The sequence below is a fragment of the Pleurodeles waltl genome, chromosome 6 (genome assembly GCF_031143425.1).
Source record: "Pleurodeles waltl isolate 20211129_DDA chromosome 6, aPleWal1.hap1.20221129, whole genome shotgun sequence".
Lineage (NCBI taxonomy): Eukaryota > Metazoa > Chordata > Amphibia > Caudata > Salamandridae > Pleurodeles > Pleurodeles waltl.
The window spans coordinates 414,327,357-414,471,535 of NC_090445.1; the positions used below are offsets into that span (position 1 = coordinate 414,327,357).

At 43.6% G+C, this 144,179-nt stretch overlaps 1 protein-coding gene across 4 annotated transcripts; it reads right to left on the reverse strand.

The window, feature by feature from the left end:
• Nucleotides 1-62,668: 62,668 nt before the first annotated feature.
• ATXN7L2 (ataxin 7 like 2) lies at nt 62,669-119,803 on the reverse strand. 4 transcript variants are annotated; one of them, XM_069238368.1, is made up of 11 exons: nt 119,602-119,803; nt 110,466-110,531; nt 109,336-109,440; nt 108,884-109,076; nt 107,788-108,164; nt 105,094-105,176; nt 102,022-102,464; nt 86,168-86,363; nt 84,043-84,164; nt 80,078-80,948; nt 62,669-63,531 (listed from the first exon to the last, which is right to left on the reverse strand). In XM_069238368.1, the coding sequence occupies exons 1-11, from the start codon at nt 119,726-119,728 to the stop codon at nt 63,517-63,519; spliced, it is 2,598 nt and encodes an 865-aa protein (XP_069094469.1). In that variant the 5' UTR covers nt 119,729-119,803; the 3' UTR covers nt 62,669-63,516. The 4 variants fall into 4 exon arrangements, with proteins under 4 accessions (XP_069094469.1, XP_069094467.1, XP_069094466.1 ...); XM_069238366.1 differs by having other exon boundaries at nt 105,094-105,179; nt 107,788-108,161; nt 119,602-119,802; XM_069238365.1 differs by having other exon boundaries at nt 105,094-105,179; nt 119,602-119,802.
• Between the last annotated feature and the right edge of the window lie 24,376 nt (nt 119,804-144,179).

Genomic DNA, 144,179 nt, shown 5'->3' on the forward strand with positions numbered 1-144,179 from the left:
ATGCACAATGGACCACTTGAATCAACATGTGGGCTAGTAAAACCACCAATAAGTATTCTGCAATGGGCCCCTTATTGTACTTGAACTTGGTGCCACCACAGATAGCCACAGCCACTGTTCTGCACTAATCTAGACAATGGTAGGTTTACAGTATTATATTGCCATTACCAGTGGCACATGAAATAATTAAATGGTTACTTACAAGTAGGTGTAGTTTTGCAGTCCGAATTTTTTTCTGGATCCACATGCTGTGCATTATTCCGCCATCTAGTGGTTGGGTCCGAAATTGTCTTTTTTTTGTTTTTCTTCCTTTGGCGTGGTTGACCACCATCTGGTGCTTAGTCCACCCCCTGTGTGACGTCAGACGGCACCCTGGAAGTTCCTGTGGGTGGTAGCCATCTTCATATTCTTTTTCCGTTCTCTCTTTTTTTCCCAACATTTTGTTTTAATATACATAAGGTCTCTATCGCACCAGTTTGTCCTGTTCTCATTTCCGGGGAGGTGGGTGGGTCACATGTGAATTCAGAAAACTCTTTTGGCTGCAAAACTACTCCTGTTGGTATGCAACCATTTCGTTTTGCAGCATGAATCCTTTTCTGGATTCACATGCTGTGCATTAGATTATGTGGCAGTTTCCCATTCCTTGGGTTGGTTGGGGTGAAATGATGAGCTTGCAAAGAGGTGCTGTAGTACTTTCTGTCCCACTTGAGCTTCTTTATGCATTTGAATGTCCACAAAATAACGCTTTGTGAATGTGGGTGTGTCCATGTTTCTACTTCACAGATAGTGTCTATAGCACATTTGCCATGAATGCTAGTGCTGCACCCTTTTTACTTGTGGAGTGTGCTTTAGGACAGTGAGGAAGGTGTTTGCCAGCCAATGGGTATCATGCTCCGACTGTTGCCATGATCCATCATGCAATAAATCCCTTTGTGACAGCTGACCCCCACTTACTGGATTTTGCATATGAAACTGTTGGTTCCCTTTACGGAACTGTATGGTCTCCTCTAAGTAATGTATTAGTGGTCTTCTTACATCAAGGGTATGTAATGTCCTTTCCAATTGTGACTGTGGATTCTTAAAGAAAACTGGCAACTGGGTGGTTTGGTTGATGTGGAATTTGCTCACCACCTTAGTTAGGTAGTGAGGATTTGTTGTGAGGACTATCTTGTCCTTGGGAATTTGCATGTATAGTTCCTGCATTGTTAGCACTTGAATCTCTCTTACTCTTCGTAGCAATGTGACTGCTATCAGAAAAGCAGTTTTTAATGTTGTAAACTGGTGTTCTGCTTTGTGCACAGGCTCAAATGTTTTTTTGTCATCAACTGCAGCAATACAGTGCTCAAGCTCCACATTGTGGCTGGTGTTTTTCTTCGGGGAAGATTAGTTTGGATCCCTCCAGGAACATTTTTGTAACCGGTGCTGCGAAAAAAAAAAATCTTTTACAAAGCTTCCCTGGTGTAGGCCACAATTGTTGCCAAGTGTAAGAAGAGTAGTTGATTCCGCTGTCCAACAAGTGTAAGATAGGTTATTACTGTTTCCTGTCTAAATATTGCCTAAAAGGTATTCTTATCTGTGCGCCATACAAGGTATCATTTCCATTTTGATCTGTAGCATTTTCTTGTTGTTGCCTTTCTAGCCTCCTTTAGTATTTTCATGGTCCAAGGCGGTAGGTTTAGGTGTCTGAAATCAATGTATTCAGGCACTGTGCTGTTAGATTGAGTGTTGCTGGTTCTGCGTGGAACACTTGTCCCCTTTGCATTGTGAGCAGGTCCCGCTCCACTTTGATCTTGATCATTTGTCCCTTCAACAGCTCAAGTAGGTTTGAATACCATGTTTGTCTGGCCCACTGTGGGGCTAATAGGATGAGGTTTGTCCCTGGTTGCCTGGCCTTCTCCAGTACTTCTGGTATTAGGGGAGTTGGAGGAAAGGTATAGGCAAATCTCCCCGACCAGTCTAGTGACAGGGCATTCCCCTCTGACTGGGGTTGTGGAAACCTAGAGGCGAAGAGTTGGCATTTTTAAATTTCTGCTGATGCGAACAAGTCAATTGTTGGTGTGACCCAAATCCTGAAGATGTTTTCTAGGCTCTTTTGTTTTATCTCCCATTCGTGTGTGCTGCTGTCCTGTCTGCCTCTATGTTGTCCTTCACTGGTAGGTGGACTTTTTGTAAGTTGATCCCTGGTGGTATAGCCCATTTCCATATTTCTTGGGCTAGTTTGCTTAAAAGCCTTTATGCCCCCTTTTTGTTCAGGTATAACGATGTTGTATTGGGTCTGTCTGGATTAGTACAGTTATCCCTGATACTTCTGTTTGAAAAGCTTTCAGTACTAGTATCACTGTCTTCATCTCTAGGAAACTGATGTGTTTTATTGCATCTATTTAGCTCCATTGGCCTCGAAATTCTCAAGTTGTCTGTGTATGCTCCCCATCCCTTGTGAGATGCATTTGTTGTGATGGTCACAGATGGAGTGGTCACCTTGAAAGGTCTCCTCTTGGTTATGACTCCTTCTGTATTCTCTCTGTTACAACCACTAGATGCTCCCAACTTCCGGGGGCTTGTGACCAGTTATTGCCTAGCCAATCTTGGAATGGTCGCATGTGGAGTCTCACACGAGTTATGAGGGGTATGTATGATGCCATCATGCCCATTAATTTAATGACTGTCTTCACTGTCAGAGATTGCCCCTCTGGTAAAGGCGAGTTTGCTCAGAACAATTGCCTGCACTCTCTTCTGGGTAGGGTATGCATATGCTTACCTTGCATCCAGTCTGCTCCTAGGAAAATCTTCTCTAGTTGCAGCCTTGAGGATGATTTCTTGTGGTTTATGCTGAAACCCAGCTTTTGTAGGGTTGTGAGTTTCTCCCTTTGACATTTCTCCTTTGTACTTGCTTTTATTACCCAGCCATCCAGGAAGAGGTATACATGAATCCCCTTCCTTCTAAGGAATCCCGCGACTGTTGCAAGGCATTTTGTAAAAACCCTTGGTGCTGACTTTATTCCGAAGGGTGAAACCTTGAATTGATAGTGGACCTTTTCAAGTACAAACCTAAGGTATGTTTGGTATGCTTGATTCATAGGTTTGTGCAAATAGGCATCCTTTAAGTCTGTGGTTGCCATCTAGTCCTCTCTTTTGTAGGAGTGGGATTATGTCTTGTAGGGTTGTTATCTTGAAATATTGTGGGCGGATGAATTTGTCTATACACCTGAGGACTACGATAGGCCTTAGTATAAGGTCTTGTTTTGGTATCAGGAAATAGGATGAGTAATTTCCCTTTAACACCTCTTTCGGCACTCTTTCTATTGCCTGTTTTTGCAGGAGTTCTTTTACTTCTTTCCTTGATTGTACCAGTTCTATTCTCTAATATATTTTCTTCTTTGGTGGATTTGCAAGTTTTATACAATAGCTGTGGCATATCTTGTTTAAGACCCAGTTGTCTGTGGTAATCTTTTCCCATTCTTGTGGGGCACTGTGCTATTCTGCCCGAAACTGGTGTTGTGTGTGGGCTTGGGGGTATGTCCAATTCACTTAGAAATTCCTCCTCCTCTGGAGGGTTGGCCCCTCGCTCTTCCCTTTACCTCGAAAGGGCTATTTTGTGGAATGTTGCCATTGCAGGTATCCAGTTTGTTGGCCAGTCTGTTGTGTACTTTCCTGGGGCTGTTGTTGCTGCTGTTGCCCTGTTGCAAAAGGTCTCCTTCCTGTGGGTCTTCTGAGGGTGTCTCCTCCCCTTCTAAAGTTGCCTCTGTTATTGGAGGGCACCCATTGTCTTTGCTGTTTCATTGTCCTTCTTAATTTGTTGTAATGACTCATCTACCTCTAGGCCAAACAAGGCATCTCCAGTGAGGGGCTTGTTTATGATGAAGGCCTGTACTGCAGGCTTGAAACCGAAGATTCTGAGCCGTGCATGCCTCCTCAGGGTTGTCCCCATACACATTTGTTTACTGGCTGTGTCGGCTGCATCCAGTGCTGACTTTAGGCAGGTGCTATAATGTTTTTCCCCTCCTGGATGATCGCTTTCGCCCTTTTTCTATCCTCTTCTGGGAGCCTTTTCGTTAGCTCTTCAATCTCGTCTCACTGCTAATTGCCATATCTACTGAGGAGGGTGTTGGAGTTTGCTGTAGGCCATTGTGTCGCTGCCTCCCTCTTCATTTTTCCCTACGATGTCCAGACTCTTGCTTTGCCTTTCAGGAGGAGGGCCTGTGAAGTTATGTGCATTGCTCCTCCTTCTTGCAGTAGTGACAATGATAGAGTCTGCCACTCTGTTCCCTTGGATGTATTTGGGGTCCTTCGGGGAAGGTTCATATTTTTTTCTTCTCTCTTGGTGTCACCCCTTTTGCTGCAGCAGGTTCTTTGGTCCAGTATGCTGGGCAGCAAAACGAGATACAGATTCCCTTTGCTGGATGGCATGAGGGTTTCTAAAAAGAAGCAGGACTCTTCCTTCTCTTCCGCTAAAGGTACGCCATATGTTTCTGCTGCCCTCCTAATTAGGCTGCTGTTGACTAATGTTCTCGTGAGGCGAAGGCCTCAAGGGGCAGCTGTTGATCTCCTCTTTTGGGCTCTCCGTGTTGAGGTCATTCCAATCATTCTCAAAGCTTCCTATTGCTTCTTCTCCTTCGGGGTCGTAAAAATCCTCCTCTGCCTCCTCTTCCTGGTGTTTGGGGGTTGCCGGCACCCCTAGAGCCTTCTCTTTGTCTGTGCTTGTCGAAGGTTTCAGTGCATCGATTTCCTTTTTGTTTTGTAGGAGCGCTGTCATTTCAGCCTCTAGTCTAAACCTCTTCTTCTCCACCTCTAATGCCTTTTTGACGTCCTGTATCATCAATGGTCTCTTTTTTGGCATCAGCTGTTCTTTATCAGGAGGTTTTGGGGTTTCTTTCCCCGTGGAGGTTTTTGCCTGTTTTGGCATTCCGCCTTCTTCACTATCCCTGGTCTGGGATCTGTGGGCCTCCTTTGTTCATGGATGACCCTCAATCATCATTTTCTTGGATGTTGGGGCTGACTTGTGAGACTTCTCAGTGATTTTCTCCTACTGGATTTTCGGGCGCTCTCTTTACCTGTTCAAATCTCCTTTCGGCATCCTTCCTGATTTTCTTAGGTGCACGCTTTTCTTGGCCTGCCTCTTGAGAATTTCAATGTCCAAATCCCCAAGGGGCGATTCTGCGTCTCCGGCCTTCTCTTCCTCATCGCTGGATAGGCATAGGTCCTTCAGGGACGCCTGAGATTTTTTGCCTGTGCATTGCTGTGTGTTGCTGTTCTCTCTGCTTTCAGCATGCCCTGAGTGTTTTGGGTACAAAGGCAGCACAGGCCTCGCAGTCCTCAACCCTGTGGTCTCTCAGCAGGCAGAGGTTGCAGACTTCGTGCGGGTCGCGCTAGGCAAGTTTATAGTGGCAGTTCGGGCAGAATTTAAATGGGGCGTTTTCCATGAACCCTACCTCGCTTCATTCTCCTGCCACATGTGAAAGCTGTCCCCCGCTGAGGGATATGTCCAGCAGTTCCCTTGTCTGTCACTCTTCTCTTCCCTCGTTTGGTGATATTTTCCTGAGAAGTATCTTAATTTTTCCAGATTTTTTCAACGTTGTCCCAAAAAACTTCAGAGTTCCTCCTTTTGCTTCCAGACCCAACGTCGCAAAAAAAAATCTGAAGATGGCTCCCATGCACAGGAACATCCGGGGCACTGTCTGACATCACACAGGGGACGGACCAAGCACCAAATGGTGGTTCATGACGCCCAAAAGAAAAAAAAGAAAGATACAATTACAGACCCAACCACTAGACGACGGAATAATGCACAGCATGTGAATGCAGAGAAGGATTTAAACTGCAAAACAATATATGTTGTAGCACCCAGTACATTGTGCTGCATGGCGAAATACTTATAAGGTCAAAAGGCGAGACCTATTGGCTATGCCAATGCTTGCTACATTTGGGATTAGTTATACTATTCGTTTTCTTTTGACTTGGAAAATATGGTCCACTTTATTATTTCTTCAATATATTCAAATCAAGGCTTAGTTTACTGTAGCACTTATGGAAGGGCTGCTTTGCCATTAGCATATCATCAAGATCTGAGCAACGAGTAAAACATTTTACTTCTTCATGCTGAACAGACAACTTATGAGGACAAACCTAGCACAGCATACCTGTAAACTGAATGTAATCCTCTCCACTGTCCTTCCATGATTTCTCACATTGGCAGCATATATAATTTTCCTCTATGCCTTGTTCGCATTTAAGTAAGGGTGGGCGGGGTGACAAATGGGATAAATAATCCCACTCACAAACAAGATCCACTAAAAGATTGCCACCATGTAATTTAGGCCTTTCACAAAAATACAATTATCACTGAGAAACACAAATTAATTGACACTATAGCTTCCTGCCAGAACAGGAATTCACAACAGGCACCACAGAATCATGCCTAGGTGTAAAGATGCTCCAGGGGATTCGTGTGGACTGGTTTTCACCCCCAAAATGCTGCAACATAACCCACTGTCACAGTGCATGCTTCCGCTGAGTGGGAGACTTGGAGTAAGCCATGGATGTTTTTTATTTATATTATGTAATTGTTTAGTGCAGTTACACGCTCATAAAACTGCTGGCGTCCGCCATGATGCAGAGAGCAAAAGCAATAACTCATTTAAGATTGGCAGGGGAGTACGGTAGGGGTGTGTCTTGGCCCCCTTCTTGTTTTCCATGTACATCAACTAATTGGAGGGCTAAGGACCAGGGTATGCCCCAGATAGATTCATGCCCACTGCCTGATACATTCATGCTCATTATCTACATCATATGCAGATGATGTAGTATTGATGGTATACACAACCAATGGACTTCAACTTCTTACAGATTCATTTGCACATTTTATGGAAAATCTAGATCTACAGACTTATGTTACCAAGTTTTTTGTGAAGGTTTGTGGTCCTCGTTCCACTAAAATCAAATTCTGCTGGATACAGAGTATGTAAGTTAATAGAGTAAAATCTTTCAAATATCTAGGTGTACTTATTTATTTAGGACTCAAACTACAACATTTGTATAGGGCTACACCGTCAGTTTGACAGATTAATTGAAGCAATTTTTAAGATTGTCAGATATATTGGGCTTGAAACTTCTTAATGAGTTTATAGAAATGTATAAAAACTAGTGCATCTCTATTGCAAGTTACATGACTGGAGTTTGGGCCTACAGTGATGTGAAGGAGTTACACCTACTGCAGAATGCCTTTTTACAAAGGGTCTTGTCTGTGCCAAAATCAATGTCTACTTTTATCTGACATTCTGAGCTGGATGTCACTTACTTGGAAGACCTGATTAAGCTTCGCCCCTTGCTCTGTGGAAAGGTATCTGAAGCAAACAAGCAACATCACTCAATTGCAAGATTATTTTATATTGCCTTTCACTGCACCATGATGATCATATGACCACGGTTGAGATATGTCAAAGAAGGTTTTAAAAGACAGGATTACCGGGTGCCTCTTCTTTACCAAATTCAGGCATCTTTGATCCGAGAAAAATATTGAACCAATTATTTCTTTAAATAATGTGAGCAGGCTAGTCGTAGAGGCAACAAAAAATCAACTGTTATCACCTATGTACCGATTATAACTACAGACATGATTGAACCATACCTCAGTTGTTTAAACAGTGTGTATTACAGATTCCTACTAATGAAGTTTTGACTCCGTATTATTCATGCTGTCGTAATCTTTCAGAAAAAAAAAGGTTTGGGAAGATACATTTGCCCTCTGATCCTTGTGGTAATATGTCAGCCCAGAAAAAATACATTTTATTCTTTTTTTGTCATTTTCATAAGGTTTCGTGGAAACTGCTTGTATGACCCTTACTCTGTACATATAAGTTTAAATACCATAGAATTTCTTTTTCATTTCTGCAAGAATTCTCTGCAAATGTAATATGTACTCCTGCTGCGCTTTATAAATTACTCAATTAGATTAAGTAACTTGTTGAATGCAACAAAAGGTGTTCCACAGCAGGATTATACCTATCCTCTATGCTGTAAAGTTGAATGCACTTTTTAACATCTTGTGAATTTTACACGGCTACTAAGATGCTACTGTGACGGTACTTTATATTTTATTCATGTAATAGATTTAAAGTATTTTTTATGGCTGCTTATTGTACCTTATGCTTTTATTTTATGTACGGAATGTATTCATCTTTTATGGCTGGCCCGAAGCCAGGAAGTCTACAGAAGACCAACGCGCAAGGAGGTGTAGAATATCCTATCTACAGTGGAAAAAAGATGGGAATTAGCTTTTGACTTTAACAATAAATATGTGAATTTGCATTTATTACTGCTCTGTTCCAAATGTCACTTTGGGGGGGGGGGGGGTGGAGGGTGGGTGGGAGGGGGTGTGTGGGTGTGTGTGTATATATATATATATATATATATATGTATATATATATATGGAAAATTTCACTTACCCAGTGTACAGCTGTTCGTGGCATGTTCCGCTGCAGATTCACATGCTGTGCACTGTTCCTGCCATCTAGTGTTGGGCTCGGAGTGTTACAAGTTGTTTTTCTTCGAAGAAGTCTGTTCGAGTCACGGGACCGAGTGACTCCCCCCTTTCGGCTCCATTGCACATGGGCATCGACTCCATCTTAGATTGTTTTCCCGCATAGGGTGAGGTAGGAGTGGTAGAATGAGAACAGTAAAGATGTCCATGCAATGGAATAGATATGTATGTACATAGTTTGTTCTAAAGGAATGTTTATTTACATATATACAATTTCTAAATGCAACTTAAACGGCTACAGGCTCCCGGGGAGGTGGGAGGGCGCATGTGAATCTGCAGCGGAACAAGCCACGAACAGATGTACACTGGGTAAGTGACATTTTCCGTTTGATGGCATGTGTAGCTGCAGATACACATGCTGTGCATAGACTACAAAGCAGTAATCCTCCCAAAAGCGGTGGTCAGCCTGTAGGAGCTGAAGTTGTTTGAAATATTATTCTTAGTACAGCCTGTCCTACTGTGGCTTGTTGTGTTGCTAACACATCCACACAGTAGTGTTTGGTAAATGTATGAGGTGTGGACCAAGCGGTTGCCTTACAAATCTCTGTCATTGGTATGTTACCTAGAAAGGCCATTGTTGCCCCTTTTTTTCTAGTGGAGTGTGCCTTTGGTGTAATGAGCAGTTCTCTTTTAGCTTTTAGATAACAAGTCTGTACGCATTTAACTATCCATCTGGCTATACCTTGTTTGGATATAGGGTTACCAGCATGGGGTTTTTGGAATGCGACGAACAATTGTTTAGTTTTACGAAATGGTTTTGTTCTGTCTATTTAGTACATACATTAGAGCTCTTTGTATGTCTAATGTATGCAGTGCTCTTTCTGCTAATGAGTCTGGCTGTGGGAAGAAGACTGGAAGTTCCACTGTTTGCTTTAAATGAAACAGTGAAATGACCTTTGGTAGGAATTTTGGATTTGTGCGGAGAACCACTTTATGTTTGTGTACTTGTATAAAGGGTTCCTCAATAGTGAAAACCTGTGTTTCGCTAACTCTTCGTCGTGAAGTGATAGTCACTAGAAATGCCACTTTTCAAGTTAAGAATTGGATTGGACAAGAATGCATGGGTTCAAAAGGTGGGCCCAGGAGTCGTGTAAGTACAATATTAAGATTCCACAAGGGTACTGGTGGTGTTCTTGGCGGTATGATCCGCTTTAGTCCTTCCATGAAGGCTTTGATAACTGATATTCTAAACAGTGATTTTGTGTGTTTAATCAGCAAGTAAGCAGAGATTGCAGTGATATGAATTTTGATGGAAGAAAAAGCGAGATTTGCTTTTTGTAGGTGTAGTAAATAACCCACAATGTCTTGTATGGAGGCATCTAAAGGTGTGATTTTGTCTGCTTGGCAGTAGAAAACAATCCTTTTCCATTTATTAGCATAGCAATGCCTTGTGGTAGGTTTTCTTGCCTGTTTAATGACTTACATACACTCATTTGGAAGATTTAGATAGCCAAACTCTAAGACTTCAGGAGCCAAATTGCTAGGTTGAGCATTGCTGGATTGGGGTGCCTGATCTGTTGTTTGTGTTGTGTGAACAGATCTGGTCTGTTTGGGAGTTTGATGTGAGGTACTACCGAGAGGTCCAACAGTGTGGTGTACCACGGTTGGCTTGCCCACGTTGGTGCTAGGAGTATTAGTTTGAGTTTGTTTTGACTCAGTTTGTTGACTAGAAAAGGAATGAGTGGGAGGGGGGAAAAGCGTAAGCAAATATCCCTGACCAATTGATCCATAGAGCATTACCCTTGGACTGAGGGTTTGGGTACCTGGACGCGAAGTTTTGGCATTTTGCGCTTTGTTTTTTGGCGAACAGATCTATGTCTGGTGTCCCCCGCTGGTGAATGTATTCTTGTAGTGTCTGGGGATGTATTTCCTACTCGTAAGTTTGCTGGTGATCTCGACTGAGATTGCCCGATAATTGATTGTGAATGCCTGGAATATATTGCGCTATTAGGCGACTGTTGTTGTGAATTGCCCAATGCCAAATCTTTTGTGCTAGGAGGCATAGTTGTGATGAATGTGTTCCCCCCTGTTTGTTTAGGTAGTACATTGTTGTCATATTGTCTGTTTTGACGAGAATGTGTTTGTGAGCTGGAAGAGGTTGAAATGCTTTCTATCAACACTAGATCTTGGAGTTGACCCTGTGCTTGCGTCCATTGTTTTGCAAGGCCCTGCTGTAAGGGCCACATGTGTAGCCGCGCGTTTGGGACAATTGCGATGCATGATGCCATCATGCCTAGGAGTTTCATGACAAATCTGACTGTGTAGTGCTGATTTGGTTGTATCTTTGGTACCATGGTTTGGAATGACTGTGCCCTTTGTGGGCTTGGAGTGGAAGTCGCTCTGAGTGTTGAGTGTTGCTCCCAAGTATTGTTGTAGTTGGGATGGTTGCAAGTGTGATTTTTGGTAATTTAGAGAGAACCCTAGTGTGTGTAGGGTATCTATTACGTACTGTGTGTGACTTTGACACTGCTGTTGAGTGTTGGCTTTTATTAGCCAATCGTCGAGATATGTGAATACGTGCATGTGTTGTCTCCTTATGTGGGCCGCTACTACTGCGAGGCATTTTGTAAATACTCTGGGGGCTGTTGTTATCCCGAAGGGTAATACATTGAATTGGTAATGTTCTCCCTGTATGACAAACCTGAGGTATTTTCTGTGAGATGGATGGATGCGTATATGAAAATATGCATCTTTTAGATCCAGTGTTGACATGTATTCTCTCTGTTTTAGAAAGAGGACTACATCTTGTAGTGTCACCATGTGAAAGTGTTCTGATTTGATAAATAGGTTGAGAGTCCTGAGATCTAAAATTGGTCTTAGTGTTTTGTCCTTTTTGGGAATAAGGAACTATAGGGAATAAACCCCTGTTCCTTTTTGTTGGTGAGGTACTAGTTCTATGGCTTGTTTTGTTAATAGTGCCTGCACCTTTGTTTGTAACATTTCGAAATGTTGCGCCAACAGTTTGTGCACTCTGGGGGGAATATCTGGAGGAAAATGTGTGAATTCTATACAGTAACCATGTTGCATAATTGATAGGACCCATGTGTCCGTGGTTATGTCTGACCAATGTTTGTGGTAAAATCTTAGTCTTCCTCCCACAGGTGATGTGTGTTGGGGAAGGTTGACGGGCAAGTCACTGCTTGTTATTAGTGGCCTGCTTAGTGGGCTGAAATTTTCCCCTTGACCTTGGGAATTGTCCCCTGAAGGACCCGCAAAACCCCCCTCTTTGATATTGGGATTGGTAGGTGGGTTTTGTCTGAGAGGTAGATGCTCCTGAAGGCTGTTGCCTGAAACCCCCCCTATATTGCGGTTTCCTGAATGTCCCTCTATATTGGGAAGAGTAGAGCGTGCCCATAGCTTTGGCCGTATCAGTGTCCTTCATTTTCTCGATGGCTGTGTCCACTTGTGGTCCAAACAGTTGTTCTTGATTGAATAGCATGTTAAGTACTGCCTGTTGTATCTCTGGTCTGAACCCTGAGGATCTTAGCCAAGCGTGCCGTCTAATCATGACTGCCATGTTCATTGTTCTTGCGGCAGTGTCTGAAGAGTTTAAAGCAGATCGTATCTGATTAGATATTGCTTGTCCCTCTCCCACCACTTGCTGAGCTCTTTTCTGATATTCCTTGGGGAGATGTTGGATAATATCGCTCATCTCGTCCCAATGAGCTCGATTCTTAACTTTCAAGAAGGGCCTGCAAGTTTGCGATGCGCCACTGATTGGCAGCCTGTGACGCTACCCTTTTTCCTGCCGTGTCGAACTTCCGACTCTCGTTATCTGGAGGTGGTGCATCTCCAGATGACTGAGTTGGCTCTCTTTCTCGCAGCTCCAACCACTACAGAATCCGGGGGCAACTGTTGTGTGATGAACACTGGGTCCGACAGTGGTGGCTTGTACTCATTTTCCACCCGCGGTGTGATGGGTCTCCCTTTCACAGGCTCTTGAAAAACCTGTTGGGCATGTTTAAGCATGCCTGGGAGCATAGGCAGGTTTTGGTAGGAAGCATGCGTTGTGGACAAAGTATTAAAGAGAAAATCATCCTCCAATGGCTCTGAATGTATGCTTACGTTATGGAATGCAGCAGCCCTGGCCAAGGCTTGGGTGTATGAGGTGCTATCCTCAGGTGGAGAGGGTTTCGAAGGGTAGCACTCAGGGCTATTGTCCGACACAGGGGGATAGTAGAGGTCCCAGGGGTCTGTATCATCTTGCGACTGCACAGTGTGTGTGGGTGACTGTGCAGTGGGCGTGGTAGGAGGTGACACTGTTCTTTGTGGTGAATGTGGAGGAGAAAGTTCTGGTGAAAAATGGCGAGTGGGTGATTTTTCCCTGGGCACTTTAGCGTTTGGCTGTTCAGTCTCTGATCGTCCCTGGAAAGCCAGTTTTCTTTTTAATTTGAGAGGAGGGGCAGTTTGGATCTTCCCAGTATCCTTATGGATCTGTATCCTTGCCTGTGTTTCGTCAAACTCTTCCAATTGAAGTTCATCCTCAAATCTGTGTCTTTCCTTTAGTTGTTTAGAGAGTCCATGTCCCTCGCTGTACGAGGCTTTTTGCGGCTCGAAGCCGTTTTTTTCGGCATCGAAATGCCCATGCTGATGGAAGGTCTGGGCTCCGAAAGGCTTTTTCGACGAGTCAATGCCGAGTTTTTTCAGTGACGGATTCTCGGCTCGAGTCCGAAGACTTCGGCACGATTTTGGCCTTTTTCGGTGCCGAAGGTGTAACTCGGTCACCGCTTGATTTTTTATGGGTCAAGCCATAGCCTTCTGGCAGTGGCGTCCCCGAGGCCTTATGCTTCTTAGGCTGACTATAGGCTTGGGTCGGGGCAGGCATACTCACATGTTGGCCTGCTGTAGGCGGTCGGTCTGCGTCGGAGTCGCCCGAGTCCGATCCTTGGATGGAGATAGCCATCTCCTCCTCTTAGACGTCGAGGTGTTCTGAACTTTGATGCCAGCTGCATCCGCCTCGCCCTCTGATCCCTCAAGGTCTTCTTCGATCGAAAGGACTTGCAGGCCTCGCAAGTATCTTCCCTGTGCTCCGGTGACAAGCACAGATTACAGACCCGATGTTGGTCTGTATATGGATACTTGGCGTGGCACTGTGGGCAGAAACGGAAAGGGGTCCGGTCCATTAGGCTTCGACGTCTTCTGCGGTCGGGCCGACCAGGCCCCGGTTGGGCGCGGGAGCCCCGAAGGGCCACCAAAGCTGTGTTTCGCCAGTGTCGATGCAAGATGTTTCCCGATCGAAAGCAATACCGACGCTTTACAGTGAAATCTAGACTTTTTCCGATTCTAATAACGGAGCGAAGAGAAACACGTCCGAACCCGATGGCAGAAAGAAAAACAATCTAAGATGGAGTCAATGCCCATGCGCAATGGAGCCGAAAGGGAGGAGTCACTCGGTCCTGTGACTCGAAAAGACTTCTTCAAAGAAAAACAACTTGTAACAATCCAAGCCCAACACTAGATGGCAGGAACAGTGCACAGCATGTGTATCTGCAGCTACACATGCCATCAAACATATAAATATATATATATATATATATATATATACATACTACACTAACAATATCTTGGCACTCTACCATGCAGTCTTGTAACTTGAGGTGACTTAAGTGTTGTTGTGAATGCTACGATTTCACATGGTATAAGGTATGTAATAGGAAATAGTATAAGCAGCGTAACAAGAAGGCGCAAGTTATAGTTAATGCTGTAAGGAGGTGCACAACAGTAATTTGAAGGTGGTGCATAAATTATAAATTTAAGTTATAACCCACTTCAAAATTTCTAATATTTGTTTTGTTTAAGATGAGTTTGTATACAAAGAATAAATAAAGTTTTCCCAACTTTGGTTGTTTAATTCAATTTCAATGGACTTTATTTTTTTTTAAACAAAAATATGTTTCAAAACGTTGACTGTACTGTCATCCAGAGGAGAAATCGTACAGTACAGTGGAGGAGTGTCGTAGAATGGAGTGTTGTGCAGCTGAATCAAGTGTCATACAGTGGAGTATCGTCAATTGGAGTATCAGTGTAGTAGTGTTGTAGAGTGGAGTCACATATGGTGGAGTACAGTGGACTAGTAGAGTGGAGTCTTGTACAATGTAATATTGTAGAGTGGAGTGTCTTAAGAGTGGAGTGTTGTGCAGTGGAGTGTTTTTCAGAGGAGTGTCATTGAGTGCAGTGTCACAGAGTAATATAGAGTGGAGTAGAGTGTTGAAGAGTGAAGTGTCAGAGTGGAGTACAGTGCTGTAGACTTTAGAATAGTGGCGCAGAGTGGAGGAGCATATATTGGAATAGAATCATCTAGACTAGAGTGGCGCAGAATGATGTGGAGAGACAGAATACAGTAAAGTGTCAGAGTGGAGTGTTGTACCATGGAACAGAGTGGACAGCAACACAGTGTGGTAGAGACTTCTGCAGTGGAGTGGTGTACAGTGAAGTAGCATATCGTAGAGTACAGTGGAGCGTCATACAGAGGAGTGCTGTACAGTGGAGTGCCATAGAGTACCACAGAGTGAAGCAGAGTGTTCTAGAGTGGAGTAGGGGAGAGTACACTGTTGCTGAGTGGAATCATGTAAAGTACACTGGATGTGTTGTAGAGTGGAGTGCCATTTCATACAGTGGCATGTCGTGAAGAGGAGGGGAGTGGCATACAGCGTAGTACAGTAGGATGCAGTGAATGGGAACAGAGTGTCGTAGAGTGGTATACAGTAGTTCAATGCAGCTCCGTGCAGTGGGATAAAGTGTTGTTCACCTGAGTAGAGTACAGTGGACTGGCGTAGTGTCAGAGTGGAGTGCTGTGTCGTACAGTGTAGTGGACTGGGGCGTCATATAGTTTTAGTACAGCAGCGTGGCAAACGGTTGTAGCAAGGTGGCAGTCTTATGTGGTATGACTGGGGAGTCTTACCATCTAATACTTGCAAATTACCGAGTAGTGGACCTCGGGTTCACACTAGGAAACCTCAGTCCTGGTAGTGTGGCAAAGAGCAGTCAGGCTACTTAGAGGAACATGTGCAAATCATTTCACAATACCAATATGTACGATAAGTAAATGACATGATGCAAAAGAAACCGGACACCAATTTAGAAAAATTAAGCAGATTTTTATATAAATTTAGACACCAAAACAAACTTTTTAAGTTACATACAACCGGAGTAATTAATTTTGGAAGCTTTGGAAAATAGACTATTTTCACTGTTCAAATGGCTCTCATTGAAGTCAATGGAGAAAATCAAAGTGTGCACTCTGGCACTTGTAGGGTAAGTTCTAGGGAACCCACCTGCAGGACCCTAAACCATGAGTCAACAGTCAGTTTCTTATTACCTTGCCCAGGGAGTCAAGGTGCAGAGGTGCTTTGGCTGTCCTTGGTGCCGACGGCAAACAGGTACTTGGGGTTGGACATACACTCTATCCTATGGATGTAGAGGTCTTTTGGGGGCCTGGACCAAGAATCAAGTTGGAACTTCACCACCACGTCCAGGGGCTCTGGGTGCAAAGGTGGCTTCTGGCTGTCAATCACGGGAGCAGGTTGTGCCAAAACTGCTTTGCTGCTCCTCTGGAGGTCACTCTCATCAGGAGGCAGAACCACAGTAAAGGGTCAGTGCTGACGTTGGTCTCTATGCTGGGGGTCTGCTCTGGAGTCCGTGATGTCAGAGTGGCCATCGGTTTCCAGATTGGCCACACTCAAGCCTTGGTAACAGCAAAGGTGGTCCACTCTTACTTCGTCGGCTGGAGGTCACTCGGCAGGGTGTAGAGGCTTGAAACTTGGCCAAGACCTCACTCTCACTCTTTGGATGCTGGATAACGAGTTTCTTTAGGCTCACTCACACAGAGCCTGTCTGATCACAGTTCTTTGACATTTACTCCTGCAGTTTACAGGGGCATGGTACCACCAGTCAGGGGAGTCTTTTTTTGGCTTCTTGGTGTCTACTGGTGTGCCACTTGCTGGGACCAAAGAGCTTTCACCTCGGGTACACATCGGCCACTCAGTTCCATTGGTGGTCTCCATAGGTCACTTCTGTGTCCTCTCTTTGCGCTGCGGCTGGAATCCAGGCCCTGTTGTCAGTGGCAACATCTTCTTCGTGCCTCTTCTTCTTTGCAAGTTAGAAATACCTTTCTGGTGCCAAGGGAGCCCCTTAAACCTGGTTTTAGGGGAGTTGAAGGTGAGGGGGACAGTGGTAAACGGGCTACTGGTTGCCGCAGCTAGCCCCACCTTGTCGTGACCACTTCCTGTGGGAGTAGGTCACTTTCCTACCCAGACTCCACTAAACCCAAGGGTTGCCATGATGGCAGAAACCTTCCTTGGCTGTACAGACCCCTATCTCACCCCCTAAAGATGTGGCTAGCCTTTTGGGGGTGTAAGCCTCCTGTATAGCTAATTTTCCAACCTATCGGGCTGGACAGGGTGGGAAGAACTTTGACCTCCAATGGAGGGGGGGGGGACATTGGGGGGAGGGAAAGAGGGGCAAAACAGTTACATTTCAAGTGCGGGTGAAGCCTTTGAGGCTCACAGTCTTGATTACCCTTTCACACTAGCCAGTCTGGGAGGGAGTAGGTGTGACTTTCTGCCTGCCCAGGCCCTTTGTCTCCATCCTGTGGTAGTGCTAGCACAACCAGCAGGAGGGCAGACTGTTGTGAGCCCACCAAAACAGCTGAGAACTTGATAACCTGGTGGGCACCCTCTAAACGTGCCACCTTGACACATGCTTGTTAATCCTGAGCATGAGCACCATGATCAAGGTTAAAAAACAAGATGCTTGATGCCAAATACGGCACAGGGGATGTAATTTGTCCAGGCCATCACAGAGCTGGACATCTAGGTACTGCCCACATCCTAGTCCATGTTATCCTATGGACCGCCAGTTACTTGTGGCACCATTACATTTTACATGCTTTCACAGGTTCATACATGCTCATGCATATATGTCCTCACTCATAGTACAGTGCACCCTGCCTTTTGGGCTATAGGAGGCCTGCCTTAGGGGTGACTGACCTGTACTATGGGCAGTAAAGTGACTCTGCCGGCAAACTAGTGTGGGCAGAGTCGCACTCAAGCAGCAGGCTGCTTGTGCAGGCTGACATGGCAGCTCCTGCGGTCTCACTTTTACTTGGGCCACCCAGGGTGGCACAATCAGAGCTGCAGCCCTGGTGACCCCTTTACCAACCTTGCCCTGGGTAAAACTGGTACCAATTACTAGGGACATACAGGGGTGATAAAATCCTTGTCAACTGGCGTATGTCAGTGGTTCCCAACCTTTTGACCTCTGTGGACCCCCACTTTATCATTACTGGAACCCTGCGACCTCCACAGAATTATTACAATCCAGGGACTTCCCACTGAATCTTTACTGAAAGCTGAGGATCTAATCTGTTAATATTATTTAATTTTCTAAGCAGTCGCAGAACCCCTGAGGATGTTCCACGGACCCCTAGGGGTCCCCAGACTACAGGACGGAAACCACAGGGCTATGCAATTTGACATACATTTTAAGGGAAAGGGCGTAAGTACTGATGTCTGGTTAGCAGGCCTCAGTACACTAACGCGTCAGAAACAGCATGACGCAGCAAAAAATGTGTTAGGGGAGGGGGGACCATCCAAAAAAAAAAAAAAAACTTTACAATAACAGTGTAGTAGAGTGGTGTCGAGTGCAGTGGCATATAGTGCAGTAGAGTGGAATGGAATAGACAATTAGAGCCAAATGACAGTGTCATACTGTTGAGTGGCATACACTGGAGTAGAATGCAGTACTGTGTCCGAGTAGAGTGGATTAAAGTAGGGTGGAAGGGCATACAGAGTTGCAAAGAGTGTCAATCAGCGGAGTAGAATATCACAGAAGGGAGTAGAGTGTTGTACAGTGAACTGTAGAATCAGAGTACAGTGCCATAGAGTGGCACAGCGTGTAGTAAAGTCATTATGAGTAGATTTGCATAGAGTAGAGAATCATATAGTGGAGCGACGTAGAGTGAAATGTTGTGCAGTGGTGTAGACTGGGGGTACAGTGGAGCTGAATGGTACAGAGTGTCATGTACACTAAAGAGGCATACAGTGGAGTGGAATAGAGTGTTGTGGTGTACTGTGTCAATGTACAGTGGAGAGGAGTGGAGTTGGATTGAGTGAAGTAGCATCCATTGGCATAGCATACTATGGAGGGTTGCACAGAGTGTGGTACAGTACACTGCTTCACAGTGAGAGTGAAGTACAGTGCCATATGGTGGAGGTGTGTAGAGTGGAGTACAGTAGAGTTATGCGGAATAAAGTGTTGTGGAATACAGTGGAGTGACATTTTGAAGGATGGAGTGGCATCTCAGAGTTGCATGTTGCACAGTGTCTTAGAGTGGAGGGGCTTACAGTGCAATGGCATAAACTGTAGTGGTATGCCGTACAGTAGTGGTCTGTCATACAGTGGTGTGAAGCATCGTGGAGTGGTGGGTTGTTGAGTACAGTGGGGTGGTGTGTTATAGAGTGGCCTTTAGTAGTGGAGTAGAGAAAAGTACAGTGGAGTAAGTTGCGTACAGTGTTACAGATTAGAGTATGGTGTCATAGAGTGGAGAAGAGTGATGCAGAGTGGGGGTTCAAAGAGTAGAGTGGCAGAGTGGTGTGCCGTAGAGTGGATTGTCATACTGTTGTTTCTTACAGTGTAGTGGCAAAAAAGCGGTGTGACGGAGACTGTCATAGCGTACAATGTTTTGGTGCAGAGTTTAATGGTGCGTCGTAGAGTAGAATGGAGTAGCATTGACTGTAGTAGACTGTCCTACGTGCAGAAGCTTGGAGTGGTGTGTGGTTAAGTAGCATATAGAGAGTTGAATAGAGTGTAGAGGCACGTCGTACAGTGAAATGGCATTGCAAGTCATACAGTGGAATGTACTGGTACAGTCAACTAAAGAAAAATACAGGGTCCCTACGCAAATACGGAGAGGGATTCAGGGAAATTTACAATAAGTAAACAGTGCATCACTCTCCTATTAATTCAATAAAGCAAATTATTTAAAAAAAAAAAAGCCTAAATAATATTCAAAAATGTATTAATCCATACACGAGTATATGTGTATATATATATATATATATATATATATATATATATATATATATATACACATACACATACATAATTATTTCAAACTATACAGTTTCTAAAATAAATCAACAACCCCTATCCGCTCAACAACCCTCACACAGACGGCCTTCACACATAAACATATAACTCAACACACAAACGACCATAGACTAATGACTACAAATAAAATCTACATATAGACAAAAGCAAGACGGCAGAAAGACAAACAATTACAGACACAATGATATTTTACAACTGAAAAGTATCAATCATCACAAATTTAAATGTCAAATAAATGATGAATTAAGACATCACACCCATGTATATAGGATTCATAATTTCTCTCCAATAATAAACTTTAGATCAGTCCATTGCACAAATACAGTAATTAATATCACAAAGGTCCATGCTCATAATAGGCACATAAATTCAAGCTCTTTATGGCTACATCCAGTAAGTCTGTAGATGCAGCTTCTCATCAACAAAATTACTTCTTCAATGAGTCAATTGTTGCTAAATCCGGTACGTCTTTAAATACAAGTTCTCATAAACAAGATGGCTTCATCAATTAGTCAATCCTCCTAGCTGCCAGATGACAGATGATGCTTTTTGACTTAATGAATCCTCAGAGATGCCGGAACTGCCGACGCGCGTTTTGGTGGACTTATGCTTTTAAATATGATCATGATACTCACGGCCACCTTCATCAGGGCACTTAATCCGATATTGCACACTGCGTCATCTTTTTAATTCTATATATAAGTTGAAAACATAATTACCTTTGTATCGAAGATATTGAATGTTGTAAGTACATAAATTGCATCAGCTTGATTTATTTTAGAAACTGTATAGTTTGAAATAATTAGGTGTGTATATATATATATATATATATATATATATATATATACACACACACACATATACACACGCACATATATACACATGCACATATATACACACACACACACTCGTGTTTGGATTAACCCCTAGGGTGCCTTGGACGAGATTAACTCATCCTGCACCCGGGAACTGGGAGGTGCTCCCCACCCACCCCCCCCAAGGCAGGGATGGAAGGGGAAGCCCTTCCCCTTCCACCCCCGACCCCCCCCCACCCCCCCGTGACGTCAGTGCGCATCGAGTGCTGACAATAACAGAGGGTCTCCTCCCATCGCGCTGGAAGCTCAGCTTCCAGCACGATCGAAAGAGAAAATACAAAGCATTTCTCTTTCGATCACGTGGGGGAGGCCCAGAGAGGCTTCAAAGGGAAGGAAAGGAATTTTGAAGTCTCTCTGAGCGTTTCAAAAGCCGGATTGCCCCACTAGACACCAGGGATTTTCTTTTTTAAATTGGCATAAGGGAGCGACCCCTTGGGCAAGGGTCGCTCCCAGGGGCGGCATTTTTTTGGAAGGCCTTTTCTGCCCCCCCTGGATCGGCCTATTATTAGGCACCAGGGATCTTTTTTTTTTTTTTTTTTTTTGTTTTGTTCTGGTTTTTTGGAGGTGGGAGCGACCCCTTAGGCAAGGATCGCTCCCCTAGGGGGCAAATTATATTTAGGCCATTTCAGATTGGCCTATTTTTATGAGGCCAATCTGCCCCAAAGGGGGACAGAAACCACTAGACACCAGAGAGTTTTTTTTGTTTTTTTACGTGAATTTCACACTAGGGTCACTCCTGGGGGGGGGGGGGGGGGGGGGGGATGGGGGTGGGCGTTGGGTTCAAATTTAATTTAGGCCATTTCTGCCCCCCCCTCGGCCTTTTTGTTTGTTTTTTTTAGAGATGGGGAGCGACCCATGGGGGGCAAATTGTATTTAGACCATTTCTGCCCCCCTTGGGGGCAGATCGGACGATTTTCCAAATATAAGAGAGTGTGTAAAAAAGACGTCTATTTGAGAAATGCCCTGTAATTCACATGCTAGTATGGTCACCCCGGAATTCAGAGATGTGCAAATAACCACTGCTCCGCAACACCTAATCTTGTGCCCATTTTGGAAATACAAAGGTTTTCTTGATGGCTATTTTTCACTCTTTATATTTCAGCAAATGAATTGCTGTATACCCGGTATAGAATGAAAACGCACTGCAGGGTGCAGCTCATTTATTGGCTCTGGGTACCTAGGGTTCTTGATGAACCTACAAGCCCTATATATCCCCGCAACCAGAAGAGTCCAGCAGACGTAACGGTATATTGCTTTCAAACATCTGACATTGCAGGAAAAAGTTACAGAGTAAAACGTAGAGAACAATTGCTGTTTTCTTCACCTCAATTTCAATATTTTTCTTTTTCAGTTGTTATTTTCTGTAGGAAACCCTTGTAGGATCTACACAAATGACCCCTTGCTGAATTCAGAATTTTGTCTACTTTTCAGAAATGTTTAGGTTTCTGGGATCCAGCATTGGTTTCATGCCCATTTCTGTCACTGACTGGAAGGAGGCTGAAAGCACAAAAAATCGTAAAAATGGGGTATGTGTCCCAGTAAAATGCCAAATTTGTGTTGAAAAATTGGGTTTTCTGATTCAAGTCTGCCTGTTTCTGAAAGCTGGGAAGCTGGTGATTTTAGCACCGCAAACCCTTTGTTGATGCCATTTTCAGGGAAAAAACCACAAGCCTTCTTCTGCAGCCACTTTTTCCAATTTTTTTTTAAAAAAAACTAAACTTTCACAAAGTCTGGGTACCTCTAGAATACCTAGGCTGTTGGAAAAAAAAGGACGCAAATTTGGCTTGGCTAGCTTATGTGGACAAACAGTTATGAGGACCTAAGCGCGAACTGCCCCATATAGCCAAAAAACGGCCTGGAACAGGAGGGGGAAAAGGCCTGGCAGCGAAGGGGTTAATACATGTTTGAATTTTATTTAGGCTTTTTTTGAGAATAATTTGCTTTACTGAATTAATAGGAGAGTGATGCACTGTTTACTCATTGTAGATTTCCCTGAATCCCTCTCCGTATTTGCGTAGGGACCCTGTATTTTTCTTTAGTTGTTTGATGCACAGCAGGTAGCTGTCAGGGTGAGCTGTGTTTACTAATTTATTGTACTAATTGTGTCCCCCTGCCTGCTCCTTTGTGTGTGTGTGGGGCCTTTTGAATTTATTTAGTCATTAAGTTTCCTCAGATTTTCAATTTGCAGAGTTTTTGTTTATCAGCATTATTCATGCAGTTTATTCATTCGATGGAGAGCATTAAAACATTTGGGTTCTCCGAAGCAGATTTCTCTAGAATTGTTGGCTCGAGTTTTAATACTAGGCCAGAATCACTTTTTTCTAACAGTTTGAACAATGATTGGACAAAGCTTCTCAATCTAAAGAAGAAAACTCAGAACTGAAGCTCATGCTGAATTTCTGTTAGAATATCTTAAAGCGGGCACAATTCCAAATGGTTTAAGAGTGAGGAATGTCCCAGGATTATTTGTTGAGATCAAACAATTTTTAGAGAAGTGGTCTCTAATTGCTAATCGTTGTTCACAAGACTGGATGATATTGATTATAGAGACAGCCAGAGAAATCATTACTGTTTTACTTACGGAAATAGATGAGTTGGAGAGTAAATTAAAACAATCTGTAGCACTAGATGAAGCTAAGAAGAAGCTTGAGGAAGTAAACATTGAGTTCGAGTCATTTAATCAATACTTGATTAAGAGAAATACTGAAACTCAGGCAGGACATTAGATATTTTACTCGCGAAAAGACTTACCCCTATTTATCTGAACAGTATTATAAACAACCTCAAGGGTCTTTGAGTGATAGACAGGATTGGACTTCCAAGAACATAATCACTTTTTCTGATACTTCGGATTCTGAAGGTGAGGGTAGTTCTGACCATTTTGACTCATACAGCAATAGACAAGACCAATCCGACTACTATCAGTCCAATTCCCATTTTTTAGGGAACAGAAGAAACAACTTCAGACCCAGGTTTCAACAGAATCGAGGAAACAGACCTCCAAATTCAGACCCATCGCCCCATTTCTTACAGACCAGGCACAACCAATATTGGAGGGATTAGATAACATCCCAATCTTCAGTTTGAGTACAACTGTTTTGGATGGTGCCTCTGAGGGTCTTTTAGTGAAAGGTCTATCATTTGTTCCTAATACGCATATTAACAGATTTTAACATGAGAAATTTACAGGCCTTCTTCAGACGGATTCGCCTTAAGAGATACTTCTCTACATCCTTACTTCCTCCAGACCCTAGTAGATCAGGCTTGAAACTTCCATCATCTTTTGTTCCAGGCCTAGAATCACTAGGTCCAGAAGTAGCCATCTTTGAGAAAGCTGTGGTACAAAAAATTTGAGAATATGTTTAAACATGTCCCTAAATCTAAGTTTCATTGAAGCAAAGAAGAAAATGCAGCCTTATGCAAATTAAAAGATAACAACAAGATTACGATAAAACCATGTGATAAAGGAGGCGGCATTACGATATTAGACACTACATACTACATTGAGAAGATGTCAAACATGCGCCTGTGTCCTGAATTCTATAGAGTAATATCTGGTGACCCGGAACCCCGTATTAAGAGAGAGATCAAAGCTAAGAACAACATTGCACTAGAGTCAGGTCTGATCTGTAAGAAAGAGTTTGAGTTTCTGACTCCTAAACATACTAGATTTCCTATTATATATGGACTTCCCAAGGTACATAGGAACTCCTTAGATCCTCTGTTACGTCCTATTGTCTCCACTAGTGGTTCAGCTATAGAACCGTTATCTCAACATGTGGATACTTTCCTGAAACCCTTAGTGACGCAGCTCCCCTCTTAAGTTCGAGATACAGGACATTTCATCTCTAAATTTGAAGGATCAGACTTCAATCCCAAACAGGAAATATTGGTCACGATGGAGCTAGAGTCCCTACATATGAACATTCCACAACAGGCACTTGATTGCGTTGAGGCTTTGCTTACAAACCTGGGCCATTATCACTTACATACATTCATTTTAGAATGTCTAAAGACTGTTCTATTTAACTATTATTTTGAATTTAATGGAACAGTTTACCAACAAATCAAGGGAGTTAGTATGGGCGCTGCCCGTGCTCCCAGTGTAGCTGATTGATACGTTGGAGCATTTGAAAAAAAGACATATTTACAACGAAATCGCTCTGTTTTTTTTAAATATCCATCTATGGTGTAGATACATAGATTATGTTTTCTTTATCTGGAGAGGAGGTGAACAGGAACTTAATGAGTTCTTTCTATGGTTGAACCTATGTGACAATCTGAAATTTACTATGAAGTGGGATTATAATCAGGTAGAGTTTTTAGATGTATATATTAAACATCTGGATGGACGCCTTTTAGTGTCCCTGTTTACTAAACCCACAGCACGGAATACTCTTCTACATTATGATAGTTTCCACCCTAGCAGTCAAAGACAGGCCATTCCTTTCTCTCAGTTTTTGCGTTTGAGAAGGAATTGCACAGAGATGAAAGATTTTTTCTGCGGCAGAGAGGATACCCTGCAAAAGTGATCAAAGATTCACTGAAAAGAGCGAAATACTATAAGTGTGAATCACTTTTTCAGGGGAAGAAACAAACCAACAATGACAAGCTGGCATGTGTTATTCATCACTCTAGTTTAAATGATAGGATTCGGAAGATCATTAACTCAGAGTGGCATATTTTGAATATCAGTGAAGATTCTATACATCTAGAGAAACCTCTATTTGCTTTTAAGAGAAACAAAAATTTGCGTAACATCCTGGTTAGATCTGCAGTGTCTTGTTCACTGGAATCGACGCAGAAATCGATTACAGGGATGGATCCAATTAAAGGCAGTTTTCAATGTGGCAACTGTCATGCCTTTGAAATGGCTACAGTTTAAAAAAATGTCATTTATAACGGTAAAACGATAGCCCTGAACACCATGACAAATTGTAGATCTAAAAATGTGATCTACCTTATCCTATGTCCGTGTGATCTAGGATATGTTGGTGAGACATCGAGGGAGTTCAGAGCGAGACTGTCTGAACATAAGTCTTCCATTAGAACGAGGAAGCCGAATGCCCCCTTGGTCGCACAATGGACCATGTTAAACCATAAAGAAGATGAGATTTGATGGACCATCCTAGAAAAAATAACCTCAAGGGACGGTATGTTTTCTGAAAAACTTAGAAAAAAGAAAGAGGTATTTTGGATCTTTCTAATGGAGACCTACAAAAGGGGTTTAAACGAAGATATCCCCTGGTACAATGCCCTCTGAGTAGTTTACAAATTTATTGATGTCCAGCTAGGTTTAGGGTTTATTAAGTGGATACTTATGAGTCTTTGGGTCTTGCTTTTCCGCACTTTTACAGGTTTCCTGTCTGCAGTGTGGTTGTATATTCATCTTTGGACTGTATATCTTGTCGTTTCCCTGTTTTCAGTACCTCTGTATTCAATTACTTGTGCCATTTGTAACTTAACTATACCTTTCTAAGATGGCCGCCATGTTTCATTTGATTAGTGCAGCTTAGCAAGTTGTGATGGTGGTCCTTTTTCTATTTCTATATTTGTCGGCGAGGAAGACCGGGCGATTTAATAGCACGCTGCAGTGCCGCGTCTTGGTAAGATTGCAAGCCAGTATGCTCGCACATAGGAGCTCATTCAATTCTTCAGAAGACTTTTGAAGGTATTTTTCACGAGTTTAAATGACTTGAGAAATGTGGTGTTTTAACCCTACAGCAATATGCCCTCCTGCGCTTAGTTTGTTGAAAGATGTTTCTTCTTACAACTTTGGCGTTTTTGGTTCCTGGACCCTCTGGTTATGCGGGAGTCCTTGTTGTGTTTTACTTACTACCATCAGGTAAACATAGAATCTCCCTTCATGCGATAATATTTTGGGGGGGATTTCTATGCATGTATAGGCTGAAGTTCTCTGCTTTCTCTATTCACATCACATGGCCTGTTATGGTCCCTTTTATTATTATATATTACATTGACACCTTGTGTTTTTTGGTTTTGTGTTTGGTCCCCACACTCACCCAAATGGGGCCCCCACGCATGGTAACTGATGCAATTTATGTACTTACAACATTCAATATCTTCCATACAAAGGTAATTATGTTTTCAACTTCTAAACAGAATTAAAAAGATGACGCAGTGTGCAATATCGGATTAAGTGCCCTGATGAAGCTGGCCGTGAGTATCGTGAACATATTTAAAAGCATAAGTCCACCGAAACGCGCGTCGGCAGTTCCGGCATCTCTGAGGATTCATTAAGTCAAAAAGGATCATCTATCATCTGGCAGCTAGGAGGATTGACTAATTGATGATGCCATCTTGTTTATGAGAACTTGTATTTAAAGACGTACCGGATTTAGCAACAATTGACTCATTGAAGAAGTAATTTTGTGGATGAGAAGCTGCATCTAAAGACTTACTGGATGTAGCCATAAAGAGCTTGAATTTATGTGCCTATTATGAGCATGGACCTTTGTGATATTAATTACTGCATTTGTGCAATGGATTGATCTAAAGTTTATTATTGGAGAGAAATTATGAATCATATATACATTGGTGTGATGTCTTAATTCATCATTTATTTGACATTTAAATGTGTGATGATTGATACTTTTCAATTGTAAAATATCATTGTGTCTGCAATTGTTTGTCTTTCCGGCGTCTTGCTTTTGTCTATATGTAGATTTTATTTGTAGTCATTAGTCTATGGTCGTTTGTGTGTTGAGTTATATGTGAAGGCCGTCTGTGTGAGAGTTGTTGAGCGTATAGGGGTTGTTGGTTTATTTTAGAAACTGTATAGTTTGAAATAATTATGTGTATATATATATATATATATATATATATATATATATGGATGGATGGATGGAAAATGTCACTTACCCAGTGTACATCTGTTCGTGGCATTAGTCGCTGCAGATTCACATGCTGTGCACATCCCGCCATCTGGTGTTGGGCTCAGAGATTTACAAGTTGTTTTTCTTCGAAGAAGTCTTTTCGAGTCACGAGACCGAGGGACTTCTCCCATTTCGAATCCATTGCGCATGGACGTCGACTCCATCTTAGATTGTTTTGCCCGCAGAGGGTGAGGTAGGAGTTGTGTATGCTAGTAATAGTGCCCATGCAATGGAGTGAATGCGTATGTACATAATGAAGTTTCAAGTAATATATTTACAAATGTACAAATGTTTAAGATCAACTTCTAAACGGCTACAGGCTCCCGGGGAGGCGGGTGGGCGCATGTGAATCTGCAGCGACTAATGCCACGAGCAGATGTACACTGGGTAAGTGACATTTTCCGTTCGATGGCATGTGTAGCTGCAGATACACATGCTGTGCATAGACTAGTAAGCCGTTATCTCCCCAAAAGCGGTGGTTCAGCCTGTAGGAGTTGAAGTAGTTTGAAATAATGTTCTTAATACAGCTTGACCTACTGTTGCTTGTTGTGCAGTTAGCACATCTACACAGTAGTGCTTGGTAAATGTATGAGGCGTAGACCATGTTGCTGCCTTACATATTTCGTTCATTGGAATATTTCCTAGAAAGGCCATGGTAGCACCTTTCTTTCTGGTTGAGTGTGCCTTTGGTGTAATAGGCAGTTCTCTTTTAGCTTTAAGATAGCATGTTTGAATGCACTTAACTATCCATTTAGCAATGCCTTGTTTTGAAATTGGATTTCCTGTATGAGGTTTTTGAAAGGCGATAAATAGTTGTTTTGTCTTTCGAATTAGTTTTGTTCTGTCAATGTAGTACATTAGTGCTCTTTTGATGTCTAATGTATGTAGTGCTCTTTCGGCTACAGAATCTGGCTGTGGGAAGAACACTGGTAATTCTACCGTTTGATTTAAGTGGAACGGTGAGATTACTTTTGGTAAAAATTTAGGATTGGTCCGTAGAACAACTTTATTTTTGTGTATTTGAATAAATGGTTCTTGAATGGTAAATGCTTGAATTTCACTCACTCTTCTTAGAGATGTGATGGCAATTAAAAATGCAACTTTCCACGTTAAGTATTGCATTTCACAAGAGTGCATGGGCTCAAAAAGTGGACCCATGAGTCGTGTTAGGACAATGTTGAGGTTCCATGAAGGAACTGGTGGTGTTCTTGGTGGTATAATTCTCTTTAGGCCTTCCATAAACGCCTTTATGACTGGTATCCTAAACAATGAAATTGAGTGCGTAATTTGTAGGTAAGCAGAAATTGCCGTAAGATGTATTTTAATGGAAGAGAAAGCTAGGTTAGATTTTTGCAAATGTAGTAAGTATCCTACTATTTCTTTTGCAGATGCGTGTAAAGGTTGAATTTGATTATTATGGCAGTAATAAACAAATCTTTTCCACTTATTTGCATAACAGTGTCTAGTGGTAGGTTTTTTAGCCCGTTTTATGACCTCCATACATTCCTGTGTGAGGTCTAAGTGCCCGAATTCTAGGATTTCAGGAGCCAAATTGCTAGATTCAGCGATGCTGGATTTGGATGTCTGATCTGTTGTTTGTGTTTTGTTAACAGATCTGGTCTGTTTGGCAGTTTGATATGAGGTACTACTGAAAGGTCTAGTAGTGTTGTGTACCAAGGTTGCCTTGCCCATGTTGGTGCTATTAGTATGAGTTTGAGTTTGAGTTTGTTTTGACTCAACTTGTTTACTAGATATGGAAGAAGTGGGAGAGGGGGAAAAGCGTACGCAAATATCCCTGACCAGTTCATCCATAGTGCATTGCCCTGAGACTGATGTTGTGGGTACCTGGATGCGAAGTTTTGGCATTTTGAGTTTTCTTTTGTTGCAAATAGATCTATTTGTGGCATTCCCCACATTCTGAAGTAAGTGTTCAGTATTTGGGGGTGAATTTCCCATTCGTGGATCTGTTGGTGATCCCGAGAGAGATTGTCTGCTAACTGATTCTGAATCCCTGGAATAAATCATGCTATTAGGCGAATGTGGTTGTGAATCGCCCAATGCCATATTTTTTGTGTTAGGAGACACAACTGTGTCGAGTGTGTTCCTCCCTGTTTGTTTAGGTAATACATTGTTGTCATGTTGTCTGTTTTGACAAGAGTGTATTTGTGGGTTATTATGGGTTGAAATGCTTTCAAAGCTAGAAATACCGCTAACAGTTCTAAGTGGTTTATATGAAACTGTTTTTGCTGAATGTCCCATTGTCCTTGGATGCTGTGCTGATTGAGGTGTGCTCCCCACCCTGTCATGGATGCATCTGTCGTTATTACGCATTGTGGCACTGGGTCTTGAAAAGGCCGCCATTGGTTTAAATTTATACTGTTCCACCATTGAAGCGAGATGTATGTTTGGCGGTCTATCAACACCAGATCTAGAAGTTGACCCTGTGCCTGTGACCACTGTGGTGCTAGGCACTGTTGTAAGGGCCGCATGAGCAACCTTGCGTTTGGGACAATGGCTATGCATGAGGACATCATGCCTAGGAGTTTCATTACTAATTTGACCTGTATCTTTTGGTTAGGATACATGGCTTGTATGACATTTTGGAATGTTTGGACTCTTTGTGGACTTGGAGTGGCAATTCCTTTTACTGTGTTGATTGTTGCTCCTAGGTATTGCTGTGTTTGACACGGCAGGTGTGACTTTGAGTAATTGATTGAGAAACCTAGTTTGTGTAGGGTTTGTATGACGTAATTTGTGTGTTGTGAACACTGTTTTTGCGTGTTGGTTTTGATTAACCAATCGTCTAGGTACGGGAACACATGTATTTGCTGCCTTCTGATATGTGCAGCTACTACTGCTAGACATTTTGTAAAAACTCTTGGCGCAGTTGTTATTCCGAATGGCAACACTTTGAATTGGTAATGTATCCCTTGGAATACAAACCTTAGGTACTTCCTGTGTGAAGGATGTATTAGTATATGGAAATATGCATCCTTTAGATTCAGTGTTGTCATGTAGTCTTGTTGTTTGGGCAGTGGGATTACTTCTTGTAATGTAACCATGTGAAAATGGTCCGATTTGATGTATGTATTTAATATTCTGAGATCTAGTATAGGTCTTAGAGTTTTGTCTTTTTTGGGTATCAGAAAGTACAGTGAGTAAACTCCTGTGTTTAGTTCTTGTTTTGGTACTAACTCTATTGCTTCTTTTTGGAGCAATGCTTGAACTTCTAGTCCTAGAAGATTTATATGTTGTTTTGACATATTGTGTGTTTTCGGTGGAATGTTTGGAGGGAATTTGATAAATTCTATGCCATAACCATGCTGGATAATTGCTAAGACCCAAGTGTCTGTTGTTATTTCCTCCCAATGTTTGTAAAACTTGGTTAGTCTCCCCCCCACCGGTGTTATGTGTTGGGGATTTGTGACCTTGAAGTCACTGTTTGTTTGGAGGAGTTTTGGGACTTTGGAACTTTCCTCTGTTCCTTTGAAATTGTCCCCCTCTATATTGTCCCCGAAAACCTCCCCGCTGATACTGGCTCTGGTAAGTGGGCTTTGTTTGTGAGGCTGTGGCTTCTGTGGTTTGCCCTCAAAACCCCCCTCGAAATTGTGTCTTTCGAAATGTGCCTCTGCTCTGTGGGGAGTAGAGTGCGCCCATGGCTTTGGCCGGGTCAGTGTCTTTTTTAAGTTTTTCGATAGCAGTGTCCACCTCCGGCCCAAACAACTGCTGTCCGTTGAATGGCATATTCAGCACAGCTTGCTGTATCTCTGGTTTAAATCCTGATGTACGCAGCCATGCATGTCTCCTTATTGTTGCAGCTGTGTTGACAGTTCTAGCAGCTGTGTCTGTAGCATCCATTGCTGACCGTATCTGATTATTTGAGATACCTTGTCCTTCTTCTACTACTTGCTGCGCTCTTTTTTGGAACTCCTTGGGTAAATGTTCAATAAGGTGTTGCATCTCATCCCAATGGGCCCTATCATATCTGGCTAGCAAAGCTTGCGAATTTGCAATACGCCACTGGTTTGCTGCCTGTGCCGCCACCCTTTTGCCTGCAGCATCGAATTTTCGACTTTCTTTATCTGGAGGTGGTGCATCTCCTGAAGTATGAGAGTTGGCTCTTTTGCGCGCTGCTCCCACTACAACAGAGTCTGGCGTTAGCTGTTGTGTAATGTACACTGGGTCTGTTGGTGGCGGTTTATATTTTTTATCTACTCTTGGAGTAATGGCTCTCCCTTTAACAGGCTCCTCAAACACTTGTTTGGAGTGTTTTAGCATTCCGGGTAGCATAGGAAGACTCTGATATTGGCTGTGTGTGGACGACAGTGTATTAAAAAGAAAGTCGTCTTCAATGGGCTCTGAATGAAGGCTGACATTATGAAATGCAGCTGCTCTTGACACCACTTGTGCGTAGCCTGTACTATCCTCTGGTGGCGATGGTTTAGCTGGATAGCATTCTGGACTATTGTCTGACACTGGTGCGTCATAAAGGTCCCATGCGTCAGGGTCATCTTGACTCATTCCTGTATGAGTTGGGGATTGCATCATTGGTGGAGTGGCTACCGGTGATGGTTGCGGAGAGTGATGTGGGGATGGTGGTGGTGTTACTTGTTTAGCCACCTTAGCGTGTGGCTGTTTGTCTTTGTCTTGGAAGGCAAGCTTGCGTTTCATTTTGACTGGAGGAAGAGTGCTGATCTTCCCTGTATCTTTTTGAATAAAGAGCCGTCTTTGTGTGTGATCTGGCTCTATTGCCTGTAATTCCTGTCCAAATCTATGTGTCTTCATTTGTGTGGACAGTCCTTGTTCCTCAGTGTAGGAACTTGTTTTAGGTTCCGAGGCCGGATATTTCGGTACCGAAACCTTTTCGGCTGCTTTTTTCGGCTCCGACTAAACCTTTTTTACTTTCGGCGTCGTGCTCTCTCGGTGCCGACCCGTTTCGGTGCCGCTGTCTCGGTGCCAAATCTTCTCTGAGCCACTATCTCGGGCCCGAGATTGCTGTGTGCCGGTATCTCGACCGGAGTCGGATGACTTCGACACCAGCTCGCCCTTTTTCGGTGCCGATGAACGGTCACCTACTTTTCGGGTTAAGCCATGGCCTGTTGGCGGTGGCGTCCCCTGGGCTTTAGCGCTTTTCTCGTGAGTTTTTGTTTTCAACGTCTTACTCACGGTTTTCGGCATTTCCTCTGGATCGATCTCCTCAGAGTCCGACTCCTGGGTGGAGAATGTTTCTTCCTCCTCCTCGAAACGCTCTTGTCCTGTCGGCGCCGACGCCATTTGCAGTCTTCTTGCTCTTCGGTCCCTGAGTGTCTTTCTGGATCGAAACGCTCGACAGGCCTCACAAGTATCCTCCTTGTGTTCTGGTGACAAACACAAGTTACAGACCAGATGTTGATCTGTATATGGATACTTGTTATGGCATTCTGGACGGAAGCGGAATGGGGTCCGTTCCATCAGCCTTGAAGAGACACGTGGCCGGGCCGACCAGGCCCCGACGGGGATGGAAGAAAACCCCAAAGGGCCACCGGAGCTCTTCTTAATTCGGTGTCGATCTGTTGTAACTAACCCAATACCGAACGCAAACAATACCGACGATTTTTCCGAGATTCTAACTAACTTTCCGACCCGAAACACGGAGCGAAAAGGAACACGTCCGAACCCGATGGCGGAAAAAAAACAATCTAAGATGGAGTCGACGCCCATGCACAATGGAGTCGAAATGGGAGGAGTCCTTCGGTCTCGTGACTCGAAAAGACTTCTTCGAAGAAAAACAACTTGTAACACTCCGAGCCCAACACCAGATGGCGGGATGTGCACAGCATGTGTATCTGCAGCTACACATGCCATCGAACATATATATATATATATATATATATATATATATATATATATATATATATATGGAAAATGTCACTTACCCAGTGTACATCTGTTCGTGGCATGAGACGCTGCAGATTCACATGCTGTGCATTATCCTGCCATCTAGTGTTGGGCTTGGAGTGTTACAAGTTGTTTTTCTTCAAGGAAGTCTTTTGGAGTCACGAGACCGAGGGACTCCTTCCTTTCGGCTCCATTGCGCATGGGCGTCAACTCCATCTTAGATTGTTTTCCCCGCAGAGGGTGAGGTAGGAGTTGTGAATATAGTAAATGTGACCATGCAATGGAGTAAGTATGTATGTACATAATGTGTCTTAAAAAGTATTTATTTACAAGTTTTACAGTTTTCATCCAACTTATAACGGCTACAGGCTCCCGGGGAGGTGGGAGGGCGCATGTGAATCTGCAGCGTCGCATGCACTTACTGGGTAAGTGACATTTTCCGTTCAATGGCATGTGTAGCTGCAGATACACATGCTGTGCATAGACTAGTAAGCAGTAATCTCCCCAAAAAGCGGTGGCTTAGCCTGTAGGAGTTGAAGTTGTTTGAAATAATGTTCGTAATACAGCCTGTCCAACTGTGGCTTGTTGTGTTGTTAACACATCTACACAGTAATGTTTTGTGAATGTATGAGGCGTAGACCATGTGGCTGCCTTACAGATTTCTGTCATAGGTATATTCCATAGAAAAGCCATTGTAGCACCTTTTTTCCTAGTGGAGTGCGCCTTTGGTGTAATAGGTAGATCTCTTTTTGCTTTGATATAGCAGGTCTGAATACATTTCACTATCCATCTGGCAATGCCTTGTTTGGATATTGGATTTCCTGCATGAGGTTTTTGGAAGGCTACAAACAATTGTTTTGTTTTGCAAAACTGTTTTGTTTTATCAATGTAATACATTAGTGCTCTTTTAATGTCTAACGTATGTAAGGCTCTTTCGGCTACTGAGTCTGGTTGTGGAAAAAAGACTGGGAGTTCCACTGTTTGGTTTAGGTGGAATGGTGATATAACTTTTGGTAAGAATTTGGGATTTGTACGGAGAACTACTTTATATTTATGTATCTGTATAAAGGGTTCTTGTATAGTAAATGCTTGTATTTCACTTACTCTTCTAAGAGATGTGATAGCTATCAGGAAGGCTACTTTCCAAGTTAGGTATTGCATCTCACAAGAGTGCATGGGTTCAAATGGTGGTCCCATGAGTCGTGTTAACACAATATTGAGATTCCATGAGGCGACTGGTGGTGTTCTTGGGGTATGATTCTTTTTAATCCCTCCATAAATGCTTTGATGACTGGGATTCTAAAAAGTGATGTTGAATGTGTAATCTGCAGATAGGCAGATATTGCTGTGAGATGTATTTTAATAGAAGAGAATGCTAGTTTAGATTTTTGTAAGTGTAATAAGTAGCTCACAATGTTCTTTGCGGAAGCATGTAGTGGTTGAATTTGATTATTATGGCAGTAATAAACAAATCTTTTCCATTTGTTTGCATAACAATGTCTTGTAGTAGGTTTTCTAGCTTGTTTAATGACCTCCATACATTCTTGTGTAAGGTCTAAATGTCCAAATTCTAAGACTTCAGGAGCCGGATTGCTAGACTGAGCGATGCTGGATTCGGGTGTCTGATCTGTTGTTTGTGTTGAGTTCACAGATCTGGTCTGTTTGGTAGTTTGATATGAGGTACTACTGACAGGTCCAGCAGTGTTGTGTACCACGGTTGGCAAGCCCAGGTTGGTGCTATGAGTATTAGTTTGAGTGTGTTTTGACTCAATTTGTTTACCAGATAAGGAAGGAGTGGGAGAGGGGGAAAAGCGTAAGCAAATATCCCTGACCAACTCATCCATAACGCATTGCCCTTGTCAGAGGGTGTGGATACCTGGACGCAAAGACTTGGCATTTTGCATTTTCTTTTGTTGCGGATAGGTCTATTTGTGGTGTTCCCCAGCGTAGAAAGTAAGTTTGTAGGACCTGGGGATGAATTTCCCATTCGTGTGTTTGTTGGTGAGCTCGACTGAGATTGTCGGCCAACTGGTTTTGAATACCTGGGATGTATTGTGCTATTAGGCAAATGTGATTGTGAATTGCCCAATGCCAATTTTTTTGTGCTAAGAGACACAGTTGTGAGGAGTGTGTCCCTCCCTGTTTGTTGAGGTAATACATTGTCGTCATGTTGTCTGTTTTGACTTGAATGTGTTTGTGGGCTACCAGTGGTTGAAAAGCTTTCAATGCTAGAAACACTGCCAACAGTTCTAAGTGATTTATGTGCAGTTGTTTTTGTTGAATGTTCCATTGTCCCTGTATACTGTGCTGGTTGAGGTGTGCTCCCCACCCCATCATGGAAGCATCTGTTGTGATCACGTATTGAGGCACTGGGTCTTGGAATGGCCGCCCTTGTTTTAAATTTATAGGGTTCCACCACTGAAGCAAGAGGTGTGTTTGGCGGTCTATCAACACTAGATCTTGGAGTTGACCCTGTGCCTGTGTCCATTGTGTTGCTAGACACTGTTGTAAGGGCCGCATGTGTAGTCTTGCGTTTGGGACGATGGCTATGCATGAAGACATCATGCCTAGAAGTTTCATTACAAACCTCACTTGGTAGTGTTGGTTTGGCTGTATGTTTAATATTGTATTGCGGAACGCCTGTACCCTTTGTGGACTTGGAGTGGCAATCGCCTTTTGTGTATTGAGTGTTCCTCCCAAGTATTGTTGTATTTGGGATGGTTGTAGATGTGATTTTTGGTAATTTATAGAGAACCCTAGTTTGTGTAGAGTTTCTATCACGTATTGTGTATGTAGAAGACACTGTTGCTGAGTGCTGGTTTTTATTAACCAATCGTCCAAGTAAGGGAATACGTGCATGTGCTGTCTCCTGATGTGAGCGGCTACTACTGCAAGGCATTTTGTGAATACTCTTGGGGCTGTTGTTATCCCGAATGGTAACACCTTGAATTGGTAATGCACGCCTTGGATTACAAACCTTAAGTATTTCCTGTGGGAAGGATGTATGGGTATGTGGAAATATGCATCCTTGAGATCTAATGTTGACATGTAGTCTTGTTTTTTTAGCAAGGGAATCACGTCTTGAAGTGTTACCATGTGAAAGTGATCTGATTTGATGTAAAGATTCAGTGTTCTGAGGTCTAATATGGGTCTCAGCGTTTTTCTCTTCTTTGGAATTAGTAAATACAGGGAGTAGACACCTGTTCCTTTTTGATGGTTGGGTACTAGTTCTATTTCTTGTTTTTGTAACAATGCTTGGACTTCTAGTTGTAACAGGTCTAAGTGTTGTTTGGACATATTGTGTGCTCTTGGGGGCACATCTGGTGGCAACTGTAGGAATTCTATGCAATAACCATGTTGGATAATGGCTAGGACCCATGCGTCCGTAGTTATGTTTTCCCAGTTGTGGTAGTATGCGGTAAGTCTCCCCCCCCACTGGTGTGGAGTAGTGGGGGTTTGTGACATTGAAGTCACTGTTTGGTTTGAGGGGTTTTTGGGCTGTGGAATTTCCCTCTTGCCTTTGGGAATTGTCCACCCCTGTATGTTCCTCGAAAACCTCCTCTTTGGTACTGGCCCTGATATGTGGGTCTGACTTGTGAGGTGGAAGGCTCTGTGGTTTGGGAACGAAACCCCCCTCTAAATTGCGGCTTTCTAAAAGTGCCTCTGTTCTGTGGGGAGTAGAGCGCGCCCATGGCTTTGGCCGTGTCCGTGTCCTTTTTGAGCTTTTCGATTGCCGTATCCACCTCCGGCCCAAACAATTGTTCTTGGTTGAACGGCATATTTAGCACAGCTTGCTGGATTGCTGGTTTAAAACCTGAGCTCCGTAACCATGCGTGCCTACGAATGGTTACCGCAGTGTTCACTGTCCTTGCTGCTGTGTCTGCCGAGTCCATCGCAGACCTTATTTGGTTGTTTGAAATCGTTTGTCCTTCCTCAGCAACCTGTTGGGCACGTTTTTGGTATTCCTTGGGCAAGTGCTGAATGATATGTTGCATCTAGTCCCAGTGTGCCCTGTCGTAGCGAGGCAGTAGAGCCTGAGAATTGGCAATCCGCCATTGATTGGCTGCCTGTGCTGCCACCCTTTTGCCTGCTGCATTGAATTTCCGACTTTCCTTGTCGGCGGTGGTGCGTCTCCTGAGGATTGGGAGTTTGCCCTCTTTCTGGCTGCTCCCACTACCACCGAATCTGGTGTTAGTTCTTGTGTTATAAACACAGGGTCCGTTGGGGGAGGTTTATATTTCTTCTCCACGCTAGGCGTGATGGCTCTGCCCTTTACTGGGTCCTGAAACACCTGTTTGCCAATGCTCCCAGGCATGTTAAAACACGCCAAACTTTGGTAAGAGCTGTGAATGGATGCCAAGGTGTTAAATAAAAAGTCGTCTTCTATGGGCTCCGCATGCATTGCTACATTATGGAAAGTAGCTGCCCTTGATACCACCTGCATATATGCAGTGCTGTCCTCGGGTGGTGACGGCCTTGCCAGGTAGCAATCGGGACTATTGTCTGAGACCGGTGCATCATATAAGTCCCATGCATCCGGGTCATCTTGTGTCATCCCAGTGTGTGTTGGCGACTGCATTGGGGGTGTTGCTACCGGGGACAGGTGTGGTGAAGGCTGTGGCAAAACCCTTGGTGGTGTCTTGTCTCTTGCCACCTTTGCCCTTGGCTGCATTTCCACGTCCTGGAATGCTAGCTTTCGCTTCATTTTTATTGGTGGAAGAGTTTGAATTTTCCCCGTCTCTTTCTGTATGTGCAGCCTCCTTTGGGTATGGTCTGGCTCTCCCAACCTAGTTCGTGCTCAAATCTGTGCCCTTGCATTTGGCAGGAAAGGCCGTGCTCTTCTGTATAGGAGCCTGCTTTCGGCTCAGAGGCTGCATGTTTCGACACCGAAGGTTTCAGTACGCTCTTTTTTGGCTCCGAGGAAACCTTTTTGACTTTGGGAGTGTCGAACTCTCGGTGCCGAGATGGTTCGGAGTCGGTATCTCGACCGGAGTCGGATGTCTTCGGCTGCTGGGAGGCCTTTTTCGGTGCCAATGTTTGGTCACCGTGTTTTCGGGTTAAGCCATGGCCTGTTGGCGGTGGCATCCCCTTGGTCTTTATAATTTTCGAGTGAGTCTTTGCCGGGGCTGATTTACTCACAGTTTGTTGCTGCGCCTTCGACTGCTCACTTTTGGACTCGTCCGAGTCCGAATCTTGAATGGAGAATCTCTCCTCTTCCTCGACCTGTTCGGCCGGTGTCGACGCCATCTGGAGTCTTCTAGCTCTTCGATTGCGTAGGGTCTTCTTCGATCGAAATGCCCGACAGGCCTCGCAAGTATCCTCCCTGTGTTCCGGTGATAGACACAGATTACAGACCAAGTGTTGGTCTGTATAAGGATACTTTGCGTGGCAATTCGGGCAGAAACGGAAGGGGGTCCGGTCCATGAGGTTTGGAGATGGACGCAGTCGGGCCGACCAGGCCCCGCTGAAGAGTGGAAGCACTGAAGGGCCGCCGGAGCGCTTCTTTTTTTCAGTGTCGATGTGCTAACACTAAACCGGTACCGAGCGTGAACAATACCGTCGAATTTTCCGATAACTAGCTAACTTTCCCGATTCGAAATACGGAGCGAAGAGGAACACATCCGAACCCGATGGCGGAAAGAAAACAATCTAAGATGGAGTCGTCGCCCATGCCCAATGGAGCCGAAAGGGAGGAGTCCCTCGGTCTCGTGATTCGAAAAGACTTCTTCGAAGAAAAACAACTTGTAACACTCCGGCCCAACACTAGATGTCAGGATAATGCACAGCATGTGTATCTGCAGCTACACATGCCATCGAACATATATATATCTATATATATATACACACACACACACACACACACACTCGTGTTTGGATTAATAAATGTTTGAATATTATTTATGCTTGTTTTTTTTTTTTTTGAATAATTTGCTTTATTGAATTAATAGGAAAGTGATGCACTGTTTACTTAGTGTGCTGGTACAGTGACTGAGTGGAGGACGCAGAGTGAACTGGGATGTCGTAAACTGGAGTGGCGTACAGTGGATTGGCATGTCATAAAGTGGAGTGCCGTATGATGTACTGGAGTGGCGTGTCATCATGTGGAGTGGTGTGTCAGAGTGCATTGGTGTGGATTACCAGAGGGGAGAGGAGTGTCATCAAGGGGAGTGTCAAATTATTGAGTGGTGTGTCACAGTGGAATGTTGTAGAATAGAGTGACATGTCAGAGTGGAGTGTCACTAAATGGAGTGCAGTGACGTGTCGTACAATGGAGCGGAGAGGTGTCATACAATGGAATGGTGTGTTGTGTTGCAGAGTACTGTTTAAAGACATAGGGCCTGATTCTAACTTCGGCGGGCGGCGGAGGCCGCCCGCCGAAGTTCCCCCACCAAAATACCGCTCCGCGGTCTAAAGACCGCTGAGGGTATTTTGGGATTTGCCCTGGGCTGGCGGGCGGCCGCCAAAAGGCCGCCCGCCAGCCCAGGGCAAATCAACCTTCCCACGAGGACGCCGGCTCAGAATTGAGCCGGCGTAGTGGGAAGGTGCGACGGGTGCAGTGGCACCCGTCGCGTATTTCAGTGTCTGCATAGCAGACACTGAAATACTTTGTGGGGCCCTCTTACGGGGGCCCCTGCAGTGCCCATGCCATCAGCATGGGCACTGCAGGGGCCCCCAGGGGCCCCGCGGCACCCCCTACCGCCATCCTGTTCCTGGCGGGAGACCCGCCAGGAACAGGATGGCGGTAGGGGGTGTCAGAATCCCCATGGCTGCGGAGCGCGCTCCGCAGCCATGGAGGATTCTGTAGGGCAGCGGAAAACCGGCGGGAGACCGCCGGTTTTCCTTGTCTGACCGCGGCCGAACCGCCGCGGTCAGAATGCCCTGCGGGGCACCGCCGGTCTGTCGGCGGTGCTCCCGCCGACCCTGGCCCCCGCGGTCTGAGACCGCCGGGGTCAGAATGACCCCCATAGTGTGAAAATGTCAGAACAGATTTAGGTAAAAAGTGTCAGAAATATAGACTATCCTGTTGAGGGTCCTTTTTGGCATTTAATCTAAATTGTTTTAGTGTTGTTAAAAGTTACAGGGCCTGATTCAGAAAGGCGAAGTTAAACGTTTCTGCAAGTTTACGAGTGTTTGCTAATCAGAAAGGTATTTTACGAGTAGTATCTTTACGACAGTGGGGTCTCCACACATAAAAAGATAGTACAATCCATCTTCTTATGTGGGTAGACAGGGCAGTCAAAGTTACTACTAGTGAAATGCCTTTCTAAAGGCAGAACAATGGTAACTGTTCGAAATAGCCCTTTCTGAAGAGTTATCCCCAAACTTTTTGCCTTTCTCCTCCTATTTTTCTGACCCTCTTTTTGTTGGCTTTAGGACTCTGGGAACTTTACCACTCATCAGTGCTAAACTGCATGTGCTCTCTCCCCTACATCTTGGTATAACTGGCTTACACCTGTTTGGCTTATTTAATTTACCTGTAAATCCCTTTGTAAAGTGGTATAACATATACCCAGGGCCCGTAAATTAAATGCTACTAGTGGGCCTGCAACATAGACTATGCCCCCCACAGAAGTAGCCTTTCAAACCTGTCTCAGGCCTGCCACTGCAGGGCTTGCATGCGCAGTTTTTTGCCACCTTGACTTGGCATGTCAAACTATTTGTCAAGGCATAAACTCCATTTTTGCTACACCTAAGTCACCCGTAAGGTAGGTACTAGATAGCCCTATGGGCAGGGTGCTGTGCATGTAAAAGGTAGGGCATATGTCTTTATATACTACATGTCCTAGTAGTGACAACCAGCCTATTTAGTATCTCACTACTGTGAGTGCTGCTCCTCTCATAGGATTGGACTGGAAATACCTGGACATATGCCTAAGTGGTAGCTTCTGATCTATAAGGAGTAGCATGGGCATGTTTAGTACGTCTGGAATAGTAGTGAGAAATCCTGCTGACCTGTGAAGGTGGACTGTACAATTCTATTTTAGAAACGCCAGTTCTAGAAAGTGGGCATTTCCCTGTGCTTGTAACTAGTGCTTTTGCAGCGTGACTCCAATTCATGTCTGGGGAAGAGCGACAGCTCCACTTGGTGCATACTTTCCAGACAGCTATCACACAGGAGGGGCTGGATATGATAGAAAATGTATCTGCATTCTGATAATCTTCCTGGGCTGGGGAAAGGGATGGTTGTTCACACCTTACATGTCAATAGGCTGTGTGCTGCCCTTACACTGATTACCCCTACTGATGTCTGGAGACAGGGCTGTGTTGAACGGGTGTTGTGCTTGACTTGAAAGGACTCCTTTTAAGTTACACCCTGAACAAGGGCATTTTTGAGTATAAGTAGAAGGGCTCTTTCCCCCTGATTTTAGAGCACCTTTGGAACTGGGACCGACCCTCTGCCAGAGGGACTGCTGGACTATACCAAGGACTCATCTGGACTGCTTTTTCTGTTGCCCTGCTGGGTGGCCCAAAGGACTCATCTGGATTGCTTTTCTGTATGGTGCCTGTAGGGTTATGTGGTGGAATGTTTGACATTTAACGGTGTCTAAGCAACAGGACGGAATGAGGGAGGGAAAGATTGTGAGCAGTGACAGTTGCTGCTGGAGCTGCCAGGGTTGGTACAGTCTTACTTACTGAAAATAAACCTTTGGAAGAGAAAACCTGGATGGCGTCTTTTTCAGTGGCGACGAGGATGGGATACCAAGGGTAGCCAACCCTGGAAGAAGCAGATTTGGGGTGCATCGTGCCAAGAAGAAATTGTGACCTAGAAACCAAGAAGTGTGGAGTGTACCGTGGAAAAGAACCTGGGAAAAACTGGACGAGTCTGGGAAGGGCTGAACGTCTAAATGTAAAGCAGAAAACAAGGAGGAGCGTACTTAAGGATCCAGTCCTACAGGCTGAGGTACCGTGTAGTGAAGTCCGTAGGCTGTTTTGGTACTTTCTGTATGAGTGAACGCTAAGACAGATAAGAACTGTGCAAACTATTTGTACAATATAAGTTTTACAAAAGTATTTCGGGAACGGTGTGGGACGAGCGCCGGCATATTCAAACCTACCACGAGGAACAACCGTTACGAATCCTCCTACCGTGGAGGGGCTCGTGCAGGGAAGCTGTTACTGCACGGGTTGCTCCACCGCGCATCGGAGGATCACCGCGAGGTACAACCGTTGCGAAACCTCCCGCTGCAAGGGGGCTCATGCAGAGAAGCTGTCACGCCGTGGGCTGCTCCACCACGTGCAACGGGGGACGAGCGACGGAGGATGACGTTGCTGTAACTACGGCAACCAACGTAGAGACGCTCCGCGTTGCCGAGACAAGGGCAACCGCCTCTGGATAGACGTTCGCTGTAAATAACATTAGTAAGATTGACGCTGCCGTAACCAAGGCAACAAACGTAGGGACGCTCCACATTACTGAAACAAGGGCAACCGCCTTTGTAAAAAGGGACGAATGTTGTCAAAACAATGCTGAGGGCATCGACAAAATTAGTGTGGTAGCGTTGGCAAGAGATAACATTATTGGAACTGAACGACCATCGTGAAAACGCTGCAGGTTGCTGAAATAAGTATGGACATGCATAAATGGGGAAAGGAGTGTTAAAGTGTATATGAATTGTTCCGGTTTGCACTGTCATAAATTTGTTTTGTTCCATTGTTATTAACACAATGCAGTCAATCGCGCCTCCTCTCACGTTCTTGGCTGTACCTGGTGAACCGAATATGTCGTGGGAAGATTGGCAAAAAGCCTTCGAGACCTACTTGGAGGCTTTGGGTGATGCTATTTTTACTGCTAAGCGAAAATTAGCTTTATTAAAACATAATCTGGGAGTGGAAGGCAGGAAAGTACTGAAAACCTTACCATTTGACAACTTTGTGTAAATGGGGAAGGCTCTGATGAGGAGACAGAGGAGGATGATGTATATACCAGGGCCATGATAGCACTGGAAAATCATTTTAGTAAGAAAGTGAGTATTGTGGTAGAACGTCACAATTTTTTTTCTAGAGCACAAGCACCCAGTGAATCAATTGACCAATTTGTAAGTGCTTTACGAACATTGGCGAATACGTGCAAGTTTAGGGATTTGCATGAAGAAATAATAAGGGACCAGCTAATAAACCACACTAAAAGTTTAAAGATTCAAGAAAAACTCTCAAGCAGGAAGGATCCGTCTTTGGAGGAAGCAATTGTCATTGCACGGCGCATTGAAGATACTTCAAGATATATTAAGGAATTAGGAAAAAATGATGCCGAGCAAGTGACAATGCAAGAAGTTGATAGAGTTAAGAACAGTAAGAGTGAAAGGAAAGTTGAAGGGACTAGGAGATGCTATAGATGTGGTAGTATGAGACACGTGGCCTTTTCTGGGAATTGTCCGCCGGCAAGAGTCAAATGTTTTAATTGTAACAATGTGGGACATTTTTCAAAAATGTGTAACCAGAAGAAGAGTACAGTCAAAAAGAAAAGTATAAATTGTCTACAGAACGATTGTAATGAAGGGGACAAAACATCTTCAGATGAAGATGTTGACCGCATACAGGTGTTCATGTTAGGCGAAGCCGCTCCAGAAGATTTGCTCGAAGATGATATTATGTTGTTAGATAATGATCGCTACAGACCACCTAAGTGTGACGTGAGTTTAAATGGTATACACATCAGCATGTGGGCAGATTGTTGTTCCCCATACACGCTCATAGATAAGGATGCATGGGGTAAACTGGGCAAGGTGGAATTGACTGCTTCCAAAATTGCTCTGGTAGGGTATGGGGGTAGCAAGATACCGGTTATGGGGTGTTTCCATGGGATGGTAAGTTTTAAACAGAGGGAAGTCAAGTGTTGTGTGTATGTGGTAGAAACTGGGAAGTGTTTGCTGGGGTGAAAAGAGCAAAGGGCGTTAGGTATTATATTGAACCCTAATACTAAGGAACTGTGTTACGTGATGAATCTAAAGCTAAGAGGTGGGAAGTAGAATTTCCAAGGTTGTTTGGAGGAAAACTAGGTTGTCTGGAGAAGTTTCAACATAGGATCATCTTAAAGGAAGGTGCTGTACCCAAAGTACATAAAGTGAGAGGGGTACCATTGGTGTTAAGAGATGCGCTGAAAGTTGAATTGGCAAGATTGTTGCAGTTGGGAGTGATAGAGGAGGTGGAATCGTCAGAATGGTTGAGTCCGGTAAGATTAGAATGTGTGTGGATTTGAGGGATTTAAACAAGGAGATATGGGTTGATAGACATCCTATCCCCAACATAAATGAGTTGTTGACCAGCATTCAAGGAGGTAAGGTGTATTCCACACTGGATTTATCCAATGCATATCATCAAATTGTACTGCATCCTGAGTCAAGGCATCTCACCTCTTATTACACCTGAAGGGGCATTTAGATTTGTGCGAATGCCATTTGGGTTGGCATCTGCTTCAGCAGTGTTCCAGAGGGTGATGCAGAGTTTATTGGGAGCGGTTAAGAATGTGAAATTCTTTCAAGATTATGTTTTAGTGTGGGCAGAGAATGTGGAGGAACATAACGATGTGTTAAGAAGGGTATGTTCGATCCTGGAGGAAGCGGGCCTGACGGTTGAGATGAATAAGTGCAAGTTTGAGTGCAGTACAGTAGAATACATGGGTCGTACAGTGTCTGGTGATGGGATTAAGCTGAGAGTTGGACTAATGGAAACTATTGAAATGGCATCCAACCCTGTGGATAAAGATCAGTTGAGATAATTTTTGGGCTTGGTTGAATATTATGCAAAAGTTGTAAAGAAGTTTGCTGATATTGCCCAACCTTTAAGAGCGTTAATGAAGAAAAACCAAAAGTTTGAGTTGTCTGAGAAATGCCAACAAGCATTTGATACATTAAAGTGCAACATCATCGAGGCTGTCGAATTGAAACCATTTGTAACGAAAAATCATACAATTATTTCCCCAGATGCGAGTATGTATGGCTTGGGTACAGTATTGATGCAAGTGGGTAAAGAGAGAGAGTATGTGATTGCGTTTGCATCAAGAACGCTTAAAGGTGCAGAAAGCACATATTCTGCAATTGAAAAAGAAGCTCTTGCATGTTGGTGGGGGGGTTCAACATTTCAGGAATTATGTTTGGGGTAGAAGGTTTGTATTACGAACCGACCATAAACCCTTGGTGGACATCTTTACAACAAAGGGTGCAAATTGCGCGTCTCCTCAAATAGCTAAATGGCTCTACAGATTGCAAGAGTATGATTTTGTAACTGAATATGTGCCGGGGATAGCAAATGTGAATGCTGAATGTCTATCTAGATTACCAATTGAAGGATTCGTGGGTGAGGAAGATGAAGAATGGTCGGTGGCGGACATACAAGCTATGGAAACAAAAGCACTAGAAGAGAGTGGATGGAAAAGGGAGATGGAAAAGGATGTGCAATTGAAATTGTTAAAGGATAATTTGAACAAACATTGGCGGGAGTTAAGAGAAGATGTGTCAACTGTGTTGACAGATTTCAAGAATGTGTGGCCAGAATTATCAGAACATAATGGTGTTTTGAGAAGAGGTGACAGAGTAATAGTACCGCGCAATTTGAGAAAGAATGTATTGGGGATTTTGCATGAGGGTCATGGTGGAATGTCAGGTATGAAGAGGAAAGCTAGAGAGGATTTTTGGTGGGCAGGCATGGATCGTGATGTTGAGAGGTTTGTTAGTAATTGCGTGTGTTGTGCGTGCAATGATAAAACACACGTTAGAAAGAGCACTCCTGTGGTCCCTATACCATTTCCTCGTGAGCCATGGCAGAAGGTGGGCATGGATGTGTGCGGTCCATTTGAATTGGATGGATGTGGTAAAACCTATGCCATCGTGATGATGGATTACTATTCTAAATGGCCAGAGGTCAGTTTAATGCGTGAGATCAAGTCTGGCATGGTCATTGAATTTTGTGAAGAGGTGTGGAGGCGAGAAGGTTATCCCGAGGGGCTGGTGACTGATAATTGTCTGCAATTTACATCTAATGAATTTAAGAACTATTTGGAGAACTGTGGGGTTAAGCATATCAAAACTGCTGTGGTACATCCCAGGGAAAATGGACTAGTGGAAAGATTTAACAAGGTGTTGGGAGAGAACATTCAGTTGGCTGTGCAAAACGGGTTGAGTTGGAAGAAGGAAATCAAGGATATGTTATGGAACTACCGCACCACTCTGCATTCTCTTACCATGGAAACTCCGTTTAAGTTATTGAAAGGGAGGAAACCGTGTACCAAGGCCGTGCCAGGGTGGATGGGCCAGGCTGCTAGAAAGAGAGTGAATGAGAGGAGATTGAGGATTTGTGTTGCTGAAGGGCAAGGGAGGTATGATGGCGGAGAAATGGGTGGTGTCGTGGAACAAAATCTGGCGGTTGGTGATTGGGTAAGAACAAAGAATTGGGAGAAGTCGAAAAAAGGCTTGTCCAGGTGGTCCGTACCCAAGCGCATAACGAAAGTGAGTAAATATAGTGTGGTTGTGGACGATGGAAGAAAATGGAAAGTGGGTAGTGTGGCGAAATTTAATGAGTTGGAAATGAGAAAGTGGAAGAATGTTGCATGCGAGCAAGGCGAGCAGGGTGAAGAGGGGAGGAAAACGGTGTTGGAGGAAAAGAAAAAAAAGAATGGTCAAGAGACCAGATTATTTGAGGGTCTACATTGTATAGGCAGTGTAGGCAACACATATATTATTGCTGAAGTTTTGACATTCATGTCCATGCGGCATATTTTGTTTTGGTCGATCTGTTGAGAAATCACATTTAGTGTAAATAGTTATTGTATCTGTTATAAACACAGTGATCTTGTCTCATCTTTCCTGTTTTATTTTGTTATGGGTAAATCGATGTTCATAGAGTATGATATTACATTATTTCCATGTTGTAAATATGTATATATATATATATATTAATATAGGAGTAGCATAGAGATATATTAAATCATACATATTCAAGTTCATTAGTAGAGTGGTACGTTACACTTACCTTGGGAATGTTGGGGTTGGAACAACCTGGAGCTTACAATAGAATGTTGAACTGTAGGGCGAGTGAGTGTGAGGAGTTGATCAAATAAACAGCTCAATTAAATTGCTCTCGTGTGGTTACTACAGAGAACTTAAATTGGCGACGAGGATGGGATACTGTTGAATTCCGGAGTCGAAGAACTGCGCAGGGGCAGTGTAAGTCCTCACCCCTGTACCGGGTTTCCTGGGACACTTGTCGGAGAATTTAAAAGCTTCACAAGGTATGCTGAGTACACGGCGGGAATAACAGGTCTCTTTAAAGACTGTGATAATAGTTGAACAACTATAGCAGTGAGGAATCTAGTCACTGCAAGTGTTACAGCAGCTGAGGAAGGGAATCAAATTCGACAGTAAATTTCACGATATTAAATTTTGACAGAGTCAGAGCGTGGGTGGCTCCGTGTTGACGTGCTGAATGCAGCGATTGACAAGAGGAAGGATAAAAAGGACTACAGCGGATCACTGACGCAGCTGGAAATCTGATCCTCGCTGCTGTCTAGCCGCACGTACCGCTCTCTACGAAGCCCTGACAGCGACCGCGCAGATTAAATATACGCAATAGAACCTCACGCCGCCTGCATCCGTCACCGCACCATCTTCCGTAAATCCCAACAATACTCTCCAAACCCGGCACCACGTTCTTCAGTGTCACGTCCAGCATACCGTGCCTAAGGGAAGTGTCGGCATTCAGCGCGAAGCTGAGACTGACAGGGAGCGCTGAGCGTAAAGTTACTGGTTCTAACATGGTTACCGGAATTCAAGTGAAGCAAAATCCTGACAGGAAGAGCTGAGCGCGGAAACAGAGTAAAGCAACGTCAGAGCACCAAGCGGAATTCCTTTGAGCCTGTGACTGTATCAAGCGAAATTCCTGGGAGCCTGTGACCGTATCGTGACATGGGAAAGAACTGGTAGTGTTGAGTTTGTTTTTTAGGTTGATAAATTCCGTGTTAGTCTGCTACGTTGTTTGCCAACGAGAGGGAAGTTATTTTATTGGTGTCATCATGGACTCAATACACGAACCGGAGACACTTTCAAAGGTTGTTGTAGTTAACTCTTTCTTGTCCAGAGCGGCATATAAAAAAGGAAAAAAAAAAAAAAAAAAAAAAAACCTCTTGGTAATTCTTGAAGTATTTAGTGAACTGGTTGTTTCAACTTGTAAAACTTTGAATGTGAAATTATTGTTGTATTTGCGCTTGTAGTTACACAGAACAGTTAATAGAAAAAAAAAATCCTTGGGAAATTGAATTTAGTAAGCATTGGCAGCAGTAAAACATGGCAGCAGCTAGTATGTCCCAACCACCTCCTTTCTTAAATGATATAGGTGAACCCAGTCTATTATGGAAGGATTGGAGATGCCTATTTGAATCTTACCTCATAGCAATTGGGGAAGAAAGATTTTCCTCTTTGAGGCAACAGTATATTCTACTACACAATTTAGGTGTACAGGGAAGGAAAGTATATGACAATTTAACAGACTTTGGGGAGGAGGAGGATGAGATTGAGGATTTGGATGTGTATGAAGAGACTATTAAAAAACTGGAAGCACATTTTGGGGTAAAAATAAACATTGTATTAGAAAGACATAAGTTTTTCAGTAGAGTTCAGGGGAGAGATGAGAAAGTTTCAAGTTACATAGCTAGCCTTAGGGGTCTGGCTGCGACGTGCGATTTTGGTAATCTTGAGAACTCGCTTATCAGAGATCAGTTGGTGAGATGTACTAATAATAGCAAAGTACAGGAAAAATTATTAGTCATGAGTCCCTCCTTAAAAGAGGCAATAGAAGTAGCTAAAAGCATAGAGCAAACTGCGGAATGCATAAGAGCCTTCAAGAATTCTACCATAATAGAAGAAGTAAAAGAAGTTAAAATAATAAAAGATCAAGAAGACGAGGGTGGAAGGAGTAGTGAGGAATTCTCGGTTCATGAGATTACCAGCAAAAAGAGTATCAATGGGAATGTCAGAAACAGGTGCTATAGGTGCGGCAATGTTAAACATTTGGCAAACAGCTTAGAATGTCCAGCCAGGAATTGTATTTGCAGGAAATGTGGAAGCAGAGGGCATTATGCAAGAGCGTGTAGGAGAGAAAGAGATGAAAATTGCAGTAGAAAAAGTATACATAAGGTGGATAATATTCAAGAAAATCACAACAAGGTTGTTTTGCAGGTGAAAGATAGTGATAATATCCCTGATTCAAAAACAACCTATCCGTCATGTGAAATAGACCTAAATGGAGAGCGCATAAGGGTTTTTGCTGATTCGTGTTCTCCCTTTACAATTATAAACGCTGATATTTTTGAAAGAAAGTTCAAAGACAAAGGGTATGAGCTACAACCGGCAGATATAAGTCCAGGTGGCTATAATAACGACCCTATACCCCTGAAAGGTATGATGTCCATGCATATTACATTCAAGGGCAGGTCAACCACGGGCAAGGTGTACTTTACCACTAAGGGCTCTAATCTTTTGGGGTGGAAGCACCAGCGTGAGTTAGGAATACGTTTAGATCCAAACAGGGAGGAACCAGTCATGTTGACGGGAATTTCAGAGAATGATTATACAGTGTGCAAGGAATTCCCAGACCTTTTTAATGATAAACTGGGTCTTCTAGTGGACTATCAGCACAAAATCAAGGTGAAGGAGGGGGCAATTCCAGTAACACACAGGGTCAGACCAGTACCACTCATGCTACAGGAACCGCTGAAAATTGAACTAGGCCGACTTGAAAAATTAGGAGTTATTGAACCGATTGACAGTGCATTATGGGTTGCTCCGGTTGTGATTACAAAGAAAGCAGGAAACCAAGGAATTCGGGTGTGTGTAGATTTGAGAGACTTAAATGCAAATATTTGGGTCGAGAGGTTTCCTCTACCTAAAATCAATGAAATGTTAAGCACCATGGGACCAGCAATTTTTTTTAGTGTTTTAGACCTCTCATCAGCATACCACCAAGTAGAACTTCATCCATCATCGCGTTCCCTCACCTCATTTATCACATCATTTGGAGCCTATAGATATTGTAGGATGCCCTTTGGACTAGCCTCTGCCGCAGCAGTATTTCAACGCATAATGCAGAACATATTAAAGGATATGGAATATGTATTATGTTTCCTAGATGATGTGTTAATATATGGAAACAGTAAGGAGGAACATGATAAATCCCTAAGGAGTGTTCTCCGAACTCTACACAAAGCGGGAATGACAATAAAAAAAGAAAAATGTAAATCTGGTGTAACATCGGTGGAGTATCTAGGTCATAAAATCTCAGAAGAGGGGGTCAAACCTAAAAATGACTTGGTGAAAGCAGTAAAAGAAGCATTAGCGCCCACAAATAAACAAGAACTTAGATCATTCCTAGGTCTAGCCGAGTATATGGCAAAATTTGTACGAAATGTTTCCATAATTACAGCTCCTTTAAGAACACTATTGAAGAAAGATATATTATTCCTATGGAGCATGGAATGCCAGCAAGCATTCTGTGATATCAAAGAAGCTATAACTCAGTCACCATATTTAGGGAAATTTGATCCAAAGTTAAAAACATACATAACAACTGATGCCAGTGGACAAGGTTTAGGTGTAATGCTATACCAGATTATGGGTGGGCAAGAAAGAATTGTGGCTTTCGCCTCAAGAGCATTAAATGAGGCAGAAAGACGATACTCAACAATTGAAAGAGAAACGTTGGCTTGTTTTTGGGCCGTAACCCATTTCAATTTTTTTTTGTGGGGTTTACCTTTTACAGTCAAAACTGACCACAAACCATTGATCAATATATTCACTACTCAAGGCAGGGAACGGGCAACACCGAGGATAGCCAAATGGTTATTAGGGCTGGAAGGATATAATTTTAAAATAGAATATGCACCTGGTGACAAAAACAATATAGCTGATTTTTTGTCGAGATCTACAGGATTAGACAAAGTAAACGGCAACGATGCAGAACATAAAATGGAGTGGGAAGAAAAAGAGTCCATACTATGGATAGACCTTGCTAGCCTCACACAAAAAGAGTGGAGAGAGGAGACAGAAAAAGACCAAACATTGCAACTAATAAAGAATAAAATAATTAATGGATGGCCAAATAAAGCAAATGAAGTGGAGAAACCTTTGAAAGGGTATTGGAACGGCAGGTCAGAACTCCATATTTCGAATGAATTAGTAATGAGAGGAGAAAGAGTTATTCCCCCATGCAGTTTGAGGCCCAAACTGATAGAACTTGCACATGAAGGACATTTAGGTAGGAGCCTCACGAAAAACAAGCTTCGAGCTACGTACTGGTTCCCCCAAATGGACAGAGAAGTAGAGAGGATTGTACAGGATTGTTGGGCGTGTGCAGTAAGTGATAAATCCCATGCAACACATAAGGCTCCACTTTCACCCATGAACATTCCAGAGAAACCATGGGATAAGCTAGGTCTAGACATTTTAGGTCCAATGTCACATCTAGGAATCAAGGGTCAATACATGTTCGTCTTGGTCGATTACCATTCCCATTGGACCATGTTCAAAATAGTGAGCCAAATAACCACCGTTGAAGCCATTACATTTCTGAAGGAGGCGTTTAGGAGAGAGGGTACCCCTAGCACTCTGGTTACAGATAATGGAGTGCAATTTACTTCTGACAACATGAAGGAATTTCTAAATAAATGGGGTGTATATCATTTTAGAACAGCATTGTATAATCCAAAAGCGAATGGTCTACTTGAAAGGATGAATAGAGTAATAAAAGAATGTATACAGAGGGCCAAGGCATCAGGTGCTCAAGGGGAAGAAGCATTAAATGAAATGTTGTGGTCGTATCACAATACACCAAATTTGGTCACTGGGTTATCTCCTTTCCAATCATTGAAGGGGAGACAGCCAGGTACCAAATTGAATCCCAATTGGTTAAAAGGTGGTCAACATATATGTGAACAAAGGGATACATCAACAAAGTGTTTCAAATGGAACCAAAGGAAGTATGCAGAATGGTACAATAAGAAATTTGGAACCAAAAATAGATCATGGTATGTCAGCCAATGGGTGAAGATTAGACTGCCTAGATATAATCAAGACTGTGAAAGCAAGTTCTCTGAGCCTGTTAAGATTGTAGAAGTACATCGTAATGTAGTAAAATTACAGGATGGTTGAGTATGGAGCATGGATCGAATCGTACCTTATCAAAAGAGAGAAGACGAGTTGAGGGAAGAGTCGAGGACGATGGACAAAAATGCACAAGCCCAGAATACACCTGGGAGAAACACTAGCTCCCGTGTTCGAAGATCTCCCTCGTGGCAGAGAGACTATGTTCTTTCTCCGTAAGGAAGGGCGATATGATATAAACACAGTGATCTTGTCTCATCTTTCCTGTTTTATTTTGTTATGGGTAAATCGATGTTCATAGAGTATGATATTACATTATTTCCATGTTGTAAATATGTATGGAAAATGTCACTTACCCAGTGTACATCTGTTCGTGGCATTAGTCGCTGCAGATTCACATGCTGTGCACATCCCGCCATCTGGTGTTGGGCTCGGAGTGTTACAAGTTGTTTTTCTTCGAAGAAGTCTTTTCGAGTCACGAGACCGAGGGACTCCTCCCATTTCGACTCCATTGCGCATGGACGTCGACTCCATCTTAGATTGTTTTGCCCGCAGAGGGTGAGGTAGGAGTTGTGTATGCTAGTAATAGTGCCCATGCAATGGAGTGAATGCGTATGTACATAATGAAGTTTCAAGTAATATATTTACAAATGTACAAATGTTTAAGATCTACTTCTAAACGGCTACAGGCTCCCGGGGAGGCGGGTGGGCGCATGTGAATCTGCAGCGACTAATGCCACGAACAGATGTACACTGGGTAAGTGACATTTTCCGTTCGATGGCATGTGTAGCTGCAGATACACATGCTGTGCATAGACTAGTAAGCAGTTATCTCCCCAAAAGCGGTGGTTCAGCCTGTAGGAGTTGAAGTAGTTTGAAATAATGTTCTTAATACAGCTTGACCTACTGTTGCTTGTTGTGCCGTTAGCACATCTACACAGTAGTGCTTGGTAAATGTATGAGGCGTAGACCATGTTGCTGCCTTACATATTTCGTTCATTGGAATATTTCCTAGAAAGGCCATGGTAGCACCTTTCTTTCTGGTTGAGTGTGCCTTTGGTGTAATAGGCAGTTCTCTTTTAGCTTTAAGATAGCAGGTTTGAATGCACTTAACTATCCATCTAGCAATGCCTTGTTTTGAAATTGGATTTCCTGTATGAGGTTTTTGAAAGGCGATAAATAGTTGTTTTGTCTTTCGAATTAGTTTTGTTCTGTCAATGTAGTACATTAGTGCTCTTTTGATGTCTAATGTATGTAGTGCTCTTTCGGCTACAGAATCTGGCTGTGGGAAGAACACTGGTAATTCTACCGTTTGATTGAAGTGTAACGGTGAGATTACTTTTGGTAAAAATTTAGGATTGGTCCGTAGAACAACTTTATTTTTGTGTATTTGAATAAATGGTTCTTGAATGGTAAATGCTTGAATTTCACTCACTCTTCTTAGAGATGTGATGGCAATTAAAAATGCAACTTTCCACATTAAGTATTGCATTTCACAAGAGTGCATGGGCTCAAAAGGTGGACCCATGAGTCGTGTTAGGACAATGTTGAGGTTCCATGAAGGAACTGGTGGTGTTCTTGGTGGTATAATTCTCTTTAGGCCTTCCATAAACGCCTTTATGACTGGTATCCTAAACAATGAAATTGAGTGCGTAATTTGTAGGTAAGCAGAAATTGTCGTAAGATGTATTTTAATGGAAGAGAAAGCTAGGTTAGATTTTTGCAAATGTAGTAAGTATCCTACTATTTCTTTTGCAGATGCGTGTAAAGGTTGAATTTGATTATTATGGCAGTAATAAACAAATCTTTTCCACTTATTTGCATAGCAGTGTCTAGTGGTAGGTTTTCTAGCTTGTTTTATGACCTCCATACATTCCTGTGTGAGGTCTAAGTGCCCGAATTCTAGGATTTCAGGAGCCAAATTGCTAGATTCAACGATGCTGGATTTGGATGTCTGATCTGTTGTTTGTGTTGTGTTGACAGATCTGGTCTGTTGGGTAGTTTGACATGAGGTACTACTGAAAGGTCTAATATTGTTGTGTACCAAGGTTGCCTTGCCCATGTTGGTGCTATTAGTATGAGTTTGAGTTTGTTTTGACTCAACCTGTTTACTAGATATGGAAGGAGAGGGAGAGGGGGAAAAGCGTACGCAAATATCCCTGACCAGTTCATCCATAGAGCATTGCCTTGGGATTGATCTTGTGGGTACCTGGATGCGAAGTTTTGGCATTTTGAGTTTTCCTTTGTTGCAAATAGATCTATTTGAGGTGTTCCCCAAATTTGAAAGTAATTGTTTAGTATTTGGGGGTGAATTTCCCATTCGTGGGTTTGTTGGTGATCTCGAGAAAGATTGTCTGCCAACTGGTTCTGAATCCCTGGAATAAATTGTGCTATTAGGCGAATGTGGTTGTGAATCGCCCAATGCCATATTTTTTGTGTTAGGAGGCACAACTGTGTCGAGTGTGTCCCTCCTGGTTTGTTTAGATCATACATTGTTGTCATATTGTCTGTTTTGACATGAATGTATTTTTGGGTTATTATGGGTTGAAATGCTTTCAGCGCTAGAAATACTGCTAACAGTTCTAAGTGATTTATGTGAAACTGTCTCTGATGTATGTCCCATTGTCCTTGGATGCTGTGTTGATTGAGGTGTGCTCCCCACCCTGTCATGGAAGCATCCGTCGTTATGACGTATTGTGGCACTGGGTCTTGGAAAGGCCGCCCTCGGTTTAAATTTGTACTGTTCCACCATAGAAGCGAGATGTATGTTTGGCGGTCTATCAACACCAGATCTAGAAGTTGACCCTGTGCTTGTGACCATTGTGATGCTAGGCACTGTTGTAAGGGCCGCATGTGCAATCTTGCGTTTGGGACAATGGCTATGCATGAAGACATCATGCCTAGGAGTTTCATTACCATTTTGACTTGTATCTTTTGTGTTGGATACATGGCCTGTATTACCTTGTGAAATGTTTGAACCCTTTGTGGACTTGGAGTGGCAATCCCTTTTGCTGTGTTGATTGTCGCTCCTAAGTATTGCTGTGTTTGACACGGTAAAAGGTGTGACTTCGCGTAGTTGATGGAGAAACTTAGCCTGTGAAGGGTCTGTATGACATATTTGGTGTGCTGTGAACACTTTCTTAGCGTGTTGGTTTTGATTAACCAGTCGTCTAAGTACGGGAACACATGTATTTGCTGCCTTCTGATATGTGCAGCTACTATTGCCAGGCATTTTGTAAAAACTCTTGGCGCAGTAGTTATTCCGAATGGCAACACTTTGAATTGGTAATGTATTCCTTGGAATACGAACCTTAGGTATTTCCTGTGTGAAGGATGTATTGGTATATGGAAATACGCATCTTTTAGGTCTAATGTCATGTAATCTTGCTGTTTGAGCAGTGGGATTACGTCTTGTAACGTGACCATGTGAAAGTGGTCTGATTTGATGTAGGTATTTAGTGTTCTGAGATCTAGTATTGGTCTCAGAGTTTTGTCCTTTTTGGGTATTAGAAAGTACAGTGAGTAAACTCCTGTGTTTTTTTGTAGATTTGGTACTAATTCTATTGCGTCCTTTTGTAGCAATGCTTGAACTTCTAGTCCTAGAAGATCTATATGTTGTTTTGACATATTGTGTGTTTTCGGTGGGACATTTGGAGGGAATTGGAGAAATTCTATGCAATAACCATGCTGGATAATTGCTAAGACCCAAGTGTCTGTTGTTATTTCCTCCCAAAGTTTGTAAAATTGGCTTAGTCTTCCCCCCACAGGTGTTATGTGATGGGGTTGTGTGACTTGTGAGTCACTGTTTATTTTGAGGAGTTTTGGGGCCTTGGAATTTTCCTCGATTTCTTGGGAATTGGCCCCCTCTATATTGCCCCCGAAAACCTCCCCTCTGATATTGACCCTGGTAAGTAGGCCTTGTTTGTGAGGTTGTGGTTTCTGTGGGTTGACCTCGAAACCCTCCCCTAAAAGGTGTTTTTCGAAATGTGCCTCTGCTCTGCGGGGAGTAGAGTGCGCCCATGGCTTTGGCTGTATCGGTGTCTTTTTTGAGTTTCTCAATGGCAGTGTCTACCTCCGGCCCAAACAATTGATGTTCATTAAATGGCATATTGAGCACAGCTTGTTGGATTTCCGGCTTGAACCCTGAAGTGCGCAGCCATGCGTGCCTTCGTATCGTGATTGCAGTGTTTATTGTCCTTGCAGCTGTATCTGCTGCATCCATGGAAGACCGTATCTGATTATTTGAGATACTTTGTCCCTCTTCTACCACCTGTTGCGCTCTTTTTTGGAACTCCTTGGGTAAGTGTTCGATGAAATGTTGCATTTCATCCCAATGAGCTCTGTCGTATCTTGCCAAAAGTGCTTGTGAATTGGCAATACGCCATTGATTTGCTGCTTGTGCTGCAACCCTTTTTCCCGCAGCATCAAATTTGCGGCTCTCTTTGTCTGGAGGTGGTGCGTCTCCTGAGGTATGAGGGTTGGCTCTCTTACGAGCTGCCCCGACAACTACTGAGTCTGGTGTTAGTTGTGTTGTAATATAGATTGGATCTGTTGGCGGTGGCTTGTACTTTTTCTCCACCCTTGGAGTTATGGCTCTGCCTTTAACTGGATCCTGAAATATTTGTTTTGAATGTCTTAGCATTCCTGGGAGCATGGGAAGGCTTTGGTACTGGCTAATGGTGGAGGATAGGGTGTTAAACAGAAAGTCATCCTCAATTGGTTCAGAATGTAAGGTGACGTTGTGAAATTCGGCTGCCCTTGCGACCACCTGTGTGTAGGATGTACTGTCCTCAGGTGGTGACGGTTTTGTAGGATAGGAGTCTGGGCTGTTGTCAGACACTGGAGCATCGTAAAGGTCCCATGCATCGGGATCATCCTGACTCATTGTAGTATGAGCTGGTGAGTGCATCAGTGGTGGAGTTGTTGCTGGTGATGCATGTATTGATGGTGGTGGAGACGGTGGTGGGGTTGTTTTCCTTGCCACTTTTGCCTGTGGTTGCTTGTCCTTTTGTTGAAAGGCAAGTTTCCTTTTTATTTTGATTGGGGGAAGAGTGGTTATCTTCCCTGTGTCCTCATGAATATGAAGCCTTCTTTGCGTGTAGTCAGGCTCTACAGCTTGAAGCTCCTCTCCAAATCTATGTAAATGGGAGGTTAATCCTTGTTCCTCTGTATAGGGACTAGTTTTCGGCTCCGAGGCTGGATGTTTCGGAACCGAAACCTTTTCGGAAGTCTTTTTAGGCTCCGAAGAAACCTTCTTTGTTTTCGGCGTGGTGTCTCGGTGCCGAAATTCTTCGGTGCCGCTGTCTCTGTGCCGAAGTTTCTCAGAGCCGCTGTCTCGGCTCCGAGGTTGCTGTGTGGCGGTATCTCGACCGGAGTCGGATGACTTCGACACCAGCATGCCCTTTTTCGGTGCCTTGGATCAGTCACCTAGTTTTCGGGTTAAGCCATGGCCTGTTGGCGTTGGCGTCCCCTGGGCTTTTGTGGACTTCTCGTGAGTCTTGATTTTCGACGTCTTACTCACGGTTTGGGGTGTTTCTTCGGCGTCGAGTTCTTCAGAATCCGACTCGTGGACGGAGAAAGCTTCTTCTTCCTCCTCGAAACGTTCTTGACCTGTCGGCGTGGACGCCATTTGTAGTCTCCTGGCTCTTCGGTCTCTCAGCGTCTTCCTCGACCGAAACGCTCGACAGGCTTCACAAGTATCCTCCTTGTGCTCGGGGGACAAGCACAAGTTACAGACCAGATGTTGATCCGTATACGGATACTTGGGCAGAAGCGGAATGGGGTCCGTTCCATCAGCCTTGAAGTCGCACGTGGCCGGGCCGACCAGGCCCCGACGGGGGATTGAAAAAACCCCGAAGGGCCACCGGAGCTCTTAAAAATTCGGTGTCGATTTGTTCTAACTAACCCGATACCGAACGCAAACAATACCGACGGTTTTTTCCGAGACTCTAACTAACTTTCCGACCCGAAACACGGAGCGAAAAGGAACACGTCCGAACCCGATGGCGGAAAAAAAACAATCTAAGATGGAGTCGACGCCCATGCGCAATGGAGTCGAAATGGGAGGAGTCCCTCGGTCTCGTGACTCGAAAAGACTTCTTCGAAGAAAAACAACTTGTAACACTCCGAGCCCATCACCAGATGGCGGGATGTGCACAGCATGTGTATCTGCAGCTACACATGCCATCGAACATATATATATATATATATATATTAATATAGGAGTAGCATAGAGATATATTAAATCATACATATTCAAGTTCATTAGTAGAGTGGTACGTTCCACTTACCTTGGGAATGTTGGGGTTGGAACAACCTGGAGCTTACAATAGAATGTTGAACTGTAGGGCGAGTGAGTGTGAGGAGTTGATCAAATAAACAGCTCAATTAAATTGCTCTCGTGTGGTTACTACAGTATCTTATGTGTTAAGTTTATTTTGTTAAAGGAGGGAGATATGTTGGGTTATGTGGTGGAATGTTTTGGTGGAATGTTTGACATGTAACGGTGTCTAAGCAACAGGACGGAATGCAGGGAGGGAAAGATTGTGAGCAGTGACAGTTGCTGCTGGAGCTGCCAGGGTTGGTACAGTCTTACTTACTGAAAATAAACCTTTGGAAGAGAAAACCTGGATGGCGTCTTTTTCAGTGCCCCGGTGCCCTGCTGCCAGCGGCCCCCTGACTGAGTCCCCAGACCCTGTGGGGCTGCTAAGAGGAAACACCATCATTGCCCTGATGTGATAGCCTGCCTGCTTTGCCCCAGGCCCCCCGATTCCCTCAAAGCCCCTACATTAGTAGGATCGCCAAGGGGCTCAGAGACTGACCAATTTAGCCTCCTACAAACATGCATGGTGCACGCTTCATTCTCCCCTGAGCGCATGGGGAGCACTTTTCAAAACTGGTCCACCTATGCATGGTGAGCACTTTGTTGAGCGCATGGCCATCACTACATTTCTCTTTGCCCCCTTTGACTGAGGACTGATGCATGGAGGGGCGCCCCTACTACTGTTTTACTTGACTCGTGCCGCTTTAGACAAGTCGGGCTCAAGTCAACTGGCCGTTTTTCTTTTTGTGTGGCAGAGCTTCTCCCCAGAAGAAGACAACAGCACGAAGTAGCCTCAGCTCTGTGTCTGCCGCCCTTCGAGAACCCACCCTTGGAGGGGGCCTTGCTTGCCAGATCAGCTGAGGACCCCATCTAAGGTCCCCCCAGCCCTCTCAAGTTCCTGCACTGGGTTTAGCGGGCTTCATTAGGACTCTGCCAGCACCTTTTGGAGCAGAGTGGAGGAATGCGCGTACCGCCATTGGGCTCCCTGCCCCTTCAGGAGAAGACCTCAACAGCCGCCCAGCACAGCCCCACACCACCGGCCTCCGTGCACAACGCGCTGCCAAGGCAAGTGGGGACTTGTGTCTCGCCGCCCGTAATGCTGCCCGCCTCGTCCCCCGCGAGCCCAGCTAAGTTGGGGTCATGGGCCCCACCCAGGAGAACCTTGCTGATTCACTGGAGGGCATACAATCCCCAATACTACACAGGGTGCCTCCATCTCCCTACCACAGAAGCATACCTGGGAGGGCACTTGCTTAGCACAGTCCTGTGACCGGTAGAAGATGTCAGAGGCCGGGTTGATTCCGACTGAGTTACAGCTTAACTAGTAATAGGAGCGCCGAAGGACTGGGCCCTGCGTGGTGGACTGGGACCCACTGTGTTTTTCTGGTAACCAGTTGCATTCTTCACATTACGAATACTGTGTCTCACTGCTGTGAGGATGTATGTGTTTTATTCATGGACTGTCGCATTTTATGCCCTCAGTCGCCACTATAGTGTATCATTTATGCCCTGCACAGTCGGGATAATAGATAATATACATAGTAGGACTGCCTAATATGCACAGATATGTTGTTTCACCATATGATCTTTCCACTGAGCCTCCTAAGTTTGCATGGTGCATACTAGTTCTTTGGCCCCGACATTATCAGTGAGGACTATAATTCCGTAATGATGATTTGTGTTAGGGAGACATATGTTTTCAGGAACTGACTAATATAATATACAGTGGGAGGGTGTGTTTATGAGATATGTAATATGGAAATGTTTCTCCTGATGTTGCATTTATCATGATGATGGTCTGACAAACACCTGTTTGTTACAGCACTGCTGATTTATGTAGTTATGGTCTAAGGTTTTATGTACAATACAGTTTATTTTTATATAACTGGTTGTGGGGTTTGCTTTGTGGTGTATTTATTGTGTCACTAGTGTTGGGTGTGTTGTGCAAACACATAACACATGACTCCGGAGGCAAGCCTGACTGCCTTGTGCCAAGCTACTGGGGGTGAGCACAGGTTATCTTTGGTGTGTGACTTACTCGCCGTGACTAGCGTGGTGGGTTCTGTCTGGCTGAGGTGCATACCATAGCCAACCAGAAACCCCATTTCTAACAGTAAAATTACACAAGCGTTCAAGTTTACCATTGTGACTCAAGTCCATAAGGCGTATAAACTTAGTGATATATTTCCCCACTGTAATTTCATGGTATACTGCGGTAAACGCTGATTATAAAACAATATATGATTGGCTAATGACTACTGTATCAAAAGCAAAAGGCAGCCATATTGCTTAGAGGAAGCTTTGGCCGTGTTCTGGTATTCAAGTCTTAAAATTAGTGCCCTACTGTTTTCTAAGGGTCTAGGAAGAAATTAGTCAGTTTATATGTTTGGAAATGTAAGTATAACTAGTTTTATTATTTTTTATCAAAACCTGGAGAGTACTGCAGTACTACCATGTTGTGTAGACGGCACATGGTGTGCGCTCTGGGATTTAATGAATTGAGTCTCAGAGTTTTAAAAAAAATGGCAATTAGAAATGTTTGTTTTTTTATTTATTAATTTTAAGTACTCTGTAGTATAATATATTTCCCCTTGAAACCCTGAACACCGAATAAGTGTAGTGTAAATAATATTTTATGCTCTCAAAATTAAAAGTGCAGAAATATAGTTCACACCACTCTTACTGTGTTACAGGCCTTAAGAGGAAATATAGTGTACATTTTTAAAAAATATTTTCTTACATAACTTTTCAAGTACATTGTATAACACTACATTTCCCCTTAAACTTAATGGCATTTTATTTAAATGTGTACATATTTTCATTTTTAAACCTTGTTTGAAAGTAGTGCTGTCATTTCACGGGATTACCATGATACTCTAACATTTTTGTAAAGATTAAATATAAAAAATAAAAAATAAAGGCACTATGGTAGACTATGTTTGCGAAATAGTGTGGTCAGTATATTTTTTATGTATTTATATTTTTTTTATATGAAGCGTGGTACTTGTAAGTAGTACTGCACAAATGTATTTAAAAAATGAAATTTAAAGACTGGAACTAAACTGTAGTTCACTATGTGAAATATAGTACAGTAGAGTGTATTTAAAACATTTTTTTTATTTAATTACTGCGGTACTCCATAAATGAGTTTTAAATATGTAGAAAACTTTAAATAATTGACCCTTCCTATTACCAATTTAATAAAGTGGTAATAGGTGGGGACAAAATATAAAACCTAATACTTATCTATATCTAAGGCCCTAACTCAAAACACAGTCACAGTGTACTTAAACCAACATGGCTGTCTTTAACTTATTAGCCAATCACATAGTACCTTGTCATCAGCAACCACTGTGGTATTTTGCGAAGTTGAACAGCGGCCTAAGAAATAACTAAGTTAAATGCCTTACATCTTTAAAAATACTCACCCTACTTACCTGTAGTACCAAAAAGGATCATCTGCACACCATAATCTATCATCTTCCCAAATTTCATGGAAATCCAACTGCCCGTATGGCTGCTACATACAAGTACAATGTCTGTGGAAAATGTACTGGTGACAAACGTGATTTGGGACCTCATTTTTTTTCTTTGCACCCCCTTGACCAATCACCGCAAAACTTAGCATCATACACCAAGGCAGAAAAATCTACAGGTTCGCAAGGTTTTGTGGGGATTAGTCAAATGGGCGCACCATTATTAATGGTACCAAAATCCAAGGAATTCCTAACTCTAGAAACCCTAACTATAGCTAGAGTGGCTACTGCCACCTTAAAAAAAATTCCGATTTAGTGTGAGAGTGTACCTCTTGCCTCTTTGCATCAGTGAAATGGCGACAGACTAATCCTACCAAGGTAGCTAAAGCCTCAGCAAAGTGCTCAATGCCAGAAGGCAGATGCGATGAAGCTTTCTGAATACAAAGTTAAGTTTCACAATAAAACGGGTGCAAAGGAAACCAAGACAATACAGAGAAGAAAAACAAATGGATTTATAAATACGATGGCCACATCGTGGCCTCTGTCCCTTTAATCAGCTTTCACCCTTTTCTTTTTTTTTTTTAGCAGCAACAGAACAGGAAAAGAGTCTTGAGGTATTTTTTTAAAGAGTTTAAAAAAAATATAAAGTTATAAAAAGCAGTGAACTCTGCATCCGAATTTCTCTACAATGGCACTGAAAGACCAAGGACTGGCAAACACCACTTCGATTAGGTCAGCGACGCTGCTTGTATTGGCCAGGACTCCGATGACATCAGAAATGTTCGTTTGGATTGGCCAGGACTTGGGCATGCCTTCACTGACCTTAGTAACACAGCATGGCTAGGACAGGCATGAGGATATGCCTCAGAAGACATCATTAATGCTGTATGCATATCGACCTCGAACACACTTCCGATGACACAACAGTGCGCGACTTTCCCAAGACATACCTCGAATTTCATCAGCAACAGTGGATGAACTGACCAAGGCTCTCAGACATTCGTCCGTGGCACTCAGTAGTGATGTCTAGACTGACCATATCCTGCTGACACCTTTTACATTATCAGGTTCAGCTTACCCGATACCGGTCATGGTGCATAGAAGGCCACAGCACATACACACCTCAGATGGTATCCAATGGAATCATCATGATGTATGGGAAACCCCAGGGCTTGCAGATATATCTGCAACACTTGCCATAAGTCTCTGGACTCTCCAAACAATTTCTGATGAAGTCCTCCAGGAGGCCAAAGACTTGTGCACCCTTGCAACACCTACCCTGGTGCCCAGAGGCCTAGGACTTAAACACTCTTCCAAAGAGATCAGCAGGCACTTTCTTGCTAATGCGCTTTTGACTGAAAAAAAAAAAAAAAAGAGAACAAGGATTAATTCATGAAGAGTCAGGAACAGTAAGTAGTGTTTGGTACCATATAAGCATTTACTTAGTGGTAATGTGCCTGAACTATTGCTTAAGTATAGCTTACCCACCTTATAAGTTACACTACCCAACATCCTTAAATGCAAAACACAGGATATTAAATAACCATGGTCAGTACCTTGACAAACCCAAGGCAGCCGCCCATAACTTACTTTACTCTGTGACCATCACTTTATTTTAATCATAAGGACATAGTATTGAAGATGGAGGATACGTTTTATGTTTTCAGCAGCAAAAGGAACAAGAGAATCTTGGTTACTATGGTGAATAAACTACTCTTATATCACACCCATTCAAATCCAATGAATGAAATAAACTGCATATGGTCGAAGGAGGCAGGTAGGACCTGAAACAGTCTAGACAAAGGCATTGTTTACAACTGCATGGCCAAAATGAACATCACCCCTGAAACCATGACAGAATCAATGAACTCAGGGTTTAGTCAAACGTGGACATTTCGAAGAAACAAGACTTGCACTAAATTGCAGAAAAACACAAATTCTGCCTTGTCCCCAATAGCACAAACACGCATTCAAGAATGTAGAAGGAATCCACAAGTCTTAGGTATGCAAGGCCAAATCTAGAGCTTCATTTTTGGGATTATGGTCAGTGCAGCAGGACAGGTTATTTTATAGAAAGGAATTCTCTGTGTTTACCTGATAACACCTGAATGCCCTCCCAACAGATTACGGAAGGCCCTTTCAACCCCAGACCAATGGCCTGGGAAAAGTAGAATAATAATCTCCAGATTCAAGACAACCACTTGCTGCAGGAACAAAGAGAATTCAATAGGATTAAATAGGTGACAAACTGTTTAATGTTCAAAGTTTAATGACCATGAGGAAGGGTTGAGAATGAAGCCCTCTGCTATAAGATATGTTATTGCTTTCTTTATTTCTAGAGTGCAGCTATTAGCGGACTGCATATTGCACAGAAATATGGAGGGGATAAAAAGAAAGCAAAGGAACAAAGAGATGAATTAGCTCACATTAGCAGAAGAGAAAGTTTTCCAGTAATTTGCAGAACTGGGAGTGTGAGGACGGTTTTCAAAGTTTAAGAGACATGCCATTCCAGACTGTGGAGCCCAGGACTCTGAAGGTCCGTCCTACAGAAGAAACTCAGTAGTACTGGGGGGGATCTGGTTTGTTATCAAGGCTTCACACCTACACAATCTGGCCAAAATAGAATGTGAGATCATAGACGACATTAGATTAGGGCCTGTGTTATAAACACAAAGCCTTAAAATGAATTCTATTTGACTGTAAACTAGTGCAGAACATGTTGGGTCTCAGATGTGATCAAATTTCCTCAACCCTACTGCCATGTTTTCAAGTCTCTGAAGTTTGGAAATAGAACACTTTGGAAAACCCAAGTAAAAGAAATTTCCTTAATACAAGTGGGAGAGGATGATGGAGCTAATCACCACGTGCACAGCAGTTCTGTGGAAAAAATGGAAGCGTCTTAATCAGGGTTTGCAGAAGGGCAAAGCAGAAATCGAAGTCTTCTGGATTTGGGTATTGGGAGAAAAGTTTTGATCTAGCCAGAAGCCATTGCTCATCACTACCATATCTAATGGTGGAATCACACACCTGGAAGACAGCAAGAGGGACCTATTCCAAACAGGGGGATTGCCTCTCATTATAAAGATTTAGGTTTGGCCTGTGCTACATTTGAGGAAGTGGCAACCATTCAATCCTTAATTTCAGGAAGTCAGTTAATACGCGGTGGGGAGGAAGTACATTTTTGTCAGGGTCAATTTGTTACAATTAAGGATTTGCTTGTCACCAGCATTGGATGCCACCTGAAAACTAAGGCTCCGGATCAATTAACCAAAGGACTGTGCACATGTTCTGGATACATTTCCAATAGTATGGGTTCACAGTGCAATCCTTGTTGGACTCTATATTTCGATTAAGAGTTCTTGGAACAGAAAAGGAGGAGCAAGACAGATGAAATGTGGCCTAAATGGAAAGATATGTTAGTACAAAGCATCCCCCTGAGACGCTTGACAAGGAAAACATGTTCAATCTGTATCAAAGGCAGTTGGCAGGCCCAGCAATAGGAGGCTGACAGCGGAGCCATAATCACAAGATTTAAAGAGCTAGTTAAGTACCATTGCATAATCTTTGAGAGGTGGCACCCAGAAGTCATAGCAGAAGATCAAAAAAAGAGAGAACTATTTTAAAATGGGCCACTTGTTGGACTGGAGGAGGAAACCAAATGTAATGAAATAAAAAGAAGCTTTGAAAGCATGCACATGCATCTCTACTTCTCAGCGTGACCTGTTTTAAGGCGCATCTGTTAAGCTCCAAGGTAAACCTTCTATTGGCATACCTGCCTGACAACGAGAATACTGGTTAGGAGGTCAGGAAAGCCAAAAGCTGCGAAAGCGGTGAGCTGCCAAAGGAAGGGGCATCAGTCAGAGCCCTTGAAAGAGAATCTTGCAAGAGTTTCTGCTGCAGCGATAGAGTTAAACTATTACCATTTCTTGAATGCAGATCTATGAGGAAAGCCTCAGGTAGCAGATGCGTCCACTGCCCAGGACCAACCCATCAAAACAGATTAAATGATGATTGGATCAAATTACTGGGAAAATGTTGCAGTGGTGAGCGGACTCCTTATCAGAAAAAAAAGGCCCAGAGTATACTCTGCAGGGTCTATGGGATCAACAATAATGTGTCAGAAAGAAGACTGAACTCTCCTGTAATGAAGGTTTCAGGAGGCTGCCAGCACTAGGTCTCCCACTAACGACAGAAAGATGCCTCAAGCCACATTTTCAGCATCTGGTCATAAGTTAAATCAAATATCCAGGTTGTGTGTAAAAAGGGAGTTTTAATACAACAGCCTTAGGAAGTGGGATAGAGTGGGAGGGTGTTAAAAATAACACTAACCAAGGATCTAAACATAATGACGATGCCTACCCACCCAGTCATTAAGTCCAATACTAGAACTATATTGGATAGCAATGTGGAGATCAAGATTAGATATATCCAATAATTCACATAGGGAGAAACAAATGCCAAAGTGACACGCTGTGTGAAGATGGAAGATTTACCATTGATGAATAGGGAGGGATCTGGCAATATTCAAACAATATTCAAATATCTAGGCTATGTCGGCATTGTGCAGAGGAACAAATGTTCAGTTTGATATCAATATTACGTTAAGAAATAGACTGCAGGGCATTAGTGAGAATGTTACAGGAGGAGTTAGCAATTCTCTGTGCAGGAAAATGCTGGACACAGTAACCTGCCAAATATGAGAACAGGGTGCAGAAGGGAACTTCAATGGTGTGGTCACTCATAGGTACTTCCTGTATTGCACATGGGGGAGAGGAGACAAAACAACTAGAGCATGAAACAGCCTTATTAAACAAAATTACTCCCAGTAGTCAAAATGTACGAAGAACTAGCAATATTTCCATCTGGCTTGGAAGGAAGGATCTCCAATCAGACAGGTAAAGACCCTTATCTTCTCAATGCACTGTTCAATGTTGCATGTTGGCTAGGATGTATGACGACTAATCTGATGGAAATGTGCCTGGGCATTTTCCTCACATTGAAGACTACTATAAATTCGAATTGGTACAAGATTGAGGATACTAGAAACTATTATTGGTGTTATCTTGGCTCTATATAGGGCAAACTGGGCCATTCTGTTCTTCCACAGGTAGAAGAGAGGCTGCTAGATTCCTGCTGTGCTTAGTATTTATCATGCAAAATCTGTGGAAAGTCTATAGATGTCTAACTTAAAGAATACAATAGATTTTACACATTGTAAAATTGTGCCCAGTCATTGCTTTTCTGCTTCAGTGCGACCTTGACCTCGCCTTGCCCTTCTGCCTCATGTTGGTTTCTATTTCGTGCAGTTTTCCTGTTAGCTGCACGTTCTGACCCTGACTCGTAACTGCTCTTTCTTTCTTTGTGCCGTCTATTCTAACTGTCCCCTGTCTCTGTTTAATGGCTCCTTTTTGCATCCTTTGTTTCTCTCTTCTGCCCCTTTTCACATGTTTTGCTACTCTTACGGGTCCATTTTACTAGGTCATCTTTCCAGGTTTCTTCTGTCAGTTTTGACCTCCGACTTGCTTCACTGATCTTATTTTCCTGCAATGCCAGCGGACTTCCTGGCTCTCCTCACCAGAGCTTCCAGCTCTTCATGAGCCAATCCCCCCCGCAGTCCTCCCACTCTCTAAGGCCCTACTTAATGAAGGCTGAAGGCGGTGTGCCAAAGGCAAGTATGTCTGTGCCTGGACCACGCCCAGCACAAGAGCCCAGGTTCAAATGCCTCCCACAGCTACACCACGAGCGAACTCCACCTGCTCAACCCTCGATGCCAACACAAACACAGCTGCCGAGCCACCCATAAGAACATGGTGGGCCCCTTTGCCTGCATGCATGCATGTTCCTCAACTCATGCTCACTCGGGAAGGACTCCACCAAAATTTGCAACCTCACTGACTCCAAAGCACCGAACCTCATTTTCCTCCCTAGACCTTGGCTCAATCGCACTTCAGCGCAGTACATCGCCGCAGTCATACCTACTGGATACAAAATCCAGTACCAGGAAAAATCCCATAAACCAAGAAGAGGAGTTGCCATCATCCACAAAGACACCATCAAGTGTACCTCTTACACTGATCTAGAAGCCACCTTCATGGAAAATATGCACTTCAAGCTTCAGACAGACAGAGGACCTCACACCCATATCAGCAATCTCCTCAACAATCTCACCGCACCCCTCCAATGGGCACAAAAAACATCATATTCCTGGGTGATCTCAACTTTCATCTTGACAACCCCACAAACTTCAACTCCAAAGACTTGCTTGAAAGTCAATAGAGCATCAGCCTCACCCTGCTTGTACAAGGCCCTAACCACATCGCCGGACATACCCTGGACCTCATATTCTCCTCCAGCAACAAGGATAAAGTCAGCCACATCAGTCCACTCAGATGGACAGACCAATCCATTATCCACTTCCAAAGTGGCAGGGCGAATAACACAAAAATAAATATAAAAAAAAAAAAAAAAAAAGCTTATCTGAAGCTCATCGCCGCACTGCAGACTCCCAGCCTGCCCTGCAGCCAATCATGACCCTGCTCAGAGTTATGATTGGCTGGAGCACCCTGGCTGGGCGCTCCAACGAAGACTGGGGGCCTGGGCTTGCTCTCTCCAACCCGGCAACACAGTGCCTGGTTCGAGAGAGCCCTGTGCGCATGTGTGTTTGGCCGGCCCGAGACGGCGGTCAAACATACATGCACACTGCGCACTCCCCTCACTGCTCGTCTCCCCCCAATGGCTCCACCCCTTTCAAAATAAAACAATAATAAATGTGGTTTATTATCGTTTTATTTTTAAAGGTCTGCAGGTTGGCGGGAGGGTGGGGGGGGAGGGGGACGCCCCTACTAGCAACACCCCAAGCTGCTGCTGGAAAAAAAAAAAGTTACAGTAATAGATTGCCTCCACGCCCTCCAAATAAACTTCCCAGACTCCACCAACTACGTCATCTACAACACAAACAACTCACAACTGTGTCACCACCTGCACCAATACTCTGGCGCCCTGGAAAAACACCAAACCCAAAAGATCCAACCAACAAGTTAGCTGGTACAATGCTGACCTTTGAGAAACCAAGAAGGTCTACAAACAACTTAAAAGGAAATGGGAGTATCACCCAAGGAACCACCACAAGAAACACATATATGGCCGCGCTTGGACACTAAAGAACCAGAAAAAGGCCCTAAACTTGAAAATAAAATGTAGCTCCAACAACTGCAAAGAATTCACCAAACCAAAAGCTGCAACTAATATCATAACCCTTACACAAGAACTCTTTAACAACCTCTGCAACTTCTTCCACAAAGAACAAAAAAAAAAAAATAGAAAACCACCGCAACTTCGACCTTTCCAGCCTGCTCATCAACCGAAGACCAACTGAAAGCATGAAAGCCCCTATCCATCAAGGTCACTGCAGCAATAATGAGGACAGTTTACTCAGAGGGCCCATAAAGCACTGCCCCACCCCAATATATCTACAATCTGTAAAGAGCCATAATCAGTGCAGCACTGACTTCAATCACCCACTCACAGAAGCAGACATTCTGCAAACATGTGAATTAATAGACTCAATCTATAACTAATTACATAAGAGCCATGTTTATCACTATTGCACATACATCATTTGATGTAACAAAAAACAAATATTCATTGTTTCTCATCACTATTTTGCAATTAAAACAACAGCATCGCCTGAAGTTTAGACGTGCATCAAACATTATACATTTTTCAAATGATACTCTATTTCTAAAATCAACAAAATACATAGTAAGGAGATTGTTGGAATTCTTGTCCCCCTAATTAAAAATCAATTCACACTCCCCAAATCATACACCATCTATACATCATCCATACTTCACACCCTATCGCTAAAAACACACACAGCAAAAGCGCGTCCCAAAGAGTCACAAAAACATTGATAATCCAGCTGTTCACTTCATAGCCTTTTATAGCCAATTAGTCAAATGTTTGATAAACTTAACTTACTCATTGCAAACAGTACTTAATGCTTGCGTAGGTACAGTGACATCATAATAATCTTCAGTATATGTATAAACCGTATGGCAGTTAGGAACAATCCCTGAAATCAACATTGAGCCATTTTTAGTTCAATGTGATCTTCCAGGGCCTTTAACCAGCGCTGACACGTGGACAACCTTCTTCAGGGTGCAGTCACTTCTCTACCAGTAGAGAGGTGGGTACTGGACAAACCCAAAACAAGCAGCTCCCAATGGCTAGAATAATGAAAAAACATTGAATGAACATTTCGGGGAAATACCCCAGGGGCTCCAAACGACTATTTAAAGACTGATGAAAAAATAAACACGGAAAAATGCAAACCAATGGGCATACCTGGTAGCCCTATGGTGTGTTAAGAATAATACCCGCTCAGATACCAAAATTATTGTGTATTTAAAGAACCATTGAAAAGATTTACAGGAGAAAAGAAGACTAATCCAAAGATGTGCATATTTAGATTAGTCACCAGAAAAATGTGAGGTAAAAAGTATTCTACCATATGAAAGATCGCACTCATACTCACCGCCCAACGTGTGCAATAACACACAGGTGTGTAAAACCTATACCCTCGGTGTGACGTGTAGTCTCAACCCCTTAAAGTGTTGTCCGGTAAGTACCTTCTAACAATGCGTGGGCCGTATGGAAGGGAATACAACTGGGTGTGAAACACTACATACAGACTCTCAAAACAGGGAAGCTCATGAGATCGTATAGCCTCACTGAACACTAGAGAAATAACAAGAAAAAGATGTAGTTAAGGAGGCTTGAGCTGAGCATCCCGACACATGGTTTATCTATAAAAGTACCTTAACTGTTTAAGATGCCAACAAGTCTTCTATAAAGGATATGCCACAGACACAGGCATGTGGACCCCCCAAAAAATGTTCACATGTTCTGGCATGAATCCAGATCTTTCTATAGCTACTATACGGTCCACACTAGGCTAGAAGGGATAAAATCATCTGGCCCACACTGTCAAACTCCTACACTGATCAAAAGAAAACAAAGCACACAGCTGATGACATTACAAGGATTGGGAAGAAAAGATATAACTACTAACTGTCCAAGGGTTTGCAATAATATGAAAGATACATAAAAGATCTCTCAAAATCTGTCAGTGAGCAACACGTAAGGCATCTTACATCCTACTACCAGTGTTAACCAGATTCCCTGTTGGGGGACCATTTTGCACTTGGGAGACAAGTCAACCCGTACCCTTATGCCAATTTACAAAGAGCTACATGATATGCAACTAGGGGGAGAACCCCCAGGAAACCCAGAAAAGGCTCTAATATTGCAACCTCATTGTACAATGCACAAACTGGGAAAATTCTACAAATGAGGTGAAAACGAGTTGCACAAGGAGCTCCACGTAGCAGAAAAAGCCTTAAGGCAGTAGTGTTATATCTGGAAAGGCTTTTCTCTTTGCTCCTTCCTGATGGTATACTTATGTAGGGCGTTACCCTTTGGACCCTGTACGGGTGGTCTCTTCAGGATTGGTTTATACACTGCATATTGTACCCCATTACTATATTTCCCACAGGCTGCCTTAGAGGTTATTTCTGCTACATGGACCTCTTTGTGCAACTTGATTTTCACCACAACTGTAGAACTATCCTAGTTTGTGCATCGTACACTGGGGTTGTAATATTAGATCCTATTCTGTGTCCCCCTGGGGTTTCTCCCCCTATTTGCATATCGTGCGGCTCTTTGTATATTGCCATAACAGCAAGGGTTGACTTGTTGTCTCACAAGTGAAAAATGGTCCCCAAAGAGGGAATCTGGTTAGCGACGCTGGTGGTAGGTTGTAAGATGCCCTACATGTGGCTCGCTGACAGACAGATATCTTTTTATGTATCTCCCATACATTATCTTGGATGGTAGGACATTTAGTAGTTATATCTTTCCTTCCCTATCCTGGTAATGTGATCAGCAGTGTGCTTTGTGTTCTTTTGATCAGCCCTTAGGGACGAGTACAAGAGTTTGACAATGTGGGCCTGATGATTTTATCCCTTTATAGCCTAGTGTGGGTCTTAAAGTAGTGATAGACAGATTTTGGATTCATGGAAGAACATGGGGTCCACATGCCTGTGTCCATGAGATATCCTTTATAGGAGACATTTTGGAGTCTTCAACAGTACAGTTTCATTTATAGGTAAATCATATGTCGGGATGCTCAGCTAAACCCTCCTTAACTGAATCCTTTTCATGCCATTCCCTAGTGTTTAATGAGGCTAAAGAATCTCATGAGTTTCACGGTTTTGAGGATCTGTACAGTGTTCTATACCCAGTTGTATTCCCTTCAATTTGGCTCACACATTGTATGAAGGTACTTACCTGACGACATTATAAGGAGTTGAATACATGTCGCACCAACACAATTGGTTTTACACACCTGTGTGTTTTTACCCACATATCGGCGGCAAGTATGAGTGTGAACTTTCATATGGTGGAACACTTTGTTGTCTCACATTTTTCCGGTGACTAATCTATATATGCACATCTTTGGTTTAGTCTTTTATTCTCCTGTAAATCTTTTTGATGGTTCTTTGGTAACACAATGGTTTCAGTATCTGAGTGGGAATTAATCCTAACTCGCCGTAGGGCTACAAGTATGCTCATTGGTTTGCATTTTTCTGTGTTTATTTTTTCATGAGTGTTTAAATAGTGGTTTGGAGCCCCTCTGGTAATGCCGGAAGTGTTCAATCAACGTTTTTTCATTATTCTAGCCATCTGGAGCTACTTGTTTTGGGGTTTTCCATTACCACCTCCCCTCCTCTCCTCTCCCCTCCCCCCCCTTTTTCTACTGGTATGGAAGGGACTGCGCCCTGAAGAAGTCTGCAGGTCTTGCGACTTACCAAAAAACATGGGTCGGCACTGGTCAAAGGCCCTGGAAGACCACAATCAACTAAATATGGCTTAACATTGATTTCAGGGATGTTTTTTAAATGCCATACCGTTTACACATAAGAGATTATTATTATGTCACTGTACCTATGCAAGCATTAAGTATGGTTTGCAATGAGTAAATTAAGTGTATCAAGCATTTGACTGGTTGGCTATTATAGGGTATGAAGTGAATAGCTTGATTATCAATGTTTTGTGACTAAGGGACCTACATTTGCTCTATGTGTATGTTTTTAGCAATATGGTGTGAAGTATGTATGATGTAAGGATGCTGAATGGTTTGAGGAGTGTGAATTGATTTTTAATTGGGGGGGGGGGGCAGGGGGGAATCCAACAAGATCCTAACTATATATTTTGTTGATTATGGCGATATAGTATATATATTTTTTAAAGTAGAATTTATGATATACATGCCTAAATGTCAGGAGATGCTGATGTACATACCAAATAGTACTGAGAAACAATAAATGTATTTGCTGCTACACCAAATGATGTGTTGTGCAACATTGAAACATATGGCTCCAATGTAATTAGGTATAGATTGAGTCAACATTAATTTACATGTCTGCAGAATTTGTTCTTTTGTGTATGGTCTTTCCTCCCTAGTCTGCATCTTGATATTGTATTGTTCAGGGACCCTCCTATGTCTTGATGAGGTTTATTTCCATAAGCAACATCTCCCTCAAGAGAGCCTTCTTCCCAGATAGCTGGAAACATGCTGAAGTCACTGCCCTCCTAAAAAACAAAAAACAAATACTAAGCAACTACCAACCCATTTGGCTTCTCCCATTCCAAGTTAAAGGCATTAATAAGCCTATCAAAAGAAAAAATTATCTCATCAGCTAGAATGCCACAAATTCCTGAACGATTCACAATCAGGATTCCAAAAAGACCACAGCACCGAAACAGCCTTCATCGCTGCCACAGACCACATACGCACCAGCCTTCCCCATGGACAGACTGCCACCCGCATCCTCCTCGATTTCTCTGCTACTTTTACACCATCTCTCACCACACGCTCATTGCCAATCTACACACAGCGGGAATACAAAAACACAATGAGTCAGGGTCATGCTATTCACATCAGAACTCAAGGACCTCATCTGCAGAGTCTCACAGACCCCCCAAACTTTACATGTACATAACTCCTCTGGCTGACATCATCAGATCTCAAAGAATCAACATCATCTGCTACACTGACGATACCCATTTGCTCCTCCTCAGACGACACCGTCACCACTAAAACAAACTTCAAACTATGCATAACAAGAGTGGCCAACTGGATGAAATAAAACTGCCTCAAGTTCAGGACCAACAAAACAAAGGTGCTGTTCTTCGGAACACGAGCTCACCATGGGACTCCATCTGGTGGCCCATCGAACCCAGACCCACACACACCTCAACCGACCAGGTTAAGAGCCTAGGCCTCTTCCTGGACACCAAACTCACCTTAAAGTCGCAGGTCAATGCTGTCACCTGGTCATGCTTCCACATCCTCCTCATGGTATGCAAAATCTTTAAGTGGCTCCCACTGGACAGCAGACGCACCATCACGCAGGTCTTAGTCACAAGCAGATTGGACTCAGACAATGCATTCTACACCAACATCCAAATCCATTTTCTTCACAGACTTCAAACCATCCAAAACACAGCCATCAAACTCTTCCTCGACCTCCTGCGGCAGAACCACACCACACAACTCCTCAGGGAGATCCATGGAGTCCCCATCCAAAGGCGCTGCCAGTTGAAACTTCTCACACACATTCAAATCACTTCACAACACGGGACCCACATATCTAAATCACTAGCTTCACTCCCACCTATCCACCCTAAATCTTCGCTCCACATCACTCACTTGTACACACACACACACACACACACACACACACACACAACCCCCCCCGCCCAATCACAGAAGCAGAACAGGAGGTCAATCATTCTCCTACCAAGTCGCCAAATCCTGGAATAATCTCCCCCAACATACCAGAGCCATCTCCTAACTTTTTCAACTTCGCAAGAAGCTGAAGACCTGTTTTTTCAATACCTGTACTCAGACCCACCACAGGCCTACTCTCACCTTCTCAGTGCCTGGATACCCTGATGGGTGACAAGCAGCCCTCTACAAATCCACCTTACATTACAAACTGGACATGATTAGAAAAAAGCGGATGAATTTGTAAGGATGAGAGGGTGTGTGTAACATGGCCACCTATGGCTGACTCGCCATGTCCAGGCCTTTTCAACTGCAAAGCCACCCTCTATTCCTCTGGTGTACATACCACGTAAATTAAGAAAAACAGAGCTGGAACGTAGGAGTAAAGTATGTTCAATACCACTAGTTTTATTGCTCGTCATCTGAGTGCACGTTTTGGAACGTTTACTGTTAGCGACTGAATCCAAAAGACTACCCTCTGTGCTTCAAATGGCAATGTGCCCATAATCAGAATACTGGTGTTCTAGTTCAGATTCTATGATTTCATCAGAATCTTATGTGGTTTTATTAAGTTGTTGTGGGAGACCATCTCAAACTCTGTTTCACTCCACAAGTGACCCTAAAAGCATCGAGCTATACAAGGTAAAGCTTTCTTTAAGGCAGTTATTAACTTCTAGTATGTAGGCACTTTCCAATTCACAATTTATGGCTACTCTTCTAAAGCAGTTAATACAGATGTATGTAGCTGTCAAACACCCCCAATTTAAAAGGTGCAGAACCTTACCACTGAACTTTAAGACAAGCCTACTAGTGTGAAGGAAATAAAAAGAGGCAAAAAGGTAGGTGAGGTAGAATGTGTCTAAACGTTAGTCACCATGAAGGTAATTTTATGCTTCTTTCACTGATCCTTCCAATTCCAAACATGTTGGCCTATTTCATGTCAAGACAAGAGAAAGGCAGCCAGTGACAAACCAGCATCTTAATACCTCATGGATGCACTGACGTCTTGTATATGGTATAGTGGGCAGGCACTCTACATATCTCTTAAACAGCAACACACCTGGAGGATGCTAGATGCTACTTAGGCAAAAGTATGAACAGGCACACAAATTAAGAAAATGACCTGTGTTCAAACAGTGATGCGATTTACAGCAAGTAATCAACAGGGCATTGTAGTTTGACACTCTACCCCAGATCTAGGCCAAGTAAGTATTTAAAAATATCAGCAGAAGGCATAGCCCCGATTTTGTTCTAAAGAAAAACAAAGACCATGATTAACCTCACACTAACTATTCCAGAGCTGAGAAAACGAATGCTGGAGGAAAAGAAAATAGTGGCATAAATCAAATGTAAGTGAAATTACTTAGATACCTCTGTTGGGACAAAGGACGGGTGTGTACAGAGCACCACTAGTTCCAGTGAAATATGATGCACAGATTAGAAGGAATCAGGTCTGAAGCTCCCATTTGCGTAGCTGATATAATGATATTAAAAGAAGAATGATTTTCCATGTAAGGAGCTTTGTGCAACCAGAAGCCTAGTACACAGGCATGTTTGGACTCCTACAAGCTCTCACAAAGCAGTAAGCCCCTCACTGAAGTAGGCAATATCCCGGATTCCTGTGGTCTATTTCTGTAGGCTGCAACAGCTGGTAAATATATCTTATAAATATCCACCTGCAGTCCAAACTCTGCCTTGAAAATGACATGCAGTTGTCCAACAAGCAAATAAGGGAATTATGTTGTTGGGAAGATATATGTGGTAAAATATCAGCCACTTGCTTTTGTAGGAAGGCCTGGAGGCAGATTTTAGGTGCTAGTCAAGACAAAGTTATCACAAAAGAGGACTAGGTTGGCTAAAGCTAGCTCTGAAATCAGAATCTGAAGCTGAGCCACCCCGCTGTATAATGGGGTAGCAGATCTCCCATTTGTCCATGCATAGAATGGCATGCGTGATAGTAGTTAGATGACATAATTTGCAAAGTAAAGATTTAAACACTAATACCCAGTGTCACTTGGGCCTCTTTCAGGAGAAATCATGAGAAGGTTCTAACCTGTCTGGGACTACATTTCACTGCTGCTTTATCTGTCCAGATTAACACTTATACCGCCATAAATCTTCAACTATGGTAATATGGCCATCAGTTCTAGGTGAGAGGTTTCGCTTGGTGTTCAATATGTTTTCAGAATATTCTCAAAAAAACATCAGATTGCAGGAGTTTCAAAAACACAGAAATTCTGGTATCTTCTGTTGCACAACCACTAAATATTCCTAAGCACCCAGGATCCACTGGTCATTCAAAAACCCATCTAGATGGTTGGTGCATTCTCAGTGTTCCCAATGGCAGTAGACATTAAGACATCACACTGCATGAAATGCTGATGACTGTAACAGCAGAAAGATGTGTGTGAATGAAAACGTTCTCCTTCTAAAGCGCTAGTTATCTAGGCCTACAGCTAAAAAGATAGGTTTTGAGCAAGGTGGGGTACATTTTATATTTTGATATTCTTGTGAAGTGTGCTCCAAGTATACTATGCACACTTCTCTATTACAGGGACTCTGATAAGTTAGTCATCTACATATGTCATGCTCACTATTCCTAGGTCTGCTGTCCACACATTAGGTGAACATCCTGGTAATTTTCTTTCATTCTGAGTTTCAGTACTTTTGACATATATTGCTATTCCTTTCCCAACCTGACATATCTCAGTTTAGGGGATTTATTAATACGGGTAAATAAGGAAACTAAGACTAACATAGTCATCAAGTCCTTACTTGTATATAAGAAGCAGCATTCTGAGACCACATGTACATTCAATTGAGTGTGAAGATGCTATGTTTACATACTAGTCTGAGTGAACCATCTGTGTTTTGAGTTAAGTGAGAGAATAGTCCCTGTAGGTTTAGGGTGCACATTAATTATTGCATCATTACAAATGTTAGATGTGTCGTATTTTCCTGAAGCAGTGGTTTACTGAGGCTTCCTCCAATTTATTATAATATTATCAGTGACAATGTCTAGCATCCATAGGTCTATGGTTCCCCAATTTCAGGACTGTCAGTATACTGCAGTCACAATCTACCTTGTGACATCCTCTGCACATCAGATCCACTAAAGCAACTGTTGGTGGTTATTTGCTCAGACTCACTTTAAAAGGCAGCAGTATCTTCTGTATATTCAAAACCCAACAAGTACCTCTTACCACAAGGACTTTCAACACTATTCTATTATGCTGCAGAACTTGTCACTCAATGCGGATGATAATTTCCTAGCAAATAACTCAATGCACTCCTCTCCTTGGCCAGGGGCAAAAAGCTCTGATTAAAAAGCTTCCTTCTTACCTTTATCATAATGCCCTAATCTGCTCCTAAATATCTTTTCACATAATGGAGATGCTGAGATGCAGCTTTACAGTTTGGATGCCACCATCTAATGCTAGAAGGCTTAAGAAAAAAATCCTTGACTAGCATGACGCACCTTCTCATAAGTAGCAAAAGAAGTTGTCCTATCTGCGGGTTCAAACGTCACAAGAGAACAACTTCTGTGGGGGAACCTACATTGATTATTGTCATTTGACACAGACGCCCTTTGTATGCTGAGTATTGTATGCCATCAGATCAGATCATCCATAGACACAGGCACTCAGTCAAATGGGACGTCTGTGCTGCCGTCTTCCTCAGCATTATTCAGGATGTCTTTGGAAAGTAGTCTCTCCCTTATATGTGTCACTGTTAGAACATTGTTATACAAAACCATGAACTGATGTTCCATTTAGCTGAGTAATACCCAAAAGTGAAATATACAACAAGACATACGTTACTTTGGGGTGCACAAATGCAGGTTTCTGGGGTCAAATGGACCTTTGTGAGACAGCAAGACAATTTTGAGTATCATGATTTTGAAGCAAAGGCCACCTTTGGCTCTCATGTGAAATAACATGGTGAATAAGAGTTCAGTCATTAAGGTTCCTGCCTCTGCTTGACTCAATGTTTTCCTTTTATCCTCAATTTTGAGTTGCCTCTGGTGAAAGATGCTAAGGATCAAGAGTCTAATAGTACTGAGCACACAAGACATGACTCAAAGCCTCTTTTAGCTCCAACGGTGTAAGCTTCCAAAAAAAGGGCAAAATACATACTGTGTCACGACTGAGTAAAGCCAATGGATACAAAGCCTGTGCCTATCTTCAAACTGCATACAATACTGTGGTTACAAAGAAAATATGTTTCCATTGATACATATTTTAAAAGCTTTAGAAAACTAACAGATCTCAAAAGGTTTACCTTTGTATACTATGTACCCAACATCATATTTGCAGTAATGCCAATATATTGTCGGCTTAAACGTTCTGCTCAAGTCTAAAAAACAAATTCATTGCACATTTCATTCCTGAAATTAGACAAATCATTATCGAATCACACCACTCTGTGAGAGGATTGCTTTAAAACCACTAGAAACTATTTCTAACCCAATAACTATATGGCAGACTTGCTCAAAGTGAGTGAATCTAGAACCACTTTACGTAGAATAATTATGTATCCCTATTTCCAGTGCCATTTGCTAGAAATCTGCCAGTCAAGTGCTCCTGCGTCATTCTATACAACGCTCCTTCCATCCAAAACCCATGCATCATTCCTTAAAACTCACCTCACATCGTTCTCTTACACAATTACTTTAAATTCCTCTAATAACCAATGATTGTGCCACATTCCACAGACCTCCCTGCACAGCCAGCACTCCAGCATAATTCACCGCAACTCCCTTGAAAGCCAGTGCGCCTGCTTGATTCCCAAAGTCTACTTATGAAACCTACAGTCCACACCTAAAACTCTTACAGATAGCACATTCTGTCCCTAAAACCTACAATGCCTCAAAACCAGACTCCACGACCGTTCCCTCCATTAGGGTGTACTATCTTGAAGGCATGGAAACATGAATACAAGACACAGACACCAGGGACCATAGAGGGCACCTATCTGAGCCATCACAACCCACTGAGTGACGATACATATTTGAAAATGCCATTGCACAGTTGCCAAAGCTGCATCACCTTTAACGTGTTCTGCTTCTCCTCAAACCCCAGTGAGGTCCCTGGCTTCTTCCTCCGTACTGCGCAACTAGCATCGGAGGGAGAGGAGTGCTTCGGCTTCACAGACCGGCAGTAAGTGGCCAGGTTTTTGCGCTTTTTCGCATCTTCTTCAGAAATGCAGTTCGGTGGTACAGCTTTTGAGCTATTAACTGGCGACCCCCGGTTTTCCAGTGTTAAACCTTTCACCTGCTGGTGAGAGGGTCCCCGAGGGTCCATGTGTCCCACCTTTTTCACCTTACTGCTTGGGGAGACTGTCCCATTCACAAAAGAGTCTGGGGGAGGCTTAGTCTGTGATGGGTAAGATGAGGGCGATGGAGCAGGCGAAAGAGATGAGGAGGTCCGTATGCTGGAAGGTTTCACCTTCCCAGGATCCAGAATGCAGTTCCTTTTGTGAGACGAAGGACTATGGGTAGGGTCGGAAGACTGTTTGCGTTTTCGTGATAGGTGTTCAGTATCATGACTGCTTCCATCCTTTCCCTTGGAGGAGCGACTGGACTTGTTTGAAGGAAGTCTGCTGAAGGAAGGAGAGGGGGTGTTAGCGGGTAGCGGAGAGGTAATAGAATGGCTGTTGCCACCAGTACAGTCCGACTGGCTGCATGCAGCAGCGGCGTGCGGAGAAGCAGCTACATAGCTGAGGGAAGGATGGGGCCTAGTTTCCTTGTTACAGGTAGCCGAAGTCACAGAGGAAGACACGGTCCTGGGAGGATTTCCATGGGAAGCTCCAGTAATAAGGACAGTGCTAGAGTTCAGAGAAGGGCGGCTTGTAGACGATGCAGAGACAGGAGATGCCGTTGTAGGAGGCAGCTGAAGATCCGTTGCTGGAGGTATTTTCCTAGAAACAGAGAAACATGAATTGCAAACAGTCATTTCCCACAACAAACTACAATCATTAAGATGGTAAATACTTACATATTTACTGACTTGCAAGTGTTCTTCACAATATTGATATTTTGCATTGTCTTGATACCAAAGTCAAAGCACCTGAATATATTTAAGATTCAGTACTGGAGAACTTGCAAACCATTAAACTCTATTATATGTGACTGAAATCTTCTATAGCTGCCTTGTGCAGTGCACAATAGAACCACCACTGAAGCACCCAGAAGAGGTTATGTATTTGTGTAAGTGAATTTAAAGAAAATTGACCGTGTTTTCTTTCAATAGGTCACCTGTGTGTGTTTGCAGTACACTTGCCTGCAGCATTTTTCTTTCTTCTGCCTTGACACAATGGAAGCAAATCACTACTCTAAAGTAATGCCTATGGGTCTTAGTCAGGACTCCGGGGAAGAAACAGGCAGTACGAGAGAGGATGCATTCTCAATAACCTTCGCTAAACCAGGGTAGGAGTTGGAGAACTGGGTACTGGAGGATAGGAAAGAAGAGACTAAACCGCTAACTGATGGGGATTCACTCGCATATAAGGTTGGGCCTTCACTTCTGGATTGACTATGGAAGCACAAGTATTTAAACCCTTCGGCCATAAAGCAAAGTGCTTGGCAACAAATCTTGCAGTTTTATCACTTTTCAGCTCTCTGGAGTTCGCCCCTTGCCTCTCTGTTTCTCACACACTGTTGTTTTGGCTCCCTTTGGTTCCGTCACGTTCACCAGTTAGCTATTCAGTACCTACCTCAATTTTTCCACAAGTATTTAAACCCTTTGCAATATAGTGAAGTGCCTGGCAACAAATATTGTAGTTTTATCACTTTTCCACTGCCTAGGAGTTCACCACTAACCTCTGTTCCTCCAACTCTGTTGTTTGGGCTCCACCTTGGAGTTTGGTAAGTTGCTCGAGTTGACAATCCATTGATATTCTGATGATCCTAGTCTCTCGGCCTAACCTTGTGCTTCCTATCTCTTCCTTCACTCCTCTTAATTTCGTGCACTGTGACTGAACAAGCAAGCCGATGATGAGCTTCCGTGTCTGTCTCCTTTCACCCTTGCTTCTTTCTCTATAGGTTGCGCGATTACTATAATAGTTGCTTGTCTGACAACAGACAGGCGGACTAGGATTCTCAGCAGGTCCATTTCCTTCAGTCCAGCCTAACAGTCTTTAGTGTTGGTACTGACATATGTCTTTTCTCCTCCACCCAAACAGCTGGCTAGAGAACAGAGGCTTGTAATTTTACTACTGTTCCTGACTGACTAAGCATTTCATTAGTATAGAGCAGTGGTTCCCAACCTGTGGTTTGGGGACCGCTGGGGATCCGCGACGGTTTAGAAAATTGTGTACTATTAACAGAGTGGGTCCCCAGCCTTTCAGTAATGAATCAGTTGAGGTGGTGGTGGGGGGGGGGGGGGGGGGGGGGGGGGGGGGGGGGGGGAATTGGGGGGAGAATGGTCCCCAGGTTCCAGTACTGATAAAAGTGTGAGGAGGAGGTGTCCACATAAGTCAAAAGGTTGGGAACCACTGGTATAGCAATCCTGGGACTATCAGTAGTTACTTGAATGAATCTTAAGTGGGCACCACGGGTTTCCAAGAGCTACCAATACTATTTTCTAATTCATTAACCAAGATACTTCTTTTGGGAATTTTACTTTCTAGGGGTAGCAAAGTTGAGCAGCGAGGGCATCATCTAGGGAGTGGTAAGGTAAAAAAAAAAAATACAAAAAATAAATACACCCACAACACTGTAAAAAAAAAAAAAAAAAACACACACACACACACACACACACACACACACAGAGCAATAAGTTGCAACATGTTCTACAACAAAAGAGACTTTGGAGCAGTTAAAATAAAAAGTGTTTATAACAGAAAGTGGCACAAGCCCCTATTGGGGCAGGGAATACAACCCTATTGTGTTTTCGCACTAGGTGCTAGAGTTTCAGATAACACTGTTAGCTTATTAGTTCACTGAAGCTCTTTAGAATTTCTACAGGTTTGTAAACAAAACCTCCTCAATGGGAGAGAGGCAACAGACAGCAGGATACAAGGATACACAGATGGGTACAATATGTTTGTCCCTCAGTTTTACTGTCTCTGGTAACAAGGCTGGACAAATGAATGGGATTTGCTGAGTTGTGACCTAAAATAGCACATTTCTTAAAATTAATAAAAATAAAACGAACACATCACAAGGAAAACATGATACCCAAACAAAATAAGTACGAGCGCAGCCCAAGTGTTCAGTTACAAAATGCTACCAAAGTCCCCTATGGATTATCAAGATGTTAGAATAATTTGGCACCTACAGAGAGAAAACACTACTACCTTGCCAGAAGAAACTGTCAAGTAGCACTGTCTCTATCAGAACCTTGGAACCTGTTTATTGGAAAGCGGAATTTCACTGCTGAAACTGGATGCAACTGGACACAAAATACCCGAACTCCACTGACCAAACCACATAAGTTAATAGCTATTACGAATGTATGAGACCTCCACAATCAAACTCAAGTCAACAAATCAAATGCAACTCCAATTACAACTCGCCGCACAAATTTCACTCTTCCTCTACCTGAAGTAGTGGGCCTCAAAAAGCTCACAATGAGTTTCGAAAACTTGAATATTCTTAACTCTTCATAAAGTGTTATGGTCTCTATACAAAATTTACTGTGCCAGCCTATGCGAAATCAACTCCTGCTGGCCAAGAAAAAAAATATTGTGGAGAGAGAAGAGAGAATGTACATTATGAATTAATGGAGCAATAGAATTTAGCATGAGGAACTCTCTGCAAGGAATTTCCAACAACCGCTAGGTAGCGGGGTCGTCAAACTACTGTTTTACCTTCTGTAGCATGATGGTAGAAATTCTGGGTAGACGGAGCACGTATAGGATAAGCAAGTAAGCAGTCTGTTTTGTGGGCATAAAATACAACTGAAGGGAAGATGTGAAAGGACACTGCCTGGGTGAGCATAAATGCAGTGTTAGTGCTGGTCTCAGTGAAAGAAGGAATAACCAAAAGAAAAAAAGAAAAAAAAACACTTACTTCCACATGTGAGATGTAAGGTGTCTCTCAAGCATGGAGCTGAGTGCAGAACAGAAGCGATCCAGTCGTCTATTAAAGAGGTAACACCCAGGGCCCACTGTACGGCTCCCAAAGTTACAGACCTGTGAGGAAGAGCAAGAGAGAGGATGTGAACCATGTACTGTGTGCGCTCAGAGATAAAGGACACATACCTTACTTGTACATTCCCCCTGGCAAGGGACATGAACACGGATAAACAAAAACCATACCAGTGCATACACACAAGAAAATGTGACCCAAAACATTTGTCATCAAAGAAACCACAGATTGCACATATACCTCCTCATCACATCATGACCAAACACCTCATCCCATCATGCTCATCCCATCATGAGCACACACACTTACCTACCCCCATTGTGATTCTTAAATGATAAACCAACGTTAAACAGAAAGCCTGCACATGAATTTACTAAATAGCCATCATGAAATACATACACAATATCTGCCCAAGAACCTCAACCACATCCACCTACCACTGATGTCATAGGAAAAAACAACTTCCTCACTAAAGTACTACCAACATATCTAATACTTTCACTAGTGCATGAACACACACGCACCCTAGTAACACATTTAAAACCCAACTAACCCACCTCGCTAAAAGAACACTTGTAAGTGTACCACCAGCATTCTCTTCATCCACTGTGAAAATGTACACAACCATCACAAAAAGAGCCATCCCACCAAGTGGATACAAACATGGGCAAACTTAACTAATTAAAAGACAAATACCTCACCACCATTAGCAAATGAACGCGTGACCAATAACTATTTGCACATGCTAGCCACCGTATTTAGGCATTAATGCATCAAACATTCACCACATTACGTGCATACATCTGTTTATCTGCATACGTAACACGAAGGTATCCTATAGTAAAATATTGTCTAGTTAAATAAAAGACCATCTCCAAGTTAGAGTGTACCCAGTTCCACATTACCTCTCTTCCTAAGTAAGGCAATGAATTTACGCCATTCAAAGGGTTGCTGGCATGCACACAACACCAACACAAACACCAACCATCAGGATGAGAGCAGAAAATTAATGTAAATACAATGCCAAATACCAGTTAACACACAATGTGCATTCTCAAATGAAGGGTAATTCATGGGTTATAATTACTCAACCACCTTCTCAACAAGCACCGACAAAGCTATTAGTTCTGCCATGCATTTAGACTCTTGATTAAAATATGAAAAATCCTGCTGCAGTGAAAAAGGCAGCACAAAATGTATTATTTCTGTGATCAATGAATCTTTGAGCTGAACTAAACTATTTAAGGTAAGATTAAGTATACTATTGAGAAATAAAATAGTTAATCGGGTCTTGTAAGAGGACTTCACAGGAGGCGAAATTATCCATGCAGCCAACAGCAGGAGGTGAAAGAAACACACCTGAGGACGGACACAAAGCCCACTCTAGTATTTTACAGAACTGGTAACAATGCACTGTCAAGCCAGAACCCAAAAGGTGACTACACCAAGATGCAGCAGCATACCTTCCTTGACTCATCACATAGCTTAACTGCTTTTCTTAGATAGCTGTATCCAATGCAACCGCCACTCCTTTCCAAAGCAATCTGCCACCATGCTGCTTCATGCAAATTCTTCCATCGTCCCCATGCAGTTTACTTCCCAAATATCTCAACATAGTACTAGTCTTCCACTAATCACATTGACAAAACCCATCATGTACCTACACGTAGGAATCCTCCTCTTATTCTGCCACACTTCCTTAAACAAAAACCAACACTCGTTTATACAGCTCCACATGCTCTCCAACAGCCTCCCTGCAACAGGCAGAATGTCATTACTCTTTAATGCATGCAGTTTCTTTCTACCATAAATAATTATCTCCTGCTCCAGCCGACTGTCCTTCCACTCTGTATACCGAAAGTGATCCTAGGCTTAGGTTATCAAAATGGTCCATTTTTAGCCAAATAGGACCTTGCAAGTTTTCAGGACAGCTATTTGATGCATCAATGCCATTTCTCTGAAAACCCATCGTGACTGATAGCACACCTCTAAGATAAATGCCACTTGAAAGCATTTAAGAAATTAAGAACACCTGTGACAAACTTACTGCCTGAGGCTGAGACTGTTGCGCCGCATAGTGGCAGTCTGGCCTCTCCAAATCCTCTGGCTTTTCTTCCTCGCTCTCCTCACTTGACAGACGACTGCTGCTTCTGGCCATGGAGAAGGGGTAATAGAGGCCTGATTCTGCATTGCCAGGGGGTGGATGTTCATCCTCCGTGTCACTCTCTGAGGAAAGCCTTGATCTAGAAAAAGAAGCTACTAGTAAGGACACCTGTAAAAGACGTGCCTTTTCAGGCAATCTCTCACCCAACCCAAGTGACACAGCAGCCCCACTCCAGCCCCCTCAGCCACCTATTACCAGTCCATGTCAGTTCTAGAAAAGCAAATTAGGGCTACCATCTCTCTGGCACCAACAACATGCATTGGCAATGCCAAGAGGTCTGACTTTACACATATGCTGTGTGGTAATGCAAATCACTGCAAGTAAATAGCAAGGGAATGAGTGTAATATTTGTGAAGCAACAAAGAACTGTATACTAATATTGGTGTAGATTAAAAGGTTAGGTGCACTGCCAAGCAAGACCTAAAAATCCATGTAACTTAATGACTGCCCTCCTTTTCCTATTGCCTTGTTTTCTAAGACACTTTAATAGCATTACAATGTTGTGTGTGCCCCCCGAAAGCGCAAGTTCAGGCAGCTGGATAAATAAACAAAACAAACAATCATAGCTGTGTGGGGTAAGCACGTTTTGTGGAAACACACAACTTCTGCCCAATCAAAACATGTACCTCTGATTCCCAACATTTCTGTGGAACCAATGCTTCTCTCTAGTAATGCTCACATAATTGTCTGGCAACAGCTGCATTGTCAAGCCAGACCATGCAATTCGAAATGCATTATTTGTGGCACAGGTTCAAGAAACTAGGACTCTGGGCATCATCACCGATATTTTATTAATCATGGGCAATTCCCAATTTGCATACATCTGTTATTTTTCAGGCTTTTCTTTCCACTCCCTTCAATTGTCATCCTTTAGTTTCAAAACTATCACATTTCACTACACCAACCACTCCTTTAACATCTACAAAACGTCTACAAAAAGAGATGCCAAAAATACCACCTTTTGTGCCTCCAAATGCACAGTTTGATCCTAATCTGAGTTTATAAGTACCATCAAAAATCCCAATCAAGTGGTGACATGGAAAGTGGGTAAAGTATATGAAGGTTTGGGGGTGGACGAAGGGAGGTATTGGGGAGAGAAGATATAGATGGGTCTCTTTCCACATGCAGGGACTGAGCTGGAAGAAAACATAGCACCCTAAAGTAAACCCGATTATGCTCTAACGGTTGTCCTAGGGTCCATTAGCTACTGTGTCCCTTTGTGAATGTAGGACTATTGTTAGGCCCTCTGGATCCTCAAGATTTGTGAGGACACAAGGAGGCATACACATAAAAGGTACTACGAACTGAGGAGATGCGGATTAGGGACTTAATGGCTCCACTGCTGCTACACACAGGATCTATGGAGGATTAGTAAAAACGGACCGCTTAGGGTTTAAATTGAGATTTATGAAGAAGAAAAAAAGAGGCATTTTGGAAGAGCACAGCTGCCAAACTATATACCCACCTCCACTTGTCCTCCTATGGGATAACACAGCGGCAGACTGGGAATACTCTGTGGCAGTTACACTTCGCAGGTTAGGTCCAGCATGAGGTATACTCATGCTGCTCTCTTCTCTTTCAACACTTCCTGATCTTGGCATGGGGGGGGGGGGGGGGGGGGGGTGACTGGGGAGGCAGCAGCAGGGGGTTGTAAAAACCTGCTTACCGTGCAGTCCTGACCTCAGCACCAAGCGGGTCTTAAGGTTTTTCATGTGATGGCTGCAGGGTATATGCAGATAACAGTATCCAGAACAATCTGTGACATCAGAACTAAAGACCAGATTTCAGAGCTCAGCTCATTTGTAAATGTTACTTATTTGTACACAGACTAAGTTGTAATTACTTTGTGCTTGGGAGGGATATTGGAAAGGTTGTTATCTCCCTATAAGTGCCTATCACTTATTTTCTCATTACAAGAGCATTATAATGTCAAAACATGTTTATTTTAAGAAAGGACAACATGTATGGCTGAATATTCACATGATCTGCATACTCACACAATCTAGCATTGGGCCCAGAATTTGCAAATTGTTTTTTTCACAGATATACCAGTCACAAAAACTGTTATGACTTCACCCACAATGCACAAGGACAAAGAGACACCTAAAAGTGTTTTCTGCTCAGCAGGGGAGTAGTATAAGTGGACTGCAGCATCAAAGGCAAACATAGCGTGAACTGTGCACAGAAGAACCTAATGAAATGGAATGAAAAACATCTGATCTTTACTAGCTTCCGAGAAAGAGGATTACACTTGAATCTACAATACTAAACACAACAAGAAGATGGTTATAGAGTAACATTTTCGATTTGTAGCATTTCGTATATTACATATACATGCTCTGCATAGACTATAAACATGTATATCCAAGTGATGAGTAATGAACAGATGATGCAGATAAGGTTCTTAATATAATCTAGCCAAGTAAAGTCTTCTCACAGGCCTGAAAGTCCGTACTCTAGTTCTCAGCAAACCTGCGGTGCTGACCAAGTGGCAGCTTTACAGATGTCACTAAAGGCATGTGACCCTAGAAGGCCATTGTGCCCTTTTATGTGTGGAATGCGCTTTTGGGGCACAAGCTGTGTGCACTGGGCTTTGGCACAGCAGGTTTGAAAGCTTCTGGCAATCCACCTAACAATGTCAGCATGGACATGAGGTGTCCCAAGTGAGTCTTAGCAAAGGCTACAAACAGTAGCTGCTTTATTCTGCGTACAGACTTATTACTGTCAATGCAATAAGAGTGACTTTTTGACATCTAATATATGTTATGCCCTCTCTTTCCGTGTGGGAAAAATGGGCACTAATAGTTTGGCTGATGTGAAAAAGAGAGACCACCTTTGGTAGGAATTTGGGGTTAGTTTTAAGGACTACTGTATTCTTATGGACCTAGATAAAGGGTTCATCTGTAATCAATCCCGGCAACAGATTGACCGGTCACAAAGAAGAAATGTCTACTAACAAGGTCACCTTCCATGGCAAGAACATTATGTTAGAGGAACAGAGTGGTTAAAAAGGTAGACTCATGATGTGAGAAAACTACATTCAAGTTCCAAAGACGGGGAGGAAGCATTTTTGGAGGTATGGCTCTAGTGGCCCTTCATAAAGGCTTCAACAACAGTAATTAGAAAGTGGACTGAATGCTCTCCGTTTTGCACGTATGCTTCAAATTGAGCTAAATGTAGATCGATAGAAGTGTACGTCAACTCCGATTTCTGCAAAAGTAAGAGGTAGCACATAATGTCTTGCACAGATTTTAAGGGGTGGTCTATGTGCTTCTCGATGCACTAGTGGACAAACAGTTTTCACTTGCCTACATAATATGTCTGTGATGGAGTTTATTCTGGCAGTTTGAGGTAACCAAACTCTTACGCCTGTGCCAGATTGCCACACTGAGTTGCCTAGGGTTTGAAAACCTGAGCTGAGTTAGAAGATCCGGCCTGAGTGGCAATTGTGGACTCCGGTTTGCCTCCAACAAGCTTCAAGAAGGCTTCAAGTGCTAGACAGATGGCCAAGAGCTGCACGTAGTTGACATGGAGTCCCTGATATTCAGACTTCCAGACACCCTGAATAGACATGCTGTCGAGGAGAACCCCCCATCCTACCATGAGTGAGGTGTCTGTGGTAATGGGGACCTGTAGAAGAGAGATGAGAAAAGCATGCCGAGCAACTGGTTGTTGCTATTCCACCATAGGAGAGTGTTCTAAGTTCTGGCCTTTAACAACTCTAGATCCTCCCAATGACAATCCATCATGTGGTTCTCTTGCAGTAGACATGTGAAGTCTGTTGTGTGGCTCTATTACGATACATGAAGCCATAATCACAAACAGACTCATTTCCATTCTTACATTGGGAGGAAGTTTTATATAGAAATAAATAAAGACAGCAGCTTTTAGAATACCCCTTTCAAAATTGAAGCACACCTTCCCAGTGACATGTAAGATAGGCCCCCGGGTAGGGATGGATCTGCTGGAGCTGAAGGAAGGATTTTTGGCATCGATGGCAGAGACCTCACAATCATACTGTGCTACACATAGCACTCTGCTACTGCACAGAAAGACGTCAATGCTGTTTCTCAACAGATGCACCACCACTACTGCCAAACACCATGTGAACACCCTTCAGGACTCTGAAGGGCAGAACTTTGAACTATCAGTGCTGTCCAATTACCACAAAGAGCAGGTATTGGTGGTGGGCTGGGTGTATAGCTATCTTTTAAGTCGTCCTGCAGTGGTCATAAGGAAGCGCTCCAACAAAGTGTATTGATTTAACAACCTGCAGTCTAAGGTAAGAGACCAGTCCTTGCCTGGTATTTAGTAGAGGGAGTACACTCCTTTGTAGTGCTGGTGTGGGGGTCACCCTTCCTTGCACTGGTGTGTGGGCACTCGTGGCGGGAAGCAGCTCCACCTCCTCCTTAAGCATCTGGAGATGGTAACAGTTGATTACACTGCACCAAGGTAGAATATTTAGTGGTGCAGTATGAACTCTAGGAAGTACCTCTGTGGTATCACCAAGAGTATCCATTTGTTGTGCTACTTTTCTCCCACTGGGGAGGAAAAACCTGAGTTTTCACCTTGCGGATGTTGTGTGGTCAGCTGAATCGAGGTAGAAGTGCTCCGAATGGAGCCTCCTCTCCATAACCTATGCATCCACCCTGGCCAAATGTCTTGGAGGATTGTGTGTTCTGGTAGGACTGTTGCAGATGTGTATCACCATGTCTCTAGGTCAGTGATACTCAAAGTACGGCCCGGGGGGCGCATGCGGCCCTCCTGACATTTCAATGCGGCCCCCAGGTCAACAGCAGCACTGTGCTGTTGTTTATTCGACTCAGCACTAAAAATTGTTGAATAAATGGACAAGTATTTATTTGGAGTCGAATTGAAGTTAAAGAAAGGAGTAACTAGGGTGTTCTGGAACTCTTAACTTTAAAAACACCTTCATTATTAAAGACATCTTGCAGCAAAAATATAAAAGTATGATCTGTGTTAAATTCAAACAGTGCATTTAAATAACCTGCAGAACCATTTCACCTTAGTACATATTATATCAGTGCTTTAATAAGTATTTTTTAAAGTGATAGTTTTCAAAAATGAATTTAGAAACTTTCACCCCTTTCCATCCTACACACCCTGACAACAATGTGAACTGTGAACTAAAAGGCAAGTCAGTTGTTATGTGAACTCTTTCGGAGGGCTAGGTTTATATAAATCATGAACAACAATATAGTTTATTAAATCAGACACAGAAGGTTTTATACAGCATACATCCTGAAGACACATTTCAAGTTTCTTATATGTGTGATGAAGAAAAAGGAAAAAAAGAGGTAAAGTGAAATAAAACATTTGCCTAGGATCACACAATATGGTTAAGTAGAGAAGCCGGGATTTATACCCAAGTTTCTGGATTCACATGAGGCAATTCAGACCCTAGATGTATATGCTTCACTTCCCCTATATACACTTTACCACTACCCCTCCCCGCCCTACCCTCAGCCCTCCAACCCCCACCACGCTGGCAGCAATGCGGCCCTCGGTCACATCATTGACCAAACAGTGCGGCCCCTGGGATAATATTTGTGAGTACCAATGCTCTAGGTAGACTGTTTTGACAGCTACTCTACTCTGCGGCTTACGAAAAGAAGACCTGTAGGGTCAATAGAGTATCCATTGATTTGGCTGTTTCCGTGCATTTGTTAATCTTCTGTAACATATCATTGATATGCGGGTCAAAAAGATGCTCCCCATCAAAAAGGCATAAAGGAGTTTTTGCACTTCTAACCGAAAGTCAGAAATTCAAAGCCAAGCTTGACTTGAAGACAATACCTGTATTTCTCCCCCCAAGAAGCAGAGTATGTAGCATCCAATGGGCACCTTACAACTGTGTTGGAAATTACCTTGCCCTCGGCTTCCAGTTCCTGATTCCTTTTCCTGTGGGCCACGCACACACACATATATATATATACACACCAGACCAAGGCTGGCTTGAAAAACATCTCCACCCATAATCACCCTAGCCATAACTGGTTCTTTAAAACGTTCTCAGTGAAAGATTTCAGAATACCCTCAAACCTTTAAGTAAAGGGAGATACAAGGCTGACTTTTCTGCTTTGGAGAATGTTCCTATGAGGGAGTCATCCTCCTCCTCTTCCTGGACAATCCTAACATTGTGGTAGTGTACAGCACCATTCTGAAGATGTCTTCTTGCGAGAAAATGTCCCAGCTTTTGGGTGACTTGATACTGCACCTATGGCCTTTCTCTTCCGTATCAGAGGGTATTCTTGCATTGGAATACCTTATTAAATGCACTGAAATGCCTTACTGCACTTGAGACCTTGTTGTGCGTTTGGGGGAGGGGGTGGGGTTACACACAGAGTGCCGATGAGAGCCGGAGTCCCTAATGTTGCACCTAAGGCATAACTGGAAAGATGCTTGTTCCTTAACACCCCCCCACAGACATTCCCTGAAATACCACCTGAAGTTCTTTGATGCCCCTTCAGTCAATACAGGTCGTATATGTGGGTCTTCAGTACCGGTCCTGTGACAAATCCTCAGCAATTGTTTTCAACGAGAAGTCCTCGAGCCTGGTGCCAGAGGTGTCAGCAAATGTTTCTTGATCGCTGGAGCTGAAGTTCCAATTGGTGGCCCCGAAAGTCGAGGCAAAGGAATCATCGGTTCCAGAGTTGGCACTCTAATGCCTGAACCCGATGTCAGAAGAAAACAATCCAAAGTGGAGTCTTTGTCCTGGTGCATTGTGGACTGAGGATGGAGTCACAACAGGTCTTGTGACACAAAAACAACTTTGAAGAGGAACAACTTACAGACATCTGAACCAACAGTAGATGGAAGTAATATGCATAATATATGTATCTACAGACACAAAGGCAACAAACAAAACAAGTTGACTGCAGCAATTTATTACAGACGAATAGCAATATCAAAACAACCCTAAAGGAATGGGGTCACACTGAAACAACCCCATCTGCCTGCCTTCTCTCACCAACAAAGTGAAATGGCAGAAAAGTCTGCTGAACATACCTTTACTTTTCACAAGACTCTCAATGTTATTTCAGCTAGGACTAAATTACTAAAAGGAAAATAAACAAAGACAACATAATTTCAAAACCTCAGGGTATGAACCTTGTGCCTGCCATCTCTTCCCTAAACGTATCTGTTTCTAAGTTGCGTCTGCATTAAAAATGCCCTCATTGTACTTGGTGTGGCAATGTTTTACCAGCAACAAAAAGATGTACTGTTTTTTAATCTTTAAAACAGCTTTGCAGAATCTAGCTTTAAACTCTATAACCTGCAATTCTACTAAAACAGGTCTATTTCGTTAATACCATATATTTTCAAGTTATTAGGAAAGGCTGCGAATGTTCTACTGAATTTCTTTGTGGAAAACAATGTCCTACTTCGATGTTTAGAAGTCGGTTTTAGACAAGGCAGGGGAACAAAACTTGTAGGGTTGTCTGCAGCAGCCGATTTTTGGTTGAGGGAGGCAGTGGAGTAATTGTATATTACTGGACCTCTCAGACACCTTCAATCACACAATTCTCTTACAACACTTAGGCCTTCATTTCAACATTGGCAGCATTGACCGCCTACCGCCACAGCAGCCAACATACTGCAGCCGTGGCTACCAGCTGTCTACCGGTATTATGACCACCAACGGTATTCTGCCAGAATGCTGGCAGAACGCCGCCGACGGTCATGGCGGCAGTAAGGCGGCGCTGCTGACAGCAGCACCGCCACACCAGCAAAACAGCGCCGACCGTCTCCAGCCGGAGGACCCCCTGCAAGCAGCTAAGTCAGGTTCTGTGACCAGAGAGGGGGGTAGGGGGGTGTTGTGTGTATGTGGTGTTGTGTGTATGTAGTGGTATGCATGCATGCGGGTGTGAGTCGTGTAGGATGCATGTGTGAATGAGTGATGGTGAGTGTTGTGTGTTGTGTATGCACGTGTGTGACAAGGTATGTTGGTGTGTGTTGCAGTGTTTGGGTATGTATGTGTGCATGCATGGGTGGGTGGTGGTGGGTATGCGTGTGTGTATATGGGTGCGCGCGTGGGTGTGTGTGTGTGTATATGTGCGGAGGGGGCAGGGGAGGGAAGGGGAGGGTGGGAGAGAACTCTGGGGAGGGGGGTGGGGAAGACCCCTATCAGTGCCTTCTACTTCTGGTGATACAAACATTTCAGGCCTCGAAAAATCATAAAAGTGTTACTAGACTTGCAGGTCGAGTAACTTGAATAATCTACTTGACCTAACTGTAGTGTACTGGACCTGGAAATGGGTCTCAAATTGTGCAATCCTAGGCAAATATTGTATTTTACAGTCGCCTTTTTCTTCATTCTCACCTGAGTGCACCTTCAAATATGTGAGTTCTGCATTTCTGCTGTAAAGAAATCCTCTTTTGTTTGATTAAATACACTAAACGTTTGTTCCATGTATAATAAATCTAGCCCACATATACGGTACACATGGTCCATGCATGAGTTGCCTCTTAGTTTACTAATAGCTTTGCCATCAGGCCAGGAGTGTTTCTGTTTATGTTTAAACACTCACATTTGATAAATATATTACCAAAGCATGATGTGGTAGCGCACTGTCATTTACAGACAGTAAATTTCCAAGAAATGCCCAAAAACTTTCCCACTAACTTGCAGCTTTACTGATAAGACTATATAGTGTATTAACAATTACCTGTGAAAATTGGGTTTCAGGAAACATTTATCATTTGCACATCACCAAGTCAAGTGTTCTGCCTTTTTTCATCCTATTAAAATACGTTTTTCATCACATGGAAGTACAAAAATAATCTTTCACAGCTACTGAAATATATTTTGAAATGTTTGTAAAGTTGACTTAGTTATAAAAATGTTGTGTGTTAAGAGAAACGGGATACCAAAAGCCTTTCATCTCACATAGGTCATGCAGTTCACCTTACAAAATCTTGGAACTCTGCAGACACAAGGAAAAGCCAAGAAGACAAACTGACTTTTGACCTGTGTCTCTGAACACTGAGAAATGTGACAAGAATAAGATTTAAAGGCATCTGAGTGAACAGAAGACCTCTTCTTTTTCCACTGGCCAGAAGGGCCGAGTGGAATCTAAAAATAACTCGACCTCATAAAATAAAACTCGGCATAGTGAGTGTTCGAGTAGTTTTTTCGAGCCCTGCATTAATATACATTCATATATATATATTTTTTTGGACAATGCTCCTTTTATTTAGGCAAAGAAACCACCAGCACTCACATCACAAACAAAACAAGCACTGGCAAAGCCAAATTGTTGGCAGCTAGCGCCAGACCTACTGCCTTTGAGCTAAGGGACTATGTTTACAAGCGACAGTGTGCTTTATAAAATCTCATAAATTACTAAAATAAATGACGGTTAAAAAAAAAAAAAAAAAAAAAAAAAAAAAAAAAAACACTATACTGCATCTGAAAGATGGATACCTGGAGCATTTTACATTTATTTTACTATATATATATATATATATATATATATATATATATATATATATATATACATACATACACATATACATACACACACATCTGTTCGTGGCATGAGACGCTGCAGATTCACATGCTGTGCATTATCCTGCCATCTAGTTTTGGACTCGGAGTGTTACAAGTTGTTTTTCTTCGAAGAAGTCTTTTCGAGTCACGAGACCGAGGGACTCCTCCCTTTCGGCTCCATTGCGCATGGGCGTCGACTCCATCTTAGATTGTTTTCCCCGCAGAGGGTGAGGTAGGAGTTGTGTATATAGTAAAGGTGCCCATGCAATGGAGTAAGTATGTATGTACATAATGTGTATAAAAAAATAGTATATATTTCCAAATTTAAAAGTTTCATTCAACTTATAACGGCTACAGGCTCCCGGGGAGGCGGGAGGGCGCATGTGACTCTGCAGCGTCTCATGCCACGAACAGATGTACACTGGGTAAGTGACATTTTCCGTTCGATGGCATGTGTAGCTGCAGATACACATGCTGTGCATAGACTAGTAAGCAGTAATCTCCCCAAAAAGCGGTGGCTTAGCCTGTAGGAGTTGAAGTTGTCTGAAATAATGTTCTTAATACAGCCTGTCCTACTGTGGCTTGTTGTGTTGTAACACATCTACACAGTAATGTTTTGTGAATGTAGGAGGCGTAGACCATGTAGCTGCCTTACATATTTCTGTCATAGGTATATTCCCTAGAAAAGCCATTGTGGCGCCTTTTTTCCTAGTGGAGTGTGTCTTTGGTGTAATAGGTAGATCCCTTTTTGCTTTGATATAGCAGGTCTGAATACATTTCACTATCCATCTGGCAATGCCTTGTTTGGATACTGGATTTCATGCATGAGGTTTTTGGTAGGCTACAAACAATTGCTTTGTTTTGAAAAACTGTTTTGTTTTATCAATGTAATACATTAGTGCTCTTTTAATGTCTAACGTATGTAAGGCTCTTTCGGCTACTGAGTCTGGTTGTGGAAAAAAGACTGGGAGTTCCACTGTTTGGTTTAGGTGGAACGGTGATTTAACTTTTGGTAAGAATTTGGGATTTGTACGGAGAACCACTTTATGTTTATATATTTGTATAAAGGGTTCTTGTATTGTAAATGCTTGTATTTCACTTACTCTTCTGAGAGATGATCAGGAAGGCTACTTTCCAAGTTAGGTATTGCATCTCACAAGAGTGCATGGGTTCAAATGGTGGTCCCATGAGTCGTGTTACACAATATTGGGGTTCCACAAGGGGACTGGTGGTGTTCTCGGGGGTATGATTCTTTTTAATCCCTCCATAAATGCTTGGATGACTGGGATTCTAAAAAGTGATGTTGAGTGTGTCATTTGCAGATAGGCAGATATTGCTGTGAGATGTATTTTAATTGAAGAAAATGCTAGTTTAGATTTTTGTAAGTGTAATAAGTAGCTTACAATGTTTTTTGCGGAAGCATGTAGTGGTTGAATTTGATTATTATGGCAGCAATAAACAAATCTTTTCCATTTGTTTGCGTAACAATGTCTTGTAGTAGGTTTTCTAGCTTGTTTAATGACCTCCATACATTCTTGTGTAAGGTCTAAATGTCCAAATTCTAAGACTTCAGGAGCCAGATTGCTAGATTGAGCGATGCTGGATTCGGGTGTCTGATTTGTTGTTTGTGTTGAGTTAACAGATCTGGTCTGTTTGGTAGTTTGATATGAGGTACTACTAACAGGTCCAGCAGTGTTGTATACCACGGTTGGCGAGCCCAGGTTGGTGCTATTAGTATTAGTTTGAGTGTGTTTTGATTCAATTTGTTTACCAGATAAGGAAGGAGTGGGAGAGGGGGAAAAGCGTAAGCAAATATCCCTGACCAACTCATCCATAACACATTGCCCTTGGACTGAGGGTGTGGATACCTGGACGCGAAGTCTTGGCATTTTGTGTTTTCTTTTGTTGCGAATAGGTCTATTTCTGGTGTTCCCCAGCGTAGAAAGTAAGTTTGTAGTATCTGGGGATGAATTTCCCATTTGTGTGTTAGTTGGTGATCTCGACTGATATTGTCGGCCAACTGGTTTTGAATACCTGGGATGTACTGTGCTATTAGGCGAATGTGATTGTGAATCGCCCAATGCCAAATCTTTTGTGCTAAGAGACACAGCTGTGATGAGTGTGTCCCTCCTTGTTTGTTTAGGTAGTACATTGTTGTCATGTTGTCTGTTTTGACAAAAATGTGTTTGTGGGCTATTAGTGGTTGAAATGCTTTCAATGCTAGAAACACTGCTAACAGTTCTAAATGATTTATATGCAGTTGTTTTTGGTGAACGTCCCATTGTCCCTGTATACTGTGCTGGTTGAGGTGTGATCCCCACCCCATCATGGAAGCATCTGTTGTGATCACGTATTGAGGCACTGGGTCTTGGAATGGCCGCCCTTGGTTTAAATTTATAGGATTCCACCATTGAAGCGAGAAGTGTGTCTGGCGGTCTATCAACACTAGATCTTGAAGTTGACCCTGTGCTTGTGTCCATTGTGTTGCTAGGCACTGTTGTAAGGGCCGCATGCGTAGTCTTGCGTTTGGGACAATGGCTATGCATGAAGACATCATGCCTAGAAGTTTCATTACAAACCTCACTTGATAGTGCTGGTTTGGGTACATGTTTAATATTATATTTTGGAAGGCTTGTACTCTTTGTGGACTTAGAGTGGCAATCCCCTTTTGTGTGTCGATTGTTGCTCCTAAGTATTGTTGTATTTGGCATGGTTGTAGATGTGATTTTTGGTAGTTTAGAGAGAACCCTAGTTTGTGTAGGGTTTCTATGACGTATTGTGTGTGTAGAAGACACTGTTGCTGAGTGCCGGTTTTTATTAACCAATCGTCCAAGTAAGGGAATACGTGCATGTGCTGTCTCCTGATGTGAGCGGCTACTACTGCAAGGCATTTTGTGAATACCCTTGGGGCTGTTGTTATCCCGAATGGTAACACTTTGAATTGGTAATGCACGCCTTGGATTACAAACCTTAAGTATTTCCTGTGGGAAGGATGTATGGGTATGTGGAAATAAGCATCCTTGAGATCTAATGTTGACATGTAGTCTTGTTTTTTGAGCAAGGGAATCACGTCTTGAAGTGTTACCATGTGAAAGTGATCTGATTTGATGTAAAGATTCAGTGTTCTGAGGTCTAATACGGGTCTCAGTGTTTTGTCCTTCTTTGGAATTAGGAAATACAGGGAGTAGACACCTGTTCCTTTTTGATGGTTGGGTACTAGTTCTATTTCTTGTTTTTGTAACAATGCTTGGACTTCTAGTTGTAACAGGTCTAAGTGTTGTTTGGACATATTGTGTGCTCTTGGAGGCAACATCTGGTGGCAATTGTAGGAATTCTATGCAATAACCATGTTGGATAATGGTTAGGACCCATGCGTCAGTAGTTATGTTTTCCCAGTTGTGGTTGTATGAGGTAAGTCTCCCCCCCACTGGTGTTGAGTGGTGGGGGTTTGTGACATTGAAGTCACTGTTTGGTTTGTGGGGTTTTTGGGCTTTGGAATTTCCCTCTTGCCTTTGGGAATTGTCCACCCCTATATGTCCCTCGAAAAACCTCCTCTCTGATACTGGCCCTGATATGTGGGTCTGACTTGTGAGGTGGAAGGCTCTGTGGTTTGGGAACGAAACCCCCCTCTAAAGTGCGGCTTTCTAAAAGTGCCTCTGCTCTGTGGGGAGTAGGGCGCACCCATGGCTTTGGCCGTGTCTGTGTCCTTTTTGAGTTTTTCTATTGCCGTATCCACCTCCGGCCCAAACAATTGTTCTTGGTTGAACGGCATATTCAGCACAGCCTGCTGGATTTCTGGTTTAAAACCCGAGCTCTGTAACCATGCGTGCCTACAAATGGTTACTGCAGTGTTCACTGTCCTTGCTGCTGTGTCTGCCGAGTCAATAGCCGACCTTATTTGGTTGTTTGAAATCGTTTGTCCTTCCTCAACAACCTGTTGGGCACGTTTTTGGTACTCCTTGGGTAAGTGCTGAATGATATGTTGCATCTCATCCCAATGTGCCCTGTCGTATCGAGCCAGTAGAGCCTGAGAATTGGCAATCCGCCATTGATTGGCTGCCTGTGCTACCACCCTCTTGCCTGCTGCATCGAATTTCCGACTTTCCTTGTCGGGCGGTGGTGCGTCTCCTGAGGATTGGGAGTTTGCCCTTTTTCGGGCTGCTCCCACTACCACCGAATCAGGAGTTAATTGCTGTGTTATAAACACAGGGTCCGTTGGGGGAGGTTTATATTTCTTCTCCACCATAGGCGTAATGGCTCTGCCTTTTACTGGGTCCTGGAACACCTGTTTGTCGTATTTTAACATGCCTGGTAGCATTGGCAAACTTTGGTATGAGCTGTGAGTGGATGCCAAGGTGTTAAACAAAAAGTCGTCTTCTATGGGCTCTGCATGCATTGCTACATTACGGAATGTAGCTGCCCTTGAAACCACCTGCATATATGCAGTGCTGTCCTCAGGTGGTGACGGCCTTGCCGGGTAGCAATCGGGACTATTGTCTGAGACCGGTGCATCATATAAGTCCCATGCATCCGGGTCATCTTGTGTCATCCCCCTGTGTGTCGGTGACTTCATTGGGGGTGTTGCTACCGGGGACAGGTGTGGCGAATGCAATGGAGACTGCTGTGGCGAGAACCTTGGTGGTGTTTTGTCTTTTGCCACTTTTGCTTTTGGCTGCATTTCCGTCTCCTGGAATGCTAGCTTTCGCTTGATTTTTATTGGAGCAAGAGTTTTGATTTTCCCCGTGTCCTTCTGTATGTGCAGTCTCCTCTAGGTATGGTCTGGCTCTCCCACGCCCAGTTCTTGTTCAAATCTGTGCCCTTGCATCTGACTTGAAAGGCCTTGCTCTTCTGTATAGGAGCCTGGTTTCGGCTCCGAGGCTGCATGTTTCGGCACCAAAGGTTTTTGTACAGTCTTTTTCGGCTTCGAGGAGACCTTCTTGACTTTAGGGGTGCCGAACTCTCGGTGTCGAGATGTTTCGGAACCGGTATCTCGACCGGAGTCGGATGTCTTCGGGTGCTGGGAGGCCTTTTTCGGTGCCGATGTTTGGTCACCGTGTTTTCGGGTTAAGCCATGGCCTGTTGGCGGTGGCATCCCCTTGGCCTTTATTATTTTCGAGTGAGTCTTTGTCGGGGGTGGTTTACTCACAGTTTGTTGCTGCGTCTTCGGCTGCTCACTTTCGGACTCGTCCGAGTCGGAATCTCGAATGGAGAATCTCTCCTCTTCCTCGAGGTCGATCTGCTCGGCCGGGGTCGACGCCATCTGGAGTCTTCTAGCTCTTCGATCGCATAGGGTTTTCTTCGATCGAAATGCCAGACAGGCCTCGCAAGTATCCTCCCTGTGTTCCGGAGATAAACACAGATCAAGTGTTGGTCTGTATAAGGATACTTTGCGTGGCAATTCGGGCAGAAACGGAAGGGGGTCCATGAGATTTGAAGATGGACGCAGTCGGGCCGACCAGGCTTTGCTGAAGAGTGGAAGCCCCGAAGGGCCGCCGGGGCGCTTCTTCTATCGGTGTCGATGTGCTAACACTAAACCGATACCGAGCGCGAACAATACCGTAGAATTTTCCGATAACTAGCTATCTTTCCCGATTCTAAATACAGAGCGAAGAGGAACACGTCCGAACCCGATGGCGGAAAGAAAACAATCTAAGATGGAGTCGCCGCCCATGCGCAATGGAGCCGAAAGGGAGGAGTCCCTCGGTCTCGTGATTCGAAAATACTTCTTCGAAGAAAAACAACTTGTAACACTCCGAGCCCAACACTAGATGGCAGGATAATGCACAGCATGTGTATCTGCAGCTACACAAGCCATCGAACATATATATACACACACACACCATATTTGAGGAGGTATGTATCATAATCATATACTCCTAAAAACAAACATAATAAAGACATTGTAAATTATGTTAGTTTATCATGAAAGCATAAGGTGTGCAGTTGTTGCTACTGTTCCCGTCTAGGCTTGTAAGCTTCTTAGTGATTTGCGAGTTCCTGATTATGTATACCTGGATTTGTACTGGATGGTATACAACCTACGCAAAAAGATTTTGAGTGTGGTGGCATTTAAATGATGACAAAAATCTTCTGTGTAGATACTTGCAGGTCTGAGACAGTGTTGTCATGACAGTGGAGAAGCCATTGCTCACAAAATATTTATTTTCAAAGCATTACACCCCCATCAAAATCAGAGCAAAGGACCATTGTAGATTTTCCTTACCTGGGAAGTGAACACTGGGATGGCTTTCCTCCACAGGGTAAAGAGCTGGGAGGTTTTACTCTGCATGGGGAGAGAGTTGACAGCTTTCCTCGGCAGGAGGGCGTGGTGCCCAGTTTCCCACGACTTGTTGGTGTGGAGAGCAGCTTTCCCTTACTGGGGGGAGTGATAGGAGGCTTTCCTCGACTAGGTGGTGTGGTTGGTGGTTTTCCTCGGTTAGGGGGTGTGGTAGGTGGTTTCACTCGGCTGGGGGATGGGTTGAGCAAGTTGGATGATACGGGTGACAGAAGCGAACACTCTTGGTGGTCAGAGCCCAGTTCCTTCTGCATAGGACTCTTCTCCTTTGGTGACTCCCGATTCTTAGCTGTGGCCTTAAGTTCTGCCACAAGCACATCAAAATCCTTAGCACGGCCCTGGACCTCCCGTCTCTGATGCACAGAATGGATCTACATTTGAAACACAAAACATTTAATGAAAAATCTAACAAGTGCAGGAAATGCATCAGACTGAAGGTCAACAGTCGGACAGGTATCACATCATATATGGGCATATAAGGATAAGTTACAAAATGCACAGAAAACAATAATTATATTACATACTGAGAAAAGCATTAATTTGAACCAGAAAGACAGTCTAACATCATCTAAATGTACTATGAGAAGCACAGAACAGAGGGTGTTTCACGAGGTCGATTCTGTAACACAGGAAAATAACCTTTGGCCAAAGGAATTACTATAAGCACAATAAGATGCTAGAAATATTTTGCAAGCTGATAGAAGTGCATATATTCAAAGAGGCAGAGAACTTACATCCCACACAAATGAACAACAGTATGTGACAAGAGAAACACAGCCCAAAAATAAAAGGAACGATTACTCTGGAAATAAAGTCTTAGTAGGCAGTTCCTGACTATTCATTAGCAAGTGGTACAGTCATGTTCACTAAATGACCCATATGAGACACTCCCCTCTATTGCATAGGAATGTCAAAGGAAAAACAAAACTAGGCCTCTCCAGAGCATCAAAAGCTGCACACAGAAAGTGATAATGTGCATCTTCCAATTAAAAAGTAATTTTGGAATTGTGGAAAGGAGCCTGCTCACCATATTTTTCTTTCCTACCTTAACCCCTTAGGCATCACTGGCTCCGACATCAACTGGTTATCCTCCTACCCCTCAGTTCAATCCTTTCGAGTTACCTGGGCCTTCAAGCTAGCCTGGCCCACAGCTCTACCAGTTGATTTTTCTCAAGGCTCAGTCCTGCTTCCACTCTTGCTTTCTCTTTATATCATCCACCCTGGTGAAGTATTCTTCTGTTCTTACCATCTATAGGGTTATGACACCCACATATGTATTTGCTTCCCTACCATGTCACCTCTTAGCCATTCACACTTATAGGACTGTCTGTACCACGGATATTTGCCTCTGGGTGGCACAATGATCACTCATGTTTTCCTTCCTCTACTGCAACTGTGAATCACATTCCCTCCTGGCATTACTCCCTGCACCCTCTTTACCACCTTACTCCTACCCCCTGCACCCATGCCGGAAATCTACAATGTTTTCTTTCCTAAAAGAACCAACCAGTACTATAGCTGCCTTTTTTCTTAGACAGTACCATAAATAGAAGGGATTTCATAGTGATTTCCCTATACCTCTGGCTTACCATAAAAAGGACATGAAAGCCACACCCAAATTAATTGGCATGCCACATCGTAGAGGTTTGTTCCGCACCAGGGGCAATTGTTGCAGGCTGGGCTCTCTAACTCTTTTTTCTTGCTATGCTGTGTAAGAACCAGTGTTTGACAATATCCTGTGGTCATAGGCCACACCTAAACAGGGTATTAGAAGTTAAAACTGTGTAGTGGTAGACTAAAACATTATTACTGTTCCACAGTACAGGGTTAAAAACAAATGGCTAGAAGTGGACTATTAGGACCTTTCTTAGTTGAAGAGTATCCTTTCTGTATGTCTTATGTCTCGATTCTCTCAAAGTAGCTTATGGGTCAAGGGATTTCTCAAGGCATCATACACCTATGTCTCTCCTAAGGAATGATAGGTCATACCATAATGTGTGCTTAGGTGTGAAAGGAAAAAAAAAAGAACCCCTTTCCAGCATAAACAAGGCCTACCTTATTGAATCATCAAGTTCCTAAATCAGTTTGACCTCACCAATCAAGGTGTGCCTCATCTGTATGAGAGGTTAGTCGGTCATCTGGTGATTATTCCCTGATCCTATCATGCCACTGGAATGCTTCATCATTACCACTCCTTCCACAGTTTGGCACCCCGTAAAGAACATATGTAAAATCCCAATGATCCGACTGCACTTAATAGAAGCAATGGATAATTGTCTTGTGCTACATAAAGCAGATTATTATAGCATAGAGCTTGCAAACTTCCACAGCACCGAGCAAGGTAATAAATTAACACTTCCATCTCTCCCTAACCCCTCCATACTCAAAGGCTCGGCAAAGAAACTAATATTAATAAATATAAACTAAACTACAAGTCATCAACACTGGTCTTAAAGTTCTCATGGCTTAACACCCTTTCTTCAACCATTGACTATTATACTGCAATCCGTAGCCTACTATCTGACAACTAGACTCTTTTGATCTCACCAAACCAAACTCTACTCCATCCATCAATATTCTGGTCCATCCACCTACTTGACCCCTCCAATGAACTTTCTTCCTCCCATTATCATGGCGAGACCTCGACTCAGGAATTTAAGTCTCCCCTAAAGAAACAGCTTCTGGCACTTGAAGGCAGATTCTGATTCTACAGCTCCTCAGCCTGTAAATATGTATATTTTCAATTAGTTTGCGTGTGTGTGCCTGCCTGATTTTGAGCAATGCTTATTTCAAGGTTTAAGTTATTTGGTATTCTTGTACACATACAACTGCGTCAAAGCTGCGTTATGCACAATATGTACAAATTCCACTGTATGTTCTACATCCGGGTTTCTACTAACCAGCCACCCACAATAGATATTACACATTCCATTGCAACTGTACTGTAAACCATTAAAAAAGATATGCTGCTTAAAACAGAATGAGTACTGCCAGCCTTACCTTGCAAGTGAGTAAGCGGGTACAAATTTTTTTGGTTTCAGGGTTCTGAACTCCACACTGTCTGTTCAGATCACACTCTTTCCCTGCTATGAAAGGAAGGAAAAATTACACATCCACTGGATGGAACTAGAACATCCGTCAAATAGCTGCAAAATTTCAGGCAACAAAGTGAGCAAGGTTCCACATATGTGGACACATCAACAGTTCGATAGCAGGGATCTGTACGCGCCCAAAGCAGCATAAGAAGTACAGAAATGTAGCATGGGCCTGGGAAGGCTAAAAATGCTACTTGTATTACAAAGAAAAACAGAACCAGCACCACAGGGTGGATGTTTACCGAGTGCAGTAAATACATCAGATTCAGGTTTTTCCTTTGAAGACGAGGAATTACATGTTAAAAAGTGCTTTCTGTAAAGAATTCTGCAAATATAGGCATCTACCACACATTTTGTCCCACAAAATTTCAAAACATTTGACCTGCAAATACGTATACCTATGCTTACCTCAGAACTTCTAATTCCGACCCCTGTAGAGGTGGGGATTTGGACAGAGACTCAAATGCAGTGGCCCACTTATAATTAGTCCCTTCGAGAACTACATGAGGAAACAAAATACACTGCATTCCAACCCCCTTCCCTAAAATACTGCCACACCACTGCACTCCATCCTCCCACACTGCATTTAATCTTCTCTCCAGTGCACTACAATTTTGAGCACCCTTACTGGGGGTGTGGTGCGGAAGTGTCTTGCTCCACCCACCCATCCCCCCAAAAACACGGACTTATCACATACTGCCCACTTCCCCATAATTTGTTGCTGTTTCAATAACGGTAACACCAGCACCAGCAAAAAAGCAAGCTATTTTCTACAACTCATGGAATAAAAGCATGGAGACAAAAAACCATCTTGAGTATTGGGAAGACACTCCAGCATGTTTGTATAGTATGCTTTTCTCCTAGTGTTAACGGATCCGAACTCAAAGATAACTTTTTATATGAAGTCATGCTACCCTACTCACCAGCCCACAAAAAGAAGAGGGAAACCCAGGAATTCAGGTATGTGCAAACAACCTCATCTACTCAGAAGTCGTAAGATGTGCTGAGCTAGTTACCAGAAGTCCCCTCTATTTCACTCTTCATGACACTGAGCTCTAGGTAACTTTTCAGGCTGTAGAGATATGTATGGCTTGCCCCAGCTAGTATGCCAATGTCCTCCTCAACTGCAAGCTTGATCTTACACCCTACCTACAGACCTCATCTTAGGATAGTTTCACCTAGGGATAGCTATTCAAAACCCAAAATTAATTGATAGCTACTGCAATACAAATGTAGTGGTCAAGAGAATCGAAAGGACAAACAGAAACCGCTGTATGCCTAAAGCACTTTCCAGGACACCCGCATCTTTAGCCACCACACTATATAACCTTGCAAATGTTTTCCCTAGTAAAATTAGAGACAATAAGCTTGAACATCACAAATTCCACTGATATCAAAAACCTCCCTCTCGATCTGCTTCTTCACCTTTCTTAAACGTTCACAAAATCTATAACTACACGAATCAGACATTCATTATTACTTCCCTTCCCAAAAGGGCATGATCTCTCCCCACCTCCTCTTGAGTTGTACTACAGAATAACAAGTTAGTGAATGATCAACAATTTTATATCAGGCATGGTATGGAACTAGATGAACCTGCAGCCAATAACTGAATTGCAAACTGTCCTGATTTGATTGCATGCAACATCTGCCTACAAGTCCACAGCATCCGCTTAACAGCATTGCAAGCATTCCATGACTGACTCTCACCATTTGTTAACAAGATGAGATCAGAATCCAACCTCGGAAGCCAATTTTTGACAGAGTAGCAAGCAAATGTAGAGTCCCCAAGTACCAGCCTACATGGATCATCTGGTCATAACCCAAGAGTTCATGTGTATTCAGACTACAACAAAACCCAAATATGGAAGGGAGAGAGTGAAAATATTGTTCTTGCAACTATGTAACCACAGCAAAAATAACACCCCAGCCTCAGTGACCCATATAAAGAGTAAAGGATAACTGGCAATGCTTAGAAGCAGATTCCTTTCACTCAGCCCCTTCTGTGATAGAGCTACTAATAAACATGTCAGAAAATGTACGGGTCAAGATCAGGCACACTACTATTGTTTCAAAGCTAAATCATCATGTCAGAATCATTAAGAAAACGCGATTAAATGCAATATTTTAAATACTGCCAAAGAAAATAATGGCAAAAAAAAGATTGAATAAACTCGAACTAGCCATAAATCCATGCATCTGCAAACTGAAAGGAAGACGCCTTTCACATATGACTACATCATTCCTAGTACTCCCTGATGCACAGAGCACTTACGGGCAAAATTATACCTCTTGCTGGCATGCGTGAACAGCTTGCAATTTCAGACTCCAAAATCTGCAGCATACATTCACTTAAATTCTTCTGTCTGCAGTTAAAGCCACTGTCAAGTGCTTGCTCCTAAATATGCTTGGGCCAAAGTTATAACAGTAAACTAACCCAGATTTGAAATATGCTTGAAAATAGGATGTTTGGATTTAAGAAGTGTAATAAGATATTTATGAAAAGTCAGGATTTCTGCAGGATAGGTTCTTTTTCACATGGAACCAGGCCCCAGAAACGACTTCCTCATTAAGTAAGAAAGTTACATCGGGCACTTACGTGAAATCTTCTTGTTGGATTTCGATAGATTTTTTACTCCATTGGAGTCCTTTTGGTCTTTTTCCTGTGGTACTGGTGAAGCTTCTATTTTTTTATTTGAGAGGTCCAGAGCTGGGCTAGTATTAGTGGATAGCTTGGATGTAGGTGGTAGCTCTGAAACAGCTTCGACAGCTGCTTTGGGTAGCACCGTAGGTTCTTTTGGGGATGGTGTTGGAGTAAGTTTCATGGGGTTGGTCATCTTAATGGGTGGCGTCTCCTTGAAGCATTGCGGTGGGACTACGGTGGCAATAGGCTTAGGATTTACTTTGAAACCTTGTCCATCAGTCTTCGGGATGCTGGGGATCTTCTCCAAGTTAACAACCGGCATTAGTAAGCTACTAGGAGGGCGAGAAAAAACAGAAACATGACAAAGCCGTAAGGAGAAAGGAATGCAGAGAGGAAAAAAAAAAAAACAGTGGGGTGGAAAAGTATTCCACAAGGACAGAAGGTTGAAAAGAGGGAATGGACAGAGTGAGTATGCAAAGTAAAGAGACAGAAGCAGTTCACAAGGAGAGGTGAAGTGACTACAAGAGGCGCACACAAGCTGTTAGGACATCATAGAATGTTAGGTAAGCTATGACAAAAGGCTACTTGAATAGGCCTGTACAAGCATTCACAGGCCACGTGGAAAAAAAAAGGCCTCAACATATTGAAAAGAAAGTTGGAATCCATGGATAGATAATCTGAATGAATAAAATCAGCAGGTTTAGGGGCTAGAGGAGAGACGACTATATAGAGAATAAGTTATGATCAGGCCATGGAAAGAATGGTACAAAGCAGAAATAAAAGAAGAAAACCAGTTGCAAAAAAGAAAGTATCAGGTACAAAAGTGAGAAAGGATAAAACATTTAAACCGAAAATAAGAGATTAAAGCACCTTAAAAGAGCAACATGGGATCAGTTAAAACAAGAGTAAAATGCAGGCAAGGTATGTCTACAGTTACAAGGACCATTTCCTATCTCTCCCCACTTTCAGCAAGGTGGTCCAATTTTCCTTTCAGTTTAACAGGCCACTTCAACCCCCGTAGTATCAAATTATTCAATTCTTTGCAACCCACCAAAGGCTGTCTTTCGACACGCTTTCGGGCTTCTCCTGCTGATGGCTCCGAACACGTGAACTTTGAGACTTATCTCGGGAGGACTTTGTTGCTCCACAGGCACCGGGCTGCCCATTCACAGCGTGGTGCTTTTGGGAACGTGGAGAGGTGAGTGTGCGTCCATAGAGCTTGCTTAGTGAGCCATGACGTCTCTCTGGAAAGGCAGAAAATCTCAGTCAATGGACGAACCAATCTAGCAAAAAGAGTGTTAAACAAGCATTTGGAACAAACAAATCCTGTACACACTCTTGAGCCATTCCCAAATACACACATATACCTTTACACAGATACATTCATTCTTCCCACAGCCGCATACACATCTAAAAAAGCATAAATGTCCAGCAAGAACAGCTCCACAATAAGATATGAATATTAACGTCCCAAATCCCCATCCCATACGACGGGCATCTTACCACAATGCTTCTGAAAGGCTTGAGGCTTCACTACTTGGCCACAGTGGTTACAGACCACCAGATAGAAATCATCATGTGCTGGGCAGTGACCAAAGATGGACATGTCTACAAACATTAAGAAAAAAACAAAAGATTGGACAGTGCATTACTGTGAGAGGAGGCCATCCAAAATTACCTAAACAGTACGGTAACCACTTCCCTCATAGTGATTACAGACAATGTTTCCAGGCCTGAACGTTTGTGTGAGAATCTAATTCATTTGGGGTGTTAGATTTCATATGTTAGTTTAATTAATTAATTGGAAACAAAACTATGATTTGTAGGTGAACGCTTTGGAACTGCAGACGGGGTTCGTAATGACATGGAGTGCGGTGATCACTCTACTACAATGTGCTATATGAATCCTGCACTAAAGGGCCTTTAACATACTTTTCAAGTAACAAGCTCCAACAGTGATCAAGAGACTCCACCCCCCCCAATAAAGACACCAAACTGTGCACTTCATACTCCCATTCCAAGTAGCTGGGCCACTCACTGCACCTGGTAAGCACATTAGAAAATAAAATAATCTAGAATGTATCAGAACAGCAACAGCAAAAGCAGATCATACATGTACGGGCCATGAACTTACTATTACCAGCGAAAAGCAATGAAAGACGGGAAAGCCACAACCCACAAAAATCCCTCCAAGTCAAATTCTCAGAATAAGAACAAATGAGGACAACATCATTCAAGATGGACTCCTGATCCACACAGGTCCGACATCCCGAGTAGGGAGGGCCAAAGCAAGCATGGCAGCATTCCTGCCTGAACTACAGAAAAGGCCAACACTGGACCAGATCATAAAGTGGAGACAAAGGCACCTAAGCCAGACTCCTTGGTTTTAGGCCACAGAATAAAGACACTGGACATGAGCATAGAAAATAGAGAGAATGAATTGGTAACAAACACTTATCCAGCTAGTGTGCCACCCACAAATACAATCTCTTTGCAACTGCTAATGGCAAGTTCTGAAAATGCCCTCCATGGGTCTTAGCCTCAACTGCTGAACATACACAGCCTCTTAACGTCAGCCAAAGCAACACGTTTTCCATAAGCTGAAAAGATGGATGGGCAGGATGCCATCTTACCTTCTTTGATCAGAGTCATTGCATCCACCTTCTTGCCATTCTTCCCGCATTCCTCCAGATCAGAACCTGTAACAGTGTATCCATTTATTACCAACTTCACTATTCCATCACTTTACCTCAATATATGTAATATATTTTTAGGGATCACTCTATCCTCCCCCCACCACCACAAACTATGGCACTTTCGCTTAAATCATGACTCAACTTCTCCAACCACTGCATCCTCCTATCATATGACCCTCTCCCCCTTTTTCTTTGACGTCCTCATAGCTATCAGGTGATTCCCATCCCAGCATCCAAACACGCACCATGTGGCACCCTCATTCAAGCATTATACTCTAACTGGTGGAATGTGAGTCTCCACATTTGACTCTAGCCTCCTCATCCGTTGGATCACTCTCACTTTAGGAGTAACGCACAACAAGGGGTCTCAAACAGGGTCATGTTATGTGTTTACCAAGTCTTGTTCGATCTGAGATCATTTTTGACCAAAGGACGTTCACCAGTAAAAAGAACCATCCCACCCCAGACAACATGTGACTCACTTTGCATCAGGATATGTCAAGTGAACATGTCACATAAGATGATTACACGTGGGAATATACCCAACACCTCAAAAGCTCTTGCAACTCAATATACTTCCCCTGCTTACTAAAACTACACCATCGTACCTGCTTCCGCCTTCTTGCCATTACAGCCCCTGTAAATAAAAAATCCTCAACTTCTCACACACAAGAACTTCAACGTATACAATCTCCCATCATTAATAAAACCCTAATACATGCCATACCAATGAGTATCACCTCTCATAACAACCCGTTACAAATATCACTACAACACATAGTAAATCTCATCCTTCACAATATGACCAATCAAATTTGCACTGTTTTATCAAACCCCACAACATGCATATCATAACCAGACCTGGGCCACCTAGCTTTCAACAACCACAACATATCTTACCACAACCTGTACCTCAACATCTCTCACAGTTGCTTCCTCCTGTGAACCACATTCCCTGTATGTCACTATCCACACCATCATTCAGAGCAGTCATAATATACCCACTCCTAATTTGTACCATCACACTTCCTTCACAAGTGATAGTACACTTTACAAACACACATAATACTTCCATCACAACATCCCTAATACAGCCAAATAAATTGCACCACCTCACAGCCACTCTGGTCCTCATTTTAAACTCTCTCTCATTAATGGTTCAACGTAGTTTACAGTGAAGTCAGTAAGCAGGATAGAATATGGAAGAAACTTCCTGAAAGTCACTAAGACGTTATGACTTGTGGACAGGTAACTGTGAGCAATGGGGATATTTTTTTCACTAAGAGGTTATGTGTGACATCAAATAAGCAAAAGCGAATCCCATGTAGTCTATAGTGTCACTTACCTAAAGGAGAAAAACATCTCATTTATTCACTACTACCCGGCAGTAATATAAAGTTATGTATAGCCCAGAAAACTGGCATTCTGCCACCCACCTAGCACCCTCTGTGCCTTTCTTCACCCCTCTCCTCACCTCTAGATGTTCTCTTTGGCCTGCCAGCGCTGCACCAACAAGCTCTGTAAGAACTCTGTCAAAGCAGCCTGGAATGTATTTATTACATAGCAATAGTGGTTAACAGCTTTTATAGCAGTTAATTACCAGATTTAGAATATGGCATTCATGGTGCTGGGGCTCTGTGAGAGCCACATGTAACATATAAAATTTTAGTTGGGTAACTGTGAGTTATGGGGATGTTTTTCACTAAGGGGTTGGTAGACATCAAATAGTTACTCAAGACCCGAAGGTGAAAAACACCCAGTAACTCTGAAACAAATCTATAATTTTATGTTATATATGGTCCAAAGATCATCTGCCCCTGCTCATAACTGCTAGGGTGAGATCATTAACCAAGCCCACCACCATACCTGCCTTCATTCCCCCTCCTGCAGCTGTGCTTTCTGCTTTCAGTTAAAGCAGTCAAGCTGCACTTGTCTATAAACTATAACGTATAAATGATAGAGGCTTCTGTGGAGCCGTGCATAAGAAAGGCATAGTCTGTTGAAGCAGTATCCTGAAAAACTAGTTTTTAAGTTTAAAAGACAAAATCATTGCTTTCATCAACTGCCAAACACATCACTGTGAAAGACATCAGGAGGGCAATCCACACCCATATCTTTGGACCCACCGCCACACACAGACATATGTACAATGCCTATGTAGGAAGGGCCAGTAGGCCTATCTATTATATACTACTCTTTATGGAGATAATACAGCTAAGCATATTCTACTGCCTACTAAGTACAATAAAAAAGCGCAATAGTAACACCTGTTATTTAAAACACCACAAAAACACAACATAAAAAAGGAGTTATTCTTGTAGAAGAACTGAACTTTCCACAACAACAGATAGTATACCAGGCCCAATCAGACTGCCATAACCTTTCTACCACTAACATTACAGCAGTCTCCAGTTTTGAAACTCATAATTTTTCTCAATTTCTACTCAGGGATCTGAAAATATATCATCACTACTCCAGCTGGAAGAAGTTTTACACACTCACTAACTTTTGCGTAGACAAATGTTGTATTCCCTCTCACCTCAGAAACCCATCATGCCTGTCCTCTACCTCAAGATCAGAGTTCAAACAGCATTCACTAAATATGACCCTATGCTCCACTTGCAATCTTCTCATCCTCCTCTGCCAATCCTAGACATTTAGGGCAAATTCTCTTCTCTGCGAACACCTATTCAAGCAGGCCAATACATGCCTTGAACATACACAAGTATCCATTATAATCATATCCTCTGTTTGTGCTCATTAATGTCTACAACCCACAAAATATCTATGCATAACAACTTCATCACACATTTCTTCTAGATGATCACTTCACCAGAACCCACTTCATGCATATGGTGAGGTACTTCACATTCTCTCCTCCAATACTGTTTTACCATAGAACACTTCAATTACAGTTCTATTGATTCTAAGCATTATAGAAAACTAAGGTTTTATTTCCTAATTTATGGTACTGAATTTGTCAACCTTATAAAGATGGAACGTTGTGTCATCTATGCCAGGATACAAAATTGTGAGCTTCAAATCACAGCATTTGAAAAGGCAAATATCCAGCTCTATTAGCCATCCATATTCAAAGTCCAAATCCTTATCTGCAAACCATCTAGCCAATCTCCCGAAACCTCACCTCAGACACTCCATAAAACTAACTCACTATGCTTGCATCACCTCCTTGCCTAATGCATCATCTATGTACATCACTCTACAGTCGATCTCAATGTGCCTGCTTCATTCAAACAACCCTAGACATGCGTTATGTAGCTTCAAGTCTATGCACCTGGCCATCTAAACCTCTTCTTCAGGTACCATTTATACCTCTGAAGGTTGTACCCTTTGCCACAAGCTTCAATTTCTGAAAGATGTCCCAGAATTATTTTCCAGCAACGTCATATGGCGCATCATGTGCAGCACTACTGGCCAGTCACAGATTTTTAACCAACACCGCTATCCATGCTGGAATGCATCAACTCTTACTTCAGATGGATTATAAACTACAATGCCCAGAATGGAATCTGGTGACAGGTAAAAAGTAAAGATCATCATGTGAGATGAAATGGAGCCATTTGGCAAAACTGTTACATTTTTGATGTGGAATAAAATACATCATAATGATGGAACTTGATGTTCTTCTTGAAATGCAATGAACTAATAATAGGTTTAACACCTACAGTATGAAACATTATTTAGTAGGAATTCATGCAAACACCACAGTATGAAACATTATTTAGTAGGAATTCATGCAAAACATCAGTCTGAACTTTCAAACCCAGCAGGGATATGTACTGCATTTCCTTATCCAATTCTTTCTTGTAGCCCTCACTTTATGTATGTTATTGCCTTCTGTACATGCCTCAATCTATTCAGGTCTGCACCACTCACCTCACATCGAAAATCTGCCTTAGCACATACTCTTCAGGATAGGGTGACCAGCTGTCCCCCATTTTGTAGGTCTCTCCTGCAATTATGCCTCCTGTCCCACAGTCACGGCTCCTGATCCACTGCCCTACAGAGGACCATTGTCCCAAATGTTGATTTCTCAACAATTTCAACTTTCTCAATACGCAAGCTACTCTCATGCTTTCTGTCCTTTGTGAGCTGTGAAAGAGGGACCTATTGGTGGCTAGGAAGGAGGAAATGAAGCACAGGAAGGGTCCTGCATAATGAAGCTTCAGGTGCACGTTCATCTACTGTGATACAAACCCAGCTACCTGTAGATAAACAGCCTTGAACGTCTTAATAAATACCATGCTAGGTACCTGTCCTGTGAGCATGCCCTTGATGTTGATTTCTTCAATTAAGCTTGGTAGAAAGTGCTGACATGATAGGATGATTTGCCCAGGATCAACAAGTTTAATACATGAGGATGCAACTCACTGTTACTTGCTGCAAAGGGTATATTTTCAGCATATTGCAATATTTTAAATATACTAGACTGGGCACTTCTGTGTGTAGTTGAAATTAACTGCAGGATGTGGCAAAGAAATCAGAACTCAAGTACAGTATGAGCAGTAATCATACTCAATAAGCTCAATCTCCAGCTGAGTTATCTTTTACAATTGTCTGATTTAGAAGGGGTGGCTTTGGGATGAAACCCCACAAATGAGCTACATGACTCATACTGACCCCGCCACCAAACAAAAATGATCTAATGTTTCGGTGTGCACAATGTGTCTCCACGTGTGCTTTGAACTGATAATAAAAAGTTGGCTTCCTTACTTCAGGTCTTTCCAAGCTAACCCATTCACAAACTTTATTTACTCTAACCCGTCTTCATTACCTCAATCTCTTGCCCCCTTACTGTGCTCCAGATTCCTACCAAAACGTACACCACCCTCTAACCATCACACTCCTGTTGAATTTACACATGGGAAAAGGCAGTGATCCAACCGGTCTATGAGAAACATTTAGCTAGTTTGGAGGGTGAATGATCCCAATGCAAGTGACTGCCTCTAAATGAAAGGTCAGACGTACACACTATCAATTACCACTACATCCCTCATACAAGTCATTACAGTTGAGGCGACGTCACTTCACAACAGGAACAAAGCAGGAGGAACTTGAATGCTTGCCCCCTCTTCCCAACCGAGATGCCGTAAAGGGGCTGGCAATCCTGTCTTCGCCTGTTTGCTTTCCTGTATGACAGGACTAGGGTGCAGGAGATCCCCGCTTAGCTCGGGCCACTTTGAGGCCTTGCTTATCTCTGTGCCAAGGCGAAGGGGGTGCATGACTCCATCTTGGAAGCGATACCGCCCGAAAAGAGAACCTGTTAAAGTCCTTTTTCGGATGATGGGTATGTGTCCCTGACGATGATGGAAAGGCTTGGGGTTTTCTGCACTACTGCCTCCCTCTGCATCTTCATTTGGGCAAAAGGAGCTAGCTGCCGGATTACTGAGAGTCCTGATTCAGCTTGCACACGCGTGGTGCGACTGAACCATCAGTGCATGCATGTCCTTTCATTTTGGAACGCTGGGATCAGCATGTCCTTTTTTGGCAAGCGTTCATGCTCTGTGTGGCGCTATATTTGTTTGTGGTTTTCAGGCAGCAGCTGGCTTGATTTTCATTTTGTTCAGAATGGACAAACATACTTTTAAAAGAAGGCATGCTATTCAATTGCCTTCTTCATTGTCCGGGTCATTTGGGCATTCTGCTTCACCACAACGCAGAAGGAATTCTAGAGAAGAGGAGGAGGAAAGAATCAGGAGGATTGTTCTTCAGACTCTGGCAGCATTAAAGAAGCAAGCTTCTTCGCCTATATTGGAAGTCATCAAAATCAGTTCCTAACACAGAGGACTTGGATTCACCTGCACCCTCAGATGAATCTGTTTTAAGATGACTCCAAAAGACTTATATTGTGACGGATCCCTTGAGTAAGTTGGTTGCTGTAACTCCTGAGGTCAGGGACAATTTGGTGGGGTGGGTAAACACTCAGAACCTTTTCAAAAGCATGACTATGCATCAAGAGCCTCTTTTGGTACTCATGACAAATAGTGGCACTCTAGGTTGGGGAGAATCAGGGCAAATCATGTCAATTCACATGATTATGGAAGGTCAAATATCTTCACGTTGAAGGAAACTCATGGCGATCTTCAGAGAACTGAAATAATTTCATCACATTCTGAAGCAGAAAAATGTTTTGATTAAGATTGACAATACAATAGTAGTATCCTACATAAATAATAAGGGAAGCATTCGTTCCAAGAGCCTCAAAATGATAGCTGTCCAATTAGGTTCTTAGGCAGAGAACTTGTTGAACTTGTCAGCAGTCCACATTAGAGTACTCAACAATCTTGCAGCGGGCACCCTGAGCAAGAAATGTCCATAATTTCAAGATCTGACTCTTTCTGCAGCACCTTTTCAAAACATTTGCAAATGCTTAAGGGGGATCTTACGGGATCTGTTTGAAACACAGAGCAATTTCCTTCTTTGCAGGTTCTGCTCAGAGTCCCTGAAGAGGGAGCGTGGGGAGTGGACGCTGTGGTGATGAAGTGGCCGAGACACCTACTCTATGCTTTCCCACTCTTTCCATTGATCCAGAAGGTTCTCTACAAGTTGCACCAGGAGGAGGGAAAACTGATTTTGGTAGTTCTGTATTGGCCTTGAAGATTTTGTTTTTTTCTGCTGAAATACCTGGCAATTCTGCCCTTTTGGGTACTACGGAGATCTCCCTCTCCTCTTAAAACTTCTCCTTTACTTTCCAGACTCCAACAGACACTATTGGTTTGGGAGCTGAGAAGTGCCTTGTCTCATCTTTGGTAAAGATTATTGAGGATTCTTGGATGCTCTGTACACCAGTCTTATTCAAAACACTAATTATTTCAACATGTGGTGTACTTCTTGTAATCTACGTGCACCTCTTTGTGAATTCTCATCGGTTTTACAATTTGTTTTCATGTAAATCTTTGTGTTAACATGCAAGTCTTATTTCTTTGCCATAAAAGCAATTAGAGATTTTTTTGCAGGTATATCTGTGATTGTCTGATATCGAGACTCGTCAAGAGCTCTGCTTTGCCTAGACCTGTAAAAAAATCCTCTCTCTCTAGCTTTTGATCTACCTACAATGCTAAGGGTCTTAGTTTCATCCTTCTGAGTCTTTGGAAAGCGTGGACTTGTAGTTTACATCTTACAAAACCATTGTTTTAGAAGCCATTACCTTGGTTCTTAGAATTAGGAAGTTGAGACCTTAAGATGTTCGCCCCATTACATTACATTTATGAAAGATGGAGTCATTTTTAAACAACTTTTGACCTCAAGGTCAATTCTTTCATAAGTAGCAAGAAATAATGTGTTCTTATTTCTTTTCTCCCTCGTCTAATGTGGGGGATGAATTTATGAGTACTCTAGAGGTTACAGGAGCTGTTTTTATTTACATCGAACAGTCACAATAATAAAAAAGGCTGATTACTTCTTTGTGAATTCTGGAAAGTTTGGAAGCAGTAAGAAGGTGACCATTGTGACCCTCAGCAGAAGGATCAGATCTACTATTATCTTGATGTTGTAGGATGATGCTCCAAATCTTCCTGTTCATGTAAACTCCACAAGAGGGGTGGGCACTTCCTGAATGGAAATGCATGGAGCATTGATCCAAGAACATCACCTCCTCGATTATGTTCCCGATTTTCAGTCAAAGCTCGGTACAGGTGTTCTGAACTCAGCACTGGTGTTGTGGAATTTTGTTTTTTTTTCCCTATGCAAAAAAAAAAAAAAAAAAAAATGTGTGTTGCACAGTCAAGACTGCAGCTTATGGTGACATCAAAGGATTTCAGTTTTGGTTTCTCATCTGTAATGACTTCAGACCTGCCAGCTCACACGGGGCCACTGTGTGACACAGGAAATTGGCTCACCTCACATGGTCTCTCTGTGAGGAGCCAATATCACATAATGGCAGGAAAAACGAGGTGAAAAACACTGTAAACAAAGGTTTTCAGCTCGTATTCAGAGGCTTCTAACTGTGGATGTTTAAGAAAGAGGTTTGGTGCCGGGGTGGGGTCAAATGTGCCTCTTAGGTGCTTCTCGGCATGAGGCCACGACTCATCCATAGCCCCGCCCCCTCCTCACACTGTGCGGTTTTTAGGGAAGTTGGCAGGTCTGTGTCTTGGATGAAGGACGCGGAGGCCATCACCCTTAATTTTTATTACCCTCACTCCGTCTCTTCCTCTTTATAGTCATTACATTATGCACCCCTCCCTTCTTTCAGTCCTTTGAAAAAGGGCTACAATACTTACAGAAAGAACTAGGAGTGCCTTTATGGCACCTAAGTTGGGTGGGTGGGGTTGGCAGTCAAGGATCCTCCAACTTCTTCTGTAGTGAGCTTACATCACCTCATATGTAAATAGTGTCACCACACTTTTCCAGAAAGAAATATTCGCCAACTATTAATGTTTCATGATTCTGCAAAGGTATGGGCATGGTTCTTAAATAAAACTTTGTATGAAATGTCTGTATAAATTGTAATATGTCTTTTTTGTCTTTGTTTATTTCAATTATTAGTCGGGGTCATTAGGGCAGCCCTCTCTCGCCCACTTTTAGACTAGTCCTTGTACTTTAATCCTTTATATTTAAATCCACGTGTACTGACCTCCTCCAACCACTCTTAATGTACCTCAAATACACTGCTCCTCAATCAAATCAAAGCCCTTACCTTAAACACATCAGAACTATAACTTTATGAATCACCCAGCACCTTAATTTCTGCATGTACCCTCATCCACAAACATATGTAACACGCATAATATATCCAATTGGATACCTCATATGTTCTATTCAACCCTTGACCATCAATATTTAACTCTTTCCATGGAGGCGGGAACACTTTCAGGTTCCGGATATCCGGCCTAATCAGGTGGGCACCAAAAAGTACATGCGCACCAGGCATACGGCGTGGACGCGATGTACGCATGCGCAATGTGAGCATAACTGGCGGCATTAGGACCTGGCGGCTCCTTTGTTTTAGGGCGGGCGCTAGCTGAACGGGCCGGTCCCGGGCGGGGAAACGTCGACCCCCAGAAGGTCTCCGGGTCTGTGGGCGTGGCTCCTGAGGGACTGACCCTTCACTCACCCTCGGCTAGCGGCGCGGCGGCGCTCTGTATCCAGGAGCTCCAGCTCTGCCCGGCGAAGCCGTCGGGACTCGGAAGCCGCCGATCTAGAGCGGCCATTACTGCCGCTGCGCGTGCACGCACCGCCATCGCCACCCGGGCGCGCGCGTCTGTACGTCATGCGGGGTGCGGCGCGCGCACATCAAGGCGCGGCGAGCTGGCGCTTGCGCACAGCTGGGGCACGCCCCTAATTGCTGCCGGGAATTGTAGTTTGAGTACGGATCCTCCCTCCAGGTGTCTTCCACTTGGTTCCCATGGGGACGCAAATGATATGCTATTCTTTGCTACCGACAGAAAAGCAAAAGAGTTCTTGGCAGCCGGTCGGCAGGCTTGCAATAAACACATCATTTACTATGGATCTGTGAGGACAGCCTAATTACTGATTTTAACCGTACTTTTTTTTGTTGATGCTTACTGCGTAATGGAGATTTTAAAATGGAGGAAATGCGATTCGCCACCATTTGTGCTCCACAGACTTTTCGAATTGATGAGCACAATGTAACTGGTTAACGTTTTTATCCTTGATGTTTACAAATTGCAGACTGCTTCAGAGCAACGAGTGGTGACTCCAATTACAATGCTGGCCTTGGTCTTTTGAGACTAAGTACAGAAAGGGGATAGTGCGATGCCCCTAATTTGCATTTGATCTGACAGCAGGGGAAATTATGTCTCTTGGCATCACTGGGGTGACTTTATAAAATGTAATTCTTTTAATAATAGCAGTAAAATGAATACAAAAATATACATTCGAATTAAAACAAATTATATTATAAAAAACTGACGTTATTTTGTTATAAAGCTGTTTCTCAGCCTGTTCTAACCCCATGATTTAACCATATTCTTTCCCACTTCTCACCCTTTTCCTATCAGTACACCCCTTTCAATATTTTATCTGTATGTGGTCGACACCAACTGTTGCTTGAATGAGGATTTACCATAAAAAGACAAGAGGTGTCTAGCAAAACAGGAAACAGATTGTTTAATAAATGTTATGGCCAGGAGAGCAGTTACATCCATGTGGTCTGAGGACTCATAGAACATCAAAATGACCCACATTTTATACATTTCAATGGGAGCAATAAACATATAAAACATTTTTTCCTTGGTGAAATATGTGAACTATTGACAAGGAGTCGCAGATACAATTTCCAGATAAGGAGTGCAGGCGGGCCACAGCCTAGCGTGGTCACTGGACCAGCGAGAATGTGTCCAGGTATCCAGCCTGAGAGGTGCGTGGTCACTGCATGAGCTGCGTGTGCCGTGTCCTGATTGGCTAAGTGTACCTAACTACATGTGGCATCTAACTTTATGGTGTTTTGGGAATGCAAGGTCCCTCTGGCCAGTTGTGCTTTATTGGGGCCAATCTCTGGTGATAATTGTGGTGTTGCTGCCTATCTGTGGGATCTGATCTAAGCTTATGTATTTGGCTGTCTGCTAAGTGTTACCCCACCTGTGAACTGTCAGTCATTAATCTTCAGGTCTAAGCTGCAGAGCCTACCTAACCACATATCTATGTGCTGGGGCTGACAGAGAGTTAATGATGAGGAAATCTAACAGGGTTGATGTGACTTTGTGTATACAAATGTATTGTTTGTGTATAGAGGCATCTTGTTGTGTGCATCTATTGATTCAATTATAACACTGCTTGTGCTTTGCCTATATTATACCAATTTCTTATCGTGTGTCTCATATATAGTATATTTTAAGGCTTCACAAATGCCAACTGGAGAGTCATTTAGCAACTAATGCCTGAACATGCTTTATAAGGCCGAAGCTATATCCTCGCCATGTAACTGATGTAAATACACAAGCCTCACTACATAACATATGGAAATATGTAACCTGATCTCTCTAACATACCCTAAATTATGTAACCACTGACTATGCGCAAAACCCATTAAATCTTTCTCCAGAAGACACGTTTTGATTGATCAAGAGCTGTGTAGTCCCTCAGCGGACTTTGGTGCTTTCTGTTGGACTTGTCTCAATTTAAGAAGTCAAAGGTGTCAGTCTCAAATAACAGACATGAAGAACACGTTTGGACCTACAAGAGTGACAGACAATTAAGTTTCAAACTTTCTTATTTTAAGGATTTTAGGCATACCGTAATATAGGCAAAATCAATTGGTGAATGAATCCGAGTGCAAAGCTCAGTTAAAGCACAGAATCAATCAAGAAGTAAAGGTCAGGTAATCAAATACAGAGTATACGCAGTTCCACTGGAATTATGCAGCAGGGAGGGACAATGAATTCATCAGGATTGACTAAAATTTGCAGCAAGAAAAGGCAGATTTTGTAGAAAAATGTGGTGCGTTTTGTGACAGCAGCACTTCATTAATTTGTCATTTCAACACTTGTTAACACTGTCTGGGTATAAGCTGCACCTTTTTAGTGCCAGTCTAACACCATAATACAGCAAGAAGCAACAGAAAGGTGACCAGTCAACCTCTGCTAAGAGCCTTCCACTGTACAGTAACACAGGTTGCTACATGTTTAGTAACTTTGGAAGCATGTAAGCTGCACACACATGTTTTTGGTAAAATCTGCAGAATATGTGACAGATGATGTATTATGTGGCAAATCTATAATTATGCGAAAAACTCTGCAGCCACACAGTCGCATAGTTCCAGTGGCCTGAGTATAAAATGGGGAGAAAATCCTGCATATATTTGCCTTCTAAAGCAAATTGAAAGGGGCTTCACACTGCATCAAGAAATCACTCTAATGTAGGTCTCTAAACAAAGGATTTCAGTACAGTAGTATATTGTTCACTGGCTCTAAACCAATCAGAAAAAGCAAAAGAGAAATAACTGATTACATTAAATGGAACTTCTCACAAGCATTCTTCCACACATGGAACAGAAAGGTTACATAGATTGTGAGTCGCTCTGGGACAGCTATGTTTAACTTTGAATGTATACTTTTTTCAGAACAGTCTGCGGAAGTCTTCTTCCTTTTCTGTTGGACACAATTTTCATTCTAGTGGAACATGAAAATACAGGTCTGTTCATGTGGTACAATGAAGCGTCAAAGTAAAGTTGGAGTTTAAGGCTTAGTTTGCATTAAGTTAGCTCAAGTTTGAATTTTCATTACTGCAAAACATCAAATTCAGCAAAACAGCTGCATTACCCCCCTCCCCAATGACTACCCTGAATCATAACTAACATGCTCTCTTGTGAGTATTCACAGGACAGTTGTCATCAGCTTTGTACTTTTCCATCTGTTTTTTCTCCAGCTCTTTCCTCTCTATGTACAGGTCAGTTTGTGATTCCCCTAGTTTCATACCAATCCTCTTTTTTTCCACTCTGACAGCTTCTTTTTCCCAAGTTTTATCCACCTTTTGATGAAATTATTCTACAGCCTCTAAAGAAAAGGAAAACACATGCTGCTCCAATTGGTATGATCAGTATGAAGAACAGTATAAATTTAAGGATTCGTCCACCTATGCTTCACAGCCAGTCACATAACTTTGAAAATTCTCTCCCTATGAAACTACTAAAGGAGATACTCCTTCCCAAGCACCACTTTCTTCCAGCTCTTATAGTTCACGTATGATATTAGTAATGTTCATGACAATGTTATCAATCTGGTTATGGATTCTAAGGATATAACCACAACATTCTCTTGCGTGCATCACCTTGCAAACTCCACCTTCCTTTGCAAGAAGCATGTTTAAAGCAAGTCAGTTATGGATGATCATGGCTGTCATTGAAAGAAGCTCTTTGTTAATCACAGCTTATTACAACAGCCGTATTTGTTGCTAAACTATCTACCGAAGTTGACGCCTTTCTAATCTTCACATCATTTAGGGCTACTCCACTGAAGGTATTAATGCTCTACATATAACTTTTAAAATGTGTGCAAAATAACATCTGCTTCTTCTCAAATAAGTGTCAGTCCTGTCTTCTACATTGTTAGTAAGATATATCCTCGACCAAAGCTGCATAGCAAATACCAACCCAATTGTGCGTCAACTCAAAAAAAGAACATTTGCCACACACATATTATTTCACCCTTCTGCTAAGTTCATAGCCTGCCTTACGCTGTCCTTCCCTAAATATTTCTGATCACGTTCACTTCAAACCACCATTTGCTTCTTGTTCTCAAACAATGTATAGCTTACCTTTCTTCACCTAATCCAGATTTAACTTTTGATATAATTTTTTCTTTTCACCTTTCTCCTTTCCTTCCCATGATCCTTCCTTGATTCCCTCTACTCCAGCTTCCTTTTCCTTTCTTATCTGTTTACTAAGTTCACCACAAAGAACCTCTCAGCCTGGTTAAGTTTGCATGAAAGCTCATGTTGTTTTACTTCACTAATGACTGAGATGAAACACTCATGCACTGACAACAATCTCTGGAATGTGCTTCTTAGTCTAAAGAAGACATTTATGAATTCACTCTGCAAGATTCGTGAAGGAGATTAGCATGCTGATAGTGCACATTTAAAAATGGTCACAGCAATGAAATGAAAACATGTACAAATGATTCTCCACTGCAATATACACATCAAATATATGCATCTATATTACAGTGCAAAGCAATTAAGGCATTAAAAATGCATCACCATGAGGCATGGGCAATCTGCATCATCTCCCTCCTTATCAGCATCATACCACCAGATCCCAGAATCGATCGTGGAGAGAGAGAGATCAATTATCCTCACGGGAAGGATGACACACTTCAGCGTCATGAGCATGTCTGAGATCTGAGTCACTCCCCGGCCCAGCTGGCTTCACCCTCTTATATATTTTGAATAAGCAAGAGAGAAGAATTTTAGAAACTCCCTCCCACTCCGTAAGTTTATTATTCAAAAAATGCTGGTTACTTTAGGTCAGCTTTAAAAAGAACACATCAGGAATTGGCCAGAATCCCAAGGTGCCCTCTATCAAAACAAAACCATTCCCTGCCATCATAGTACATTCTTATCGGCCTAAGCCCTTGGTGAGAAAGAACACGCAAACATGCAGAATAAAAACATGAGCAAGTAGCACATTGTATCATGGTAAAATACCTGCAGCTTTTAATTTTGCGGTGGCTAATGCTAAAATAAAGTCAATAGGCATAATGAAGCTGGTGGCCACTAATGTGACGGTGTGCTGCTAGGCTAAGTGCAATGTGGAGTCAGTGGTCAAAACACAAATATCATTACACATGCATCTGGGTTAGTTAAGTTAGAGTTACAAGAGGCAGAAGAATTTCACCATGTGCCCTGGTTTACTCATTCGCTTATGGAAGTTCAAAAAATGGGATTAGTCATCCTTATGTACATATTTAAGATTGGTAACAAGTACATTCTCTAAAGGCAATTCATAATCAGAATAATACAGCTTATTTGAGTCTTGATGATAGAACAGATTCAAGAATACACTACAGGAAAGTAAACATAATAAGATGGTAGTATATTTAGCCTTTATTTGCACATGTAGGAAGGTAGGAACAAGCAAAACAGTTTTCTACATGCATCAACTTTATATATTCAGCAAGCATCTAAAACAAACATTATAGGCAAAAATACTATCAGAATTTGAACTATGTGAAATTCTACCCACCGAATTTTCTAGTTTAATCACTATAGTTTGATTTATTCTGCTATGATTAGGTGAGGCATCTCTCTCAGATATAAATCTAACAGCAAGCCAACTACAAGAATTACTGTGGCAACAGCCAAAACTACACAGACAATTTTGCAGCACGTCTGCACCATGGTAATCTTACTAAGGATCAAGGCAAAAGAAATACCAGTCCTTTGTTTCAGTTCAGTTCTTGTTATCTTTTTTCTACCCTATTGTCTCATCTCTTTGTTCAGCAGAGTTCTACAAATTTCTTGTGTCTTTTGTCTCCTCAACTACTGACTCTGGGCTCATGAAGGCTTGTCAACGTCAGTCTGGAAATCACTTGAGTCAGCATCAATCATCAAGAAGTAAGTCTAGTCGACTTGAATACTTTCAGATCAGTTTTCTCAGTCTCTTTGATCTCTTTGTTTCAGGTTGTTCCAAGTCACTGTCGTAGGTTTTCCTTTTTCCTTGTCATTTTACTCCTCTAGCTCTCTACCATGTCTAATAGGCTCAGGCCTTCAATACTTTGTCAGTATTCATCTTCTCTTGCTTTCTGTTCTTGGTCATTTGTGTTTGTGAAGCACTTTTTCCTTTGAGCTACCAGTCACTTCAGGCTCATGAGACAACCTTTTGCTCTTGGATTCATACCTTTCTCCTTCTGCATCGTTGTTGTTCAGCTGAGCACATAAACCTGCTTGACCTGACACTGTTCTGCCGGTGTGATCGGAATCTTGACAGAGGCAAAGTCTCAATCTTGATCCTAGAGGTTTGTTTGTGTCAGAATCTCTGTAATTTCACTTTATTTCTGTTCTAGCTGTGGTTCAGATGGGTGGTCCTGCCAACCCACAGGCCTTGTCTTTTTCTTCTGATGCTTTAGAAACTTTGAATCGAGCTAGGAAATAGTGGATGTTGATTGCATCTCTTCCTGTGCTCATCGCACCTTTTTGTATGTGAAGCATGGATTCAATTTGGTATGCCCCACCTTTCAAAGCTGTGTTGGTTAGGAGAATGACTTAGTATGGGCCTCGCCAATGCTTCCCAAAGCATTACTTGCCAACATGCTTTCCACATGAAGCCAGCCTCCAAGACTCAAATCATGGCATGGACCAGATCTCACAGATGGTGTTGCAAGTCGACTTTGTAAGTGATAGAACTACCACTCCAGATAGTTTTAGGCCCTCATTATGACATTGGCGGTAAATCCCACTTACCACCATGCTGACTGCTGCCAACATACCGCCTTTGCCGCAAATATCCGCTACCCATATTATGACACACACACCAATCCATCACTATACAGCCACACACACAAGTCTGCCAGCCCAAAGGTCAGTGATAAACTGGCAGTAGCAAAACCCACACCGTTACGCTCAGAGAACTATGCCCATCTCATTATGACCCACTAATCACCGCTGCGGACACTCAATGGCGGTAAACCATTGGCGGGACATACCGCAGCGCTCAAAATACACACAAACTAACAAAACAGCACCACATTGGACAATTCAAACTACACACACCTGACACCCATATACACACTACACCCACACCACTATAAAACACCCACCCACAATACCCACATCCCTTTACGACTAGAAATAATTGCCACCAAAGAGAGATATAGCAAGAGCACCCACACAACCAGAGACACATAACATCATCACCTATACACCATCCACGCACCTTACATCACACACCCCAACACATCACCCCACACCCCCTCACCCACACCATTAACACTACACCCATGGCACCACAACAACACTCGAGGTTCTCAGAGGAGGAGCTAAGGGTCATGGTGGAGGAAATCATCCGGGTAGAGCCACAGCTATTTGGATCACAGGTGCAGCAGACATCCATTGCTAGGAAGATGGAGCTATGGCGGAGAATCGTGGACAGGGTCAATGCCGTGGGACAGGACCCCAGAACAAGGAATGACATCAGGAAGAGGTGGACCGACCTACGGGGGAAGGTGCATTCTGTGGCAGCAAGACACCAACTAGCTGTACAGAGGACTGGAGGTGGACCCAAACCTCCCCTCCCACAACTAACAAAATGGGAGGAGCAAGTCTTGGCAATCATGCATCCTGAGGGCCTGGCAGGAGTAGGAGGAGGACTGGACTCTGGTAAGTTAACTCTCTATTACTATCACCCCCCACTTGCATGCCATCACAAACCCCACCCTTGCCCTCACTCCCATCACTTCACCACCTCCCACATACCCCACCATCACAACCCACTCATCCCAATACCAAGCCCTGCATGCAACACCAATGCATGGACACCCCTCACAGACCTGCATGGACATCTATCACCACTGCATGCACACTGGAGAGAATCACCTAGACCACCAAATAGCAACTCACACAAAGGCAAATCTGCCAGGGCAACAACAACCATAGAGGGCAACATACCCATGCACAATATGTCACACGCAGAAACAATAACACTGCATTCACATCCCCACATGTACCCAAGCTAATGTCACTGGAGAAGAGGTGCCAGCAACATCCAGTCCCCCCTCCAGAAGAGGCCCACAGTGATGACAGCAGCTCTGCTCGTCTGGATCTGGATGACCAACCTGGCCCATAAGGGATCTCCGGACAGTCGGTTACCTAGGCACAGTCACACACCACCACAGAGCCTCCCCTTTAGGAAACACCAGCACACCACCCACCCAGCGGGCCCATACCTCTGTCCCCAGGATACATCAATCAGCACTGTGTCCACCACTACTGGGACCCCAGGCCACCCCACAAACACAGGACGATCAGGGACCTGGGGTCAGTGGCAGTGGGCACACGGTTCAGGGGACAGAGGCACAGGACAACAGGGAAGCTAGGAGGACTGCTGTGCGACAGGGGGAGGGCAGGCCCAGGGAACAGACTCTCCAGGAGGCACTCACTGCGATCCTAGGAGCATATCAACATTTCCAGGATTCGCTGGGCCAGATACTGGACAAGTTGCAGGAGAACATGCGGCTGTACGAGGGACAGTACCTGGGGATCAGGGAGGACTTGAAGGACATCAACACCACCCTGGTCTCCATTGCAGTGGTGCTGGCAGACATGGCCAACACTATGAGGGAGGCAGTGGCACACCACCAGGCCCCTGACACTTTCCAAAGTGATGAACAGCCCTCCACCTCTGCTGCCGCTAATGGACAGGATACCCCGCCACAGGACCAACAGGCCACCAGCACCCCTCCCCCTGCAGAAGGAGAACCACCCCGCAAACGTTCCCTGCGATCCAGGCAGAAGCCAGAGACTATTGCCAAGACCCCCGCCAGGAAATAAGACTCTCCTGATTTTTACCCATGTGTCCCACTCTGTCACCCTGTCCACCTTGAACTGCCATTGCACCCCTTCCTATGCCCCCTTGGACAATGCACCTGTGCTACAAATAGACTGGATTCTACCCTGGAATTTCCCCCATCGTCACCTCAGCCCATTTCACTACCCCCTCTACTTCTTAGCACTTAAATAAACACCCTTTGAAAAAATACAACTATAGAGTATGTCAAATGATTTTAGTATGTATTTGATTAACAAGGTTTAAACATTGCAATTCAACTGTACAATAATGTATACATAGGATAAACCTGTAGTTGGCTGCAGTCAACACACCAGGAGCGATAGTGCGGCACAAATATCTGCAAATAGAGATGGCAAAGGGTACAGTGAGTGGCCATAGCAGTGGGAAAAACAGCCTGCCAGTGACAATGTCAAGCACAAAACTGTCAATTAAATTTGAATTTACACTGTCATATCTGTGTGTCATTGGAGGTATTGACAAATTATTGCACTTCTGTTGTCCTCATCCTTATCCCCTGCCTCTTCATCTTCACTGTCCACAATGTCCACTGCTGCCACACAGCCATCTCCAGCCTCCTCCTCCTGCAGAAAAGGCACCTGGCGACGCAAGGCAAGGTTGTGCAACATACAGCATGTCACGATGATCTGGCAGACCTTCTTGGGTGAGTAGCCAAGTGTAGCCTTGGTGTTGCCAAGTCCACCAGGGGTCTGTACACGGGGGGATGTCTCCATCTCCTATTCATCCGCAGTGGTTGCAATCTATGGGGCAAAATGGTGAGCAGCTAGTCATTATCACTTAACTCCAACCACTACAGTTCAATGCATGCTGTGATTGTAACATTATTTTGTTGGAGATGTCCAAATGGTGCATTTGTGTACTGTGACGCAGTTAGGATCCATGCCCTGCACTCCCACCCCCCCCTGAAATGGTGTCCGCCTGTCCTGTATGGAGGGACAGGTGGAAATGAGGTAATTCCGGTGACGTTGTGCGCCGTTGCGGGAGGCGGTCGAAAACCGCTGTGCAACTCCTCATTGGTTAACACTGGGCCCTATGGCGTACAGTGGCCAATGGTGATGTACGCCGGCGGTGATGGTATGCACCGCCGCAGACGTCACCGCCATTTTCTATCTGTTCACTCACTTGCTACCTGACCTTCATCAGGAGAGGACCTACACTGCATGTGCTGCTGTGACCTGTGTCTGGAACTGGCCATGGCTCGTGTGAGTGGGGAAAGGGCCCCTGCCTTCACCTCGGTGGAGGTGGAGAGACTGGTTGTAGGAAAATGGCTCCCTGTTGCCGTTATCCCCCACTTTTTGCCTGATATTGATGCTGACTTGACTGAGAAGTGTCCTGGGACCCTGCTAACCAGGCCGCAGCACCATTGTTCTTTCACTAAAAATGTACCATTGTTTCCACAATCGGCACACCCCTGGCACACAGATAAGTCCCTTGTAAAAGGTACCAGTGGTACCAAGGGCCCTGTGACAAGGGAAGGTCCCTAAGGGCTGCAGCTTGTGTTGTGCTGCCCTAAGGGACCCCTCACCTAACACAGGCACACTGCCATTACAGATTGTGTGTGTTGGTGGGGAGAAAAAGGCAAAGTCGACATGGCATCCCGCTCAGGATGCCATGCACACAAAATACTGCCTGTGGCATAGGTAAGTCACCCCTCTAGCAGGCCTTACAGCCCTAAGGCAGGGTGCACTATACCACAGGTGAGGGCATAGCTGCATGAGCAATATGCCCCTACAGTGTCTAAGCCCATTCTTAGACATTGTAAGTACAGTTTGGCCACACTAAGGCCCTCATTCTGACCCTGGCGGTCTTTTCGCAAGACCGCCGAGCGCGGCGGTATGCCGCTGTGCGCATTCTGACCGCTGGGAGCGTTCCGCCGGAAAACCGCCAGCAGCCACACTGGCGGTCGGCGGGAAAGTGGAGACTGGTCAACCTCCACCGCCACGCCAGCAGAACACCGCCCACAGAATTACGACCCACATTTCTGTGTGGCGGTCTTCTGTTGGCGGTCACCTCCCCATGGCTCCCGTCGCCTCCCGGAGGACCAACGCACAAGGTAAGTTGATCGTCCGTGAGGGGAGGGGGTGGGGGGGTGTTGTGTGATGGGGGTGTGCGTGTGAGTGTGTAGAGGGGGTGTGTGAGTGCGTGTATGCGGGCGGGGGGTGCTGCTGTGTCTATGGGTAATGTGTGCTGTTCGGCAGGTGCGCATGTCTGCATGTATGTGTGCGGGTATGTGTCCCCGTTGTGTATGTGTGTGTAGGGGGTGTGTATATGTGCATGTTGGGGGTGTGTGCATGTCGGGGTGCATGTATGTGCATGTCGGGCTGGGGGTGGGGAGGGGGTTCGTACCACCTCTGGGGGGTGGCAGGGGGGTGGAGGGTGTGGGGGGAGGACTCGGTGGGTAGTGGGGGGTGGGGGAGACCCCTATCAGTGCCAGGGAAGGAATTCCCTGGCCCCGATAGTGCTTACCGCCATGGTTCGCACGGCGGTTCCCGCCCGCAAGAAACCGCAGCGGTAGGCAGGGTCATAATACCCTTGGCGGTCTTGGGACGACCGCCGGGCCGGAGTGTGCAAACTCCAGCCCGGCGGTCATGACCGCCGTGGCGGTCGGAGTGGAGAAGTGGCGGTCGGTCGCGGCGGGGACCGCCGCGGTCAGAATGCCATTTTTAATACCGCCGGTCTGTTCGCGGTCCGACCGCCGTCTCTCCGCCGACCGCCAGGGTCAGAATGAGGGCCTAAGTATATGATCTGGGAGTTTGTAAAAAACGAACTCCACAGCTCCACAATATCTACGCTGAATACTGGGAAGTTTGGTATCAGACTTCTCAGAATAATAAACCCACACTGATGCCAGTGTTGGATTTATTACAAAATGCACACAGAGGGCATCTTAGAAGATGCCCCCTGTATTTTACCCAATCCTTCAGTGCAGGACTGACTGGTCTGTGCCAGCCTGCCACTGAGAGGAGTTTATGCCCCCTGGGTTGAGAGCCTTTGTGCTCTCTGAGGACAGAAACAAAGCCTGCACTGGGTGGAGGTGCTTCTCACCTCCCCCTGCAGGAACTGTAACACCTCATGGTCATGCCTTTTGTTACAGCACCCCAGGGCATCCCAGCTAGTGGAGATGCCCGCCCCTCCGGCCACTGCCCCCACTTTTGCCAGCAAGGCTGGAGGAGATAATGAGGAAAACAAGGAGGAGTCACCTACCAGTCAGGACAGCCCCTAAGGTGCCCTGAGCTGAGATGACCCCTGCCTTTAGAAATCCTCCATCTTGGTTTTGGAGGACTCCCCCAATAGGATTAGGGATGTGCCCCCCTCCCCTCAGGGAAGAGGCACAAAGAGGGTGCAGCCACCCTCCAGGACAGTAGCCATTGGCTACTGCCCCCCAGACCTAAACACACCCCTATATTTAGTATTTAGGGGCACCCCAGAACCCAGGAAATCAGATTCCTGCAACCTACAACAAGAAGAAGGACTGCTGACCCGAAAGCCCTGTAGAGACAATGGAGAAGACAATTGCTTTGGCCCTAGCCCTACCGGCATGTCTCCTGACTTAAAGAAAACTACACAGCGACGCATCCGACAGGGACCAGCGACCTCTAAAGCCTCAGAGGACTGCCCTGAAACCAGGCCCGAAGGACCAAGAAACTCCAGAGAACAGCAGCACTGTTCACCCACAGCAACATCTTTGCAACAAAGAAGCAACTTTTAATGACCTCACTTTTCCCGCCGGAAGCGTGAGACTTCACCCTCTGCACCCTTCGAAGACACAGGTGCTTACCTGTTGGCAGACTGGAACCGGAGCACCCCTGTTCTTCATAGGCGCCTATGTGTTTTGGGCCCTCCTTTGACCTCTGCACCTGACCGGCCCTGTGTTGCTGGTGCGGTAACTTTGGGGTTGCCTTGAACCCCCAACGGTGGGCTGCCTATGCCAAGGAACTTGAATGTGTAATTGTCTTACTTACCTGACAAACTAACCATTACTTACCTCCCCAAGGAACTATTGATTTTTGCACTGTGTCCACTTTTAAAATAGCTTATTGCCATTTTAACTAAAACTGTGTATGTTACTGCTGTAATCCAAAGTTCCTAACTTACCTATGTGGAGTACCTTGTATTTTATGTATTTACTTCAAATCTTGAACTTGTGGTTCTTAAAATAAATTAAGAAAATATATTTTTCTATATAAAAACTATTGGCCTGGAGTTAAGTCTTTGAGTGTGTGTCCCTCATTTATTGCCTGTATGTGTACAACAAATGCTTAACACTACCCTCTGATAAGCCTACTGCTCGACCACACTACCACAACATAGAGCTTTAGAATTATCTAATTTTGCCACTATCTTACCTCTAAGGGGAACCCTTGGACTCTGTGCACACTATCTCTTACTTTGAGATAGTATATACAGAGCCAACTTCCTACACTGGTGGATGGGGTCCTACCCAAGTACCGAATGCTGTATGGGCCTCCAGACCAACAGGTGAGTACACCGTGAGTACGATGCATGGTGCGTGAATGCATGGAGTGTTGTGTGTGAAGGCCTCATGTAGGGGGTGGGTGGTGGATGGGACCTGGGCAGCGTGCAGCATGTATGGTGTGCCATGTCTGTGCTAATGGGGATGGGAAGGGGCATGGTGGGCCATGAGTGTAACAGGCAGGACGGTCGTACTAATACCTTTCGCTGTGTCCATTTCCCTGCAGGTCAGCGCCCATCAAAAGAAGGGTATATGGTGTTCCATCGCCAAGGACGTGCGGACCCTGTGGGTCTACGGCAGACGGAGGACCCACTGTCTGAAACGGTGGGAGGACCTGAGTCGCTGGGTACGGAAGACCGCGGAGGCCCAGCTGGGGATGGCCTCCCAATGAGGAAGGGGTGCCTGTCGAACCCTGATCCCCCTGATGGCCCACATACTGGCAGTGGCCTATCCGGAACTGGATGGGCGTTTGGGGGCATCACAGCAGCCACAAGCGGGTGAGTACAGTGCCCCTATATACAACTTACGCATGGTGGGGTGGGATCCGGGTGGGGGATGTGGGCCTGTGGTTACCCCTAGGCCAGACCTGGTATTGTAGGGTTGGTCCCATGTTGGTCAGGGTTCTGATGTGAAAGTACTCCAACCAGGCTAGTAGGCATCCACTACTGGGCAGGGGTCTGTGGGTCTCAGGTTGCCTAGTGCATAGGGCTGTTCCCTGTGGGTGAGTGTGTTGTGCACACTAACGGTGGTGTTGTTGGCACCATTGACGAAGTGTATCCTTTGTGTTCTCCCCTCTTTTTGTCTTGTCTTCCTGTCCTTATGTGCAATAGCATCATCTCACAGAGGAGCAGAGGCACCGGCGACAGAGGGAGCTGCATCCCACAGGACCCAGGATGCCGAAGCCACCGATGGTGAGGACACCAGTGTGACAGAGGGCGAGGGGAACACCACAGCGGAGACTGGAGGGGACAGTTCAGACACGGATTCCTCCTCCGATGGAAGCTCCCTGGTATTGGCGGACACCTCTGTGCCCACCCCAGCTACTGCTGCCATCCCTGTACCAGCACCGCCCTCCCAGCAGCCCCTCAGCGAGTATCCCGTGCCCGCTCACCTAGGAGGGTGGGCATCTCCTTCGGCCCAGGCACCTCAGGCCCTGCCCCAGTGAGCCCTGCTGCCCTGAGTGAAGAGGCTATTGACCTCCTGCAATCCATCTCTGTTGGGCAGTCAACCATTGTGAATGCCATCCAGGGGCTGGCAGCCCAAATGCAACAGACAAATGCATTCCTGGAGGGCATTCACACTGGCATGGCGGACCAACATAGATCAATCCAGGCTCTAGCCTCCTGTCTGATGGCAGCCATTGTCCCTGTTTCTAGCCTCCCCCCTCCATCTTCCTCTACCCAATCCCATTCCCCTCAACCCCAACCTATCCCAAGCACACCGTCAGATGAGCATGCACCCAGGACAACACACAAGAGTGGACATGGAAAACACAAGCACCACACTTCATCACACAGGCACTCACACAAACACCATCCAGAATCAGACACACCAACATCCACTGCCTCCACTGTGGCCCACTCCGCCTCCTCATCCACCTCCCTCCCAGTTTCGTCTCCACTCACACCTGCATGCACTACATCCTCATCCACCATTGACCTCTTCCCTACCTCGGCCCCTGTCCCTCACATCAGGCCAGGGCGGTCAAAACCCAGACAAGCACCTCAGCCACCAAGTCCACGGGCACAGTAGTGTCCACAGCTACTCCAGGTGGGAGAGGAGCCTGGGCACCAGGCAGCCCCATTGAAAGGGTGCCTGCACCACGTGCTGCAAGGAAGGGCAAGGAGGCACCCCAGCTGCTAAAAGGAAGGGTAAGGAGGCACCCCCAGCTGCTGAAAGGAAGGGCAAGGAGGCACTCCCAGCTGCTAAAAAGAAGGGCAAGGAGGTACCCCCAGCTTCTAGAAGGAAGGGCAAGGAGCAATCCTCGGCTGCTGAAAGGAAGGGCAAGGGGCCTGCACCAGCAGAGGGCTGGTGCTGGGGCTCAGTCGGAGCCCCCACCACTAACCATGGTGGTTCAGCCGTCCGAGGCTACAGGGGAAGGGCTAGAGCCTCTCCCACCACTGACACCACCGGCACCGCCACCAGCAGCCCCAGTGGGCAGACGTTCTAGGCTGCAGGGGATGGGCTGGAGCCTCCCCCCTCAACTGCCAGCACCGCCACCAGCAGCAGCAGTCCCAGTGGGCAGCCATCTGAGGCTGCAGGGGATGGGCTGGAGCCTCCCCCCACCTCTGCCAGCACCACCACCAGCACCACTGCTAACAGCCCCAGTGGGCAGCTGTCCGAGGAAGTAGGGATGGGCTGGAGCCCCCCCCACCACTGCCAGCTCCACCAGCAGCACCACTACTGCCACCACTGAGCAGCCGTCACCGCTGGCGGACAGTGTGTAGTCCTCCGTCCATGGGCTGTTGGGTGGCCTTGCCCCAGCAAATCATGTGGGTCTGACACCCAGCTGAGAGACTGTGGCCTTGCACTCCCCAAGATCTGCATCACAGGGCAGGATACCCCCTCCAGAACCAGTGGAGAAGACATCCACTCACCTCATCCTCCACAGGATGAAGCTCACTGGGCACAATGCCCCCTTCAGAACTAGTGGAAGAAGCCATCCAATCACCCCATCCTCCACAGGATGAAGCTCACTGGGCACAATGCCCCCTCCACAACCAGTGGAGAAGACATCCACTCACCCCATCCTCTACAGGATGAAGCTCACTGGGCACAATGCCCCCTCCAGAACCAGTGGAAGAAGCCATCCACTCACCACATCCTCCACAGGATGAAGCTCACTGGGCACAATGCCCCCTCCAGAACCAATGGAAGAAGTCACCCACTTGAGAGACTCTGGCCTTGCACTCCCCAGGACCAAGCAGTGGGCAAATCACCAACTTGAAAGACTGTGGCCTTGCACTCCCCAAGACCAAGCAGTGGGCAAATCACCCACTTGAATGTCTGTGGCCTTGAACTCCCCAGGGCCAAGCAGTGGGAAAATCACCCACTTGAAAGACTGTGGCCTTGCACTCCCCAGGACTAAGCAGTGGGCGAATCACCCACTTGAAAGACTGTGGCCTTGTACTCCCCAGGACCAATCAGGGGGCAAATCGCCCACTTGAAAGACTGTGGCCTTGCACTCCCCAGGACCAAGCACAGGGCATGTTGCCCCCTCCAGAGCACTTGGGCAAACCACCCACTTGAGAGACAGTGGCCTTGCACTCCCCAGGACAGAGCACAGGGCATGTTGCCCCCTCCAAGACCAGTAGCATTGTACCATCTTCCGGCTGAGGTGCCCCCCATTCCCCATCCCACTGAGGTGCCTGTCTATTTTCTACCTGATGCCCCTGCAGTGTTCTCTCCATGTTGTTGCAGGAGTAAGGTGGGGCCTTGGACTATGTGATGTGGCCCACTGACATTGAGGACTGGGCAGTTTCCCTACATTTGTAAATATGTAGATACTTGTTTTTGATGCACGTATCTATACTATTTTATCTTATTACACTCACTTTCACCAATTCCTTTTGTCCTTGCATTATTCCTGAGCGGTACAGGGTGTATATGTAATGTTACTGCATCTGGTTATGTGTATGGTGTTGGGGGTGACGGTGTTTTGTGTGTGTGTCACTCTCTTTTTCCTCCCTCCCTCCCCGGTGAGCTAGGCGGCTGTACTCACCGTGGTTGTCTTCGCCGGCGTTGGTGTTTGTAATGGAGCAGAAGGTAGAAGATCATGGGGAACACATGCAATTCGGGCTCCATGCGGAATGGTTCTTCCCTGAGTCTCCACAGGTGAGTCCTTTGACTTCTGAAATCTGTTTCCTCCAGGCTTTTGATGTCATTGGTACCATCCCGGAAAAGGTGGTGGATTGGTGTCTCATAATACAGTGGGAAGAACATTGTCTTCTGCCTGGCTGTAGGCGGTCACCGCCGTGGTGTCTGTTGGTTTCACCCTGGTGGTTGGTCTGTTAAAGTGGCTGTCTGTCTAAGCGGTTTCCGCCGTAGTCATAATTTCATATTTATTACTGCCCGCCTGTTGGCTGTATTACTGCCGCTTTATCACCATCCGCCAGGGTCGTAATGAGGGCCTTAGTGTCTGTAACTGCAGAGAAATCTCTGGTCAGTACCTAAGACTGTGCACAGTAGCTGCATCACCTCATACTTGAAGTGACTCCCTTCATCTGTTTCAAGATAAAGCGGCATTCCAAACCTCAGGATTAACTCCAGTAAACGTAGTTAGGCCACAGAGATTGTCACATCTCTTAGTGGGATGTGCTTCCACTCATCTTGAAAATAAACATTCAATAACCAATATGTACCTCAGCTCCTTATAGTGGGGCATGTCCAGGAAATCAATCTGGAGCCTGGTTTTCCTATGTGACTCAATGTCACAACAACTTTCCTGCCTCCATTAATTCTTTGACAGATGGTGCAGCTGTGGCACAAGCTTTCATCCAAGACACAGAAATGTTGGGTCTCTAACATCATTTTCAGTATTTGATTAAAGTATGGGAGACTTTCTCTATGACCTTGAGGAGCTCAACACTACACAGGAGTCTTTTTTTGGAATCTGAACATGAAGAGATAACTGCTCTGTTTATGGCAGGGAATGTAAAAGAAGGCCTGACACAAATCAGTGACCATTAACCATGTGGCTTCAGGGGAATTTGGTAAAGGATTACAGCCCTTTTGGTACTTCTGGATAGTATGGACAACTATTTTGTTAATTTTCCTAAGGTCCTACTCTGTTCTTGAATTTGTGTTTGATTTCTGGTCAGCTATATTTGGGAAGTTGCATGGACTCCCAGTGCCTTCTTTCGGAATGCCCCATTGTATCATGCTTTTGGTGATTGGAGTTATGCCACCTATTGTTTCTAGTGGGAGCTTGTATGGGACTTCTTGGGGAAAACTGCATCAGTTCTGAAGGCAATCTTGAGAGGTTTGGCATTTTTGTTCAGGCTAATTTCTTTCCCTGTATAATCCCATACTTCCTCTTCTACTGTTTCCTTTAAATCAGGAGGTTAATCTTCTTTTGTGAGGACAGGGAGCATTCTGATTATAGATTCTTGGGACTTTAATATGAGTTCTGCATCAGCTACCTATGCCTCCATCTCCACAGCTTCCAGTAGGCAGTAAAACACGTTGTTGAGTTTGCAAAGCAAGTCCCTTTCCAGCAGCTTCACAGGCCTCAAATCACAAATTGTAAACTGGTGATTGTCTCTAATTGAACCTATTTTTACCCAAACTGAAACTTTATTTGTGCACTGCTGATTTGTGATCCCTACAACTTGGATTTATTTTCCTGAGAGGGGTAGGTTAGGGACCTCAACTGCCCTGACAGTTGAATGAGTGTCTCTGGTATCAATCAAAAAAGATACCGGGTGTCCATTCACTTCTGCTTCCACATATGGACCACTCTGATCTACTTCCAGAATTGTACCAAGCACACAGTCCTCCTCTCCCTTCAGGCACCGTCAGTGTGACTGAGCAAGGCCAAAGGGACTCTCGAACATCATAGGGACCAAAGGCTTGTGATCTATAAATGGGTTTTGAAGGACTCTGGGACAGGGCTGGTAGATGGAACCTCCATTCTGCATCTGTGGCTGCATCATGGGAGCCGGATTCACATTCGGCCTTAATCCTTTCTAGTTGATCCTGGGAGGCTGACACATCAGCATTACTCCCTCCTGAGACATGGCATTTTCTGCTTGAGCTTTGATTTGAACTCTACGGGGATTGTTTCTACATTCGGTCTTCCAGTGTCCAACCTTGTTGCAAATGTGACAAGAAATAACTTTCTTCAAATTACCAATATTTGCACAACCAATATTCTCTCTACCTTTCAATTTTTTACTACATTCTCTCCTTTTGCATTTTGTTTGGCAACTCCCTGGCAACACCTACACCACCAGCAAGACCCAAACCTGAATCCATCGTGACTGAACCTCTATCACCACCATTCTGTGGTAAGGTGTCGCTATAGTGTTTTGCATACTACAAAATGTAATCCAGAGGCTTTGTATGCCAGTGTCGTGACCACACAAACTTGCCAAGTCAAATCAAAGAAGTGCATGAAAAAGCAAAGAGATATCCTCAGAGGAGACAGCAAAGCCCAAACTGGAAGAAGGTTTGCAGAGTAATCTTGCGCTTATTTCAAAGGAAGAATCAAGAAGAGAAGATCCAAGATGGCCGCTGTGAGTCCTGAAGGTTAGTTACAGTTCTAGTCTTGCAATCAGTTGGTTGCTAGATTACGAGCTCTCCAGCTGGAAGCCTTGCACTTCAACTGAGGTCTGACAGGAATCAGCTGTGTGGAGAGAGAGCGCGCTTCAGAACAGAAACTCATGTGAGATAAAATTACATTTGAAGATTATATTACAGAAAACGGATAAATATTGTCAAGGTTTATTCGAAGAGTTTGATAGTAGACCGTTCCCGTGGAAGTCGGCAAGGCTACAGAGTTAATGTATCAATTAACCTTATGTTTACAAGGTTCTTGTTTAAGATATTAAAGTCAAAGAAAAAACGAACTTTAAAAGAGCAAGTATCTACAAATGTCAAGGTTATAAACAAAGGCCAAGTTTAAAGGAGAAACGAACTGTTAACAAATAAGCATTTACAAATTCAATGGTAATAAACCAAAATAGAGTTTAAAAGAGAAACGAACTTAAATAAACAAGCATTTACAACTACAAGTTATCGACAGATGTCGAAGTAAAGAAGGAGAAACTAACTGTAATAAACAAGCATTTACAAATACAAGTTATCAACAAATGTCGAAGTAAGAAAGGAGAAACGAACTTTAATAAACAAGCATTTACAAATACAAGTATTGACAGAAGTCACAATAAGACAGGAGAAATTAAATAACATCAGCTGATTTGAAGAACGCATTATCACCAACTATATATATATATATATATATATATATAGCAACATAAAACCAATCTCTAACAAAGGTTGAGAAGTTCTTCCAGAATCAGTAATAAGCATTTTTTAAGAAGAGCTATCATTTATAGAGAGAAGCAAGGCTACAGAGAACTCAGGGTGAGTGAAGAAATAATAGAATTAAAGAGAATTAAGTGTTGAGAGTAGAAAGTGAAAGACTGATGTTGTATGTCCCTAGTAATTGCGACTGTGACTCTTGCAGGTGCTGTATCCAATCTTAGATGTGAAGAGGCAGACTGAGTACTGGCGTTCATCATCTCTGTGGCAGTCTCTCTACCATCCCATTCCCCTTTCCCCCTCCGGGGTACTCAGCACGAAGGATTAATATTCGTTGTGAGTAGCTCGGGTCGGGACTGAGGAGTTATCTTCTGCTTCTGAGGAAATCGAATTGAAGTATCCTGACAGATTGAAGTGCCATCACCCTAATTTTAGGGAAAAAACAGATTTCCTCCTGAGCAGAATGGCAGAAGGAATTGATATAAAAGCATTAGCCACCGTTTTGGAAGGGTTACAGAAACAATTAAATAACACCATAGAAGAAACAGTCCAAATAAAACAGCGAATAAATGAGTTAGGGAACACCGCTAAATCAAATGAATCTGTGTTTTCACAAATCCCTAGCCCTTCACAGTCTGCAGGTATATCCACTCAAGTAATTCATGCGGTTTCCCCTATTATTCTTTTGGCTCAACCCGAGCGCTTCGGTGGGGATCCAAATAAGGCGCAGATTTTTCTGACCCAATGCTCATTGCATTTTTTATGTAGACCAGTCATTTTTTCCAAAGACCAGTCCAAAGTGGCATTTATATTCTCTTATCTGACAGGAGATGCGGCCGCATGGTCCATGCCAATAATTTCCAGAAATTATCCTGTTTTATATAATTTCCAAAATTTCAAGGAAGAGTTCTTAAGAATATTTGATCGGCGAACTGCAGCTCAAGCCACTGACAATGAACTACTGGAAATCAGGGAAGGTAATAAAGATCTAGTAGCCTATCTGGCTCATTTCAATAAACTCATTGTAGAGACTGCCTGGCTGGAGTCAAAAAGAGCCGCCATATTTTATCGTGGACTGAGAGATGAATTGAAAGATGCTTTAGCACAAGTTCCAAATAGGGATCTCAGTTATGATAGACTCTGGAGCTACGGGCAACTTCTGTAATATCAAATACGCTCGTAAAATGGGTATTCGATTTATCAAGAAATCTACTTTGGAAGTAGTAAGAGCTGTGGATGGAACCAATCTTTCTTCAGGACCCATTTCCCATGAGACCGAACCAATTCAGATGCAAGGTTTTGGTGGACATCAGGAGCAGATAATCTTTAATTTGATAGATGCTCCACAATTTCAACTCATTTTGGGTCTGCCCTGGCTTACAGAACATAATCCACCAATTGATTGGAGCAAAAGAACGATCAAGATGAATTCCTCTTACTGCAAAGAGAATTTCTTTCATGATGGAGTGGAAGTGTCCACCAAGTCCCAAGCGGCCTGTTTATCATCACACTCTTCAATGATCTGTGCACTAAAGACAGCAGAAATCCCAAAAGAATATGAGGATTTAGTCGCCGTTTTTGATGAAAAGGAGGCTGAGAAATTGCCACCACATCGACCCTACGACTGCAAAATTGAACTGGAGCCAGGTGCGATATTGCCATGTAGCAGAATATACGCATTGACCGAAGCAGAGAATCAACATTTAAAGGAGTATTTGGATCAATATCTTGCTAATGGTTTTATTCGTCCTTCTGAATCTCCAGTGTCATCCCCACTATTTTTCATACCAAAGAAGGATGGGAGTCTTCGAACTTGCATTGATTATCGAGCCCTCAATCAGGTTACCATCAAGAATCGATAGCCACTGTCTTTAGTGTCAGTTTTATTAGATCAAGTAAAGAATGCTAGAATCTACACCAAATTGGACCTGCGAGGAGCATATCATTTGATTCGAGTGGCTTCAGGGGATGAATGGAAAACCGCTTTTCGGACTCGATACAGATTATTTGAATATCAAGTGATGCCTTATGGATTATGCAATGCTCCCGCTGCCTTCCAGCATTTCGTTAATGATATATTACGAGAATTCCTCGACCGGATTGCCGTGGTTTATATAGATGACATTTTAATCTTTTCCGACAATCTACAGGAGCACATTTCCCATGTTCGATCCATCCTCACAAGGTTGCAAGAAAACCATCTCTATGTAAAATTGGAGAAGTGTGCATTTCATGTGGAACGAGTTGAGTTCTTAGGATTCATTTTGTCACCAGAAGGAGTTAGTATGGATCCTGCCAAGATAAAGACAGTGCAACATTGGCCTTCTCCTTGCAATGTCAAAGAGATCCAGAGTTTCTTGGGGTTCGCTAATTTTTATCGAAGATTCATATCCAATTTTTCTCAAACAGTTACACCCATTACTCGATTGTTGAAGAAAGGAGTGAAGTTTGAGTGGACAAAAGAAGCTGAAAATGCTTTTAATTTTTTGAAGAATTCCTTCGTCTCAGCTCCAATCTTGCTCCACCCCAATCCAGATGAGCCATATTATGTGGAGGCAGATGCTTCAGATGTTGCCATAGGAGGTATCCTTTTCTCAGCATCATAAAGATACAGGTCAATTACATCCAGTGGCCTATTTCTCTCGAAAATTAACACTACCAGAGATAAATTATTCAATTGCGTATAAGGAGCTATTGGCAGTCAAAGAAACTTTTCGTGAGTGGAGGCATTACATTTTGGGAGCTAAGCATAAAGTGACCGTTTACACGGACCACCGAAATTTACAGTTTTTAAAAACAGCTCGAACTCTAACAGCTAGACAACTGCGTTGGTCCCTATATTTTGCAGACTTTGATTTTGTTATCACTTTCAGACCAGGAAAAGTAAATGGGAAGGCAGATGCTCTATCTCGAATTGATACCGGTGCAGTTAAAGAGCCTCCAGAAAAATAATTGATTATTCCACAAGAGAAGTTCATATCTGCCATATTGTATGAAAATGTAACCAAAGAAATTCAAGAAAACTTAACATTTGAAGGAATGCTGAAGTGGTCCAAAGAAGGCCAAGGAAGAGAAATCAAAAAAGGTTTGCCATACTTTATAGGTGCACTGTATGTTCTGACTGTGGAGCTGCAAGAAAAAATTCTTCAGGCTTATCATGACGATCAATTGGCTGGACACAAAGGAATTCAAAAGACTCAAAATCTAATACAACGAGAATTTTGGTGGCCAAAAATGAAAACTCAGATAAGACAATATGTGTCAACTTGTGACAAATGTCAAAGAGGGAAATCAAATAGAACAGCTTCACAAGATCTGGTAAGACCTTTGCCCACTGCACCCCATGCCTGGCATACTGTTACTATGGATCTTACAGTGGACCTCCCTAGTAGCCAAGGTTTTAACACTATCCTAGTTTTTGTAGACACTTTCACTAAAATGGCGCATTTCATTCCTTTGAAAGAAATCCCTCGAGCCCCACAGGTTGCACAGTTGTTTACACAACACGTAGTATGCGCCCATGGTATCCCAAAAATTATAGTTTCAGACAGGGGGTCCCAATTTGTTTCTCGCTTTTGGAAGGCCTTTAGTAAAAGATTAGGAATTGATTCTCGTTACTCTACCAGTTACCATCCTGAAACTGATGGGCAAACAGAGAGAGTGAATCAAGAGTTAGAACAGTATTTAAGACTCAATTTATTCGATAAAGAGAAGGAATGGCCCGAGTTGATGTGGGCAGCTGAATTTGCTTACAATAATGCTGTTCATTCCACCACTGGGTTCACCCCCTTTTATCTGAACCATGGTAGACATCCTAATGTAATGTTGGGTAAAGAAGATGATTCAGTGCCTGCAGTAGAAGAGATGGTGAGGGATTTGCAGACCACGTTAGTTAGGGCTAGAAAAAACATAATTCAAGCAAAAGACTCATATAAGACTCAGGCTGATAGAAAAAGAAGAGAGAGCCCTATTTATTCGAAAGGAGACAAAGTTTGGTTATCCACTCGTCATTTACGTCTCAAAGGAAATCGCAAATTTCAGCCACGATTTATAGGCCCATTCAAAGTTGACAAGATGATCAATCCAGTGGCAGTTAAATTGCAGTTGCCAGCTCATCTAAAGATACATCCTGTTTTCCATGTCTCCTTGTTAAAGAACAGTCCTCCAAATTTATGTCAAAACTCCCCTCCAA

What these genes read in the sequence shown, in the direction of transcription:
- ATXN7L2 (XM_069238365.1), bottom strand. Translation starts at nt 119,728, where the DNA reads ATGGCGGTGCGTGCACGCGCAGCGGCAGTAATGGCCGCTCTAGATCGG. An exon ending in CGCCGCGCCGCTAGCCGAGG is followed by an intron (nt 110,532 to 119,601) that starts GTGAGTGAAGGG and finishes ACACTGTTACAG; the next exon opens with GTTCTGATCTGGAGGAATGC. An exon ending in CTTACATCTCACATGTGGAA is followed by an intron (nt 80,949 to 84,042) that starts GTAAGTGTTTTT and finishes CTCTGTTTCTAG; the next exon opens with GAAAATACCTCCAGCAACGG.